Source organism: Periplaneta americana, chromosome 1 (assembly GCF_040183065.1).
Source record: "Periplaneta americana isolate PAMFEO1 chromosome 1, P.americana_PAMFEO1_priV1, whole genome shotgun sequence".
NCBI classification, from domain to species: domain Eukaryota; kingdom Metazoa; phylum Arthropoda; class Insecta; order Blattodea; family Blattidae; genus Periplaneta; species Periplaneta americana.
The window spans coordinates 148,317,150-148,461,328 of NC_091117.1; the positions used below are offsets into that span (position 1 = coordinate 148,317,150).

At 35.3% G+C, this 144,179-nt stretch overlaps 4 long non-coding RNA genes across 7 annotated transcripts in view; all 4 read right to left on the reverse strand.

The window, feature by feature from the left end:
• The window catches only part of LOC138701864 (uncharacterized), an 8,986-nt gene extending 2,066 nt beyond the window's left edge, over window positions 1–6,920 (reverse strand). Inside the window, exons 1-3 of one of the 3 annotated variants that reach the window (XR_011332713.1) lie at window positions 6,902–6,916; window positions 6,765–6,796; window positions 6,451–6,550 (exon numbers count right to left, since the gene is read on the reverse strand). This is a non-coding gene — a long non-coding RNA (uncharacterized lncRNA). Of the gene's footprint in view, window positions 1–6,450; window positions 6,551–6,764 lie in introns of all 3 variants that reach the window. The other 2 variants (XR_011332714.1, XR_011332712.1) reach the window with 2 other exon arrangements.
• A 19,711-nt stretch (window positions 6,921–26,631) lies between these two features.
• LOC138701842 (uncharacterized) lies at window positions 26,632–39,113 on the reverse strand. 2 transcript variants are annotated; one of them, XR_011332704.1, is made up of 4 exons: window positions 36,828–39,112; window positions 31,355–32,848; window positions 27,660–27,817; window positions 26,632–26,859 (listed from the first exon to the last, which is right to left on the reverse strand). It is a non-coding gene; the product is annotated as an uncharacterized lncRNA (long non-coding RNA). The 2 variants fall into 2 exon arrangements; XR_011332703.1 differs by having other exon boundaries at window positions 26,632–27,817; window positions 36,828–39,113.
• A 28,390-nt stretch (window positions 39,114–67,503) lies between these two features.
• LOC138701849 (uncharacterized) lies at window positions 67,504–90,101 on the reverse strand. The gene is made up of 2 exons (XR_011332706.1): window positions 89,934–90,101; window positions 67,504–67,908 (listed from the first exon to the last, which is right to left on the reverse strand). It is a non-coding gene; the product is annotated as an uncharacterized lncRNA (long non-coding RNA).
• Window positions 90,102–100,588: 10,487 nt separating this feature from the next.
• On the reverse strand, window positions 100,589–104,715 carry LOC138701875 (uncharacterized). The gene is made up of 2 exons (XR_011332715.1): window positions 104,239–104,715; window positions 100,589–101,222 (listed from the first exon to the last, which is right to left on the reverse strand). It is a non-coding gene; the product is annotated as an uncharacterized lncRNA (long non-coding RNA).
• Window positions 104,716–144,179: the final 39,464 nt, after the last annotated feature.

The following is a 144,179-nucleotide window of genomic DNA, read 5'->3' on the forward strand; positions in this document are numbered from 1 at the left end:
GGAACATTAAATTCAGACGTTTGAGATGGGCAGGACATGTAGCACGTATGGGCGAATCCAGAAATGCATATAGAGTGTTAGTTGGGAAGCCAGAGGGGAAAATACCATTGGGGAGGCCGAGACGTAGATGGGAAGATAATATTAAAATGGATTTGAGGGAGGTGGGATATGATGGTAGAGACTGGATTAATCTTGCTCAGGATAGGGACCAATGGGGGGCTTATGTGAGGGCGGGAATGAACCTCTGGGTTCCTTAAAAGCCAGTAAGTAAGTAAGTACTAATTATTATCATTGGAATATCAGAACTTACTACATTTGTAAATGTAAATGAATTGCAATACAGTTTAAGGGAAATAAAGGACATAAATACAGTAATTAATACATTTAAGTCACTGAAATAAACTTGTCTTAAAATAATAATATTACAATTAAAGAAACAGCATTTAGATTAACATACAGAAAGCAAGGAGTTCTGTTCGATATAATGTTAATCCTTTTGTGAATTAACTCTTGTTCGGGGAACAAATTGGCCATACAGTAGCTTAATAGATTATTACGAAGAAAGAAAACTAATGTTACATTTAAAACGAAAATAATTTAAGGTCTCTATGTAATAATAATTTAATATTAGTCTGAAGTGAGGAATAAATATTTATAAGTTAACTTGATAATAAAATAGAGTAAACTGAGAATAAAATGATTTAAAATACAGTAACACCAAATCACAAGATATTGATTTAAAATAATATCAGTAAACTGTATAAGAAAATTAACATAAATTAAATGTCGTATTCTAAACATCTGTTATTTCTCATTTGAATGTATATGTATTATTATTTTTAACTTGGACATTTCAAAGCCATGTCATTATAAATTTTTAATTCATAATAAAATTAGGGCAGGGATGTATTTCAGGCCTGGAGGGCCCTGACAGCTCCAAGGTTGGTACTATTTTTGAGGCGAGACGGCGTCATAGACTTCATAATTTTCATATTATCGTCAAAATTTGCATTTTATCAAAAGTAACATTTTATTAATATTTAAACTTTTTCATAGTGAGATGTATTCTGCACACCTATGAACTTCTATATCCTGATTCGATTGTATTTTCGTGACATTCCATAAGTATTCGTGCAGAAATGGTGGTAGTGATGATGATGATGATGATGATGATGATGATGATGATGACGACGACGACGATGGCGATGACGACGACGACGAATACAACTACTACCAGTACCACCGAAATTCCAGAGCCAAGGCACTTTTTTGTTTAGAAATACACCACTGAATTAAAGATAAAGGGCCGTATTCATAGACATTCTTAGCACGGGCTTCCGGTGGATGATCAGCGAACTAACGTTTTTCGTATTCATAAACCAGTGTTAGCGACATATTATGATTTGAATCCTGTTCAAGTAATAAGTCGATAGCCGGGGCTAGTTTAGCACGCTCGTAGCGCGGGCTAGCGATATGTCTGTGCATAGCACCCCTATTGTTTGCCAGCAGTGGTGATGCATTTTGGCTCTTCTTGTAAGGATTTTTATATAGCATCTAGTATCTTACTTACAATAAAATTAACCATAATACTAGTTATCCCACTTTGTGGTAGAATCTATTGGAAGAACATCATTTTGAAGTTTACATATGCTAATAATTAATGTATAATGCTATGGGTATTCCATTTGTGACGTTTATTTATATGTTATAGATTTGAAAAGATGACTGCTTTCCTTAAAGTGGCTTATAGTCAATAACTTATAAGCTGAATCAATCAAAGACACTGTAGAGACCACATTCAACAGTGCTTGATTCAAGCACCAGATAATGAATACCTTTTTTTTTTTTTTTCTGTTTTCCTAATCGAATGGAAATCACAAAGAAATCTTAATCGAATGGAAATCACACAGAAATCTTCATAGCTTCCTCAGTTGATAGAACGCATACTTAGAAATTGTTTGTAACTTAATTTAATGGAAACCACGTAACGGATATTCCGACCAGTAGTTCTTCCTCTCTGTACGTCAGAGGATGAAACAAAATATCACGTTGATAGCAGAAGTAACCGCCATGATCTCAGGCCTTGGAAAAATCGAGGCATACCTACACCGTTTCGGGATCAAAGACGACTCAACGTGTTCATGCCTTCAAGATGCACAAACAGTAGATCAAATAATAAGGCAAATTAGGCTAATTTCGCAGTACGTCTAATTTCGCAGTATCTCATATATTAATTAATTTTGGAGTTGTCTATGTTCGTTTGAGCTTACAAAAATACGGATAAATGCCAGAACCTGTCGGGGATGTTTCATGCAGGAAGATCCTATTACAACGCATTCTGGCGAAAGTTATAAACTACTGTCTTCCTCCGACGAGTTTAGCGCTGGGACCTGAGGTATTCTTGCCATCGGTGCGGGGGGGGGGGTTGCAGGTAGGTTCTTTTGTTGCTACAGTCAAGCCGAGCCGAGCGGAGTGGGAAGTATTAATCGTCCAAAAATATGCAGTCTTCAGTTTGTAGTAGTGTGTGACTGTGTGCACGTGTTAGGTACTCTATATACGAGTGAAATGTTTTCAGTATGATTGCACTTCCTTCCAGACTGTCGCTGTCACTGTTCCCTCCCACTCCAGTACCGCGCTAGGCTAGTCGGAACCGCATTCCTCTCAGCACTAAACTCCTCAGAGGATGACAGTGCTTTAGTAGGTGTGTGTTTGCTGAACTACAGTGAATAAATTTGCATTGTTGGGGTTCTGGACAGTATATCGTCGAGATATTCAGAACTGTAATTATCACACAATGATTAATTAATTCTCCACATTCTTAAGATTAATTTGAACCCTTGCTTGTTGTTTTATCTTACATAGTTTGTTCGTAATATGCTTTTATCGGTACTTAATTTCTTAACTAGTTTCTACTAGTTCCCGGCAGAGCAGTTCGAGTGGCACGCAGATTCCAACGTCCTTTAAGAAGCGCTATGGGCTAAGTATGCGCTAGCCAGAAAATCTCTCCTACCATAGAGCAGCAGCCTCAACTCGTTCGAATTTGAACGATTTTTATGATGTGCTAGGAAGTGAGTATGAGAAGGCAGAACTGAGTAACAAGCTTAATCTCATTTGTAATTAAGATGAAACAGGCTTTTCATTGGTTACCAAACCTAACAAAATTGTATCCCCAAAAGGAGCAAAGTCTGTCCACCTTCAACGGCAGAGAAAGAAGAAACAACAATTGTCTTGCTGGCGAAAGCGGATTCGGATTGGGCCTAAATAGCTCATAAAGTTTTTTTTTATCTTTGGCATAAAGTTTAATGCAGATATGTGTTACATAAATGTATTAATTTACAATTAATATGGAAGCCTTTTCCTGTTATTAGTGTTAATAATTGAAGCCCACTAGTTCTATATATATTGCCTAGTTTGTTTATGTGTGTTCAGTTCATGTGTGTAAATATGTACTGATGTTTAGATTACATTAAAACATGTTTTGAGCTAAAAAGAGTATTCCTGAAAATTGCGTAATTGTTACTGCGAAATTGGCCGAGCAGTACTGGGAAGTTACACGAATTCCTGAAAGATACACATATCATCTCATGTTTTAGATGGAGTTATTTCGCTGTTGAGATACACTTAAAAAATAAAATTTTTACACCAACCAATACAATAAATGTCTAGTGAGTAACTGCTGCTTGAAGGAATTTTTTTCAAGCATTTTCGGTTATAACTAGATAGAAAACCTTAATACTGCGAAATTAACCGAGTTTACCTTATACTCTTCTGTCAAATTGAATAAACAAAGAGATATACTGAAGAAGGGAATATATAGAAATCAAGATAGATGGCCAGTGTCACATGAGAAACTGTTGTTAAAACACTGTAAGGAATTCAGAGACTTTGTTCAGTCAATAGACTTCAGAGCAGTGTAATTATTGTAAATAGTGAAAATACTGCTCTAGTTAAAAATAGTATTAGTATTACTAGTAGTATTAGTATTCAAATCAGATATGTAAAAATAATTATAAGAAATTCATGAACTTTATTCAGTCATTAGACTTCACATCAGGGTAATTATTGTAAATAGTGAAAATACTACTCTGATTAAAATTAGTATTAGTATTCAAGTCATATATGTTAAGTAATTATAAGTAATTCATAAACTCTATTGAGTCAGCTGACTTTACATTCTTGTAACTATTGTAAATAGTCAAAGCACTACTATTGTTACATATAGTTTACTAATAGTTTTTAAAAGTTCAGACAGAATGTAAAAATAGTGTAGCAACAAATGTGTCTATTATTGCATTACTGCAATGGAGCATATTGAATAAAAAAAATTCATTTATTTGCGGTTGGGATTGAAGGTCTGCTTTATAATGAATACCTCTGCACAAAATTTACAAGAACGGGGATGCTTCTCGGTATGTGGTCGTTTGTCATATTCCAAAGCTGGTTTTTGATAAAGTTGTTTTCCAAATTCTGTATAATCGCCGCGCCAGCCGGAGTAACGACTGGGAGATCAAAGAAAAGATTAACAACAATTACAGACCTGTCGATTGCATACTGTTCTAAAGCGATGTTGTCGCGTCTTTTTCAAACTGCAGGGCGTACAAACGAGAAACAAGACTACTTTATAACTAATATTATATAATAATAGTAATAATAATAATAATAATAATAATAATAATAATAATATATTTTTATGATATCTAACTACATTAATTAAATCAATATGTAAATTACAGTTATTAATTACCTGACATCCTAGCTCTCACCGGAAGGCATTGAAGGGCGTACAAACTAGAAACAAGACTACTTTATAACTAATATTATATAATAATAGTAATAATAATAATAATATATTTTTATGATATCTAACTACATTAATTAAATCAATATGTAAATTACAGTTATTAATTACCTGACATCCTAGCTCTCACCGGAAGGCATTGAAGGGCATACAAACGAGAAACAAGACTACTTTATAACTAATATTATATAATAATAGTAATAATAATAATAATAATAATAATATATTTTTATGCTATCTAACTACATTAATTAAATAAATATGTAAATTACAGTTATTAATTACCTGACATCCTAGCTCTCACCGGAAGGCATTGAAGGGCGTACAAACGAGAAACAAGACTACTTTATAACTAATAATAATAATAATAATAATAATAATAATAATAATAATAATATATTTTTATGCTATCTAACTACATTAATTAAATAAATATGTAAATTACAGTTATTAATTACCTGACATCCTAGCTCTCATCGGAAGGCATTGAAGGCACATGAGCAACTCCCATCTTCCCAACCTTTTTTTGGGGACATCATGGGTGTCATACCATGTCTCGTCCAAAAATATAATTTTATGGCCTGCAGATCTTTTAGAACGAAGTGTATTCAAATATTTGTACCTCCACGTTACTATTCTCCATGACTCCATATCACGCGTCTTTTGTTAAGAATTCGGAACCTGAATCCTAACTTTTTCAATAATTCCCTCAGTGTTCTTTCTTTCTAGGGGAACTCACACTTGTTTTGAAGTTCTATTAATATTTCACTAACTGTTGGCGACTGTCTATTTTTTTAAAAATCATACACTGTTCGACGAATCAGATCGCAGGTGAAATTATCAGCTTTTTCAAATTTCTGTTTTTTATTTTTATATTTTTTTGGTGTTTTAGGACCTCGTTCTACAACTCTGCTTACGACTTGCCTACTTAATCCAACAGCTTTTGCGGTCTCTGTAATCGGTCCCTTGCCCAATTTATTGTATTTTTGACGTAGACATACGCATTACAAATTCTTTTCTGAGACTGTTTATTCAATGTCCCATATATTTCCTACCTGTAATTGTCTCACTTCTACTAGTTGAAGGAACACACGCATTTACATTACTTTCAACTTCATCATATCCTTCCCACGGCCTCCACATCTTAAATATTAACACCAACTTATAACTTCCACTTGAAATGCTTTACTAAACTGAACGAACATTTGTTATTAAAAATAACAACCTAGGTTCTTACTCCACGTGGACTTGATATGTATGGATTGCCATTGGCGGCAACAGTTTTTTGTAGAATATGAATGGAGCGGTGGGACTAAAAGAACCGCAATCACAAGCGACAAACAATGACATAAATATCAAAGCCTCGCCGGTCGTTACTCCGGTTGGCGCGGCGATTATACATAGAAATGATCTAACACTAAAATATGTGCGGTTTTACGATTTAAGTGAAGTTTTCGTTAAAAGAAATTTTCCACATTCTGTAAACTGAAAGTCAGATTGCGTTAAGAGAGTGTAGAGGACACTAGAACACCAAAAGCTACCAGAATAGTTATCAACTAGAAAATATGTATTTTACGACACCATTTAACGTTTCTCAATAGAACATTAAACTGTACATTTTAGTTAATGTATGGCAGTGTAGGCCTACTCACCAGTTAAACTTGTGCAGTTCCTCGCAAACAATGTGTAAGTTAGTGTCGTTCGTTTGAGACTACTTTGAGTTCCGCCTCTTGGTTGTCAAAACAGCATGAACTGAAATATAATTTGCATATGGGATAGATTAGAAACGGTAACGACTATCTTACGAATGTTTTAAAGAAAATATATTTTCCATATCGTTTGTTCGACTACTCACGGAAACTTGCATGTATGAAATATCCTATACTCGTCTTATGTAATATATTTTAGGGAAATTCCATGAATCACTTTTAAACCTACATTCAGCCTACTACAATATCATACTTACTTAGACAATAATTTAGTGACTTTCTTCCCAACCTATTTGAGGGAATACAGTGTAAGACATGAAATGAAATACAAATATTATTGTAATATACTCTTTCCATGCTTGCCACAGTTTTAATAATTTCATTAGATTTATACCTGGCCTTGCATTTGAAGTGAATACACGTCAAGAAATAAGTGTAAATAATTTCCTCATGTCGAGACCGTACGCGGTCTTCGCTATCTTATCGGCCCAGCATACTGCTATCGTGACGTCCTTCGTCAAGGCCACGTTCTATATGCCATTCCTGTTATATTTAACACAGATATTTGACATTGTTTATTGTAGTTACTATTAAATTTCATTAAGGAGAAAGTAACTATAGTCCCGTCGCTCTAATTTCCGGCATCCAATCACCTTGCAGGTCGGCTACATTTAAACGTGTACGTCTTGTGATTCGCTGATGAAGACGTTATGCACTTCCTAATGCTGGATAAATACTTAATATAATCGCCCGCCATTTTGGCTCTTTCGTTGGAGCTCGCAGAAAGCACACGAGGACGTTATTTGCCTCTCAATTATTTGATCAATTACAGTGCGTTTCATTTATTATCATAGAAGCTACGACATGATAATGTTTAACGGTGTGGCAAATAGATCCCTCGTCCGGAAGCTCGGCAACAAAAGAACAAAAATGGCGAACGATACTACCTAACTAGACTTTATAGAGCCTTGACTTCCTAAGACGTAAGCAAAGAGGAGGAGTCACGCCGGGAATAACAGAGTCGCGAATATAGAATATTTTATATACTACTGTTGTTATTGAAGAAAAACGACAGTTAAGAAAACAGAAAAACAGTAGGAATGCACAGCTTCCTAAAGAAGTAGAAACAGTAAAGGTGTTCGTGGTACAGTACATAGTTAAATATACAGTGTTACCAGTTTTTATGTGAAATTCTGAAATTTTATTTTTTCTCCTGAACCATTGGCTTTTTTATTTTATAATATTTGTTCAAAAATCATTAGCCAATATAGTTGTGGTTCTAGAAACTAGCATACTTATGAAATGTCTGCAATGACACGATGCTAAATCACCACCACTACCAACAATTTCGCATTGCTCTTCACGCATTACTGTTCTTATGAGTGGTCTTTGATTTGTTGCATTGATGAAGTCGGCGATATGTATATTTCGAAATTAAACACTGGAATCCTTCGTATGCATGTGCAGTAATGTAGCCTAGTATGTGGAATGCTACATCTGTCATCGTCTGTCTATTATTCTCAAATATTTACTTAATTTTAAGTATAATAGCCTGGAATTTATATCAGCTCTATAATATTGCTTTTCTTTACTTCAGTATCATCACAATCAACAATGGCGTCGTCAAAGCCACATTACATAGCAGAATTTATATAACGCTGTAGTTACAGTCAAGCCCACTCTCTTGTGGATTAAAGTATGTACAGAGTCTTTCATAAGTAACTAGTCTATCGAAAAACGAACTATTTTGGATAATTTTTTAAATTATATTCATCCTCACGAGAAAGAATCCTTCCCGGTTCCATACAGTCGATTTGGAAACAAACACCCCACCCCCGCCGCCAGAGGAAGCTACTTATCCATGTGTAGGCTAATGTGCATCTGATGCCAACTTAAAATACGCCAAGGACTTAAAATGACCTGAAGTATGGCCTTCTATACGCTAAGGATAATGGCACATGGCCATGCCTATACACATAGTTGTGATAACTGGAATGATAAAATGCCACGCAGCCGCTTAACTTTATTGCAGAAGAGAAACATTTATGTCTGGTTTGAACTTGAAAGAGTGTCCCTCAAATTAAGCGTTTATTCTGTAGACGAAGTGTTTCCAGGCAGGTGGATCAGTCGCACAGGCCCAATCTTTGGCCTTCATGATCACCTGATTTGACTCCCCTGGATTTCTTTTTCTGAGGATTTATCAAGGATCTTGTCTATGCGACTAAGCCACACACCATTCCTAAATTAGTGGAACGAATTGAACACACGATTGAAATGGTTAAGCTTAACATGCGCACCAGAGTCCATGAAGAGTTGATATGTCGTTTCCATTGGTGCATTCAGTAGAACAGGGGACATTTTGAAAATTTTACACCTTAATTTGCCAATAATTGAAACTGTTTTTACATCTTTGTGTGTTAATAAAGCCTTAAAAAACTAACCATTCTTCCGTCTAATAGAGCTGGCGGCGAGGGGAGGGGGTGTTTGTTTCCAAATAGACTGTAAAGCACCGAGAAGGGCTCTTTATCGTGAGGATGAACATCATTTTAAAAAATATCCAAAATATTTAACTATTCGATAGACTCTTTACTTATGAAAGACCCTGTATTTTAAAATAAATACGTATGGAGGATTTAAATTTTAAGACCATTCAGTTTCAGTATCTTCTCATATTCTATCATTTGTTATAACAGAGACATCGTAATTGCCTTCCAACATCTACGTGTACCATGCATAACATGCCTATAGATGCTCCGTTTAAAATGTTTCCAGAAGAACATATTTAAACCAAATTTCACTCGTAAAAATTTTTCAAAAAGAGTAATTCTGGATTTTGTGGTGTGGTGAAGAGCTGTCTGTGTTTTTGCAGTCAATTTTCCATCCAACAACCTGTTGTCCACTTTGATTGGTGTGGAAATTATTACTTTGAATCATGTGTTATGGTACAATGTCAAAATTTTCAATATATGTAGTTTAGTTAAAGAGAATCGTAATGAAAAAGAGAAACGTTTCTCTCAAGTATTAAAAGACGTACCCTTATTTCTTTAAAGACTGATATTGTTATTAAAATATTTTAAATTTAATGATTATTTTTTTTGTTGTACGTTACCTGTCAAAAGTTTATGATCGCCTATCACAACTATGGATTTGTGGTTAAAGCAGGGATTTCGTTTCGAATATTCTATCATATCAAAAAATATATATTGAGAGGGAAAATATTTATTTTGTTGGTCTATTTAGTTTTTCCGATGTGTTTGTACATTGAAATAAAGTATATAATTGTCTTCACCGCTGATCGAAAACTTTTGACCGGTAGTGTATATTTTGTGAAATTCGGAGTTTTCCCTTCTCAAATCAAGAAATGGAATTCCACAAAAATTGCATTCTTTCGCAAGTCTACATTTCTAAGAGGATCTTCAGCACTATTTCGCAAATGCTTCTGTTGTATTTACATACAACCACCAAGAACTTATAATTTCATAAACTGCAACTACTCTATTTAATGTATGTGTCTTGAGCGCCGTAATTTTTGTCATTCTTGCTACGGAAGCAGTGTTATTCTTCTATTGAATTAGGATACAGTACTTTACTTCACTGATTGATTGATTGATTGATTGATTGATTGTAGTTCACGTTAACACTTTGTTAAAAACATAAAATTGTTCAGTCACACGTTAAAAAGTGTTAAAATTTTTAAAAAAGGTTATATATTTTACTTGACATGATGGGTCAAGTTTTATTGTGTTAACTCCTTCTACTTTAGTATAGATATTTTTAAAATAATATTTCACCAAACTGAGGTCCAAATTAGTACATCTTCATCAAAACTGATTGCATAGCAAAGTGCGAAAGCGAAGCTATTGGAGAGCCACAAACAGTCTTTCTTGCAACTCAACTCGCCAGTCAGACTTTATAGCACGTATTTCAAATCCATTCTTAGACCGCGGGCCATACAAAAAGGTATAGCTGGTTGGATTTCGCCCAGGACCGTAGTTTTACGATCCCCTGCTATAGAACAACTATATTGCTACAATAAAGTTATCATTACTGTGAACTGTCTCTTCAGTTGAAACAAAATAAAAATATGGTTCAACAACTCATCATTCAAATAGTTTTGAGTTGTTTCTCGTTGTCAGTTACGTTATGAATGTTATCATAGAAGACACAGGTCCAGAAACAATCAATTCAAAGAAAGGCGACACTTCATCATTAAATGACCGCAAGACATATCTTCACGCATACAAGCACATATATTTTAGATATAAAATATTTTTCCCAGAATAATTTCAATTTTTTATAACGATTTTTGTACTCTACTTGTAAGATTACACAACTATTTTTATTACTAATACTTAGCGATGCTCCAAATTAACCTGAGTGCAATTTTATTTGTAGGAGCGTTGGTCTGGGGGAATTTCTTTCCGCGGTCCCTCTGTGACGGCAAAAAAATTGTTTCAAGAGTAGGGCGATTCCGATCGCCTTCCCAAGGCCGGTGAATCAGATCGAGTTTGATTTTGCAAGATACGACACGCAATTTCTGCTTTGACAAATGGCAACTTTCCTAGTGACTGTTGAGAGAAGCTTTATGTCAGCATTGTGTCAGCTTGAGTGTGGGTCACTGTCTTTAGACTTGAAACCACGAAGAAAGAATTTGAAACGAAAATCTACCGAGAATTACCTCTTTATATGCTAATTTGACGATTTTTAGTTCAAGAATGCTTAGATATATTTTTACATGGATATGAGATTAAAGAAAGAATGCTCTCTTTGTGAACACAACCTATAATGAAATCTTTTATAATAATTTATCACTTTTGCCAACCTCCTGTAGAAAATTACACATTGGCACAGAGTTGCATTCTGGCGCCTTTTATGTTCCTTGTAGCGACGAAAATTTCCCCTTGGCAACCTGGCTACTTTTCTGGCGTCTTTAATGTTAAAATTATAAAAACGATTTACTTAAAACATTTTTTTTACAAGACTGTGATCCATGGTACGTAATATTCTTCAGAACGTAAATATTCGTCAGTTGTAGTTCCGTTCATTTTCAAAAAATGGCAGAGCAACTTTCAAGGTTGCGTAGGAAACTTCCCCAGACTCTGACACGGGGATCTACAACGTGTATGATCTGTGATTTACAATTGTGTTTTAATAACTTAATTAAGTGGAATTAATATATATATATATATATATAAATATAAACCTAGGCTTAAATATATTACATTAATGGATTAAATAAGTGGATCTTATCATCAATTAAAGTTTTAGTATAAAATACATGAAATCCATTTTTATGTTTTGTTTCTAAACTTCGATATTTAATTGAAACGATGTTGAGCAGTAAGCCGTTAATTAATAATAGCGGGAATTCAGCGATTTACGGGCTTATTAGCATTTAGCAGATTCTTTTAATTGTTACAAAGAGTGGGAGAATCAGCCCAGGCTGAAGATAATTGTAGTTTAATTAAAATTACGTATATATTCAAGCCTCAAAATTCGGTATCGGTATTTAGTCATAATTCAAAATCACTACCATTTTAAAAAATGCATCATTAGACTACAGATTCACCTAATGCAGGAAATTAATATTTTCTGGCTGGCTCCAAAAGACTACATATTTTAAGAAAAATTCGAATGAAGCAATTTGTAACGTATGTAATGCCTGTAAACAACAGATGTAGGTTGAACGAACAGCAAAAAGCAAGTATCAAAGATGTACAGCATAGCTGAATAATGCCACTTAATGATCCTCTATCTTTGTATTAGATAATATTAATAATACAATTATTACAAATTTATGAATGAATGTAAATGGTTATGTTCATAATTGCACTGTAATTTTTTTTAAGTTTATTACTCCTTTCACTATGAACTTCAGAAATAATTGGCTACTTTCTGGCGCCTTGTTGAGTATAGTTGGCGACATTGGTCTGAAATCATCTGGTAACCCTGCTGATCGGCGGGTGATTATTTCAATCCCTTTTTGCGGGTGATTCCGATCGCTTTTTCACGTTTATTTAACGACGTAACTTCTATGCTTTCGCTTTTCCTGTTGTAGATTAAATTGCCTTAGCTATAACAGGATAATCGTTCTGGATGGACACGTCAGCCACAAGTGTGTGAAAGCCTAGTTGTGTGAGGAGAATTAAATTCATTGTCTCCCACGTCATACAACCTACAGGCATGGGCGCCGGCAAAATTAATTGCAGGGGGGTGCAGACAGCACACAAAATCTACACTATACTTTTTTTTTAAGATGTGACATGACAGGAGCGTTGCGATCGGAAAAACAACTAAATGTCATATAGTGTGGTAGGCCTGTTGCTATGGTAACAACCAACGAGCACAGAATACAATAGAGTAGACACTAGCATCTTAATACCATTGGACGGAGTGAAGCCGGTTTGATGGACCTGACGCCATCTTGTTGCTACCAAAACATTGCAAAATAGCTATTACGTTATAGAAGATCTTATGATAATAAGAATTCCATATGTCCCTAATTTCTTGTAGGACTCACACTTTCTTGTTTGTTTCGTAATACAGAATCGGTATGCACGTATTTTTAGCAAAAATTACGAAACTGTCATCGATAAATCACATATATACAGGTTATTTAAATTGGCAGCTCTTCAAATTGCAGTATGGTATTCAATAGATAATCTGGAAGGTTAAACAAACAATAATGATAAAAAAGGAAAATAACAGTTTGACTTTATTTTGCTACTAGTCCAATAAAATTGCTACCCTATAATAATTACTTTTATACGTTGATCCATTTGCTTCGATTTAATAATGAAACTTGCTTCTTAACGCAAATTATCAATCTCTTCCTTTTGCCAGTATTTCGTATAGATGTCCCGATTTTGTTTAGAGAAAAAATGGAATGCTCTTAACCATATAATATTTGATAGGCTCTTCGTTTATAGTATATAATTAGATTATAACGGCGAACAAAAGTGAAGTTTTATTACCAAGTGGGTCAAGTCAGTTCACGACCGAGTTAATGAAGCTACTAAGTCTGTAAAGCATAAGTCTGATTTCGTGATTATAAAAATTAATTACAATAATATTAATACACTATTTCTTTTTCTTCATCAAACGAATACGTGCATTCGGTTGAAGAGAAACCTCGGTACACCCATTTTCTATAGCACTCGACACAAACTTCCAACATGGGTTGTTAGGTTAGCTTCGCTCGTAAATGCTAAGTGTGCAAAGCATGTCTGATTTCGTGATTATAAAAATTAATTACAATAATATCAATACACTAATCCTTTCTCTTAATCAAACAAATACGTGAACAATACGAATCTAACCGCCTAACTTAGGCTAAATCATTCATTACCGTATCTAGCCTACCGGTAATAAGTACATTTCACACATGCATATTTACCCGTGAAAAGTTATTCCAGGAATATTTTTTGAAAACCTGTTTGTGCAGCCATACGCAGCACATGTAGGCATATTGAAATTAGTTAATTTATTAATTAAAACAACGATGCAACATCACAATCAACTGCCCATGTGCTAACCGGGAGCGCAATGTTTTGGTAGCATCATAATGGCGACTGTCCACAAAAGCGACTTCACCTCCAAGCTGTTTATATCTACTCTATGCATTCTGTGCTCGTTGGTAACAACGGTTCAGTTGCCAAACGTACCGTTATCACGTGGCTAGTGCTTAATAGCTCTCTTGGCGACATTTATTGTGCACACAATGTCAGCATTGGTACGTTTCGTGTTTTATTCTCTGTCGATTTTTGTTTTGTTTTCTTACCTTCGCGTCAATTGTCAATCAATGTTTTAACGTCAGCCATCTTAACGTCAATTGCTAGCTTCCATCAGCTGGCACTTGCGTTTGGAGAGAGGAATGACTCCTTTCTGTGATTGGGCGTTCTACAGGAGGCGTGTCTAATAAATCTACTGGATTGTTGGATACCTACATAAGAAATCATAGTCTCGTCTACAACGATTTTGGTCAGTTCACGGCTTACTGCGTGACTATCTATAATGTTGAATATTGAATAACTTAAGTGATTTGAAATGGAAGATGTTAAGGAAGTTATTCCAGTATCATGTGATGTATGCGATAAAACTTTCACAAAAAAGTGTAATTTATACAGACATTGTAAGAAAGTCCATGGTTTTAAAACTGGAGGCGGAGAAAAATGTAAAGAGTGCAACGAACATTTCAGCACGTTGGCCTTGCTCCGAACTCATCATGTATTTAATCACGGATTTGAAGAAAAAAACTCAGTTTGAAATTTACATCACGACAGGGTGCGTTATGTTTATTTGATTACAAGCAACAAGTCGTGCTAAAGAAAAAAAAATGTTATGTTTTATTTAACGACGCTCGCAACTGCAGAGTTTAGATCTGCATCGCAGGATGTGCCGGAATTTCGTCTCGCAGGAGTTCTACATGCCAGTAAATCTATTGACATGAACCTGTCGTATTTAAGCACTTAAATGCCATCGACCTGGCCCGGGATCATGCTAAAGATGTTTAGGATTACCTAGTGTAAAACTGGCCGGGAAAATTTCAGTATACGGATTCCTTACTGACAGTTAAGTGTATCTTAAAACACTAAAAAGAGCAGATTTACCTGCGTTTGCCGAATTCACATCATCATGCTTACGAAAAGACACTTTTCAGTGTCAATAATTTATTTTGTGTGCACAAGGTTGGAATTTTGAAAGAGAGAAAGGAAGGAATCCGTGTTCTGAAATTTGTCACATACAAGGAAGATTATTAATGAAAAAAATACAATGAAAAACGATGGCATTATTTGCAGTTTTTTTAAATAGACCTGTACAATTTTCTAGATTTGGGATCTACTGTTATTCTAATTACTTTTTTTTTTTTGTGGTACAAAACTATTTTTTAAGGAAAAGGAAAAAAAAAATCTGAAGTATAATTGTAATAAACTACTTCCTTTGTGAAAAACCCATAGATGTTTTGTTCATCTTAATGGACCAAGATCATTTACGAAAATTACAAATGTACACATTTGTGTAACTCCACTATGAACATTTCCTCACATTGAAATAGATTTAAGGAAGTGCAAGGATTTCAACCGCTTGTATTCTGTTTAGGAGATATGATTGAAACCATTGGTATCCTATGTATTTAGTTCCATTGTATTGTAATTCCTTTAGTAGAATTTGAAGATATATACAATTGAAGGCTTTGGAGAGATCACAAAATATCCCTCCTATTTGTAATCTTGTATTAATTACTTCCAGAATTTTATCAGTTAAATTAAATGTTGCTTGCTCAATTGATTTATTCTTCCTATATCCTCAATATTGTCCATGTATGGTGGGTCCCTATCACCACGGCATGGCGCGTCCTCAGGTTGCGGATAGAGGAGACGGCCTCCAGATATGGAGGGTAGCTGCGAATATATTGAATAAGCAGTCGTGGACAGCCGATAAGGGGTGGTCCTCCAGCTTGGGGGTTGGGCGAAGGGCTAACAACCCATCACCGTAAAAAAATCAGCTTGTTACGAATCCCTACAATAAGCCTCGGAATAGGACTGATTCTCTGGCACGACCACAGCAAAGGAATAAGGTTTTGAGATTTGGCACTTGGAACGTAACTAGTCTTTATAGAACAGGAGGGGTAACATTAGTAGCAAAAGAACTAGCTAGATATAGAATAGACTTTGTGGGAGTACAAGAGGTTAGGTTAGATGGGAATGGCATATCACAAATAGGAGATTACTTGTTGTATTATGGGGAAGGAAACAATAATCACCAATTAGGAACAGGATTCTTTGTACATAAAAGAATAAAATCAGCAGTAAAAAAGGTCGAATTTATCAGTGACAGGTTATCATATTTAGTACTTAAGGGTAGATGGTGCGACATCATAGTTATAAATGCTCACGCCCCTACAGAAGAGAAAGACGACCATGTAAAGGATAGCTTCTATGAGGAATTGGAACATACTTTTGATCAGTTCCCTAGATATCATATGAAAATTTTATTGGGGGATTTCAACGCTAAAGTAGGACGGGAGGATATTTTTAGACCAACTATTGGAAAAGAGAGCCTACACGCAATTAGTAGTGACAATGGAGTTAGATTAGTCAACTTTGCTACATCGAAAAATTTAATTGTCAAAAGTACAACATTCCCCCATAAGGATATACATAAATATACTTGGACTTCTCCAGATGGATTGACACACAACCAAATAGATCACGTCTTGATAGATAAACGGAGAAATACTAGTATAGTAGATATTCGAACTTTCAGAGGTGCAGACTGTAATTCTGACCATTATTTGGTGATTGGAGAATTAAGAGAAAGATTATCAGTAGCCAAGCGAGTAGAGCAACAAGTTAATATTACTAAATTCAATATTTTGAAATTAAAGGACGAGGAAGCTAAGCAAAATTATCAGGTCGAAATTTCGAATAGGTTTGCCAATTTAGAAAGTTCCGACGAAGTTGAGAAAGAATTAGATGTTAATAGCGTGTGGGAAAATATCAGAGATAGTATCAAAATTGCAGCTGAGCAGAGCATAGGTTATTATGAAACTAAGAAAAAGAAACCGTGGTTTGATGAAGATTGTTGCATGGTAGTAGAAAGAAGGAAACAGGCAAAATTGAAATTCTTACAGGATCCAGTTGAGGAGAATAGAGATAATTATTTCAATGAAAGACGGGAAGCAAGTCGTACACTTAGGAATAAAAAGAGAGGTTACTTGAAGGAAAAACTGAATGAGGTAGAAACAAATAGTAAGAATAAAAACATTCGAGATTTATATAAGGGTATAAAGGAATTTAAGAACGGATATCAGTCAAGGGTAAACGTGATCAAGGATGAGAATGGTGACTTGCTTGCAGACTCTTCATCAATCCTAAACAGATGGAAAAACTATTTTGCGCAACTACTAAATGTACATAGGCCAAATAGAAATGATCGGGACGATATTGAAATACAAACTGCTGAGCCATTTATACCCGAACCCACGATTTCAGAAGTCGAAATTGCGATAGAAAATCTGAAAAAGTACAAGTCTCCAGGTATCGATCAAATTCCAGCAGAATTAATACAAGAGGGTGGAAGTGCATTATATAGCGAAATTTATAAACTTGTACTTGCTATTTGGGAAAAGGAAATTGTACCAGAACAATGGAAGGAGTCCATAATTGTACCTATTTTTAAAAAGGGGGACAAAACGAACTGTGGTAACTTTCGAGGAATATCACTTTTGTTGACGTCGTACAAAATTTTGTCCAATATTCTTTTGAGGAGATTAACTCCGTACGTAGATGAAATTATTGGGGATCATCAGTGCGGTTTTCGGCGTAATAGATCGACTATTGATAAGATTTTTTGTATTCGGCAGATAATGGAGAAAAAATGGGAGTATAAGGGTACAGTACATCAGTTATTCATAGATTTCAAAAAGGCATATGACTCGGTTAAGAGGGAAGTATTATATGATATTCTTATTGAATTTGGTATTCCCAAGAAACTAGTTCGATTAATTAAAATGTGTCTCAGTGAAACATACAGCAGAGTCCGTATAGGTCAGTTTCTATCTGATCCTTTTCCAATTCACTGCGGGCTAAAGCAGGGAGATGCACTATCACCTTTACTTTTTAACTTCGCTTTAGAATATGCCATTAGGAAAGTTCAGGATAACAGGCAGGGTTTGGAATTGAACGGGCTACATCAGCTTCTTGTCTATGCGTATGACGTGAATATGTTAGGAGAAAATACACAAACGGTTAGGGAAAACACGGAAATTTTACTTGAAGCAAGTAAAGCGATCGGTTTGGAAGTAAATCCCGAAAAGACAAAGTATATGATTATGTCTCGTGACGGGAATATTGTACGAAATGGAAATATAAATATTGGAGATTTATCCTTCGAAGAGGTGGAAAAATTCAAATATCTTGGAGCAACAGTAACAAATGTAAATGACACTCGGGAGGAAATTAAACGCAGAATAAATATGGGAAATGCGTGTTATTATTCGGTTGAGAAGCTCTTATCATCCAGTCTGCTGTCCAAAAATCTGAAAGTTAGAATTTATAAAACAGTTATATTACCGGTTGTTCTATATGGCTGTGAAACTTGGACTCTCACTCTGAGAGAGGAACATAGGTTAAGGGTGTTTGAGAATAAGGTGCTTAGGAAAATATTTGGGGCTAAGCGGGATGAAGTTACAGGAGAATGGAGAAAGTTACACAACACAGAACTGCACGCATTGTATTCTTCACCTGACATAATTAGGAACTTGAAATCCAGACGTTTGAGATGGGCAGGGCATGTAGCACGTATGGGCGAATCCAGAAATGCATATAGAGTGTTAGTTGGGAGACCGGAGGGAAAAAGACCTTTAGGGAGGCCGAGACGTAGATGGGAGGATAATATTAAAATGGATTTGAGGGAGGTGAGGTATGATGATAGAGACTGGATTAATCTTGCACAGGATAGGGACCGCTGGCGGGCTTATGTGAGGGCGGCAATGAACCTTCGGGTTCCTTAAAAGCCATTTGTAAGTATATCTCAATATTGTTCTGGGATGAAAATGTAGTACTTATCCTCTTATACATAAGTTTTTCGAAGACATCTGAGAAAATTTGTAGAAAGGATATAGGCTTGTAATTTGTGGGAGTGGTTTTGTCTCATTTTTTGATAAAGGGATAACAATTGAATATTTCAATGTCCCTGGAAATTAATCATTGTAATTATTTCTCGTGAATTTGTTAAAATTTGTATATTTGACAAAGATGTAGGAAGAGCCACTTCTAAGAAATCGATGGTATAATAGTAATATTATTATTATTATGACTATAAGTTTTGTTGTTAAGCTGTTGGATGTACAGGTTATTAGTTGTTGGAAGGAAGTGTTGGTTGAATATATTTGCGATTTCTGTTTTATCCGAGGTTTCTGTATTAGCCTATTTGTTACAAGAGTTATAGCTTGTTTCCTTACTTCTAAACCTTCCGCACTCTTTTCTAATTATATTCCAAGTTGTTTTAATTTTGTTATCTTAGTTTAGAAATATTTTGTTAAAAGTAAATAATTTTTTTAAAGTGAACTTTTAATTTGGGATTGTTACTATTAATTATACTTTGAATATATATAGTCCTCTTAGGTACCAGTACATAGCCAGATTCTTAAATTTGGGAGAGGGGCATCATAAATTTTGGGAGGAGGAGACAAGTAATGATAACACAACATCCAACTTATCTATATAAAATTTCAGGAAATACAAGTCCATAAACTCATTATTAGTAATGCAACAGAATGTACGAAGCAGTAGTTTTTTAAAGTAACAAATTTTACTCCGATCTTGCCTGTTTAGATGCAAGAAATTTTAACGACATAGAATTTTAGGGACTAAAACCACCAATAGGCCAACAAGAAGTTTGACAAAGGTTATTTAATTTTGTCACGAGAGTCATTGCATACAATTAAAGATGTGAACTTAGCAACTTGGAATTCCATTGGGAAATGGACCGATATTAGAATAGCGTATAATATAACAAAAACAGGTATATCTATCCGCTAAAGTAAATGTGAACAGCGTCAGTTCATTCCATGAAATAGGTATCAGACAATTAATGCTCTTCTAGTATACGCGATCTATTCTATATTGCTTCAAAATTTTATATAAACTCAACTTGATTATGTCCATTCTGTTGCTAGTCTTGCTCATCCTTTCTTGTATAGCGAAAAAACTTCTTTAATTTTGACACATAATGATTCTTAAATTAATATTGTTAATAATGTCGATTTAAATCCCTAAATAGCACCAATTGTTGAAAAAGTATACTGATGCAAGATATACTCGTTGCAAAACGTGATATGCCATTTTCAGAAAATTATGGTGTGCCTCAAGGTTCCAATCTTGGTCCATTATTGTTTTTATTGTTTGTTAATGATATTGTGAATTGTGTACAACATTCTAAAATTTTATTATTTGCGGATGATGTTAAATTGTATAAAGAAATCAAAACTATATCAGATTGTAAGCTACTTCAAACAGATATTACAAACTTACATATTTGGAGTATTAATAATAAATCGTTATTTAGTATTAATAAGTGTATACATATGACCTTTTCTAGATTGAAAAATACAATTAAATTTTCATATAAAATAGAGGCAAAAGTTTTACCAGCAGAAAATGAACATAAAGATTTAGGTATATTATTTAGCAGTAATTTTGCATTTCAGAGTCATATTAAGAATATTATAAATTTGTCCTATAAAAGTTTAGGTTTTGTTACGAGAAATTCTTGTAAATTTAAAGTCAAAACTATAATAATTTTGTATAATTCCATTGTTCGATCTAAATTAGAGTATTCTGCTGTTATCTGGAACCCAGTTACTGACAAATATATTCTGTTACTAGAAAAAATTCAAAATAAATTTCTAAAATGGGTATATTACAGAGTTTATAATGATTATCCTACCTATGGGAGTTATGCTACAATGCTTCAACATTTCCATTTTACTAGTTTGCAAATTCGACGAAATTGTCAATCTTTAAACTTTCTTTATAAAATTATTAACAATAAGTTGGACGTGTTGGTTTATTTTATTATATAATATTATATGCACCTCAGCTTAAAACGAAATTTCGAAATTTGTTTTACATACCAAGGACAAATACTGAATCCCACAAAAATTCCCCAGTTTTCCAAATGTTACAGTTATACAATAAATTACATCCTCATCCGAATGTTGATATTTTCAATATGAATTTCTCTAGACACAGAATTATTTGTTACCATATTTTACAGAATATTGTTGTTAGTTAATTTGAAGCTACTTTCACACCTTATTTCAATTTCTCTTTTTTTCTTTCTCTTATTTCTATTTTTTTTTAGTTTTTAATAAGTGTATGTTTCCTTTTTCTTGTTTATGTTTTATAAATTAATTTGTTAGTCGTGAACATTGTAATTGAGCTTTGCCTGTTAAGTTCAACAACAAATGAATAAATAAATAAATAAATAAATAAATAAATAAATAAATAAATAAATAAATACCTTTCTTCTTGAAACATGAACTCTGGGGTTTAAATTCAGTATCTACAAAATCCAAGTTTTTATAAAAATTTGAAAGAAGTTTTCTAACAATTAAACATGGTCATCATGTATAAGTGCAAGTTTTAATCTAAATTATGTTAATCTGCTATGTCTTATTAACATTATTACACAGCCCACATGTTTCCATTTCAGAGGCGTAACGTTAGGGTTTGCAGAGCCAGCAATGGAGGCGGGCCTGAGGTTTTAAGGGGCCCGCAAACACCAAAAGAAGAAAGTAAAAAAAAAAAAACAAAAAACAATTAATTGCAGCCTGCATGGAAGTGGTCAGATCGCTATTCATGACGGTTTCATAGAATCGGAATATGTTGTTGAATCCAGCACAGATGTAAGCAATGTTTGCCCTGTGCCCTTGCCGAATGCCGTGTCGTATGACACGTTCACGTGTGTGCGGCATCACTCTCAGTCCTCAGAAAAGAGCAGTGCAAAGTTAGTTATTATCGCCGCGCCAGCCACAGTAACGACCGGCAGATCAAAGAAAAGGTTAACAACAATAACAGACCTGTCGATTGCATACTGTTCTAAAGCGATGTTGTCGCGTCTTTTTCAAACTGCAGGGCGTACAAACGAGAAACAAGACTACTTTATAACTAATATATAATAATAATAATAATAATAATAATAATAATAATAATAATAATAATAATACTTTCATGCTATCTAACTACATTAATTAAATAAATATCTAAATTACAGTTATTAATTACCTGACATCCTAGCTCTCATCTGAACTGCTTCCTTCACTGTCACTATCACCTACGCTTATAATGAACGAGTCTCTGTCGTTTTCAGAATCGCGAACAATATATTGGCGTTCTATTTCTCTTGTCCTGTTAACACACTTTGTCCACAATTCCGAATTTATTAGTTCAACACATTCTCGTATAGTTCTGCATACACTGTCACTACGTGATGGAGTCACATTTCGTTATCGAACTTCATGTTTTAAGCTCGCCCAAATAAGTTCAATAGCATTTAAATTACAGTGATATGGGGCAACCGCAAAACCTCATTCAAATCTCTTGCAATTTTGTCAATGACAAACTCTCTACTGATATTAGCTTCTTTTATGAGTTCAAGCAATACAGATATAGTGGGGAGTGGATTGGGTACTTCTAGATTGTGTTGTACCATGAAGCTAATAATATCCTTTCTTGTGGATCTATTTGGTAACCTAAACTGTAGCCTGGAATGATAAGCAGCGTTATCCGTTACAATTATACATGGAGGGCTTGTTGGAAGATTTTTCATTAATTTGTTTGTAAACCAGTCCTCGAAAATTTCAGAATTCATTTCATCATGTGAATCTGCTTCGGAGTCACCTATATTTCTAGCTAAAAGGAACAAACAATTTGGAACCCAGCTGTCACTACTACCTGCGTGCAAAACCATAATTCGTTTCCCACGAGATACAGGGGCATTGAAGGCACATGAGCAACTCCCATCATCCCAACCTTTTTTGGGGCCATCATGTGTGTCATACCATGTCTCGTCCAAAAATATAATTTTATGGCCTGCCGATTTTTTAGAACGAAGTGTGTTCAAATATTTGTACCTCCACGTTACTATTCTCGACGACTCCATTATCACGCGTCTTTTGTTAAGAACTAGGAACCTGAATCCTAACTTTTTCAATAATTCTCTCAGTGTTGTTTCTTTGTAGGGGAATTCACACTTTTTTTGAAGTTCTATTAATATTTCACTAACTGTTGGCGACTGTCCATTAAAAAAAAATCATACACCGTTCGACGAATCAGATCGCAGGTGAAGTTATCAACTTTTTCAAATTTCTGTTTTTTATTTTTACATTTTTTGGGTGTTTTAGGACCTCTTTCTACAACTCTCCTTACGGCTTGCCTAGTTAATCCAACAGCTTTTGCGGTCTCTGTAATCGGTCCCTTGCCCAATTTATTACTTTTATTATTACAAATTATTTTCTGAGACTGTTTATTCAATGTCCCCATACATTTTCTACCTGTAATTGTCTTACTTCTACTAGTTGAAGGAACACACGCATTTACATTACTTTCAACTTCATCATCGCCTTCCCACGGCCTCCACATCTTAAATATTAACATCAACTTTATAGCTTCCACTTGAAATGTTTTACTAAACTGAACGAACATTTGTTATTAAAACTGGCAACCTTGGTTCTTACTCCACGTGGACTTGATATTTACACGTCAAAATTCAATCCTGGATTGCCATCGGCGGCAACCGTTTTTTGTAGAATATGATTGGAGCGGTGGGACTAAAAGAACCACAATCACAAGCGACAAACAATGACATATAAATATTGTAAATTTTTTTACTAACAACAATGTAACTTTATTATCTCAACAATAACTATTCACTCTTTACAATTTAACTTCACTCCCGTCAACAATGGGATTTGCTCTCCGCACAGCAACACAGCGTTCGTTATTGCACTCCACAAACGACAATGACAATTTACTTGGACTATTACGAACAACAATGAACTGTTAATCTTAACTAATATTTACAAAGCACTATTTACAAATCAGAACTGTCAGTTCTCAGTTCACAGTTCTTCTAGCTCAGTCACTCGAGTTCACAGTATCTCGAACCACAGACCTTCAGAAACAGTCCACTGTACTCGAACTCAGGTCCCTCCAACTGCGGTCCACTGCACTCGAACTCAGGTCCTTCCAACTGCGGTCCACTGCACTCGAACTCAGGCCTTCGGATGCTGACACAGTTGCGGACGCACACTCGAGTCGAACTGGCTTGCTTGCTCTGGCTTACTCACTGAATGGCTGAATAAACTGAAAACTGCTCAAGTTCGCTCGCGTTTCTTCTTTTATAGCAAAATCATAGTTACGATAAATTTCTACGGGTGTCCTCTCGAATTATCTGGATATCTCCACTTCGGACGGACTTCTCTGGAAGATTCGGGAGGGTCCGTCCCCCCTTCACTCCGCAAGTAGCAGCTGCGCGCGCACCCTCCCCTCGCCGCGTTGACGTAGTACACCGCCCCTCTACCCTCTCAGCATCCAGACGCTCACCGTACCAGCGTTTCGTCTGCCGCGCGCCCTGTCGGACGCGTGTTCGAACCCCGGTGCAGCTGTCACAATATCAAAGACTCGCCGGTAATAATGACAACAATGAAAATTGATACCAAAATACCATATTTTAGTTATAAAATTGTATTTTCTTGATGAGTAGTGTAACTGAGCTGGTTTTGTGCACATTTTTTTCTGAACATTTAACTTTTGTTATACATTCATTCGACAATAATGGAATGGGTTTTCGTTCAAATTTATAATGCCATTAATTATCCAATAAGATGTTTGTGTAGTAACGATCAGAGGGCCGCTTCCTGTCACTATGGCGTGTTCTTGCGCTACTGACAGGAGCGTTACAAGTGCATTTAGTCAGAAGATAAATAAGGCTGCCAACACTGAAAGACTGCAAAATTATACTGTAAATATCACTAAGGCATCACTTCAATCGTCTGCAGATATGGAAATATGGAAACTTAGCTTGACAATGAAAAATTCTTTCCATTTTACTGGAAGTACGTAATAGAAATCTGGTTCGTGGGGGGAGGGGAGGGCTTGAACTCCCTCAGCCTACTATCCCGTGAGTACTCAACTGCATCCACATAAGCAATAACTTTCTTTATGTTTTTCATTATCTGATTTTAAGTAACCTTGAAAATTAAATTTTGAAGAATAATTTCATTGTAGTGAGATATCAAAACTATACTACAAACACTTTTTGTGCGAGATCGTGCGTATTTGCTTGCTTTCCGCACAGAACCAATACGCGGTAAGTGTGAAATACCACATTCAGTATTCCCAGCGTAACACACATAACAATTTCCCTCTTCTTACCGCTTAAGCGCGACATTCATTTTACTGCTTTAGGCTTTTAACATACTATTTTTAGAGACGTTTAACATAGTAATAATTGTAAATTGGAAACTTACCACTGCAATTTCACCTAAATTGCAATGTTAATTATTGTTTTTAAATATTTGCAAAAATTAAGTAAAGTCTACTACTCCACGAAACTTATTGCATTCCTGATACAAGTAACATTAAGGAAGCCGTGAAGAAATCAACGAGATTCCAGATGCCGATGTTATTACTGCAATATGTTATATAAATAATATTGTTAAAATATTAAAATGAAAAATAAATCATTACATAACCTTACCGTTCGTTTTAAGTTCGCATTTATAGACTGGGGGGAAAAAAAAGACAGACGTAAATCACGGCCTGCTGGAGTATAGTAAACACAGAAAACATTTTACAGCAACAATGTTAAAGAAAGATATTTTGGTGTTCCGAAGTTGGCGTCATTAAACAGAAACCAACATGGAGATTTCATTGCAACTAATTAGAAATTCGTCTTTCAGGTATGTAATAAACGATCTTCGCACAAAATAATGTACGATACACGAGCGGTATGTTTGTTTTCATGTTCTCGGAAATTAAAAAAGCTCAACTACGTTTCGCTTTTTCAATCTTTTCCTCGATCATGAAAACGTCAACATACCGCTCTTGTAACGTATATTACTATTTTCAATCTTTACTTATGTTTAATTATTTTACAACGGTAACAATGATGGTGTTAATGATGATGATGATGATGATTATGATGCTGATAATAATAACAATAATAATAATAATAATAATAATAATAATAATAATTGTTGTTGTTAATCAGCTGTCCAAACTCAGGTCTGAATCTCAAACTGATACCAACAACGCATCACTCATGGGACAAGTAAGCCAGGAGATCATGGGGTAGGATAGCCAGTTCCTTTATCTCTCTATTCCATAGATCACTGACTAGTAACGTATTACACTAATCAGACTTCAGATGTAAGCGAACTTATTGTTCTACCTGACACATACCGTCAAGTGTGATGCATTGTCCGATAATAGATGTACTTATCAGCCAAAATCTCAATCAGAGGTAGAAATAATAATAATAATAATAATAATAATAATATGATAATAATAATAATAATGTTTTTATATTAATAAAAGGAATGTCGTCAAAGAATTACAAAAACTAATTTATTGAAAATATGCCATTAAAATATTATGTATGAAAGAAAATACATCAGATCAACAATACAGATTTAACAATACATCAACATTTGAAAATGACGAATACCGATGATCTTGATCAGCAGTTGGGAGCTCCAAGTCAGACAGCCAGATATTTCGATGAACACCGCACGCTGCTAAGAATGCAGGTAGGCCTATTTGTTGTCTGCACATCTGAGTAAACCTTCAAAATTTGAAACATAATTAATTACGACTACTACTCTATATTTCATGTTATATTCCCGTTGTAAATTCTGAAATTAAGACTGGACATAAAAGGCTCAATTCACTGGGAAAGAAATATATGTCTCATTGTAATTATATTTAGAGCCTAGATTTGTCATAGATGTACAGAATATATGATATTACATCACTAGCCGCACAAAAAGCTCCGTTTTATACGGTTTGTGTCTTTGGTACCTAGCCTACAACCTTTTTTAAGTTCAGTCTTCAAATATTAAGTTTCCTTTCGTAAAGAGTGAAGATAAAGAGGTCTGTCAGTGGAGTTATACTTCTGTCAATTATTCTGGCAGCACAAGGAAGTTCTATTTGTTCTTGGAAGTGTGAAACACAGAATGAATAAGCCCAAAGTCACTAATGTCACTTCTCAATGAGAGGGTCCTGTCCAAAATGTGCTTAATGCAGTTTTTGATGAAGCTGAGTTATATACCAAATCAGGTATTCTGAGACATTACTAAATGTAGTAACTATGGGTATAAATTTTACCATTTTCTCATATAAAAATTCTTATAAAAATAAGGCTCTGCTGCAAAACTACTTAATGTATGATACTCAGTATCAGAATATATCTAACGCAAAGAGAAGATAATAAGAATGCAGGTTTTAAGGTCGTTAGAGACGCATGTGTTTTCATTTAGTAATTTAACAGCGTTTGTAGACTTCAGCAATTCTTTCTGCAGTGTCATTAATTTATTAAGGAGAAAATCTGTTTCCCTAACAGAAGCGAACATTGTTTACACATACTTCTTTCAACATTGAATTTATTTTTGACTCCCTCCGTGGTCTGTTGGTCAGCATGCTGGCTTCCAGGCTTCCAGATCAGGAGGTTCCGGGTTCCATTCCTGGGCTCGGCTCTCGGTGAACGTTTCTTGAAGAAGAGGAATTCTATGGGTGTTTAGAGTCTGGAAATTTGTATGAATGTGAGTGTGCCGGGTTAATATTAATTAACCAATCATCACAAATATAAAAATAGATCAGGACTGTCGCTGGGCAGTAACCTGAACACATGTTTCAGCGTCACATTGTTGACAAGTAACTCCATCTGTTAGCACAACCATAAAGCATCTAATAGATGCTATAGAGTTACCAACAACGAAGAAAAAAACATATTTTTATTTTCTTTAATTATTTACTTAGGTATTTATCTATTTATGTACAAAAAAAAAAAAGAAGGAACATTTTAAGAAACTCATTGTTGCATTTTTCGACATTACAACAACAATAGCTGCTACCGGTAACAATGAACTGTGGCGGCGGTCATTTAGGTTAAATGCAATAAGTTACATCACATTCCTGTTAGAGATTCATTTTTTCACAAAAGTTTAATAATACAAATTGTGCGTGTATAAAGGTAATTTCACTGAACTAATTGCAGCTAAACAAGCATACTGCTGTTATTCATTCATAGCGTTATAAACTTAAAGCGTGAATATTAGTATCAACAAATCATAAACTTGTTGTTTGTAATCAACTGTCCAAAGACAGGTTTGAACCTTATAAGTAACACCAATAAGGCATCACTCATGAGGCAACTAGGCCAAGAGATAATGGGCAGGATGGATAGTACCTTTCCCCCTACATCACCGATTAGCTACAACGCGTAAATATTAGTATCAACAAATCTTCGGAGCACGTGTTAACTGTTGGGGAACAAGTGTTAGGTGAGCTTTTGTTCGTAATCTTTGATGGAAGATTTTATGTATTGTAATATACCCAAAATCCTATCGTTTATCAAGATCTTTGATAAAATACTTTATCATATTCTTTGTCAAAGATCTTTGATGGTGTAATAGCAGTCTCCAATGCCACCACAAGGACCTTTACCATGCGATGTTGCAAATAAGTGCCATTCAGCGCTAATTCCATAATCGTCTTCATGTAAACAGATATTTTTAAAATTTATTTTGTTTTTGTATTGTGAACTTGGTCCATCGAAAAAATAGATAATTTTTTTTTCATATAATTGAATTCTTGCTTTAAGAAATTGATTGTTTTAGGTGAAATAAATGAAAGGAATCGGTGTCATGTTTCATGCTTTCTGAGATGACAAGAATACTTCTGTCACGAATTTCTGTGCCTTCTTTGATTATATGAACTACAACAAAGGATGTATTGTGGCTTGGCAGTTGTTCCAATGCACATATTGTACTGAATCTTGTATTACAAAAGAATAATTTTCAGAAAAGTCTGCAATAACTATGTAATTTTCACGTTGTACATTTTCTCTGCATTCCGTAAAACTTTCGGCGCGAAGCCTGCTAGCACACGTGTAGGCCTACTCGTACGTGTAGGTCTACGGCCGCAAATGGTCCATTAGCTGGGGATCATGAGCGCTTGCATGCCTCCTGAAAATAAAATGTTGCAATTGTACATATGTATGCCGAGCGGCTGGCAGTTCAGTACAGGTATTCGATAGACACAGTGTTTTTTTTTAAGTGTATCAACTTACAATATCATTCACAGTTCAGGAATATCATATGTTATTAATTTATGGAGAAAGTCGTCGTAATTCAAGTGCAGCAAGAAAGAAGTACCGCCAACGTTTTTCGCAAAGAAGGTTACTTAACGTATACGAACTTTTATAGTAGTTTCTCAATGATTGTTAGAAACTGGGAGTCTCTTACCCCGTTTCGAAAACCTCACAACCAGAAATCTATTTAAAAATGATACTGCTTTACGGAAGCGGGAGATATTAAGATTTTGCATTAGAAAAAAAAAGTTCGTGTTATTTTGTGCAGTGAAATACTATTGCTTATTTTTAGAGATACAATAAAAATGGAGCAATATTGTTAAATAAAATGTAAATTTAGCTTAATGTTCTATTAATTAGATTGAAAGTTTGTATTTGCTTCTCCTTTTATGTAGACAACAGTTGTCTTAGTCCGCCTCTGTATTAGAACAGAGAATCATTCTGTTTTGTACCGGTATATCTGTACCCGCTTGAGGTATACTGAGTACTTGTAAACCCTTCCTTCAAATCCAGTAACATTGCCAAACGTCTAATATTGTGAACTTTAATAATTAGTTAAATATTGCAATTAGAAAAATATTGTGGGGACATTTTTTCTTCCTTATGACATGAATAATTATCAGTTAGCCTAAAATAATGGCTCTTACCCCTTAAAACCTGTAGTGTTTATAATATTCAGAATTTTCAAAGATGATAGAAACTACAAGGCTACAGTGAAAATTGGCACAACATATTATTCTGAACTTCTTGCACCATTCGAACTACAGTATATCACTCTCAAGTGAATCGGGCTTCAACAAATGTTACTTACTTATTTCTCTCAAAATGTTAAATTTTATTTACTTTCACTCTCCCAGTCTAGCCTATATCTTGTGGGCTAACACCTGCTTTGAATTGTACAAAAAAAACGAAAATGTATAATAATAATAATAATAATAATAATAATAATAATAATAATAATAATAATAGTAATATACTGGTATAAATATAACGACTTAATTACTATATTATCAGTGGCCGAATTGGGTCGGTATCAGCCGGTATGGCATACCGGAAGTAAAATAAGATACCGAAAAGCATACCGGTAGTAAATATTTAAAATTGACTGCTATTTAGTGAAGCTGATCACACAATCAATTATGCTAACAAATAGTGCCGTCATACTCTGTACCCTCTCATAGACATGGGTACAGTAGTACAGTGCGTGATGTATTATATTTAGTTCGCGCCTGGGAGCAATGCCTTATTTAAGAAATCCCCAAACTAGTTGTATCACAAGACAAGTCTGTGCATACCGGCAGTAATTTATTTCCAATTCGGCCACTAGAAATAATTTAATCGCAGAGTAAACCAGAATCTTCTGTAAAACTACTCAACTGTATACCAATGTACAGGGTTGAAGTGAAATAACGTTGAAGATTGAAAGGGACGGTACGGTACATGTAAATGAATAGAAAACTTATATTACATTTTGTGATGAAATGCACGGTTAATTATAAAATTAAGTTTGAAGTTCAGCAGTCCGGTAACATCGCCGCTAACACACACTACTCGTGAGCAGATGTAAGAGGTCAATGAACTTGGTGTGTGTCGGTAGGTGAGCTGCTCTCTGCCAAGTCGTTGTCAGTTGCTCGCATCGTGCAATGGCTTGAATTTAGAGGTTTTCAAAATTAAATTTACAGGAAAACCGTGCATGTTATTGAAACACGCCAGGTGAATAAATTGTTCTTTATTAGATTCCCTATCGATATGGACAAAATCATGATCCTACTTTCAATAGTTACCGAATAACAGATTGCTAAACATTTGAGGGGAGAAAACTTTTTTTTTTTAAACTTTTAACTTTCAACCAATATGATATTATAGTTTTTTTGTTACATACAACATGAGTTATTCGCTCTGGAAAACTGCAAGGTTATTTCACTTCCACCCTGTATAAAATATATGTTGAATATTAATTCTCCCCTACCTTGAAACTTTCTTCGTTTGGAAGGCAACTTGATTGGACATCTCAGATAATCTCTTCATATTTGAGGGCAAAGAAAATGAGAATATTTGTTCTCACTATAAAGGGTTGATATGTATAATCTTTCACAATATCTTAATGTATTTCAGTCGAATTCATCAACCTATTTAAACTGATCTCTTCTTCCAGCATATTTTCAATACTGCACCAATGTCTTTAAGTTCTTATATATTCCCACATACAGTGTATATATATATATTTTTTCTAGGGTATCATGTAATGGATCTTGATATCATTCTTCTGATAACTTTTGCAACGCTGCACAATTCTCAAGAAGCTCTTCTGTATTCAATTCATATTAGTATCGCTCCACACTTGTGACGCTGTTCCCTTTCTTCTGAGAATAATAACATAGCTGTGCAAATCCCAATGTGTTCATCTGCAATCCGTTCACATGTATCGTATCACACATCTCATGCTAATGGTCCTCCTCCCAAAATACTTCCCAATGCCATTGTGCCATTCTACATCCCGTACATTACACAAGTGATACCAGTCCCATTCTTCAGACACTTTCCCGTTACTGCATCACTCTTACTGTACTCCTTCAATTCTAGTTCATAGCAGCCCTCTATAACGCAAGTGATTCCAGTACAATTCATCCCAGGACATTTTTATTACAGTACTAATTTACTGTCCTCCACCATATTCCGTTCATAGTAGCGTCGTATAAAACACGTGATGCTGATTGTCTTCTTTCCAGCACAATTTTTACAACACAATATTTACTGTTCTGCACTATATCACGTCCGTAGTAGTGACGTTCAACACGAATGGTTCTGGTTGCTTTCTTGCCAGCACAAATTATTACAATACTTATTACCGCCCTCCTCCATGTTCCATTCATAGTAGCGCGATGCAACACGAGGTATTCTGGTTGCTTCCCAGCACTATTTATACAGCCCTCCTCCATGTTCCGTTGATAGTAGTGTGGTGCAACACGAGGTGTTCTGGCTGCTTCCCAGCACTATTTATACAGCCCTCCTCCATGTTCCGTTGATAGTAGTGCGGTGCAACACGAGGTGTTCTGGTTGCTTTCTTCCTAAGTTTAGTGTAATGTGTGTTTAATGAATGTTTGGTTTCCTATAATTTTGTATGGTAGTATTAACTGAAATTTTGTTTTGCAGAGTAGGTTATCATACTCTGCCTTATCGGAACTAGAATTTTGAATACACTAACAATTTAGATAGGTATATATATATATATATATATATATATATATATATATATATATATATATATAGATAAATTAATGTAGTCCTCTTGTGCCGGTTGGTCGGGCAGGACTTGGCGCTGGAGTCTCGTGCCTGGTGGTCGGGCAGTTCTTAGCGCTGGAATCTTGTGCCTGATGGTCCGGTGGTTCTTGGCCCATGCCCCTCTAGAGGACATGGCGCTGGAATCCGTGCCTGTTGGTCTGGCAGGACTTGGCGCATGTAACTGCAAACATTAACCACTTAAAGAACTAACAGCACAAAATATGCTTCTCAATGTTAAAGTATAATATCAAATAATACAAGTCTCATTACCGGTATAATAAAATGTTTGACATGCAACATTCTGGAAGAAAGACAATGTATCATTTAGGTACGAAATAGCCCCTTTCTCTGGTGTTAATCATAGCAGCACAAGACTGTGCAATTATTAATTTCTGTGTTCTGTAAGTTCAAGTTTATGCTTCGGTGAAATGAAGATTTAAGAAATAATTTTGATGTCATGACTCCGCACAATTCTGGAAGTGCCTTATATATGGTCACAATGTCACGTGAATGGCCACAGCACGCTTTGTGAGAACTCGCTTCTTCATGGGCTATAAGCTGTCGCTGGCTTGAGACGAGAATCTATTGAAGATGAGAAGAGACGTGGAGGACAAACAATAGTGACTGAGAAAGGCAATGAAGAGTGGAAGCCATGACTGAAAAGAACCCAACTTTGATATTTAAAGACATAGTTGACTCTAGTCATTAGTTAGCCGAGTATTTCAGCAATCCATGTACGCCTCAAATTACAAAAATATCTTCATTAGGAGTGTAGAACATAACAAGCGAGAGAAATATTATTATTGTATTGCATACTGTACTGTTTCAACGGATGTACTCTAGAACAATGAGAGGGGTCGAAGGTGACTTACAAAATAAGATAAATAAACGTCTTAAAATAAATTTACGTTGCATTTAGAAACATAACATTGAACATAGAAAAAGAACAGCAGTTTAAGATAAAAAATAATAAAATTCGATAAATTCACCTGCTTTTAAGAAAGTAGTTTCTCAAATATGAACTCTACATTCACAAGCTGTTATCATTTTCAATTTGTCTATTTTATTGTGATGGCAATCATAGCGCTACAATAAAATTATTTTGTATAAGCAATAATTTGTAAATACTACAAAAAAAATTAAGAACTCCTTTGGAAGCTCGAGGTATTTTTCTATTATTTTGACCCAAAACTGGCCTACGCTCTGCGAAAAAAAATTACAGTTTTAGCATTCCATCATTACGTACATATTTCTTTAATATATATTTCATTTTGTGGAATTACAACCAGTTGAATTCAACTGTCTAAAAACGGATTCAGTATCCAAGACTGACGTAATTGCTTTGCGTTTTTTCCATAAAATACTGAGTAAGTTATTGTTTAAAATTGTTCGAGCTTAACTGCATATCTACAAAAACAAACGCTCAATCATTATTTTTGTCGTATTATAGCGCATGTAGCTGTATTTTCCATGAGTTTTAAATATATTGCAAAAAATTATATATATATTTTTTTTGTTAAATAATGACTAGAAATTGAGTTTGCTTATAAACTTATAAATCCGGCGATTTTATCTCTGACTATTATAATGATAATACCTTGGCTTGCAAGCTACTATTCAATGTATTTAATTGATCGAAAAATATATCAGCAACGTCAGTCTAAGAAGCCAAGGAGAAGTGCAAAATTGGTTTGCATATTTCTATTACTCGTCTTGCAGATATCGGTATATTAGAAGTTGGGTGGTGTGACCTAATTTTGAGTAAAATTATTGTTATTTTCGATTTTACAGGATTTCTATATTTTGAATTGAGTGGAGTACCGGTACGATAGTAGGGAAGTTGCAAACAAATGTCTAACCGAAAGGTGTCGCACCTTCATAATGTTTGGGAACCACTGCTTTTGAATATAGGTAAGCAAATTGTTCTGGCATTTATGATCATTCGAAGTCGAGCTGGAGGAAAATATATACATAGGCCTAACTTACAACTCTGATCTTCAGCGAGAACTCATTACGAGCTTATGGTCAATAAATAGACTACGTCATTGTTATAGTATTATGCTAGCGCTTTAACGTGGCCAAAATGATGTCCAGCATTTAGGCCTACTGGTACCTAATACACTCCAAAATGTCACATTTCTGCCAACAATCCGCGATGACTTGAAATAGCTACTACTTTACTCCCACCGTTGATCTTCTTGACATTATACTTGCGTTTCCGCATTGAAACTCAAAGAAATGAAGATGGAAATGTCCAAGAAAAGCATTTGGCATAAAATCCATCCCGAGGGAAGTTTTTTAAAAGGAGATATTTTTGACAAGGTTAAACTTCATTATGTTAATACGTTACTTCGAATGGTACATATTTCGAAGAGTATGTTTCATTATTATGGAAGCAAATAAGTTTCAAAATATCTGTTATTCTGTCTAGAAAATAAATCTGAAAAACCTTTGTTTAAACTTAATGAACTTAGTCCGCAGCATTTGCTGCACGAGCCACTAGTTAAAATATATTCTTACTACAAAGAGGGCAAATAGAATAATAGTTGAATCAAAGTCTATAGAATCGTGTAAACAATTTTAATAGTAAATTCTGACCTTAATAAATCAATACACATTCTACTCTTTAGTAAACTTTCTCTTATGTAGTAAAGAAATTTTCCAGCTACTTTGGCCATACACAGTATAAATATCCGCATGCTATAAAAAATAAGCAATTTGCATGACAATAAAAATTTTCAATAGTCTTCCTGAGAACATTAAAAATCATAACCCAAACCCTGCATTATTTAAGGTAAAGTTAAAAAATTGCTTAATATCTCACAATTTCTATTCTTTACACGAATTCTTGACATTTGACAGTACTGTGTAATATTAATGTAATAATCTTCTATGTATATTTAATACATTATTAAATGGTAGCAGTACTGCATTGTATAAAATGTTATTGTATTCATTAAGTATATATTTCATATTTGCATTTTCATACGTTAGACACAAGAATTGAACCTGTTCTTTATTTTAACTGTAAAGCAACTTTAAGAATATTAGCCCCAAATATGTCTCAAACACCCTTAACCTTTGTTCCTCTCTCAAAGTGAGACTTCAATTTTCACAACCATACAGAACAACCGGTAATGCAAGCCTACTGTTTTATAAATTATATTTTTCAGATTTTTCGAAAGCAGACTAGATGATAGAAGCTTCTCAACGAAATAATATCAGGCATTTCCCATATTTATTCAGCGTTTAATTTCCTCTCGAGTGTCATTTAAATTTGTTACTGTTCCTCCAAGGTTCTTGAATTTTTCTACCTTTACATAGGATAAATTTTAAATTTTTATATTTCCATTTCGTACTATGTTGTGGTCCCGAGACATAATCATATACTTTGTTTTTTTCGGGATTTACTTCCAAACCTATCTCCTTACTTACTTCAATTAAAATTTACGCGTTTTCCCCAACCGCTTGTGGATTTTCTCCTAACATATTCACGTCATCCGCATAGACAAGCAACTGATGTAATCTGTTCAATTCCAAACCCTCTCTATTTTCCTGGACTTTGCTAATGACATATTCTAGAGCAAATTTAAAAAGTAAAGGTGCATCTCCTTGCTTTAGACCAGAACTGCATAACACTAACAAAGATATTTGATAAAAGAAGAGTGTTTAGAAACAAACAGCGGCACACCCACTGGGGAACTACTCGGGGTCAAGCTTCTTAATGATGATGATGATGATAATAGTAATAATAATAATAATAATAAAAGAAAAAAATAAAGAAAAAAAAAGAAGGTGAAAGGTTTTAATGCTTGACGAATCTGTATCTATTAGTATCTACAAGTATTTTTGTGGGAAATGTGTGATGTTTGAAACAGTTTATTTTTAATAGGTTTCTATGTGGATAATTTTTGTTTAGATTTTGGAAAGCTCAAACTTTCGATAATGTTCGAAGTTATGTAAATTTTATTTGGACAATATTTAGTAGCCGTAAACTTTCCCAGCCAGCCAATCACATACAGTGACGCTGTCTGTACTTCTGAGTCCATCTACGCTTTGCGTACAGCTTTAATGTCCGTCTCAATATGATTAGCTTTCCCATGGTTATATTTTTGGGTGTGCCACTGGAAACAAGTAAAAAATGGTAAATATGAACTCACCAAAATTGTTACAGGCGAGGATGTTTCTTGCCCTCCTTTCTGTAAAGTAAAGAAATGATAATCTGTATTACAATTCAAGTCATTATATCATTTGTTTAAAGCCAGTCAGATAACACTAATTAGGTGGGAAGTCTTTGTTGAAGTATTAGCTGTCATATCCAGGTATAATCATCTCCTCTTGCGCTTCTGTAAAGAAATAAAGTGACATTCTGTAACATAATTCATTTGTTTAAAGTCAGGTAAGTAACATTAATTACGTGAAATGTCTTTGTTTAGATATCTTGTCCAGGTATATTTTCGTACTGCTGTTCTGCAAAGAAATAAAATAACGATCTGTAATACAATTCAAGTCATTAAATCCTTTGTTTAAAGCAAGGTAGACACTTTTATCGTTAATAAATTAAATCGTCATTTGTAATATAGCGTGGCTTCTTCCTATTTCGCCCACAATTTTTCAGTGACACGAATTGTTGCCAAGTATAATCTCTCAACGCTTTCATTCCGTAACATTTACGATTCGCGGAACCGCAAGATATCCCGTCCTTCATCCCAGGAACTGTTTTTTCTCAAACATCAGTATTCGAGTCATTTGTTATCTGGCGTAATTGCATGGTGAAAGATTAGTGTTGCTATTGCCCAGAACTATGGTTCGTTTGACATTAGAGACACTAAACAGTGATACCTCTAAGTTTATTATCAGATATATTTGGCAGGGAAGTATTGAGAAATATGTCATTAGTCAGGATTTCTTCCACACAGATGCTTGTTTTCATGGATGACAATTGTTCCCTCTTTATTGCATACATCGCCGACTAGCTACATATTACACTAGTCAGACTTCATATGTATGTACACAATTGTTCTTCCTTTGAAAAACAAATTAATTCATTCGTAGTGTTCTGCCCAGAAGCACGTCTTTCACTGCAACCCTAGCTTTCTCCAACCTTTTCTATTTTCTGGCTTCCTCTTTTTCTCCTCATATGATCCATTACCTTAATGTCGTCAATCAATCAACTGATATCTTCTTCTGCCCCGAACTCTTCTCCCATTCACCTTTCTTTCCAGTGCATCCTTCGGTAAGCAATTTTTTCTCAGCCAGTGGCCCAACTAATTTCTTTTCCTCTTCCTGTTCGGTTTCACCATCATTCTTTCTTCATCCACTCTTTCCAACACAGCTTCATTTCTTATTCTGTCTGTCCAATTCATAAACTCTATTTTTCTCCATATCCACATTCCAAATGCTTCTATTCGCTTCTCTTCACTTCGTCTTAATGTAGGGGAGACTCGTCCAATTTGGCAATATTTGTATTTTGACACAGTTTGTAGTTACATATTCTGAAATTAAATATTCCTCTATTATGGAATGTGTTTAAACATTAAATCCCAATAAACCTCTGAAAGAAAATTCTACAAATCTAAATTACTTTACACATAACACACTAATAAATAACAAATGATATGTTTCCAGATTTGGTACTTCATCAGGATAAATTGGCAATAGTACAGGGGTAATTTGGCAATAGGATTAAAAAGTAAATTTTTCAAAATAAAACAGTGGTACAAGGTTTATAAGACTTAATTTACTGGGACAAGAAGTCACTAAAAAAAAAAAAAAATTGAATGGATTTTTCCGACCACTCTTATTAACTATATTGAAGGGTTGTCTTCTAATTTCTTTTTCCGATAGCCCAAACCCAAGTTCTTGCATTTTGATTACATATGTCACCAGTTTTTGATCTTCCTCAACGGTCTTCCTTTCTTGGGAATGACAACGTCATCGGGTCCTGAGGATGCATACAGAAACCTCTTTAAGTTGTTAAAGGGCACATTATACTTCTTAGAAGCCTTATAAGTCGACGATCTATTTTTCAAAACACTCCCAACCGCAGCCCGCAAATCATCTTTGGAATATTTTTCAGAATAATGTCTTCGTTCCCTTGGCATATCTGCAACACGCCACACACAGTGCTGCATTGAAGACTGTAAAAATCCCTCACACGTCCCTACTCTTAAATTTTACCATCGAGTAGACATTATTGTTCAAAGAGAGCAGCAATATATCACTATAAAGGAAAATGAGTAATTCACACTACCCTGGAGAAAACCTTTTTTGCTAAGAAGAACATAAAACGAGCTAAGGCCTGATGACAGAAAATATTAATTATATAAACGGCTTATCTTATAATATGGAATCTCAGCTTTTGATATATAATGCACAAACTTACGTAGGTAATGAACAACACTTTCTTTCCGTCTTTGTATACACACGTCCACACAATCACCACGTTCACAAGGAGTATTCAACACTTCTTTCTATTAGCAACAATATGTGCCACTATAATGCGCGGATTCGAATGAAACGAAAACTAATAGTACACTCAGACAGATGTTGCACTCTATGAAGGTGTCATTGAACTTCTTAAAACTGTGGAGGAAATTTGGCAATAAAAGAAATACAAGAATATTGCCAAATTTCCCATATTGCTAAATTTGCCGAGTTTCCCCTACATGTTTCTGCCCCTTACAATGCTTCACATCAAAGCACTTCACTAGTCTCTGTCTTAGTTCTTTTCTCCAGAGGTACGTAGAATATGCTCCTTTTTCTATTAAAAGTTTCCTTTGCCATTGCTATCTTCCTTTTGATTTCCTGACAAAAGCTCATGTTACTGCTTATAGTACATCCCAAATATTTGAAACTGTCCACTTGTTCTACTGCTTTATTTAGAAATCTCAAATTTGCTTCCTTTATTTTTCTTCCTATGACCATGGTCTTCGTCTTGTTTACATTTATCTTCGTCCCATACTTCACACAGCTGTCATTTAACTCCAGTAGCATATCGTTTAATATTATCTCCTCTCCTGCTAACAACGCTATATCATTAGCAAATCTTTTGCACTATTTATTCTTCTTCTTCCTACTATCACTCCTCCCGTGTTCTGAAAACAGTTCTTCACTAAATCCTGCAGGTAAAAGTTGAACAGGGTAGGCGATAAAGGGCGTCCTCTCCCTATTTCACTTCCTTCTGATATTTTTTTTCCTATCCTGAATTAGACTCGTTGTTTCATATAAAGATTACTGAACAGCCTTCTCTCGTTCCAACCCACAACTATTTTCTTTAGGATCCCCATCAGTTTGTTCCAATCCACTATGTCAAAAGCCTTTTCTAGGTCCACAAATTTTACATACGCGTCTTTATTCTTCTCTAGGTATCTTGCGCCGATTGTTCGTAGCAGTTAAATTGCATATCTGGTACCTTTCCTTTTCCTGAAGCCAAACTGCTCTTCGTTCATTTCAGAATAAATAAACGTCTATGCAGTATTCGCAAGAGAATAAATTTAATGATGATCTAAACTTGCCCACACTTCTCAAAAGTGGCAGCTGTAAGGTAATATTATATATATATATATATATATATATATATATATATATATATAACATCACACAACGCAAAATATATTTATATATTGATTTCAGATCATATTCAAAGGTGAAACTAAAATTTAATTTCGCTACATATTTATTAAGGACTAGCTGATAGCACCCGACTTTGCCCGGGTTGTCCTTTTGCTTCTTTTCTTAATTAAACTGGTTGTTAGACTTTTCGGAAATCTTAGAAACTCAATTATAGACGACCAAAATGAATTGTTTTTACCAAGATTTCCTCGTCCATAAAGATGAAATCTTTACATAGTGTCATTTACATGAATTAATTAACTTCTTAGCCAAATGACTGAAAAGGATTAACTCAATTTAAAACAACTGTAGGTGAGGCAGCGAAAGAAAATATTTCATCACGTGCCATACGTTCAAATGTTTTTTAATTTATATATATATATATATATATATATATATATATATATATATATATATATATATATATATATATATGTGTGTTTATTTATTTATTTATTTATTTATTTATTTATTTATTTATTTATTTATTTATTTATTTATTTTGGCGTAGTTAAGGCCGTCAGACCTTCTCTTCCACATCACCACAAATACAAATAAAATAATAGAAAAATCAAACTGCAAATAAAATAAAACCAAACGAAAATATATAAAACCTACAACTACACAAACTTTAAATGAGTTAGCTTTGCTTTGATTTTCATTCTCCATTCTCCTGCGCTACAGTCCATGAAGGACCCTGACCTCTCCTACAGCTCTCGTCCAATCTTTCTTGCCTTGAAGTTCAGCAAAACAAAAACGCACCTCTCGGCCCACTTAACGTTAACTCAATGTTCTTCAGATCTTATATTTTATCTCTGCCGGTCAGAGACTGTTAAATTCCAAATTGCTTATCTTAATTGTGGGAGTCAGCGTGTTAAAAATCATTATAACCTTTCTGCCGTCTCCTTTCCTCCCCACCGCGAATGTGACGTTGCACAGAAGCAGAGATAAAGTAATTATAAGATCTGTACATTGATCTTTGCTGTGCTGACAGACATTTTACGTAACTTCATGTCTATGTATGCTTTCACTTAAATTTCAGGAACAGTTGACGATGAACAGGGAATTCCCTTGTTCCCAGTCTGAAACCGTTGGGGTGTCATTGTGAGCCAAAATTTATCTCTGTATCGGTCGTACCAAAGAATCAATATAGCCTATACGTATATTTTAATTTATATTGGAAGATTTTTTTTTACCTCTTGATCGCGTACGCCCGCTTATTGTATTGTATTGTATTGCATTGTATTTGATTGCCAACATTTATATCCATGTAATGTGGACCTCACAATTTTTGTATCCGGTGCCATAATTACGTTCATTACAGATATACCTTATATAGACACTCTTATAATTTGACTTTAGACCCCATTTAAATTGATCATTATTTCCATCTTTAAGGTCCACCTGTGGAGTAACGGTCAGCGCGTCTGGCCGCGAAACCAGGTGGCCCGGGTTCGAATCCCGGTTGGGGCAAGTTATCTGGTTGAGGTTTTTTCCGGGGTTTTCCCTCAACCCAATACGAGCAAATGCTGGATAACTTTCGGTGTTGGACTCTTGACTCATTTCACCGGCATTATCACCTTCATATCATTCAGACGCTAAATAACCTAGATGTTGATACAGCGTCGTAAAATAACCCAATAAAATTAAAAAAAAAATCCATCTTTAAAAAAAAACCTAAAACTTGATTTAGAACATTAAAAAATTCTCACCTTTAAAAACTTAACAACTTGATTTAGATCATTCTAAATTGCCACTTTTACGACTTTGTTCTTTATTTTCAGTACACTTATATCGAACACATACTGTTTCTGATAATACTTGTTACTAAAACATACTACCCCATTGTCCAATAAGTTCATTATTATGTCTGTTTGTTGTGTGCATTTCCTTTTTCAGATCTCACTAATTTTCTACATATTATACTTGCTATCCTAACTAGCCTCCTCCGCCAGACTCCTCACCTATTTTCAATTATCTCTCTCGTTATACTTAACTTCCTATTACACTTCTCTAATTCATTCAGAATTGACACTTTTATCACTCTGTTCTTGATTTTCAGATCACTTAGACTATATCGAACACACACTGTTTCTAATAATAGGGTAAACTAGGGTCTGTTGGACAGTCGGGCATGTTGGACACTCCGTACTTTAACGTGTTACCACGCCACTTGTGGGCACCACAATCAGCTAGAAGTCAATGACGGAAGTAGCCACGAGTGGGGCTACTTCCGTCATTGACTTCTAGCAGAATGTGGTGCCCACAAGTGGCGTGGTAACACGTTAAAGTACGGAGTGTCCAACATGCCCGACTGTCCAACAGACCCTATTTTACCCTACTTATACTAAAACTTATTACACCAATATGCTCGTTAGTATGTCTGTTTCATCTGTACCTTTCACTTTCCGATCTCACTAATTTTCTACATATTATACTGCGCCGTCCTAGCTAGCCTCCTCCCCCATAGTCCTTACCTATTTTATTAGACTATATCGAACACACACTGTTTCTAAAAATACTTGATACTAAAACTTATTACACCATTGTCCAATATGCTCGTTATTATGCCTGTTTCATGTGTACCTTTCATTTTCCGATCTCACCAATTTTCTACATATTATACTTCGCCATCCTAGCTAGCCTCCACCCCCATACTCCTTACCTATTTTATTATCTCTAAACAACTGTTCATAATTCGCAGAATGTCGTGTTTTGTAGCCAGGTTACTTGCTGACGCTACTCCTGTTCTGGGTCCTGAATTAAACTCGTCATTCTTATTCTTCACTTCACTTCTCACCATTTCAGATCTTGCACTGACAGAAAAACTTTCACTTCCCCTCGCAGCACTGACCTTCCTTCCCACTAATCTGGTTGAATCACTTCCCAAATCACTTGTATTTTTACTCGTGTCATTAACTTTCATTGCCTTCGCATATGTTTTCTTCTTCAGAATTCTTGATCTCAGCATTCCTTTGTTCTGTCTCGCTTCCTCCGGCGCAATCTGTAATTCAGCTAATTCTCCGTCGTCTATAGGTACCTGGTCAATGATCTTATTTTGATAATCACTTTCCACCACAATTGCTGATTAAGCAGACTGTCCATCACCTGTCACGATCTTCTCTTAACATCTGTTTAGTTGGGCTGGTCGGTATTAATCCATGCCAATGATTGTCTTCACTTTTCCTACTTTCCAGTTTATGCGATAATTGCGGTTGCTTCATTTTCTTTTTCTCTTGATCATTCCCCTTCCTCACGATTATACTTCCATCAGTTTGCCCGTTCGTACCTTGTGACCTCCTGTCTTCAGATCTCCTCTGCTCTTTTGCATATTGATGTTCTCGCTTCTTCGTACTTCATCCAAATATTGGATGATCTTCATTTGCCTTATAGAATTCTACGTCATAGAATTTCCCATTGATTTTTAATGTCTTAATATAATTTTGCAAAGTGACCATTCGCTCTTACTGCCTTCATGAAAGGGAGTAGTAACTTCCTTTTACATCTGATCTCGTAGCTCAGATCTTTCTCAACTCTCATTCCCGTTCCTCGCACTCTGTGTAAGGCCCGTAACACACTTGCAGAGTTTTCTCCAGCGAGAAATGTGTTGCGAGAAAGAGGCGAAGAGCCTTCCTCCACACACTTGGCGAGTTCTCGCTATCACAGATCACATCTCGCTATGATCATCTATGCAATGCCTTCATGCAGAAAGCATTTTTCTGATTATAGTAATGACTCGTTGGGAGAAATATTATAGGTTATGTATTTACGTATATTGTCGGACTTAAATATATAACCTGTAAGTATATTGTTGTACTTTACAAATTACGTACGAACGCTATGTTGAATCTGAGTATTCAGGTGATGAGGAAATGGAGTTACATGAACATATTTTGTTAATGAGAAGAAAAAGTAGGCCTAAAATTAAAGCCACAAATATCTGAAAATCACATTGTATCTTACGAAAATAAGGGCGAGTTTTGGACACTGGTTTCGATTTGAATGATGATACGTTTAGGCGTTATTTCAGGTTCAATGGACCACAGTTTTTTGCCATTCATGATATGATAAAGAATCCTTTGCTATGTTGTGATTAAAATTATGTAAACTGTTATGACATATAGATACATTATTTCAAATGTTTAATTAATACTATTAAATCTCATCAAAATAAAATATAGCCCTATTTATTTTCAGATAATCTCCAGATTTCTTCTTTAAGTTTCGTGTTTTTATAGTTTTCATCCCATGTATCATATAAATAGGCTTACGAGTGGCATCGTACAAGTTCGATAAGTTTCTGACTGCAATTATCAGCCATCTTTCCTCATTTTCAAATAAAAACTATACAATTTATCGCCACCTCTGATCTTTTTCTACATTCAATCGTCATAAAGAGTATAAATGTTAAACATCTTTGATAAATGTGTCAAGAAAATTCGCTGAGCTACCGATTCCAGCGAGAAACTTGCGCGAGGGTTTTGCCTCGAGCGAGAATCTCTTCCAGTGTGTGGACGTCCATTTGAATCCATGTTATCAATTTTTTAATTTTCTCGCAACACATTTCTCGCTGGAGAAAATTCTGCAAGTGTGTTACGGGCCTAAGTTCCTTAATATTTTTTCTTTGGTTACTATATTTGAGAATCTTATCACAATAGGTATTTTACATCCTAATCCGATTCTATAAGTCTCCTCGATGTCTTCTGCTCTTACCTCCAGTTTGAAGATCTCGTAGCATACTCTGCGTACTCCCTCAATCTTCTCACTGTGTCCCTCTATGTTTAACTTAACCCTTTCAATCTCCTGTCTGTAGTCACCTGATTCATTATTATTAGTTCTTCCTTCATTATTTAGATCTCGTATATTCCGATTTACTACTTCTTTCTCCCCTGCTAAAATTACCCGTTGAACACTCCTATGCATTTTCACTTTCTTGGATTGAATGTTCTTCCGTAACATTTCCTGAGGTCAATGCATCTCTACTTGCAATGTCAGAGCCGCGCTCAACTTGCGTCAGTGCACTACCAGTGCTTATTGACAACTGTACGCTCGCTTATACAGGGACATCATTTTATTTTTACTTCAATTTTTATTGTACCTGAGTTTTTGAATGTACTTCACTCCCACCCCTTCTACTAATGAAGTTCCAACTGTCCTCTACACACAGATCCAAGACCGCATATAGTAAACAGGACTGAGTTAGTAAGTATAGTACGTTCCAGAAATATGTTCGCGTTTTCCAGTGACGCAAGAGCTTTCAATATTGAATCATATTTTCGCACAGGTACTGTCCGTTTGCCTACGTCGCATTCATATTTCCTCCACCTGCTTCTGTTCGCCCCTCTAAAGCAGGGCTGTCTTAGCTCTTTTCTGAAAACATTAATTTCTATTAGGAATTGGACTTTACGTAATATTATACAACTGTTTAAAATAACTTAAATAAAAGGGCCTCGTTAAGTAATTAATTGTCACGTGATTTCCCCCCTTTCTACGATCCTGCGGCATAACCACTTGGACGGACAGTAGATAGCATGTCTGAGTAATTTTATATCTGTGCGGGTCGGGCAGAAGTGAAGATTGAATTTACAGTACGTAAGGTACTCTTTTATATAATAGGTATAGAATTATTTCAACATGAGTTACTAGTACGAAGGACGAAACTTGTAATTGGAATTAGGTATAATAGTCTATAGTGCGATAATATGCACAAAAGAACTGAAACCCGTATCGAAATGAACGGCCACCATTTTCAAAAATTTGTTTAAATACCTATCCATATTATGATTATTCTTCAATTTAACTTCATTCTCTATATTGTACGCTAACGTGCTGTAGACAGTATAATATACACTGCATAATGAATACGTCCACATGGACAGCTCGATTCGTGAGTAAAAACACTCATTGTTAATACTGTGCTGTATTTTGATTAAACAAAAACCTAATGAAAATGATCAAACTCAAAAGCGCGATATTTCCTAGTTTACGTAAATGGATGAACTACATTTCTTTCCTCCTATACCTAGTGAAGTGATTTGTTTGTATATTACGCCAGTATCATCGAACTCCAGTCGTGGAAGGGGTAGCAAACGGCGTTGATCCAGAGGTATAGCCAGGTCAATATTAAAAATGTTAGTAAAAATAAAATGATGTCCCTGTTTAATATCCAGTTTATTTTTTAAATCATGACTTGAGAAATTATATCTCACAAATTCAGAACATACTAGTTATATTATTATTTTATATACAGAATACAGATACAACATAAACTCGCAAGAAGTCATTTTTTAACATAAAGACTAATATTCTGAGAGACGTATGCCAGTATTTTAGAAATTTAGGGTGCTATTCATAGACATTTCGCAGCACGTGCTACTGGTTACTTGTACAGAATTAAAATCATATCCTATCGCTAACACTGGTTTATGAATACGAAAAACGCTGATCATCCACCGAAAGCCCGCGCTAAAAATGTCTATGAATATGGCCCTAAGAGATTGTTCTTTCCACAACGCATAACATACTACATTGGCAACGTGATTATACTGATAGAATTTCGCAGTAATAAATTTTCGACATGAATAATTAATACAATGTTATTTTCAGTGAGCTTACTTACATTCACATACTACATTAGCAAAATTACAAAAGTATCATTGAAGTGCTTTTTGATATGTGTAAAATATTTTTTTTTCACTCCTTTGTACAAAATATAGTTGAGAATGTGGAAAAACACTCAGTTTTTAAGTTAATGTCTGCAACTTTAAGCGACTGTCCTTGAGATTCATTTTAATAAATGGCCATAAATGCTAGTCGCATTGAAATTGCAGTTGCTTAAAATCGAAAGGCATTTTAGTGGGTATCGTAGAAATACTGTACAATAGATGAAAACATCTTCTCCTTTCGTTTTGACAGTTAATATTGTCACTTCTAAAACGTTTTTCATGAGTTTTTTCTCACCAATTCTCTTTCCATTGCATAATTTTGGTGGGTCAGTATTTCGCAATAGTACTATTGGTGATTCAATATTAAGTATTAAATTATGTGTTAGCAATCCTTGTCATTTCAAAGAATTCATTTGGATACACGCAGCCTGCTCACTATGTACAACTGCATCGAGAAATTCATAATACGGTCCTGGACTGCGTAAATATACTTACTTATTAATTGTCTTCTAGAGTTTAGCCTTCATGATGTGTATTAACAATGTAATTTAGTTTCGTGTTATAATTTCCATGGATTCGTGAAAGTCGATGTTGCATACAACAGACAATAATAAAGAAACTGACTGCAGAAAATTGCATTTTAATATTATATATGAATTTTTCACCGTATTTATTTTTAATTTTTATTTGTTTAATTAATTTCACGTTCATTTTCACAATTTTAATGTAGCCTATGTTTTTCTCCTGGTTATGAAGGTTAAATTTGCAAACTTTGGCACAAATCAGTCAAAGCGCGTAGATTTGTATCGAGAACATACATACCCACATTCACTTTTATACATTAAGATACTTACTTCACTACACCATGCAAAACTTTAACGAGTAGAACACGTTTGTGGGCCTAAACTCGGGGGTTTAGAGTCGTAACGACGTATCTACAAAATTCATGTTTTGAGATAAATGCAAAAGAAGTTTTGCAACAACTGAAACACTATCACTGTTACCGCCTATGTTATTGTGTGCGACATATGTGATAACTCATTGTTATTAGAGTACGCCTATGTTTACACCCGCTCAACAATTTTTTTGTATTTAAGCTAAGTGTTACATAAGAAAAAAAAAAGACTGTGTTGTAGATACGTTGTTTTGACTTTAAATAAATTATTCTTTTAGCAAGTTACACTTGATTTTAATATTAATGACAATAGAAACAATGCACTGAAGTATTTGTATATTATTGTGTAATTAGATCTAATTATTGTGAAACAAACGGTTTTCTAAGTCTTTCTTCTCATATTGATTAGCAAGGTGCTGGATAATATGCCAAAATGCTTAAAATACTAAACTGATGGCAATATACCATAATTTACCATAACAAAATGCAATGACTTTTACACAAACCTGTATTACTGAAATAATAGTAAAAAATTGTTATACTGAAGGAATAGTCCTCGGTGATAATAATAATAATAATAATAATAATAATAATAATCCATGTATGGTGGGTCCCTATCACCACGGCATGGCGCGTCCTCAGGTCGCGGATAGAGGAGACGGCCTCCAGATATGGACGGTAGCTGCGAATATATTGAATAAGCAGTCGTGGACAGCCGATAAGGGGTGGTCCTCCAGCTTGGGGGTTGGGCGAAGGGCTAACAACCCATCACCGTAAAAAAACAGCTTGTTACGAATCCCTACAATAAGCCTCGGAATAGGACTGATTCTCTGGCACGACCACAGCAAAGGAATAAGGTTTTGAGATTTGGCACTTGGAACGTAACTAGTCTTTATAGAACAGGAGGGGTAACATTAGTAGCAAAATAACTAGCTAGATATAGAATAGACTTCGTGGGAGTACAAGAGGTTAGGTTCGATGGGAATGGCATATCACAAATAGGAGATTACTTGTTGTATTATGGGGAAGGAAACAATAATCACCAATTAGGAACAGGATTCTTTGTTCATAAAAGAATAAAATCAGCAGTAAAAAAGGTCGAATTTATCAGTGACAGGTTTTCATATTTAGTACTTAAGGGTAGATGGTGCGACATCATAGTTATAAATGCTCACGCCCCTACAGAAGAGAAAGACGACCATATAAAGGATAGCTTCTATGAGGAATTGGAACATACTTTTGATCAGTTCCCTAGATATCACATGAAAATTTTATTGGGGGATTTCAACGCTAAAGTAGGACGGGAGGATATTTTTAGACCAACTATTGGAAAAAAGAGCCTACACGCAATTAGCAGTGACAATGGAGTTAGATTAGTCAACTTTGCCACATCGAAAAATTTAATTGTCAAAAGTACAACATTCCCCCATAAGGATATACATAAATATACTTGGACTTCTCCAGATGGATTGACACACAACCAAATAGATCACATCTTGATAGATAAACGGCGACATACTAGTATAGTAGATATTCGAACTTTCAGGGTTGCAGACTGTAATTCTGACCATTATTTGGTGACTGGAGAATTAAGAGAAAGATTATCAGTAGCCAAGCGAGTAGAGCAACAAGTTAATATTACTAAATTCAATATTTTGAAATTAAAGGACGAGGAAGCTAAGCAAAATTATCAGGTCGGAATTTCGAATAGGTTTGCCACTTTAGGAAGTTCCGACGAAGTTGAGAAAGAATTAGATGTTAATAGCGTTTGGGAAAATATCAAAGATAGTATCAAAATTGCAGCTGAGCAGAGCATAGGTTATTATGAAACTAAGGAAAAGAAACCGTGGTTTGATGAAGATTGTTGCATGGTAGTAGAAAGGAGGAAACAGGCAAAATTGAAATTCTTACAGGATCCAGTTGAGGAGAAGAGACACAATTATTTCTATGAAAGACGGGAAGCAAGTCGTACACTTAGGAATAAAAAGAGAGGTTACCTGAAGGAAAAACTGAATGAGGTAGAAACAAATAGTAAGAATAAAAACATTCGAGATTTATATAAGGGTTTAAAGGAATTTAAGAACGGATATCAGCCAAGGGTAAACGTGATCAAGGATGAGAATGGTGACTTGCTTGCAGACTCTCCATCAATCCTAAACAGATGGAAAAACTATTTTGCGCAACTACTAAATGTACATAGGCCAAATAGAAATGATCGGGACGAAATTCAAATACAAACTGCTGAGCCATTTATACCCGAACCCACGCTTTCAGAAATCGAAATTGCGATAGAAAATCTGAAAAAGTACAAGTCTCCAGGTATCGATCAAATTCCAGCAGAATTAATACAAGAGGGTGGAAGTGCATTATATAGCGAAATTTGTAAACTTGTAGTTGCTATTTGGGAAAAGGAAATTGTACCAGAACAATGGAAGGAGTCCATAATTGTATCTATTTTTAAAAAGGGGGACAAAACCAACTGTGGTAACTTTCGAGGAATATCACTTTTGTTGACGTCGTACAAAATTTTGTTCAATATTCTTTTGAGAAGATTAACTCCGTACGTAGATGAAATTATTGGGGATCATCAGTGCGGTTTTCGGCGTAATAGATCGACAATTGATAAGATTTTTTGTATTCGACAGATAATGGAGAAAAAATGGGAGTATAAGGGTACAATACATCAGTTATTCATAGATTTCAAAAAGGCATATGACTCGGTTAAGAGGGAAGTATTATATGATATTCTTATTGAATTTGGTATTCCTAAGAAACTAGTTCGATTAATTAAAATGTGTCTCAGTGAAACATACAGCAGAGTCCGTATAGGTCAGTTTGTATCTGATGCTTTTCCAATTCACTGCGGGCTGAAGCAGGGAGATGCACTATCACCTTTACTTTTTAACTTCGCTCTAGAATATGCCATTAGGAAAGTTCAGGATAACAGGCAGGGTTTGGAATTGAACGGGTTACATCAGCTTCTTGTCTATGCAGATGACGTGAATATGTTAGGAGAAAATACACAAACGATTAGGGAAAACACGGAAATTTTACTTGCAGCAAGTAAAGCGATCGGTTTGGAAGTAAATCCCGAAAAGACGAAGTATATGATTATGTCTCGTGACCAGAATATTGTACGAAATGGAAATATAAAAATTGTAGATTTATCCTTCGAAGAGGTGGAAAAATTCAAACACCTTGGAGCAATAGTAACAAATATAAATGACACTCGGGAGGAAATTAAACGCAGAATAAATATGGGAAATGCGTGTTATTATTCGGTTGAGAAGATCTTATCATCCAGTCTGCTGTCCAAAATCTGAAAGTTAGAATTTATAAAACATTATATTATCGGTTTTTCTGTATGGTTGTGAAACTTGGACTCTCACTCTGAGAGAGGAACATAGGTTAAGGGTGTTTGAGAATAAGGTGCTTAGGGAAATATTTGGGGCTAAGCGGGATGAAGCTACAGGAGAATGGAGAAAGTTACACAACACAGAACTGCACGCATTGTATTCTTCACCTAACATAATTAGGAACTTAAAATCCAGACGTTTGAGAAGGGCAGGGCATGTAGCACGTATGGGCGAATCCAGAAATGCATATAGAGTGTTAGTTGGGAGACCGGAGGGAAAAAGACCTTTAGGGAGGCCGAGACGTAGATGGGAGGATAATATTAAAATGGATTTGAGGGAGATGGGGTGTGATGATAGAGACTGGATTAATCTTGCACAGGATAGGGAACGATGGCAGGCTTATGTGAGGGCGGCAATGAACCTTCGGTTTCCTTGAAAGCCATTTGTAAGTAAGTAAGTAAGTAAGTAAGTAAGTAAGTAATAATAATAATAATAATATTCCAAAATGCTTAAAATACTAAACTGATGGCAATATACCATAATTTACCATAACAAAATACAACGACTTTTACACAAACCTTTATTACTGAAACAATAGTAAAAAATTGTTATACCGAAGAAGGAATAGCCCTCAATGATAATAATAATAATAATAATAATAATAATAATAATAATAATAATAATAATAATATAATTCGTAGCGCTACAGAACTTTAAGGGTCCAGACCGACCAGCCAGTTGCAGGCCTCAAGCACAGATGCTTAAGCAGAGGTGGAATCTAACTTGAATAGAGGTATCGTGTGATTAACACGATGGTCCCCATACTAGCCGTTATAGCTGGCTTTCTTAACTGGATTTCTCTACTTATCATAGCTTTCCAAAAGTGCATCACAATGCTGATTATCATCATCATTATCAACCTTCATTAACTTTCGCTCCTTTCCCGTCTGTAACATCATTTATTAATTACTTATAGCATTGTGATGATACTGGTCAGGAATAATCCTCACATTGCGTAGATCCAGAAGATCTTTAAGTTTTTGTTTCTGAATAGGAGCTGGAGAGAAAACAAAGGCTGATTTGTGAAAGAAACTCGCATTCTTGTTTTAGTTCTGTGGATTAATACTCTTCTAAACCCAAATTCTTGAGAAGTCCTGTTGCTGTATTCAAAATAAGTGTGTTCTAAGTCTTCTTTCCTGTACTGAAACCAGGCCATCTTGAGCCAATTGATATTATTTACATCAGTGACAACTTTTCTGTCCTTTCTCATGTGGCGCCTCAGATCTGAAAAATTCGGTACATGCTGAATTTCAATTATATGATATTTTTTATTTGTCATTCTGACAATAGTGAATCATCCCGATGTGAAATAATTTTGTTCTTTTCTCTACTGAGACATGATCAGAATCGTACTCTATTTGTGGCCTGACTCAAAGAACATATCATTGATTAAAGGGATGTCAAGATGCCCAACAGCATTCAGAAACATAACAGACATATTTACATTTCTGGTTTGTCCACCGCATGTGTTGAAAAGGAATTTCATTCCTTACCATCTGCATTTTTTGTAGGAAATTAAAAAGACATGAAGCAACTTCTGCAGATCCACGTTTGGCAGTTCTTTCACTCCACATAGCATGCGACTTCTCTATAGAAGTTGTATAGTATACAGTTAAGTTGTATACAGCCAATCTTCGCCCATAAAATAATGCTTCAGCATCTGTTTTGGGACAGTAGCAGACAGTCTCCAGATCAAATTCAGCTAAATGAATTTTCCAGTTGCAGTTTCCGCCTCAATGTTGTCTTTTCTAGCCCTCGCTAAACATTTCTGTTCATTGTGAGCATCCTGATCTTGATGGTGAATTTCGTTGTCTGTGGCATTCATATGTGAAAATCTGTAGCATGTATCGCACAAATCACTTTAGGCAATTGGAAGGGCAAGTTAAATTCTATGTTGTGAATATATTTCGATAAAAAAAATTATTCCTTTCAGTAGTTATGCCATCATTTTCACATTTTTCAACGTACAGTTTGAACATTTTCCTACAAATTAACTAATTAGGCAAGTACTCTTTCTCTGAATATTTTCAGGCATAATGTGATATTATTTTTGGAAAATCATTAATATGAAAATAATGTAATTCCTTCCATTACAACATCTGACTTAGCCAAACTGGTTTCTGCTGTCCTCTTTGATCTCTTGAAATTATATAATGTTCATTCCCTGTGATTGCCAATAAGGCCTTCATCATAGGGTATGTGCCTTTTATGATAAAATATTAATTAAAGCCAAAATGAGAAGAAAAAAGTACAGGTAGACGTAATTTGCACAGTTCAAATAGAAATAATATTTTGTAATTGAAAAACATAAAGTACCGATAGTAAGTTCAGTTTATTTCATCGAATATTTTAAAAACTAGTCACTGGAACAATTAACACTTGTTTCAAATCTTAATAAAAAAATTAAATCCATATAGTGCATGACTTATCATTGGAAACAGCAAGAATTATTGGCACACTCTTTGCAAACTAGGAGCTGACTAATGTGGCAGAATTTTGAGAAGGGAGATGTACTGTATGTATATTTGTTAGAAATTAAATGAATTTCAATAATGATAATAGCTTTTCAAAATTTAGCAGAGAGCAGATTTAGAACTCTGTGTTGTACAATTAGAATGAAGCAAGAGGTTTATGCAGATTGCTCTCTGGATACTTCCAACATTTCCTTATTGGTAATAGAAAATGTATAACACATAGTCTATATGAGGCGTCTAGAATCAAAACCCTCCAAGTCCATAAAACAAAATTTGTGGGAAAATGGAAAAAACTGTTTCCATATAAATAAACATTCCTGGGATATAAACAATGCTTTTATCAAATATTTTATTATCATTAGATACGTTCAAATAAATAACAGGATTGCCCCTTCATTGAAACTAACAAATTCGTGAGGTTAAATTAGCACCTAACTGATTTTGAAACTGAAAAGTGTATAAATTTGAATATATGTTTCACTTTTTAAGTTCATACAAATTTTACACAATATTGTCACATTCCTCTTCCTCCAGATTAACAGTTTCTTCTTCGTCTTCTTATTCTTCACGTTCAATTCTATTGTTTTTTTCTTGTTACTTCCTTTGCAACAACGGTGTCAGTTCTATAGTTAAACTCATCTTGTGCTGTTACCTGTTCTTTCAATGCAGACCGTCTTAAAATAAATCTTTTACAGACACTGAACTTAAAATAGCAGGAGATCTTAAAATTATGTCTGCCTCTTTCTTCCAGTCTTGAAGAGGTACGCCTACATCTTCATTTTCAAGATTAAACACTGTTCCATGTTTGCCAATAATATATTTATATTCTTCCTTATTTCTTTTTCGATTACTCCAAATATGCGATCGGGAGGGAGAAATGAATGCCCAACCACAGGAAATGTAATTTACACTTTTTTAATAGTTGGAGGTGCTTCAGCAAGTGGCCATTTAGACCACATTCCAATCATTGTTGTATTTTTATTTTGTGCAGTAATAAAATTGTCTTATTGCTGGTTATCTGATGAAGAGTAGAAAACGGAATGGAACTTCTTTATGTCCAACAAAGTTAAACTATTGGATTTCCATTTACTGCCAACAGCATGATTACAAGCTGGTATAGCAGAAGGGCACAAGAGGAGTACCGACAAAATTATGTAATTAATTATTAATTGGTAAGAACATTTTTGTAACTCACTGCTCATTCTATCCACCATTTCTCTGAATATTATTAGAGTAGAAATTAAACTTAATAAGGTTTAACAAGAGCTTAACCACACAAATAATAAATCAACATCGCACAGCTGAGGAATGCTGGGTAAAGCAGTCCCACAACCTGATTGGCAGAAAGGGACTTGGAGGTTTTTGAAACTAACAATGGCCGAAATTCAGTTGGATCTAGCGGATATTGAAACTAACCCTAACTATTGTCCAGCTTTTTCAGAGGAATCCAGCAGATATTGCAGAAAAATAATGCCAGCATCGGATTGGCCATGCGAAGATACACAGAAAAATAACTTTATCTCATTTTTTTTCTTCGATGGACTTGGCGGGTTTTGATTCTAGACGCCTCACATGTTAAAAACACAAATGGGTCTACATGTTTTACGGAAACTGAAATATTATCTTACTGAGAACACTAGAAAGTAACTTTCCAACTGGAAAAAAAAAAAGATCGACTTTTGCAATTCATTATATAATTTTAAGAAAGGGTAGATTAGAAAGTTACGGTACTGTATAGTTTCCATTATAAATGCTCTTTCAGGTCATGATGCCCAACCAATAACTATTCACAATAATCTTGTTGCAACAAAACACCAGTCTAAAGTTTGGTTGTCATAAATGAAGAATATTTAAAGCACTTTGAATCTAAGTTAAAATATGAAACCTGAGAATCAGGATATAACGATGACATGAATAGTAAATTCGATGCGTTTCAAAATACATTCTTAAATATCTTTGAATCTATAATAAAATTATAAAAATTCCAACACACCTATAGCCAATGGATTACACAAGTCATAAAAATCCCTTGTGAAATTAAGAGCAGCCCAGTAGCCAGGGGAGTGTAGAGAGCCTCCCTAAATGTGAAAGGAATAGAAGGGTACACGGGAAAAACGATCAAGGTCCATCAAAAATCGAAATTGAATTAATAATGCCATATTATAGTGGAAAGGAAGTACTATCATGTGGTCTAGCTAGTAAAAAGAAATAATCGTTCTTGACATTCCACTACGCCAATTTCTATTAAATACACAAAAAACAAAGCATTAAGTGCTTAAACTTTAAAATTCGTTTTTCTCGAAACTTTCTAAAATGGACCTTGATCGTTATTCCCGTGTACCCTTCATTCAATGTTTCGATTATTTGTAAATTCGGAATGGGCTGTGATGATCCATTTCAGGTGAAATAATGTTCGTAAGTAGTTGAATGATTATTCAGTTAATTGAATTTATAAAATTACCTTCATTATCCTTTTGTTTATTGGTAATATTGCATAATTTAGCCTATTTATTTATTTATTTCATCAATCTTTATTCACGTCATGGCGGATTAGATGTCATAAGCTTATTGCATTATAGTTATTATTCTTAATTATTTCATACTATGGAATATTCTTCAGTTCAGATATTTTTAAAAAAGTATTATTTTCTGTTGTTTTAATTCCAACTGTAAGGTATCAAAATAGGCTATATGAAAACATCAAATTCAGAAGCACAATAAGCTTTAGGCTGCAGTGCAAGTCTTTGGCCTCTCCCCCGTAAAAACAGAGAAATGTACACTAATGTTCCAATACATATTTACATAAGTGTTATGCCCATGGGCAGGTCTTTCACTGCAAACCAGCATTCTTCAGTCTTTCCTATTTTGTGCTTACCTCATATGATCCACATATGTTCTAATAATAATTATTTATCTTCCTCAAATAAATAAAACATCATGTATCATAAGGAAATAATATTTTACTATTTTACCTTGTGCTATCTGGACATACTAATCTTACATTTTTTTCTCCTACAGTAATAATAATGTGTTTAATATAGCTTATAACCTACAAATAGGAAATTGGCTGCTCTTTTCTTCTTCTTTTTTTGATCAAGTTAGCCAAAACATATCACAATGAGTTCAAAACAGAAATCAATCTTGAGTTTTCGTTTTCTGAGAAAATAACAGCAGCAGCCGCAGAGTCAAACACAAGTAGAAATAGTGGATCTTTGGATACTTCCAAGGACTTGAGTGCAGAAGTCATACCTAACGTCAGTGTCAGTTTGCCCAGCATTATTCAGAATACAGAAATGAAAAAAAAAAAAAATTCCACTCTTTCTCACGCACTCGAAGATCTTAATAATAGTGAACATACTCAACCTTTCCTTTCTGCCTGTCCAGTCACTGTCTCAGAGGCTATAGCTGGGCTTTTCTCTAATTCTGGTGTAAGACATGGCACGTCCACTGCTGTAGAATAATGGTTAGCACATCTGACCGTGTAATGAGCGGGCTCGGGTTCAAATCCTGGTTGGGGGTTTTTCCGGGATTTCCAATCAATCAATCAATTAAAGCAGAATTGCTGGATAACTTTCGGCGTTGGACCTCGGACTCATTCTGGCCTTATTAATTCACATTATTATCATCATCCAAACCACAGCCCAGGTTAAGTTCACACTGCGGCGTGCTGTACTCGTACAGGAGCGCGGCTGTTCAGCTACACAATCATTCACAGAATAGGAGTTATAAGCACACTAAGCCTCAGGCTGCAGTGAAGCCTTTGCGTACCTCCTCCTTGACAAGGAGAAAAGACGCGGGACTGGCTTGAGTACTCCGTTATAAATAATGCTGCATATTGCTTAATATGTAGAAAATTTCCCTCTGAACACTCACTCAGCACTGATCAAAACAGAGTTTAGGAATTGGAAGCATCAGAAATGAAAGGCAGGTCTGGAGATGTGCAAGTTTTAATTGAGAGATATCTCAATGCCACATCCTATTTCTTCATTCCTTCAGTCACCAGCTGCTTTCAATTATTGGAGCAATCCCTGAAGTATAGCTCTTATTTGATATTTGTAAGCAGCTGTGTTTTCAAGAAAAGCCTTGCTGAAATTTATCAACGCATATCTTTAAAAAGGTTAATGAGACAATAATGGATAGGTCACCTCAGTCACTTCAAGTTATAATGTCTGAGAAATACCATTTATTTTCTACCCTTGTTAGAGACTGAAAGCATGGTGTGATAATTTGGGAACTCAGAAATTAGAAGCCCTTGGATTGCTTAATGAGATATATTATGCAGTCTCAATGTTTCTTTTTTTCACTGCAGCCATGTCATTTGTAAGATGCTGGGATATTTTGAACCTGTACGTTTGAGTCTATAAGGAAAAAAACATTAATATTACAGCAGCTTTGGGTCTAGTTAGGCCTAATTGTATCATAGGCAGTTACAGGAAATAAGAAATGACTCCATATTCACAAACTTGTTGGAGGCAGCCCAAAAAAAAATCTTAAAATGTAATTAACCATATCATGATCAAGGAAATACAGCGCTCCGAAAGTATATAATATTGAGTTACACCCCTCTGGTTGAGGTTCTGGCTGATATGTACTGTACATTTATTACCGGGCAGTGTATCTCTCTTGACAACGTGTCAGAGGAAGAACAATAATTGTTTTTATACATTTTAAGTGTGATTAGTGAAATATGTTACTGGGCAGTGAGGGGGGGGGGAAGAAACTGGCCACCCTAACCTATTATGTCTTGGCTTAATTGCCTCATGAATGATGCCTTATTTGTGTCAATTATGAAGTTCCAATCTGTCTTCGGATGGTTGATTAAACAATTAAGTTATAAGGACCTGAATAAGGATATGGATGTTTGTTTTAAATTTTACAAAAAAAATTGAGAAAATTTTTTCTAGTGTAATTATATTTCGAAGTGTTATTAAATAGGACTTTTCTCTCCTTTCCTATAAGCATCTTTACTTTTTTTTTCTAATTTAATATTGCAAAATACAGTTGTATTTAACAGCTTCTAAACAAATCCTGTGCATCAATTTCTTTTACAATTTATGTTTATATTACTTCGTTTTTCTTCAATTTGATTTGAATTTACTTATTATTCTTCAGAGATTCATTACAGGTATCTCTTCATTCATTACATTTAAAGTATATTTTACAATTTTCCTCGTTTAATTATTTTTGTACCTGTATGTTCCCCATTGCGATTGCATGTTTTTAACAGTTTTGGTTGGATTAAAGAGTAAAAGGCAAAGAATAAGCAACATAATGTTGTTATAGAAAATGTGACACATTACTTGTCTCCTCCTCCCAAAATTTATGATGCCCCTCTCCCAAATTTAAGAATCTGGCTATGTACTGGTACCTAAGAGGACTGTATATATTCAAAGTATAATTAATAGTAACAATCCCAAATTAAAAGTTCACCTTAAAAAAATTATTTACTTTTAACAAAATATTTCTAAACTAAGATAACAAAATTAAAACAACTTGGAATATAATTAGAAAAGAGTGCGGAAGGTTTAGAAGTAAGGAAACAAGCTATAACTCTTGTAACAAATAGGCTAATACAGAAACCTCGGATAAAACAGAAATCGCAAATATATTCAACCAACACTTCCTTCCAACAACTAATAACCTGTACATCCAACAGCTTAACAACAAAACTAATAGTGATAATAATAATAATATTACTATTATACCATCGATTTCTTAGAAGTGGCTCTTCCTACATCTTTGTCAAATATACAAATTTTAACAAATTCACGAGAAATAATTACAATGATTAATTTCCAGGGACATTGAAATATTCAATTGTTATCCCTTTATCAAAAAATGAGACAAAACCACTCCCACAAATTACAAGCCTATATCCTTCCTACAAAATTTCTCAGATGTCTTCGAAAAACTTATGTATAAAAGGATAGGTACTACATTTTCATCCCAGAACAATATCGAGATATAGGAAGAATAAATCAATTGAGCAAGCAACATTTAATTTAACTGATAAAATTCTGGAAGCAATTAATACAAGATTACAAATAGGAGGGATATTTTGTGATCTCTCCAAAGCCTTCAATTGTATATATCTTCAAATTCTACTAAAGGAATTACAATACAATGGAACTAAATACATAGGATACCAATGGTTTCAATCATATCTCCTAAACAGAATACAAACGGTTGAAATCCTTGCACTTCCTTAAATCTATTTCAATGTGAGGAAATGTTCATAGTGGAGTTACACAAATGTGTACATTTGTAATTTTCGTAAATGATCTTGGTCCATTAAGATGAACAAAACATCTGTCGGTTTTTCACAAAGGAAGTAGATTATTACAATTATACTTCAGATTTTTTTTTTCCTTTTCCTTAAAAAATAGTTTTGTACTACAAAAAAAGTAATTAGAATAACAGTAGATCCCAAATCTAGAAAATTGTACAGGTCTATTTAAAAAAACTGCAAATAATGCCATCGCTTTTCATTGTATTTTTTTCATTAATAATCTTCCTTGTATGTGACAAATTTCAGAACACGGATTCCTTCCTTTCTCTCTTCTTTCAAAATTTCAACCTTGTGCACACAAAATAAATTATTGGCACTGAAAAGTGTCTTTTCGTAAGCATGATGATGTGAATTCGGCAAACGCAGGTAAATCTGCTCTTTTTAGTGTTTTAAGATACACTTAACTGTCAGTAAGGAATCCGTATACTGAAATTTTCCCGGCCAGTTTTACACTAGGTAATCCTAAACATCTTTAGCATGATCCCGGGCCAGGTCGATGGCATTTAAGTGCTTAAATGCGACAGGTTCATGTCAATAGATTTACTGGCATGTAGAACTCCTGCGGGACAAAATTCCGGCACATCCTGCGATGCAGATCTAACCTCTGCAGTTGCGAGCGTCGTTAAATAAAACATAACATGTTTTTTTCTTTAGCACGACTTGTTGCTTGTAATCAAATAAACATAACGCACCCTGTCGTGATGTAAATTTCAAACTGAGTTTTTTTCTTCAAATCCGTGATTAAATACATGATGAGTTCGGAGCAAGGCCAACGTGCTGAAATGTTCGTTGCACTCGTTAAATTTTTCTCCGCCTCCAGTTTTAAAACCATGGACTTTCTTACAATGTCTGTATAAATTATAGTCTACTTTTTTGTGAAAGTTTTATCGCATACATCACATGATACTGGAATAACTTCCTTAACATCTTCCATTTCAAATCACTTAAGTTATTCAATATTCAACATTATAGATAGTCACGCAGTAAGCCGTGAAGTGACCAAAATCGTTGTAGACGAGACTATGATTTCTTATGTAGGTATCCAACAATCCAGTAGGTTTATTAGACACGCCTCCTGTAGAACGCCCAGTCACAGAAAGGAGTCATTCCTCTCTCCAAACGCATGGTAGTCCATATTGGCAACATAGCACTGTAGTTCCAAGCTCGACCGCTTAACTGTCATGTCCCATCTTTCAAAACAAGTATATATCAAAGATCAGAAATTTAAGGTTAGAGCATTTGAATTTTCCACACTTAGCCCATTACAGCACGGCCATCTTGATCCTCACCACACTCCTGTATATTGTTTTTTCAATGTATTCGTAGCATAAATCTGAATTTTTTGGTGTTGTGTGTCGTCACCGTCACTTAGTACTCAGACACGTTGTTACGTGCAGTGTGCGTGGTTACCTGCTAATAGAAGATTGTTCTCTCTGTTTAATGTAAACAATAGTTCAGTTCGCTTTTGTACTGGAGATACATGAGTAGTGTGTGAATATTTATGCGCGTACAGTATGCCGTTTTATTGTTAAGGAGGAATAATGAAATTGAATTGAGTAAGATGAGCGACATAAGGCATACGTCTACAACACCCATTCCAATTCCAACTCCAAGTACCAACCAGTAGGGATAGGGATAATCAACAAGAAACCTCAACTGTTTCAATTCCACAACTACAAATACTACAATTAAATACCGTAACTTGTTCTCCATTCGGATTAGAGTGTTAATCGATCCTATCGACAATCGGACGGATTGGACATTGAGTCATATTTGAATTCGATTTCTCCTACTAATGATGAAATTCGTCTAAAATTATTAAAGAAGCCTTGAGCTCCAGGTCAAACATACAATTTTCAAAATGACGTGGACGGGACGAAACGGACACTTCGATCTGAATGACTGACAGCATATCCATGGTTAGCATACTCAGCTTTTGCTAAAGGGCCTCTTTGTCGAGTGTGTGTGTATTGTTTCGATCTCCAGCTCAACGAGGACTTCAAGGACAATTATTTATTGTCTCCCCTTGCCTTAAATATCATAAATTTCACGAAGTTACACAAGCTCGTGCGGCAAGTGAGTGACATCGTGGTGCGATTCCGTCTTCCAGAAGTTCTCAGAATGTTATGGATAGAAAACAAGTCAGTATTCACGACGCTTTGTATTCTGCGTATCAAAAGGAAGTTGAAGAGAACAGAGTGAAAATTCGTTCAATCGTACAAACAATTTTGTTTTGAGGGAAGCATGATCTTCCACTGCAATGGGAAAAGGGATGAGGGCTCTTCTTTTATTGATATGTTGCATTTTAGAATGGTATTCGGAGACAAAGTTTTAAAGGAACATTTGGAATCGGGAGCAAAAAACTGTTCGTACATGTCACATCAGATCCAAATTGAATTAATTGAAACTTATGCTGATGTACTAAAGATAATTGAAAAGATAAAACATTCATCTTTTTTCTCGGATTGGCTGATGAGACTGCTGATATCAATGGTACAAAGCAATAAGTCGATCAGTGTTCTCTATTTGCGCTGTGAATGTGATCACGAAAAGATGAAACTGATAGTTTGTGAGGTATTCTTACCTTATGTGCCGCTCCAAAAGGAAGATCCAAACTCGATTTCAGGAATCATTATCCGGTTTTTGGAAAATTGCAATTTCGATTTAAACAAGGTAGTTGGACAAGGATATGACGGCTGTGCTGCAATGGCTGGGCATATTAGTGGAGCTCAGAAACTAATTAATGACAATATCCTATGACGCTGTTTTTTTCAATGTGCTAGCCACATACTTAATCTGTCATCAATAATCTTAGTGATGTCAGTGAAGTGAGAAATATCTCTGGGATGACACAAAAATCATACATTTTTTAGAGACAGTACTTTACGGCTGAATATGATTCCCAATATTCCTCTTTTTTATGAAACGCGGTGGTCGACAAAATACAAAACTATCAGATTATTTTCTGAGAACTTTCTGACCACTGTAAAAGCTCTGAAAGAACTTTCAAAGAACGCAATGAATTCGAAGACACAGACCAAAGCTTATCAATTGTACAGGACTGCAACAAATCTGACCTATATTGTGACCCTCCTAGTGATTGCTGCTTATTCCTCCAAACGTGAACCTGTATGCAACCAGCTTGAACAAGTGAATATGAACATAATGGATGTGAACGATCAAGTAGCAAAACTAGCTCATGCGTTTCAATCTCATCGCGATAATGCCCCAACAGAGTTCAAAACCATCTATGAGAAAGCACAACAACTTTGCGAAGAACTAGGCGTTGAATTAAAATTCTCTTGAGTGGTTGGAAAACGTAAGGGTCGAACCATCTTTCTAAAAAAAAGGTAGAAGATTTCTTCAGAAGAACAATCTTTATCCCCTACTTGGACTTTATTATTTGTTCTCTGAGAGATAGTTTCTCTCATATGCACGAGAAATCATTTCGCTTATGCAGCTCTATCCAGATGAAATGAAAAAAAAAACAGATACAGTAGTGTCATTTCTAGCTGTTGCGAAAAACAAATTGTCTTTACGTACCAAATTTTATCGCTGAAGCTACCATATGGATGAGCTGTAGAAAAAATGAACCAACAATCCTGATTGAAAATACAGATTTCATTTGGGAAACAACACCATTTTACCTGACTGTAGCAGAGCCTATAAAAATTGGTCTAACTCTTCTGGCGACAACATGTGCCATCGAACGCTCATTTAGTACGTTACGTCGCGTCAAAACTTGGAATCGAACTGCGATGGGCGACGAGAGTCTAAGTGGATTGGGGATGCACAGCATTCATAGAAAAAGGGTGCAAGAGGACGCCGAATTTATCGATAATGTAACAAATGAATTGGATTGCAGCCAAGACGACTGAAATTATTATTACCGGTACTAAATTAATTTTCTTTTATTATAGTAGATTTCACAAAATGATATTGTGTATTTATGTGTCTTAAAATGTATGGTAGTAAGTAATTTTTGCAAATTAAATATTTGAAAATAAAATAATATTGAAATTTTATATTTTAAAATATATATGATTTCCTATTTCTGCAGTTTCATGCATAGCGTATTAATTTCTAATTTGCACTAATTGCACTCTCTGCCGGCGCCCATGCCTATAGGCTACAACCTGTCTGTAGGTACTTCTTTGAGTCATTCAGAATTATTACTGTCAGGCTAGCAACTAGCAGGCTAGTAAAATTATTGATTAAAATGATGAAGATAACAAATTGCAAGCGAAGGACGTAAATGTTTTCCAATTTTGTTTTCTGTCTTATGACGAGCCACGGTCTGTTAACAAAGAGGAGTAGATTGAATGTCAGGGAAAACAAAACGATTAATACAATGAGATTTGTGTAGGAGCTAAAGGTAAAAAACAGTTTATTTGTGATAAGTTTATGTAGATTATTAGTTAAGTGACTGAATATTTGAGGTAGAGCTAAGCACTGAGTGGTCTGGTCTTATGATTGAGTTTGTAGAATCTCTTCAAAGTGAATGGTCAATTATTCAGAAACAGTTTATACACGTTATTTCTGTTATTAATTATAGATGAATATTTGTCTTTGCATTGGGGTAATATAATTTTCTATTTGTGTGTGTTTCACGTATTTAATTTCAACGATCAGAATCACCATACATGCTATCGGAATCAACTCGTAAAAAGTATAGAAAAGATAAATTATAATTTTCTAAAGAAATATTCTCATAGTGAATATTAAATCCAAAGGAGCAATTTTTCAATTCACATCGTTGTTTCTTTTAAATATGTTTTATTATATAATCTAGAGACAATTTCCCCATGTTTTCTGGGTTCCTGTTATCTCGGCAAGGCTCGTTCTGAGGTTGCTTCCAGATATGGAGGATAGCTGCGAAAATAATGAATAGGCAGTCTCGGACAGCCGATGAGGGGTGGTCCTCCAGCTTGAGGGTTGGACGAAGGGCTCACAACCCATTAGCGTAAACAAACAGCTTGTTACGGAACCCCATCATAAGCCTTGGGATGAAACTGATTCTTTGGCGCGACCGCAGCAAAGGAATAAAGTTATGAGATTTGGTAATTGCAATGTCACGAGTCATTATAGAACAGGAGAGGTAACATTATTAGCAATACTACTAGCTAGAAATAGAATAAACTTTATGGGAGTATGGTAGATTAGGTTAGATGGGAATGGCACATTAACAATAGGAGTTTACTTGTACTATGGGTAAGGAAACAATAATTACCAATTGGGAACATGATTCTTCATTCATAAAAGAATACAATTAGCAGTAAAAAGTCGAATTTATCAGTGACAGGTTATCATATTTAATAGTTAACGTTAGATGGTGCGAAATCATAGTTATAAATGCTCATATCCCTACAAAAGTGAAAGACTACCATGTAAAGGATAACATGTATGAGGATTTGGAACACACATTTGATTAATTACCTAGATAACACATTAAAATTTTATTGAGGAATTTTAATGCTAAAGTAGGACGGAATGATATTTTAATCCGATTTTTGGAAAAGATAACATGCGTGTAACTAGTGATGATATTGGAGTTAGGTTAGTCAACTTCGCTACGTCTAAAATTTTAATTTAGAAAAGTACAACATTCCCGCATAACGATGTACACAAATATACTTGCACTTCTCCAGAAGAATTGACACACAACCAAATCGATCAAACTTGATAGATAACTAAGACAATAACTAAGACAAACCCATACTAGTATGGTAGACATTCGATTAGAGGGGCAGAGTGTAATTAAAGTAAGGACTATCAGTAGCCCGGGGGGTAGAGCAACAAGTTAATATTAGGAGATTCAATATTCCAGTATTAGAAAACGAGGAAACTAAACAACATTATCGGGTCGAAATTTAAAATAAATTAGTCGCTTTAGGAAGATCCAATGAAGTTGAGACAGTGTTAAATATTAATAGCGTGTGGGAAAATGTCAGAGTTAATATCAAAATAGGAACTGAGTAGAGTTTAGATTTAGTTGAAAGAAGGAAAGGCAAAATTGAAATTCTTACAGTATCTAATCCAGGCGAATAGTAATAATCAAGCTGCGGATTTTTAGGCACTAAAATCAGTTGAAATAGGCAGGCAAAATAGGCATTCAAAATTCTAAAATAGGCATTTAAAAGGGCACTAACAATTTCTGATTCTCAATGGCTAACACGACCATAGCGTAGCATTATACACTAGTTTCTATAGCAATGTCATTATGGCAGTAAATAACTAAATATTCGTCCAAATGTTGTAATGAGAACAGATGTCTACTGTCTATAAGAATGTTTTTAAATTGGGAGAAGCTCCCTTCCACTTCACATGAAGTGATGGGACAATATTTCAGGGATCAAATCGCAGCTGGGGACCAAACCAGTGGGAACGCAGTAATGTCAATGTATTTTCCAATCAGTGCTTCTGATGACTTTTGCTTTGGCATATCTCCACGGTATACTTCACGTATTACAGCAGAATACTCAACTCCATACTTAATTCACAAACTCACAAAACGGATACACAGTTTAAAACAACTACCCTAGTCAACTACCACAATAATTCATGCGGCTTTCGAAATACATTTTTTTTTTTTATTATTGGTTGATTTTAAATTATTCGATTTCTCCGCGCTCTGGTGGCAGTAAAACGTAATACACAGAATTATCGATAGTTACCTATCATTTCCCTCTGCTGGATAAAAAAGAAACAAATTACAGATTCAAAAAATATCGATAGAATGGTCAGTAAATTCAAGTATAATGTATAATACGCATATTTAGACAACTTTGAGGCATTTATAAGCAAATAGGCATTTACTAGTGAAATAGGCAATTATAGCCACCATAGAATTCGCATATAATACTCACACTGTCTTAAAATGGATATGTAACCTAAAATCTCCCGCCTTCAGGTTAAGGATTAAAGTAGGCATATAGGCATAAATCCGCAGCTTAGTGATAATTATATCAATGAAATACGGGAGCAAGTCGTAAACTTAGGAATAACAAGAGAGAGATTAGTTGAAGGAAAAACTAAATGAGGTAGAAACAAATAGTATGAATAAAACCATTAGAAATTTATATAAGGGCATAAAGGAATGTAAGAAAAGTTATTAGGCAAGTATAAACGTGATCAAGGATAAGAGTCCTCTGAGCAGATAATCTGCCCACGACTACAAGAGACGTCAACTCTACCCGTATTTTAAATCAACATTTAATCTTTACTTTAAAAAATTTAGTGTGTCTAGCTGTGATAAATCCACACAAAATCCAGAAAGTCAATCATTCCATACAATATTCCACAGAGCAACCAAAATTCAACCTACTTCGTAGAATTCCACACAGTTTGTCAACACTGGTTGCCATTGTTGAGGAATGTTTGGGAAACAGCATGGAGATTAGGGGTCGGCCCTCGTGTAGAAAAGGAAAAGAATGCTTCTTATTAATATTCTGTATAAATACAGTAATAATTGAAGGCTAAAAACTAGTTTAATAAGAACTTTAGTTTATCTATTTATTTCTGTATGTTTTCCAACAGGAAATTCTTACATATCACGACGTAAAATACTAAGTTCATCCCTTAACAATCTCATCGTGGAAAGCTTTACATATTTTAAGACAGTTGTCGCAATCACTACCCGTTTGGCAAGTGACAATTTCGGTGCTGTTTTCCTTGAGACACGTTTGTTGCAGTTTTTCTATCCTCGGCAGTACATTCAGGCAATTCACTTGGCAAGTGTTGTTGACACAAGAAGAGGTGCCTCCCCATTCCACTGGACCCGGGCCTAACCATGGAAGCAGTAAGGCGCTGCACGACGTTGCAGCCAGAATCAAACATGTAACTATGACAATTCTGCATTCCATTTCGATTGTCTTTGTATATCCACGATCTGAGAACAAAACGAAAAAAGTAAATTTATAAAATTATTATTGTTGCCAGTAGGGTTGGCAGCGTAAAATATATGATATATATTACACGTAAACTACACGTAATGTAGGCCTACGTCGCATAAAAGTCTAATTTTACACTGTTTTCTACACGGCGTAATAAATTATTTTCTGATCACAGAAATGAAAATAATTTTATCGGTTAAATGTAACGTAGATATGAATTTTAAGTAGAATTCAAAGTTACGATACATTAACTCTAAAGTTATGTGCACACAGAATAGGCACAGTATTTACAGAGTACCTGACAAAGTAGTCCTTCTCCCTCATACACACACTTTGTCAATTGCAATGCAGACTGAGCAGGAAGAAGAAGAATTGCTTGAAGGACAATCGTAAATATTATGTTGGCCAGGTGTAAAAATATATTAGTTTTCTTAGGTTTCTAAGCAATTTCACAGAGCAATAGTGTTTACAAAAGTACTTCATAGCAATTTAAGTAATATTGAAGTAATACTAATTTTATTTTATCATCGGAATACCATAACATACACCATTTTTAAATGTACATGATTTGTACTATAGTATGAAGAATATAAACGACATAAATAGAATAATTTACAAATTTAAATCACAGAAAAAAACATGTCTTAAAATAATAAGTTTGCTGTAAAAGACACAGCATTTAGTTTAACATTTAATTAACAAGAATTTCTGTTTGATATAAATCAAATCCTCGTATGAGTTAACTCTATACCGGGAGCAAATTGAACATAAGGTAGCTTAATATATTATTACGAAGAAAGAAAACATAATGTTACATTTAAAACGAAAATAACTTCAATAATCTATGTAATTAGAATGCAATATTATTAAGAAGTCAAATATATATATATATATATATGTAAGTTAACTGAATAAATAAAATAGAATAAACTGAATATGAAATTATTTAAAATACAGTAACACCAAATCAGAAGATATTCATTTAAAATATACCAGTCAACTGTATAATAAAATTAACATTAATTGAATTACGTTTCCTAAATATCTTTCATTCCTCATTTGAGGCGTGCAGTTGCAAAATCGGATACATCACTTTTTTTCGAAAATGAGTTAATGTTATGATTCATATCTTCATATGATTCTACAACTGCTATAGCACTGTTATGCTCCAAAACCAGATACATCACATGGATTTGTATGATGAAAGAATAGTATTGGTTGCAAAACCAGATAAGTCATGTGAGTTTGTTTTCAAAACCAGATACATCAAGAATTTGCGCACACGTTCATTGCGCATCAGTATAGTTCCCGCGCAGAAACAGCTGAAAGAAGAACGGCAAGATGTCATCATTAGCCTTAACGAGTAAACAGATATTTTCTCCAATTTGGAACAGTCATAACTTTGTCAGATCAAACACATGACTGAAAAAACTGTTTCCAATATAGTGCGGCCACCAGCTCAGTGGAACTTTCCATGTAAAAGGTTTTTCTTCCAGTCGAATAAGAAGAAGGATGACTTCCTAGTGAAGGATGAAATTCACTACAGGAGTGAGTCTGGTCAATACAACAGCATTTGTTACAGGAACAAAAAAATAATAAATATTGCATCACCAAGCATAATACTGCCAAGAGTACAAGTGTCACAATTAAAAATAAATGACGTAACTGGTTTCTGACAAAACATTTTGGCAATGACTGGAAATCACTTCAAACATTAGCTACTATGCACGTAATCTTAACAGACTGGAAAGCTAGGATGAAAATCAGATTTCTTCAAGGAATGAAGAAGAAAATGTGTGTGACCATGCTTGTGAAATAGGTGATCTGGTTGTTTAATAGTAATTCAGTTTCTTTTGTGATGAAACAGTGGGTTTAAAATAATACATTGTATATAACAGAATGGTTTTATGCTTTCAAACCAGGATAAGTCCTTTTATTCATTTGCAAACCCAGATAGATCACAGAACAATTTTCAAAACCAGAGACATCAAATACATATTCTCTATTATCTACTAATTATGCAATAATGTCACTGCCATACGTCATGGAACGTTACAATATTCCATAACAAACGTAGGTATTCTCCAAGTATTACAATTTTACCTCTTGGTGTATAGGAAATAACATTTTTCCTTCATTCTGAAAATTATGTTTCAGTGATATATCTGATTTTGCAAATAAACGCCTAATTTGAAAGTACATGTATTATTATTTTTATCGTACACACTTTAAAACCATGTAATTATGAATGTTTTACTCCGTAATGAAATTAAGACAGGGGCGTACTTCAGGCCTGGCGGCGCCAGGGTACTGCTTTTTGAAGCCAGGCGACGCCAGTGACTTTTATAATTTTCATTCTATCGTTAACATTTACATTTTTTAAAAGTATTATTTCATTCATATTTAAGGTTTCAAATGGCGTTTTTATGACTAAAATTTTCTTTGTAATAATGTTAGCTGCAAAATCCTAGTACAGAGCATTGTACGCATAAACAGCAATAACTCAGTGAAAGAAATTTCAAAATTGAGTAATTTTTAGAAAATATATGGCATTTTGAAGAAATAGAACAATTTTTAATTAATCACTTTTTTAAGGAATCAAAAAGTGAAATTGAAGTTTCTGATATATGGTTATGTTAGTCTACTTTCATATGTTTTCTGATAAATATCTTAATAACGTTGGTTAAAAAATGTAGATTTTCCTCCAAAACGTTAATACATACCTTAAACAATTTCATACTAAGGTCTACTCTACAGACCTAACAACTTCTATATCCACATTCGAACCCATGTGTTTCCGTCTGACGTTCCATAAGTATTCGTTCGGAAATGGTGTTGCAGAATGATGATGACGACTACGACGAAGTACCACCGAAATTCCTGGGCCAGTGCACTTTTTTTGTTTAGAAATACCCCTCTGAATTAAAGATACGAGTATATTATTTTCCAGCAGTGGTGATGAATTTTGCCTCTTATTTTTGTACTAAAAATCCAGAAATGCATGTAGAGTGTTAGTTGAAAGACCTGAAGACAAAAATATCTTTGGGGAGGACGAGACGTAGATGGGGGATGATATTAATATGGATTTGAGGGAGGTGGGATAAGATGCTAGGGACTGGATTAATCTTGCTCAGGATAGAGACCGAAGACGGGCTTATGTGAGGGCGACATTGAACTCCAGAGTTTCATTAAAGCCATATTTGTAAATAAGTAAATGGAATAAGATATCAGATCATAATTAACATTAAGATATTTGGATCATATAAAGGAACTAATAGGAGTGGAAAAGAAGGAGATTGAAGAACGCTGATTTCCAGTGAAAGATCTACCTTTGGGCAGAAAACTGAGAATGAATTCACTAAACGTCGCGTGGAACAGTACCCACTATTTGCATTCATTTTCGGGCTGATGTTTTGGCATTTTATAATAATCTTCATTTTCTTCAGTAAGTTGTAGGCGCCAGGCGCCTATTCATTCTCAAGTAATCAGGGGAATTCAATCGTAGTTAGTGACTCTCAAATATCAGCCAATCTCTTTGGTGGACAGCGTGAAGGTCTTTTGGTGGCAGGTCTTGCGTATCTTGACTGCCTGATTAATAGGTGTTCGTATGCTTGTTCTGCGTGACAGTTCAGGCTTCTCGTCTGTTTTTTTTTAATAAATATTATGACTATTTCTACCACGTTACAAAGATTTCGAATTTCATACACGACCAAACCTCGTTTTCCACATGATACATCGGAGAGTAATCAAGTTATGATATTACATTATCTATTATTTTTTTAAATTGTGACAAGTCTCTTCCTTATCATTTGTCAAATATATATTAGATAATATAATGTACTGTTACTAAATACAGCAGAACTAAAAGAAGGTAAGAGTTTTTATTACTACTGAATAATGCGAATTTTTAATGAATGAAAAGGAGATTTTAATGTTATTTGACATATGTTTGTCTAGTTTGAAAAATTTATTTCTTCACATTTTTTTTAATTTGTACATATTTTCCAAAAATCCTGGGAACGTCTTCTGTAGTACTAGTTCGAAGAATAGCTATGAAATAAGAAAATGCCAAAATTTATTGCAAGGTACAATAGGTGATGCAGAATAATTTTAAATGTTTCGAATATAAGTTTTATGTTTTCATGTTGCTCTCAGTTAATTCAGAAATACAGTTAATACCTGTACATAATCACAGCTAAATATATTAGTCAAGAAATTATTTCGAAATTAGTGTGATATTTGTAGCATGTTTTAAATATCAAATAAAACGATTTTCATTAGTTAAGTGGAATACATATGCTATCACCAAAGTGTCATGACTCTAAATATAAAATAGTTTGTGGCAAGTATTACTTCAATATTCTCTTTAAATGTAGATCCTGGTAAGGCCTACTTAACATAAATCGTCGGATTAGAGTGTAAACCTGCTAAATCCAGTTTTTGTCTAAAATGACATTTTAGTACCATTGGAAAGGGGACGAGACGACGAATCGCGTAGAAAATATAGCTATGCAAAATTCAGCTCGTAAGTGTACATAAACGCGTGATGAGTAAAACAGTCAAATCCACTTCCATCAAAGCTCGCTGCTAACTCCATAGCGACTGTCCATGTGGCTAGTGTGTTCGATCTTTGCATGTATTCTCGTGTAGTCAAACACGTTTTGGGTATTTATTGCTGTTATTAAAGCTTTTAATGACTGAAATATTGCATAGTGTGTATAATTACGATTGTTCAATTACTCTTTAGTGTCAAAATAATTAGAAATTCGGTTCGTTTTAGATTTCAATTTTTTATTCTTCTAGGTACTGAGATTAGTAGATTTTGAGATGAATGTCGGCACTTAGCAAGTATTTTGCATGATGTTTAGCGCTACATATTTCATTATTAATGTTATTAGTTTATTTGATTTACGTGTTCTGCGACACGAAAATGAGGTTTCTGTTGTTCTAGATGTCTTCAAACAGTTGTAACCATCTTTGGCAAGGCAACGTCGTTATAGAACAAAAGTTCTTTTAGGTTGAACACACCCAAATGGAAGTAGACTACATCCATTCCACAGTTGAACGGGCTCTTAAAAATAAAAATATCAGTGTACCAGCAAATTACATAGAAATCTGCTAATCAACCAAAAAAAAAAAAAAAAGAAGCCCTGTCCTTATGACGTGTGATACTTAAGTCATTAATTCTTAAAAGAGTTCGATGAGATTAAATTTTATAAGAGCATTCTCCCTGGTCTTGATAGAGGCGATTCTAAGGTTATTGACATAAGAGCACTTAGCTACACTCCAAATGGTGATATACTATTGAAATTGAGTTTACCCATACGATTGGAAAATATATAATACCGCAAAGAAAATCGACATCACACAGACTTACAAAATCTTCACCAAAACATAAAGAAGATCGGTGTAAGAAAGCTTGAAGACTTGCAATATTTCAAGAATATTTTACCCCAAGATTGCCTCCAGTATTATGAGGTATGACCAATGACCTCATGATTGAACTAATTGGAGACTCAAAAGAATTTAGAGTTAACGAATTAGATAACTTGCCTATTATTCAGTAGAAGATGTTTTTTAGTTTGACTTTCTTTTATATAATTAATATTTTTCATTTTGAATATTTTGAGAATTAGAATAGGAAAGAAGAACATTTTCTGTTAATTTTTAAGAAAGAGCGTTTCATAACAATAAAAGGGAATGTTTATTTGCCGTTGTATTTTTCTTTCATTTTTGTTAAGTTGTCTGGAATAGAAGCTTTCTTCAAAGAGAGACTGAAAGAATGTCAAAGATAAATTAGGTGTGTAAAATATTTATTTTTACGGCTGATTATATGTTAAATCATTCGTTTGAAATAATAGAAACACTGTGGTAAATAAAACAACACTTTTAATTAATTTGCTTAATTTTCTTGAAAAGCCTGCTAACTCCACACTTAAAAAATTTTCTAGCTGCAAAAACCTGCTAAATTACAAAAATGAATATAAATAAAAAATACACTATATTGTAAGATTTCTTTTTTATCTATTAATGATCAGAATCAAAATGTGTACTACTTGTACTTTGGATTTGGCCCTAAAGTTTCAGGGTTAATTTTTAATCAGTTTTTTGTTTCCCCTAAAAATTACGTTTTTGTTAGTTAGCAGGTTTACACTCTAAGCCGACGATATACTTACTTACTGGCTTTTAAGGAACCCAAAGGTTCATTGCCGCCTTCACATAAGCCCGCCATCGGTCCCTATCCTGTGCAAAATTAATCCAGTCTCTATCATCATATCCCACCTCCCTCAAATCCATTTTAATATTATCCTTCCACCTACGTCTCGGCCTCCCCAGAGGTCTTTTTCCCTCCGGTCTCCCAACTAAAACTCTATATGCATTTCTGGATTCGCCCATACGTACTACATGCCCTGCCCATCTCAAACGTCTGGATTTAATTTTCCTAATTATGTCAGGTGAAGAATACAATGCGCACAGTTCTGCATTGTGTAACTTTCTCCATTCTCCTGTAATTTCATCCCGCTTAGCCCCAAATATTTTCCTAAGCATCTTATTCTCAAACACCCTTAACCTATGTTCCTCTCTCAGAGTGAGAGTCCAAGTTTCACAACCATACAGAACAACCGGTAATATAACTGTTTTATAAGTTCTAACTTTCAGATTTTTTGACAGCAGACTAGGTGACAAAGCTTCTCAACCGAATAATAACAGGCATTTCCCATATTTATTCTGCGTTTAATTTCCTCCCGAGTGCCATTTATATTTGTCACTGTTGCTCCAAGATATTTGAATTTTTCCACCCCTTCGAAGGATAAATCTCCAATTTTTATATTTCCATTTCGTACAATATTCTGGTCACGAGACATAATTATATACTTTGTCTTTTCGGTATTTACTTCCAAACCGATCGCTTTACTTGCTTCAAGTAAAATTTCCGTGTTTTCCCTGATCGTGTGTGGATTTTCTCCTAACATATTCACGTCATCTGCATAGACAAGAAGCTGATGTAACCCGTTCAATTCCAAACCATCTGTGTTTTCCTGAACTTTCCTAATGGCATATTCTAAAGCGAAGTTAAAAAGTAAAGGTGATAGTGCATCTCCCTGCTTTAGCCCGCAGTGAATTGGAAAAGCATCAGATAGAAACTGACCTATACGGACTCTGCTGTAAGTTTCACTGAGACACATTTTAATTAATCGAACTAGTTTCTTAGGAATACCAAAATCAATAAGAATATCATATAATACTTCCCTCTTAACCGAGTCATATGCCTTTTTGAAATCTATGAATAACGATAAGCCGACGATATATGCTATGTATCACAACAGTATACATTATTGGGTTCTAAAGAAAGTCAACTAGTTTGTCTGGAATTGATAATGCGTATCGTACTTGCTTTACATTTGTATGGGAGTGAATAAATGTTATTTAAAGGACTGGCCAAAATCTCGACAATTTAAAACAATGCAAATATACAGTAAACAATTTATGAGAAGTTTAGTGGAAAACTAGTGGCTTGATGCAGCAATAGCTGCTTGTATATTGGATAATTAAGATATTCTAATAGTAGTTATGTTTAACTTTTCTACCGGGTCATCTCTGATGATTGAGTCGACTCTGCAGTACTCCTTGAAATCCCATACAATTAAATGCATCTCTTCCTTGTTGTTTTCATTACAATTGTCACTGAGGGGACACACAATACCTCGGGTCGAATATTCATCAACGATACCATTATTTAATGTAGTACCGACAACCGAGATTTACTTGCATATGAAGTTATTTGGAATGTTAATAATATTTTCACCGATATTATTATTTTGATGTGTTCCATTTCCTAATTGAAGTAGCCACTCAGAAAATGCTCGTTCATTGACATTGGCTCGCATACCTTCGGTTGACATGAAGAATAATAAAGGAATTCCAAATTTTACTCTTCTGAATGCAGGATTCCAGGATTTGAACTCGGCTTGACATTGGCAACACTGGCAATATCTGCCTGTAATTAGCACAGAAAATAATAACTTTCCCACCCATTGGAATATTACCTAATGATTGATCGTTACATTTCATAATGTCTCTTAGCAAACGGTACACACAGTCAACTGTTACAGCAGGGATCATCGATGCTTCATCACTGAGAATCATAGATGCTTCACGTAAAACCTTAGCTTTTTCAGAGTTAGACTTGATGCAAGAAACTGACAAAGATGTTATAGGAAAAGGAAGATTGTATAACATTTACGTTACGGTTAGGGAAAATCTCGAAAAAAAAATTAACCAGTTAATCAGCCCGAGTTTCCGAATCGGCAGGCAAGCGCCTCAGCAGACTGAGCCACGCCGAAGGCCAACATTGTTAACTTTTATACAATATACTGTATATTGTTCAATGTTTATTTTTTAGAGGAAATTTCAGTACTCCATAATTTCGTTATTACAATAAAATTGAAATTGTTATTACTATCAATACAATAGTTTCTGACGCAATATTAATTCCTATTACCTTCTGCTTCAGTTAGAGTCAGAGAACTTTATTTCCGAAAAGTACAAATTTTCGCAAAGAAAATCAATGTTATTGTTATGGATCACACTGAAATGTCTATAAGAATAAATTTTCTACATATTGGAAAAATATAAAAAGTTTATTTTCATAAAATAATGACAAATCATTAAATAAACAACGGTATTCACCTTTCTTCCTTCCTCCTGTAAAGTTGCGTTTTTGGAGTTAACGTTGTCTGACTTTAAGCTCTCAATCTGTTCTCAAAATATTGTCGGTATCTCACATTTTGAAATGGATTATGCACTACACTTTTAAAACTGATGTGAAACGACCACATGATTTTTCTTGTCCCTATGCTTTATATAAACTTAACTGAAGTTTAAAAGTAATCTCCGATAAAAACGCTTCAAATAAATGTTGTAGTTATCTAGATTGAAAGTAACAATCTCTTTTTATTTCACATTGCAGTCTTTGTTGTGAACAATTGAACATCGTAATAAATAGGTGCAAAGCATACTTTCTTTATTTGAAGCACAGTCTTTTCTATGAGACTACACAACACCCTCCATTACTGACACTATTCAGGACCTCTAATCCTCTAATGACGCTATCTATATAGACATCCAACAAGGAAAACTCAGTGCGCAAAAACCAGCGGGCGTGATTGTCTCGCGCAGATGACGTATGCTCCCGTTCCCAGCATGCTCTCACGCCTACTGCAGTGGGGTAGGAGGGGTATAGCAAGCGCGCCGCGAGGAGTTCGAGCTGACTATTACTTGTAGGATTGTATTGTATTGTATAGTATTTATTAACATTCCATGGTATTCATACATTGCTTACAGCTACAATATGGAACAAGTCAAAAAACATAATACTATTATAAAATCTTAATTTATAGTCACAGTTTAGGTGAAATATATAAAGACGAGATTTACAATATAGTCTACTAGTAAAACACATAGTTTTAGTATCAATTTCATTAAATGTTATTGAATGTCATGAATTCACCTACAGAACAGAAGGCGAGAGAAATTAGGTACTTCTTTAATTTGGCCGTAAATAATTTTATGTTTTGAATTTCATTTTTTATATCGATAGGGAGGCTATTAAAATTTTTACTGCCATATAATGCACTCCTTTTTGATAGCACTATAGACTTGCCGATGGAGGATACCTATACCAGCTAACATGCTATGACTTGAAAAACCTAATACCGGTATCATTAAACACAGCAGTAATCAAATTAATATAGGTCTACTACAAAATTTCTTATTATATAAGGTTAGATAATGTAAATTTAACAATAAAAAAATTTCACGTACCAGAACTCAAATTCTACCCCTCTGCACAAAGGACCAGTTTTCAGACCACTACACTACCAAACAATAAAGTTTACTGGCAATAACGATGATAATATTTAAAACCCCACGTCATATAAAATGGTGTTGAATGAACGAAACCAAAGCCTTCTTGGTACGCATTACATCATGAGTAGACAGTGGATGCGGGATGATTTATCGTTGAATGTAGGTGCACATTTACTGTATGTTACATTTTTCTCATTCAGACCATTGGCTCAACAGTTTTTAAACGTAAACAGACGACGTCAACATGCTACTGTATCTCCGTACAGTCAGAAGAAAAAGAAAAATAACATAATGTAGTATATACCTTGCAAAGTTCAGTTCTCGTCTTCATTGATGCAATTACCAGCGTTGCAGTAAACGACGATATATTCTCGTAAGTTGTCGATACTGAATCGTCTTCGTCTATCGCTTAAACAGTTTTTGTATTGAGAGAATTTCTGAAGAAAACCTATAAAATGTGTATCACTCAATTTCTTTAGAGGAATATCATGTTTCACGTGTCGTTAAACCCGCACAACTAAATGATGATGATGATGATGATGATGATGACGATGATGATGTAGATGGTTCCTCAGATTTCATTTCAACGCATTTCCTGTGCGATGTACTGTTGCAATGTTTCTCTATAGCCCGAGTTGTTCTGGTTTTTATTTCAATTTTACATACATTACACATGATATTTTCTTCGTTATACATAAAATGTCACTCTCATACTTCTTAATTGCATTTCGTATCTCTGAATGAATTTAAGTAGGATAACACAGCTGCACACATTGCGTTGCAATGTTACTATTAACGGATCGGGCTTCCTTCGTTTTGTACGCTGCTGTACTCGCCAGGTACACAAAAGACGAACGACGCGGCACGTGCCATATACTCTGAAACGAAACAACTTCACTTTTCCTAAAGTCATCCCGCATCCACCGTCTAATCATGAGTAACGAAGAAAACTGAAGACATACGAACGGAACATAAGTCTCCTACGCATTTCTTATTTATATTTGTTAAATTATAAAATGTATAAAGAAATGTTTCAAGTTTTCAGTATTTTTGCAAATTTCTTGATTTAACAACGAATCGAATGAGACATTTCCCATCGTGATAGGTGTTGTAGTTTTCTCAAAATTTTTGCGTAAGCAACGAAATTATATATATATATATATATATATATATATATATATATATATTATCATTCATATTATTATATGATATTGACGATATTTCATATTGTTATTTATGTATATTTTCATGATTTTATACATTTCAAAATAGCTGCATATATAAAATAAAATGTATGAACTATTTAGCACTCGCGAACCCATAGGATTTCCTCGCGAAATCTGGAGAGACACTTTCAGAGACGCTCCTCTGACAGATCATACGTTTTTACATGTCAAACAGGAAATATTTTTATCATTGCACCGCAAGTACGACATTCGAAAGAAATATGAAGTAATTATGTCCTTCAATCGGCCAGAGATACCTAGAGAAGAATAAACAAATGTAGCTACATAGTTTTTTATATTTTCATGATTTTATACATTTCAAAATAGCTGCATATATAAAATAAAATGTATGAACTATTTAGCACTCGCGAACCCATAGGATTTCCTCGCGAAATCTGGAGAGACACTTTCAGAGACGCTCCTCTGACAGATCATACGTTTTTACATGTCAAACAGGAAATATTTTTATCATTGCACCGCAAGTACGACATTCGAAAGAAATATGAAGTAATTATGTCTTTCAATCGGCCAGAGATACCTAGAGAAGAATAAACAAATGTAGCTACATAGTTTTTTGGACGTAGAAAAGACATTTGATAGAGTGGATTGGAATATATATATATATATATATATTGAACCTGAAAAAAATTGTTTTCCGTTGGAAAGAGAGGAGGCTGCTCAGAAATGTTTATATGATACGAGTCAAAGTTAGAATAGGAGAATAAGTGTGAAATAGGTAGAGGATCCCTTTATCACCTATCCTGTTACATATCCTTGGAGTATTTAGTGAAGAATAAAGTGCATAAGATTTTGTGATGACATGGCGATGTTAGCAGAAGAGAATACGATACTAAAGGATTATGCTACTGGAGCTAAATGACAGCTGTGAGCAGAATGGGATTAAGATAAATGCATATAAGACTAAGGTCATGATTATCGGTAGAAAAATAAAGAAAGTAAAAGTGCGAATTCTAAATAAACAATATGGAATATTATCAAATGTTAAATTAAGCAGAATAGTTTAAAATATTGATTAATTTTAAAAATTATAAGTGGCGGTGAAGAATCCCTAAAGAATCTTTTATTACATCAATAAATTTCTCGCAAGGAATTTGTCGTGAGACCTAATTCTATCGAGATTTTATGTACATGTTTTGTTACACCTCCTCTGGGTCCAGACAATGAAACGTATATTTTCAATTTATGTTATATTTTGTGCTTACGTAGGGGAGGCAGTATTCGTAGATTTCTGTCCTCTCTTGATCTACTTCTTCGGCTTGCATTATTATTTTCTAAAATCTTATAGTTGGATCAAGAACGTTGTAAAATGTGACATACGTATGCAGTGTATTTGCACATATACTTTTAGCAGGACGAATAGAAGAAATAGTGTACGCACTTCCATGATTTCCCATTGTCGGTGGCGGACCTGACAACTAGTGGCGCTTCGATCGCTAGGATCTATCGGTTGCCTGAAGTCAGTCACCTTGAAAATATATTTCTCGCGCGTTCAATGATGAAAGTTGCAAGGGATTGTTAATATGCTTTGTTGTTGAGGGTTATGTAGATGTCTTCAATTTTTTGTGCTTTTAATTAACCAGTGAAAAAAGAATATTTCGTGGTGGTTTACAAAATAATTACAAAAATTCCGTACTATTTTGTTCCGGGTTGTAGATCAGAATACAGTAGAAATAGTATAACAATACATTTCTTTTCATTTTCCAAAGAAATAGATGAGTTTGGGAAATGGGCCAGAGCGATTCCGCGGAAAAATAGCCTAGGCAGCTTTTGGTAAATAACAGCATTTGTGATGAGCATTTTTCCGAATACATGATTATAAAATCAATCTGTTTTATTATAAAAAAAAGTCATGACAGAAATACTGCGAGTGCGTTGAAAATTACAACTAGGAGCTGTACCACACATTTCCCATAATTTACATAAATGATTAAATATATATGAAAGTAAACGTTCCGGTGTGGTAATATTCGATGAGGTCAAACTCAGAGAAGATATTCAATTTAATAATTATTCCCTTAAAGTGGACGAATTTGTTGATTTCGGAGATCTCATGACTGATGTCCAAAAGAAACAATTAGGAAATCATGCATTAGTATTTACGTTTATGCCATATATGCAAGATTGGATTCAACCAATTGCTATTTACGCTAGCAGAAACGGTACTTCAGGTGATATTCTCACTAAAATTCTTATAGGCACCGTGCATAGGTCTCAAAATCGTACTGGTGGCGCCGCGCAGTGTCTCAATTCCTAATTAACTATAGGCTCGCAGTCATTCACTAGTAATTGTGTGATATAGAAATTACATGCGGCTCTCTGCCGATAAAAAGTTGTAATATTAGTAAGAATGGGTTCATTGATTCATAGTGTTCTGCCCAAGGGCAGGTCTTTCACTGCAAACCCAGCAATCTACAGTCTTTAATTATTTTATAGACCCAGTGGAAAGTTCAGTACTGCTAGAGGAGTGTAAAAATGTAACTACAAAGTTCCTGAAATATCAGTGAAGTTATTTGGCATTTAAATCAGATTTCAGACCATTGCATGAGGGTGAACAGTGATATTACGAAAGCATTGATATACTTATATTTGATGTCATGACGTGTGTAATATTCGTGTGTATAATGTCTCTATAAATTACGTATTTTAATGTGATTTAATTCTAAAAGTAGTCTTAATTACACTTCCTGAATAATGGGCGACTACAAATTCTCTAAAACACAACACACAATGAACAATATCATCAACATACTACCTCTGATTGAGGTTCTGGCTGATATGTACATCTGTTATCAGGCTGTACATCTCACTTGACGATATGTGTCAGAGGAAGAACAATATTGTTTGTATGTATATGAAGTCTGACTAGTGTAATTTGTAGCTAGTCGGCGATATATCCAATGGAAGGGAAAAGGAACTGACCATTCTACCCCATGATATTCTGGCCTAGTTGCCTCATAAGTGGTGCCTTGTTGGTATCACTTATGAGGTTCAGACTTCTCTTTGGGCAGTTGAATAAACAAGATCAATATGCGGAAGCAGTTCAATTGATAGTTTGTGTAAAATGTTATACTGTATATTTTAATTCGCTGAATGCACCTTTCAACATGAATTCGAACACTGGCAACGCTGTAAGTAGTTTCGACTTCTTCAGCTGTTAATTTACCATCATGCAGATACGGTGGAGTAACAACAATGATCCCTTTATCGGAGAGGTTTGTTATTATTCCGGGAAAACCTGACTTCATCTCCACCTTTTAATAACGTCAATAATCCGCAATCAGTTGTTATGAATGTGTCACTCGATCTGCCTCGGTAGCATTTGGATTTGGAGGCCACCATCTGATCCACATTGGGTGGCTGTTCCACTTCTGAACAATTAATTGTCACTCTACATTTTTCAATATTGCAGGTATTGTTTCCTGAATACTTTCTCTAGGCCAAAACCCAAAATTACAGTAACCATTGTGGATGTCAACAACATTAAAGTGGCGGTAAAATACATTATAATTATAATTGTACGATTAACTCCGAACATCACCCTCATAGCAGAATACGACAATCCAGTTTTCATTTTAATTGGAAAATATGAGTAGACGATTTTCTTTACTAATCTTACTCTTGGACAGAATTTTTCGAAAGCTTTCGATGTGAAATTCACTAATAAAAATGGCAAAAATAATATGTATGGTCTACATCTTGGGTCGTTTCGACTATCTATGGTAGCTATTTTTGGGTTAAATGATAGAATTGGAAATATTTCTTATGATTCTATGGGTATGATTGTGTTTCAATTGGCAGCAATTTTAACAATATATTCGAAACCACAAATGTCACTCCCATTACGTCTGGTAGTTCTCTCTCATTTTTTATTGTAGAATAATTTCGGAAACCTTGCATTTCATTAAACATATCATCTGCTCCTGAACGCTTGTCATAACATTTCTTATGTGACTTCAGTTCGGCATGTAATGGAATAGACACTTGAGTAGACAATTCACACAATTCAATTGTGAAAGAAAAAACAAAATCACTAAGAATGGTTTCATTTACTTCTGCCTGTATAGCTACTTCATTTTTCGAAATAACACTAGTTGAGCATTCGCCTTCCATATAACTTATATTTTCATCTTTTCTTCTTCTTTGTACGTCTCTTTCGTACCTTTCCGGAGCTAGTTGAGATGAGGCAGTCTTTTTCTTGTAATCTTTTATAAAAATACTGGGAACGGTATGCTAGTTTTGGGGGTGTTCTGATCTCGTTCCCAATAAAATTAATACCACAAATTCTTGCTGCGGGTGTTGGTTTCCAAGGTAAACCATCAGCACTTGAAATCAAGAATTAAATATCGATATGAATAAATTTAAAAATAAGTATATTATTATTTATTGTTGCTAATATTATACATAATATATATGTAAAGAACTCAGTAATTATGTACTTTTTAAAATTTAAATGATAAATTCCTGTTGTTGTTGACTTAATGGTTATTTATAAACATAATACTATATACATTCTATTTTTATATCAGGCCTAGTATATAATAATACTATGATTACAAGCAGTGTAGCCTTATTTACTTTCGTCTGCGTACTGCATGGATCCACTATTAGCGTCTTTGCGCTTCAGTTTTCTGTTTTGGGAATGAATAAAAACAATATAGGTTGGTGTGTTCCTATAAGCATTACTACACTCAAGAACACAGCAATTTGCATTACCTTTCCGCGTTTTAGGATCATCCATATTTCTAATCATTTAACCTGAGATGTTAAGTATATTCATACGCTTCAAGCACAACTCTATCGCTGCTGTCCTGCAGTTAGTAACAACAGTCGCCACCAGAGGAGCTTGCACGGTGCCTATACAAGTTAAACTACAATTAGAAGCAGGCAACTAATCATGATGAGTAACTTAATTAATTTATAGGAACGTAAAACATCATTCAATTCCTTATTTAATAACGCTTTGTAGGTTCTTTCTGTCCCTGAATTCGCAACTTGTTACGAAAAGATTATTTAAATACTTAACTTACAATATTGCTTTCACAACGCTTCAGATCCCAATGTATTTTCTGTTACGAAAGTTCATAATGGTATTACCTGATGTAAGACTATTCATTATGAATAAGAAACTATAAGGGTAATTCTTAAATTACGAATAGCCGCGTAAAATAGAAGAAATTTGCTTTTAAAAAGGACTACATTCAGCGTAAAACGTACTGGGAACTCTTTCCGAGTCACGCTCATAGTAGCAGCGCCGCGTTGCGGCAGATTCGTGTAAACTCACAGAGTGCGTACACTATTTCTATTCGTCCTGCTTTTAATAACAATGTGAATTTTGTCTTTAAACACTTCATTATTTTCTAATTATCGTACAGCTGAAGCTACAAAGCGTGAGATGGGGAGAACGATTTATAATTTGGCCTAACTTCTCTATAGCCTACATATTAAATTTGGACACAAATAATGAATTTCCATTTTACGATTAATAATGTTCAAATCAACAAAAAAATGTCAACTTGTTTACAAAATCTAGGCATTAACCCCCGCAATGAACTTCACTGTAATGAACAATGTTACTGAGTATTTATAATATTGAATACTAAATTATGACCAAATGTATTTATTGTAACGATTTATTAACAGGTATTACTGGATATTCTTTTGTATTGTAGAGTAGAATTAGAAGTTTTATTTTCGCTGGCAGTGTACTCGCACGTAAATTTATTTAATCCAATCGTGGAAGTCTGTACACCCGTGAATAAAATCTTCTGTTGCTCGATTTGAAATCTCTTCGAAACTGACGCCGCCGTGCGACTTTTATCTGGACGATAATTAATGGACATTTTCTCACTCGTTTATCACTACTTAGGAACACTGTCATTGCACATATTTTCTTGTCGTGTGCGAGGCTCGTGAAATCACTTCTTGCACAAAATGAATTCAATCCAGTACATTTTCTTTGTCATCATTCGTTTTAGGAGGCATTTAAGGGTACGGTAAGAAATCTCGTATGCTTGCGATGCTCTAAAACAGTTCATACCCTCTGTTATAACATGTTCCATCGCATGTTGAAGACTATCCTCAATCCACTGACCTTCTATCAGAGGATCTTACGTAATATTTACACATTCCCTGCCATAAAACAAAAAAAAAAACTCTTCCAACAACGTGCCATATTGCCCCGAAAATTGTGATCATCTTCCCCAAGTATCGGGGTAAGGTACCTAGTGCTGTGACGCAATCTAAAATGGCGGAACAAACTTTAGAACCTTTACTGCAATATCCATTACAAAGGTTTTACAGTTATTATGAATTCAAGGATGTATTAAAATTTCAACATACTTTTACAATTATTTTATAGCAAAAAATGAGCTGTTTTCTTGCTCTTCTTCTTCTCATAACAAGAACACGTGGCAAAATGAGTTAGCTTCCACTCTACAAACATTCAACTGTCTCAGTGATCATGAGGACATGCGGGTGGCGTTCTCTCTTGAAAGAATGTGAAACTACAAAGAAATAAGCATCTTCCCCCGATAGTCATCTCCCCCCGATTCACTCTAAGGCAAACTCGGCTAATTTCCCTGTACGTCTAATTTCGCAGTATCTCATATATTAATTAATTCTGGAGTTGTCCGTGTTCGTTTGAGCTTAAAAAAATACGGATAAATGCCAGAACCTGTCGGGGATGTTTCATGCAGGAAGATCCTATTGCAACGCATTCTGGCGAAAGTTACAGAACTATTTGCTTTAGTAGGTGTGTGTTTTCTGAGATAGAGTGAGTAAATTTGTAGTTGTGTGTTTCTGGACAATATATCGTCTAGATATTCAGAACTGTAATTATCACACTATGATTAATGAATTCTCCACATTATTACGATTAATTTGAACCCTTGCTTGTTCTTTTATCTAATATAGTTTGTTCGTAATATGCTTTTGCCGGTACTCAGTTTCTTAACTGTAGTTTCCGCTAGTTGCCTGTAGAGCAGTTCGAGTGGCACGCAGATTCTAACTTCCTTTAAGAAGCGTTACGGGCTAAGTATGCGATAGCCAGAAAATCTGTCCTATCATAGAGCAGCTCCCTAATTTCGCTCGAATTTGAACGATTTTTATGATGTGCTAGGAAGTGTATGAGAAAGCATAACTGTGTACCAAGCCTAATCTCATTTGGAATTTAGATGAAACAGGGTTTTCATTGTTTACCAACCTAGCAAAATTGTGTCCCTGAAAGGAGCAAAGTCTGTTCTCCTTCAAACAATGGCAGAGAAAGGAGAAACAGCAATTGTCTTGCCAGCGGAAACGGATTCGTATTAGGCCTAAATAGTTGTAATATTTTTTTTTCTATCTTTAGCATAACGTTTAATGCAGATATGTGTTAGATAAATGTATTAATTTACAATTAATATGCAAGCCTTTTCCTTTTATTAATGTTAATAATTGAAGCACAATTCTTCTATATATGTTGCCTAGTTTGTTAATGTGTGTTCAGTTCATGTGTGTAAACATATACTGATGTTTAGATTACATGAAAACATGTTTTGAGCTAAAAAGAGTATTATTGAAAATTGCACAAGTATTACTGCCAAATTTCCCGAGTAGTACTGCGAAGTTACACGAGTTTCTGAAACGCACACACATGATCTCATGTTTTAGATGAAGCTATTTTCCCTGTTGAGATACATTTAAAAAATAAAAATTTTTCCCAACCAATACAATTATGTCTAGTGATTAACTGCTGCATGAAGGAAATTTTTTCAAGTATTTTGGGTATAATTATAGACAGAAAAACTTAATACTGAGAAATTAGCCGAGTTTGCCTTATATATAAATTGTAAAACATGAAAACTAGTGCCTATAAATATTTCACTTTCTAATTCCAAAGTCACTGGAATCTAAGTCAAATACATCGAAATGAAAACATGTTAAGTGCTTTGTACCTGATTTATTAACAAATAAAAATAAGAAATGATTTTTCACCAAGTCTGCAAGAATTCGACAACCCTAGTTCTCTTATGTCTTTAGTGGTAAATGAAATTATAGGGATCCAACATAATATTAAGACATTATTTTCACTCTCGTGATTTTCTCATCCACTTATTGCCTCAATCAAACTTTATCCTCTTCAATTTTAAAGCGATTGGCGAGATTTGTATTGCTTTCGAAAGCTCATATTACTCAACATTATCTTAGGAGTGAAGAAGGAAAGAATTATTCGCAATAGTTGAAGGTAGAGAATAATAATTATGACATGTTTGAAATCCATTTAAAAACATAATCACTTCTACATCTTTACGTGAATTTATTGTTACAATAACAAATAATTTAGTTTTTAACACTTACAGTAAGAGATACAAATGTACTTCATGATTTTCTAGCACTACTTCATGATAGAAGACAGGTCTATGCATCTGATCTTTCCTCTTAACCTTATATAAGACGAACATAGTATATTTCCCTTGACATGAGGTTAGCACGACTCCGTTATCCAGATCCTAACATCAACAGTGGAGAAACACATACGTTATGTGAGGGATTCGAACCAAAAGAAATGGTTTTAACACAGCTTTGAAAGTTCATATTAACGGTTACAAAATCCGCGATTTGCAAATCTTGTTTAATTCATTCATAATTCTCTGCGCAAGGGCAGAACCTTCACTGCCTATCCAGCTCCTTACAGTCTTCAAATTTGGATATCAACTGCACTAAAGGTTTCTGCAGACGTCATCCCTAAAAGGATCTACTCCGAAATTTTTATTTGTAGGACTTTGAATTATCTACATATACCCCAACCTGCTGGACTATTTCCAACTACCGCGCAGTGGCATTTCAGAATTATAAGAGCGCCTCCAGTGTTAATAAAGGGAGTGACGGAAGAACGTCGAAGGCAGTGGCTGTTATAGGTTTTTATTGAGAGAGCATCAAGTTGAAACAGAGAATCTTGGCTTTAAATAATGCTTTGTTATAATTCAGAAACAGCTTAATAATCACCAGTTTTAATAGAGTGCAGACCAACTTACCTCTTGTATTTATGAAGGATGAGTGGAACGCAGAAAAATTTTCTCCGGCACCGGGATTTGAACAAGGCTTTTTAGCTCTACGTGCTGACGCTCTATCCACTAAGCCACACCAGATTCCCATCCCGATGTCGGATTGAATCCTATCAGTTTAAGTTCCCTCTAGTGGCCTACCCTCATGCACTACGTCATAGATGTATGACAGTGGCACAATGTCCACACATGTGCATAGGTGCTCCTCTCCACAGAATGTCACTCTATCCATTACCTTCCCGCTTTTCCGTCTCCTTTTTCGTTTTCGCATACGATCCATATATCTCAATGTGGTCTGTCGTCTGATATCTTACTTACAACAAAATTAACCATAACTCTAGTTATCCCACTTTGTGATAGAATCTATTGGAAGAACATCATTATGAAGTGTACATATGATAATAATTAATGTATGATGCCATGCATATTCCATTTGTGACGTTTATTTATACAGGGTGTTGCCGGGCTAGTGTTACTAACTTTCAAGGATGATGGGGAAGGGAATATGTATCAATTTGAGATAAGGAACCCTGGTCCAGAAATGACTGAGTCGAAAGTTATAAGCAAAAATAGTTGTGTGGAAATGAAATGATTTTATTCTTCTGTACAACTTATTTATATGTATTTATCTGTACAGCTTACACATACTATATTCATCTGACGTTGTTTACATTGTCCACTTACAGTATTCCGTTCAGTGCGCTGTCTGAGGGGGTGGGGTACAGAAAATTACACTAAAGCAATGCAGAAGGCGTAATGTGTAACGGACATGGTCGGTTCTGATATGCACGTCTGTAGACAGCAGTGTATATGTACAAGTTGCAGTGTCCAATCGATCAGTCCTATTGAAATGGAGGAGTACACGAGAGCGGAATATGCAGACATGATTTTCGAATATGGATGAGCCAATGAGAACAGTAGACAAGCTCACAGCTTGTATAGGGCCAAGTACCCACCTAGGAGAAATCTGGCCCATACCATTTTTCCACGATTGTTCCAAAGATTAAGGGAAGGAGGGTACGTGGTGCGAAATTACAATTTCATTTCCACACAACTATTTTTGCTTATAACTTTCGACTCAGTCATTTCCGGACCAGGGATCCTGATCTCAAATTGATACATCTGCCCTTCCCCATCATCCCTGAAAGTTAGTAACACCAGCCCGGAAACAACCTGTATGTTATAGATTTAAAAAGATGACTGCTTTCCTTAAAGTGGGCTATAGTCAAGAACTTATAAGCTGAATCAAGGAAAGACACTGGAGGGACAGCACATTGAATAGTGCTTGATTCAAGCATCAGATAATGAATACCTATTTTTTTCTAATTCTCTAATCTAATGGAAACTACACAGAAATGTTCATAGCTTCCTCAGTTGACGGAACGCATACTTAGAAATGTTTCTAACTTAATTTAATGGAAACCACATAACGGATATTCCGACCAGTAATCCATTTATTTGCAGTTGGGATTGAAGGTCTGCTTTATAATTTAAACCTCCGCCACAAAATTTACAAGAACGGGGACGCTCCTCTTTATGTGGTCATTTGTGATATTCCAAAGCAGGTTTTTGAGAAAATTGCCTTCTAAATTCTGCACATAGAAATGATCTAACACTAAAATGTATGCGTTTTTACGTTTTAAGTGAAGTTTTGGTTAACATAATTTTTTTCACATTCTGAACACTGAAAGTGAGCTTGCATTAAGAAATTGTAGAGGACATTAGAACACCGAAAGCTAACTGAATAGATATGTGGATATTTATCAACTAGAAAATATTTACTTCACGAAACCATTTAATGTTTCTCAATAGAACATTAAACTATACATTGCAGTCAATGCATGGCAGTGTAGGCCTACTCACCAGTCAAACTTGTGCAGTTCCTCGCAAACAATGTGTAAGTTAGTGTCGTTCGTTGAGACTACTTTCAGTTCCGCCTCTTGGTTATCAAAACGACATGAACTGGAATATAATTTGCATAAAGAATAGATTAGAAACGGTAACTACTATCTTACGAATGTTTTCATGTCGTTTGTTCGTCTACTTACGGAAGCTGACACGTATGAAATATCCTGTACTCCTATGTAATTTATTTTAGGGAAATTCCATGAATCTAATTTAAACCTGCATTCGGCCTACTACAATTGAAGCCATGAATTCCAAAACAGCACATGGCCACATTTTGGCGCTATATGAGTTATGGGTATCACTGGAATCGCCTTGTCATAAGCTTTCATATGACATTCAGAACAGCACAAAAATTCTCATTTTCTAACATGTTTCTCGAATGATAATCAAAACATCACAAAAGCATGGGTAAATGTTGTTCTGACTCTCAACGCAGATACTTGTAGTGAGCGCGACTGACTTCCAGAACAACACTAGTATACATACTTCCACCCGCTCTCGCTGAGAAGAGCTGCTTCCGCATCAGCTGTTACATTGTATTCCCGCGAAAATGTTTCCTTTTTGGATCATTTTATTAAACATTACGTTGCCCCGAGTGTGAAAAAAACTGTATATTTTCACTGACGCATGTACAACTGAAAACTGAAACAATACTGTTGTCAAATATCTATAACACTTAGTGGAAAGTGGGTGTTTTCAATATAGTGGGTTATTTTACGATGCTGTTCAACATCTCAGATTATTTAGCGTCTGAATGAAATGAAGGTGATAATGCCGGTGAAATGAGTCCGGAATCCAGCGCCGATAGTTACCCAGCATTTCCTCACATAGGGTTGAGTGGAAACCCCGGAAAAACCTCAACCAGGTAACTTTCCCCGACCGGGATTCGAACGCCGACCACCTGGATTCACGGTCAGACGCGCTAATCGTTACTCCACAGGTGTAGACTGAGACATGTTTATTCCACAAAAGGCCACTCTTTTGTACCCTGCGATATGGATTTTGCTCAAATAGAGTTAAAGAAGATGAAGCAGGATACTGTACTTTATACACTCCTCAGCAATGGATGGATATAATGAAGAAGAGTGCAAGTAATAATTATAAACATTGTTCACGTCGATCAATCCATGATTTTGGATTACGAAACCTTCTTTCAAAAAGTGAAAGAACCTGTGCCACTGTGGGAACATGAAGAAAAGTGGAAAGTGATATCATACAAGAATCGCAGTAATGATCTGACTGTTTGCACGTCATCTAGTTGACCAGTGACACAAACTTTTCAATTAAAAAAAATCGTGTTTCTAATTTGACAGTTTTGAATAAAACTTACAACAGTGAAATTACTACTTTTAAACCTGCGAAAGCAAGATACATTTTGAAGCATATATCTTCCATTGACACACTGTATCGGCCATACTTTGAGGGTCTACTTCATTATGGAAACTCAGGCAATGATAATGCTGCCTCAGAAAGTGAAGCCTGGGACTCAGAGTGAACATTTTTAGTATCATAATTCTATCTTCTGAAACCTTTGTCAATATGATTTAACAAAAATTGAAGTGCTGCCACTTATTTTTATGCAATTAAACAGAAATTAACATTTCATAGATAAAAGAGTTCCAGTGATTTCCAAAACAGCACAAAAGCACGATTTTTAACATTTTTTTATACTGAACGTATTCACAGATTTTATGTAAAACTTTGCAAGCCACAAAGTCATTATAATCTACACAAAGAAAAAAATCAAAGTAATATCTTTATTAGGTTTAAAGATATGTAAAAAAACTGATTATCTCAAGTGTTTGGTAAGTGGACTTGTGCTTTTTTGAAATTCATAGCTTCAATTATATTTTCTTAGGCACAATCTAGTGACGTTTTCCTCAATCTGTTGGAGTGAATGCAGTTTTAGATATAAAATAAAATACAAATAATACTTTAGTTTACTGTTTTCGGGCTTGTCACATTGCTAACTCACGTTCATTAGATTTATACCTAACCATGCATATCAAGTGGATACACGTCAAGAAATGTGAGTAAATAATTTCCTCCTATTGTTTTTAAAGCGGTCTTTTCTGTCTTATTGGCCCAGGATATTGGAATCGTGACGTCCTACAAGAAGGCCATGCTCTACATGTCACTTCCGTTATATTTAACATAGATATATGACATTGATTATTGTAATTACTCTTAAATTTCATTAACGAGAAAGTAATCAGAATATTTGATGTACTAGTGTTGTTAGTAAAGAAAAAGACAGTAAATAAAACAGAAAAACAATAGTAATGCACAGCTGTCTAAACAACAATAAAGTTGTTCGTGGAACAATACATAGTTAAATACACAGTGTTGCCAGTTTTTATGTGACTGTTTGACATTTTCTTTTTGTTCCTGAAGCACTGGGTTCTTTTTTTAGAATAATTGTTCAAGTAATTATTAGCCAATATAGTTGTGGTTCTAGAAACTAGCATACTGAGAAATGTCCGCAATGACACAATCTGAAATCTCCGTGATTACTAACAATTTCACATTGTTCTTCGCACATTAATTTTCTTAATATATCTCTTTGATGTGTTGCATTGATGAAGTCGCTCATATATGTCGAAATTAAACTCATATATGTCGAAATTAAACACTGAAACAATATGTACGCAAGTACAGTGATATAGTATATGGATTGCCACATCTGTCATCACCTGTCTATTATTCTTGAATATTTATTTAATTTGAATGTACTACTTGAATATTCTAATGACTGATCGTTATATAAAATATCCGTACATCTTACGTACTTTACCGCAACAATTACACACTTGACAACATAGCCTGAAATTTATATCAGATTTATAATATTGCTTTTCTTTACTTCAATATGATCACAATCAAGAATGACATCTTCGAAGCCATATTTCATAGGAGAATTTATATAACGCTGTAGATACAATCATGTCAACTCTTTTGTGGATTAAATTCTCTATCTTAAAATAAACACACGGAGGATTTCAATTTTAAAAGACTAATGAATTTCAGTTTCTTTTCATATTTTAGTACCTTTTTATAACAGAGACGTTGTAATTCCATCCTCTCATCTGCCTGTATCATGCATAACGTGTCTATAGAGGATCCGTTAAAATTTTTTCCAGAATAACATATTTAAACCAAATTTCATTTATAAAACATTTGCAAAAAGAATAATTCTGGATTTTGTTGTGTGGTGAAGAGCTGTCTGTGTTTTTGGAGCCAGTTTTTCATGCAACAATCTGTTGTCCACTTTGATTTGTGTGGAAATTATTACTTTGAATCATATGTTACAGTACAATGTCAAAATCTGCAATATATTGTAATTTAATTAAAAAGAATCATAATGAAAAAGAGAAATTTTTCTCTCAAGTGTTAAAAGACTTACTTTATTTTTCTTTTTACAAGCCTGTATTAAAGTATTTTATATTTAACGACAATTATTTTGTCTGTTGTATATTTTGTGGAATTCAGGGTTTTCACTTCTCAAATCAAGAAAAATAAAATTGCAAAAAAAAAAAATTCACTCTTTCGCAGTCTACATTTCTATGGGAATCTTCAGCACTATTTCTCAAATGTTTCTGTTTAGGATTTTCTCGGTATTTACATACAACCACCATGAACTTATAATTTCGGAAAGTGCAACTACTCCATTTAATGTATGTGTCTTGAGCGCCACTATTTTTCTTTCATTCTTGCTATGGAAGCAGTGTTATTCTTCTATTGAATTAGCTTACAATATTTTACTTGACAACGGTGGGTCAAGTTTTATTGTGTTCGTTTCTTCTACATTGGTATAGATATTTTCTTTATAATATTTCACCAAACTGAGGTCCAAATTAGTACATCTTCATCAAAACTGATTGCAGAGCAAAGTGCGAAAGCGAAGCTGTTGGAGAACCACATAAGTTCTTTCTTACAACTCAACTCGACAGTCGGACTGTATAGCGCGTATTTCGAAGTTTCAAATCCATTCTTAGACTGCGGGCCATACAAAAAGAAATAGCTGGCCGGATTTAGCCCATGGACCGTAGTTTGCCGAATCCCTGCTATAGAACAATTATATTGCTACAATAAAGTTATCAATACTACGAACTCTCTCTTCAGCTGAAACAAAATAAAAATATCGTTCAACAACTCATCGTTCAAATACTTTTGTATTATTTCTCGTTGACAGTTACGTTATGAATGTCATCGTAGAAGACACAGGTCCAAAAACAATCAATTCAAAGAAAGGCGACATTTCATCATTAAACAACCGTGAGACGTTAATATCTTCACGCATACAAGCATATATATTTTAGATATGAAATATTTTTCTCTGAATAATTTCAATTTTTATAACGATTTTTGTACTCTACTTGTAACAATTCACATTTATTTTTATTCCTAATACTAAGCAATGCTCGAAATTAATAAGAGTTTTATTTGTAGGAGCGCTGGTCAGGAAGAATTTCTCTCCCCGATCCCTCTGTGACAGAAAAAAAAATTGTTGAAAACACATAGAGTATGGCCATTCCGATCGAATTCTCAAGGCGGGTGAATCAGATCGCGTTTGATTTTTCAAGATAAGGCGCGCAATTTTTGCGTTGACAAATGGCAACTCTCCTAGTGACTGTTGAGAGAAGCTTTCTGTTGAGAAACATTGTGTCAGCTTGATTGTGGGTCGCTGTAATTAGTGTTGAAACCGCCAAGAAAGAATTTAAAAGGAAAATCTACCAAGAATTACCTCTTTTTCATATTTTCTTTATGTGCTAAGTTAAGGACTTTTAGTTCAAGAATGTCTATATAAATATTTTACATGGATATATCATTAAAGAATGCTCCCTTTGTGAACATAACCTACAATGAAATCTTTTATAATAATTTACTAGAGATGGGTAAAAAATAACACAACAGTTATTTTGGAACTGTTCCGGTCTCGGAACTGTTGCAAAAATGAACAGTAGGTCGGAACCTCCTGTTCCGAAATAACAGTGTTCCGACTCCGAGCTGCTCACTTGCCAACTGTTGCGGCCTCGCAGTACCGCGTGGCACAAGGTATGTTCCGACTCCCTCGGAACTGTTGCAAAAATGAACAGTAGGTCGGAACCTCCTGTTCCGAAACAACAGTGTTCCGACTCCGAGCTGCTCACTTGCCAACTGTTGCGGCCTCGCAGTACCGCGTTGCACAAGGTATGTTCCGACTCCCTCGGAACTGTTGCAAAAATGAACAGTAGGTCGGAACCTCCTGTTCCGAAACAACAGTGTTCCGACTCCGAGCTGCTCACTTGCCCAGCTGTTGCGGGCTCGCAGTACCGCGTTGCACAAGGTATGTTCCGACTCCGAGATAACAGTCGGAACGTCGGAGCTTGTTCCGATGAACCAACGACAGCTGCAGTTACACTGTACTTGAAACTCTCACGTGGTTGGAGGGGGGCGCATGGACATTGAAATCCTTGCGGTGGCGCGAACTTTAATATCAACATTTGTAAGACTGGCCAATCATCTGTAATGTTATAGTAAGTATTCAATAATCTGTAATATTGATTCCCGCTTTATGGTTTATTTCACCATTAGTTGACTAATTCTGTTTTATAAACATTCTACAAAGTCATAAAGTACGCATACTATTATTAATTAATTGATCAGCTGATTCTATACAAAGGTTAAAGTCGTAAATGGTAATGAGTGGTTTAGTTACAATGTCTGTATGTCGTTTGTTGAGGTTAAGTCTGACAAGCACAAGTTTTTGTGCTATCTTCTCTGTTATCAAAGAACGACAAAAATGTTGTAGCATTATTTGTTGGAAACTACCCATATAAGTACTGATTTGGAGAGCGAGGTTTAATGCGAAGTTTAAATTACACTTTGGTAAAGATGCGATTCCAACATTTTACTAACCCACTGCGGGGTTTCCAGGTTTCAGTACTGCCAATATATATCTTTTTTATTTATGAAATTGTAATATTTATTATTATTATTATTATTATTATTATTATTATTATTATTATTATTATTATTATTATTATTATTATTATTATTATTATTATTATAACTGTGCATTAAGAAAAGTAAAATTAAAAATTAATGATTTGTTTTTTTTTTATTATGTAATAGAGAGAACAGAAATTACATACCATATGTTTTAAATGTTATGTTATTTTTTTTTTACTTGGCTACCATGTCTTTATAACTTTATGTACGAAAACAAAGTGTTGTATTCTGTCCTTGTAGTCAACAGCTGTGTAATTACTAACATTAAGCTTTTGAGTTCTGTCCGCATGCACAGCAATTTTCCAAAATCGATTCGAATGTGCATTGCAGTGCCATCTATAGATAAGAATGTGTACTATGTCATGCCTGTGAGTGCTCCAGTGTGAGCTGCATGGTGTTATTTGTCTATGGTGAAGAGGGAGGGTACTGTACCGTTCGTTTGAACGACTCAACGACTCCGACTCATCACCACTGGTGACTGTTATTTCGGAACTGTTATTTGGAACATAGTATTTTTTCGGAACCGGAACAGTCGGAACTGTTCCGGGAAAAGAACAACTTCGCCCATCACTATAATTTACCAGTGTTGCCACCCCCCTGTTGAAAAAACACTACATCGGCGGGTGATTTCAATTCCTTTTTGCGTGTGATTCCGATCGCTTGTTCACGTTTATTTAACGAAGTAACAATTACATTTTCGCCTTTCCTGTTGCAGGTTAAATTGCCTTAGAGATAACAGGATAATCTTCCTGGATGGACACGTCAGCCACAAGTGTCTGGAAATTTAGTTGTGTGAGGAGAACCAAATTAATGAAATATGTTTTCGAAGTCATGCAACCCACAAGCTATAACTTGTCTATATATCCATATTTAATCCTTTCAAGAATTATTACTGTCTGGCTAGCAACTAGCAGGCTAGAAAAATTATTGATTTAAATGATGAAGATAATGAATTGCAAGTGAATGACGCAAATGTGTTCCAGTTTTGTTTTCTGTCTTACGACGATCCACGGTCTGTTAACAAAGAGGAGTAGATGCAATGTCAAGGAAAGGAAAACGTGTGGTAACATGAGATTTGCGTAGGAGCTAAAGGTAAAAAACCGTTTATTTGTGACAAGTGTATGTAGATTAATAATTAAGTGACTGAATGTTTGAGGTAGAGCTAAGCAATGAATGGTCTGGCTCTTATGCTTGGGTTTGTAGAATCTTTTCAAGCTGAATGGTCAATTGTTCAGAAACAGTTTATACACGTTGTTTCTGTTATTAATTATAGATAAATATTTGTCTTTGCTTTGGGGTAATATAACTTTGTTTCTGTGTGTGTTTCACGTGTTTAATTTCATTGATCAGAATCACCCGACATGCTATCGGAATCAACTCATAAAAATATAGAAAAGGTAAGTTAGAATTTCCTAAAGAAATATTTTCATAGTGAATATTAAATCCAAAGGAGCAATTTTTCAATTCACATCGCAGTTTTTTTTAATAAGTTTTATTATCTAATCTAGAGACAATTTCCCCCATGTATTCTGGTTCCTGTTACCTCGGCAAGGCGCGTTGTCAGGTTTCGGATAGAGGAGACGGCTTCCAGATATGTAGAGTAGCTGCGAAAATAATGAATAGGCAGTCTCGGACAGCCGATAAGGATTGTTCCTCCAGCTTGAGGGTTGGACGAACGGCTAACAACCCATCAGCGTAAACAAACAGTTTGTTACGGAACCTCAACATAAGCGTTGGAATGGAACTGATTCTTTGGCGTGACCGCAGCAAAGGAATAAAATTATGAGATTTGGTAATTGCAATGTCACGAGCGATTATAGAACAGGAGGGGTAACATTAGTAGCAAAACTACTAGCTAGAGATGGAATAGACTTTATGGGAGTACAGAAGGTTAGGTTAGATGGCAATGGCACATTAACAATGGGAGTTTACTTGCACTATATGTAAGGAAACAATAATTACCAATTGGGAACAGGATTCTTCATTGATTAAAGATTATAATCAGCAGTAAAAAGCTCGAATTTATCGGTGACAGGTTACCGTATTTAATAGTTAAGGTTAGATGGTGCGAAATCATAGTTAGAGTATAAATGCTCACATCCCTACAGAAGTCAAAGACGACCATGTAAAGGATAACTTGTAGGAGGATTTGAAACACACTTTTGATCAAATATCTAGATATCACATGAAAATTTTATTGGGGGAATTTTAATGTTAAAGTAGGACGGAAGGATATTTTAAGCCGATTTTTGGAAAAGAGAACTTACTCGTAACTAGTGATGATAATGGAGTTAGGTTAATCAACTTTGCAACGTCTAAAAATTTAATTGTGAAAAGTACAACATTCCCGCATAACGGTATGCCCAAATATTCAGGGGCATCACTTTATTTTTACTAACATTTTTAACATTAAACTGGCTATACTCGGAAACACTGTTATCCCCCTTCCATTACAGGAGTTTGGAGTTGCTAGTACAATGTGTAAACAAATCATTTTACTAGCTATAAGAGGAGAGAAAAGTAGTGTCTCCATTTATGTTACAGGGAAAAATAGTATTACGATTTTCAGTTTGGTCATTACTTTACAGTATTTTATCCAAAAACAGTAGAATAGTAACAATTTTTTCACAAACTCTAGTCTTCAGGTGGTTACATACATTATGTAATGTATATTTTATTCAGCATATTACTAACCTAATTTATTCCTTAGAATTTTGTGAGCACTTCCGTAAGAAACCCCAATTTCTACAGCTAACTTCTTGACCGACTTATTAGGACCTCGTTGCATCCTTTCTCTGGCATCATCTACAGCATCTTCTGTCACCTGTGTTGCCCATCTTACACTCTGTTGCTCTAAATTTATCTACCACATTAATGACATTTCTACGAAAATATTCCGTAATGATATAATCAGGAAATTGTGAAAAAAAAAACTGTTGTTCACATTCGGTTATATTGTAATTCCAGTTTCCATCATCGTTCTTCATACCTACAAACAGTAAAACAAAACTCTTGTTTAAATAATGCTGTTAAGTACCTTACCATATTATAGGGTACCGTACTTTCGGTAACTCTAATCTTCACTTGTGCTCAGTCCACACAGATAAATTCAGTTATGCTACACATCATACCTGTGTGAAAATAAACTTCAATAATGTAAGCTTTTTCTCCTATAGAAAATGCAACATATTTCTGAAACACACTGTACTCTGTACTGTTTATTTCACTGCTAGCAGCAGCGGCCGTAAGTATAAGTGACTGACGTTAGCAAGGACATTAGTGAAAGGGGTGAGAGTCAAGTACATTTAGAAACACAGGTACAATAAAAATTGAAGTAAAAATAAAATGATGATCCTGTACTTGCACTTCTCAAGATAGATTGACACACAACCAAATCGATCACATCTTGATAGATAACGAAGATAGACCCATACTAGTATGGTAGACATTCGATCCTTCAGACGGGCAGACTGTAATTCTAGCCGTCATTTCGTAATTGGAAAATTAAGAAAAGGACTGATTTTTTTTATTTTATTGGGTTATTTTACGACGCTGTATCAACATTTCAGGTCATTTAGCGTCTGAATGAAATGAAGGTGATAATGCTGTGAAATGAGTCCAGGGTCCAGCACCGAAAGTTACCCAGCATTTGCTCATATTGGTTTGAGGGAAAACTCCGGAAAAAACCTCAACCAGGTAACTTGCCCCGACCAGGATTCGAACCCGGCCCACCTGATTTCGCGGCAGACGCGCTGACCGTTACTGCACAGGTGTGGACGAAAAGTACTATCAGTAGCCAGTCGGATAGAGCAGCAAGTTGATATTAGGAGATCCAATATTCCAACATTAGGAGACGAGGAAACTAAGCAACATTATCGGGTCGAAATTTAAAATACATTTGTCGCTTTAGGAAGTTCGATGAAGTTGAGATAAAGTTAGATATTAATAGTGTGAGAAAATGTCAGAGTTAATATCAAAATAGGAACTGAGCAGAGTATAGGTTACTATGAAACTAAGAAACTAAACCATGGTGTGATGAAGATTGTTCCTTGGTAGTTGAAAGAAGGACATAGGAAAATAGATTTCTTACAGGATCTAGCCTAAGCGAACAGTGATAAATATATCAATGAAATACGGGAGTAAGTCGTACACTTAGGAATAACAAGAGAGAGATTACTTGAAGGAAAAACTGAATGAGGTAGAAACAAATAGTCAGAATAAAAAAAAAATATATAAATTTGTATAAGGGCGTAAAGGAATGTAAGAAAATATATTAGGCAAGGATAAACGTGATCAAGTATGTGAGGGTCCTGAGCAGATAATCTGCCCGCGACTACAAGAGACGTCAACGGTACCTGTATTTTACAACGACATTTAATTTTTACTTTACAAAATTTAGTGTGTCTAGGTGTGATAAATCCACACAGTCAATCATTCCACACAATATTCCTCAGAACAATAAAAATTCAACCCATTTCGTAGAATTCCACACAGTTTGTCAACACTGGTTGCTATTGTCGAGGAAACAGTATGAAGATTAGGGGTCGGCCTTCGTCTACAGAAGGAAAAGAATGCTTCTTATTAATATACTGTATAAATAATAATTAAATGCTAGAAACTAGTATAATAAGAACTTTATTTATCTATTTATTTCTGTATGTTTTCCAACAGTAAATTCTTATATTTCACGACGTAATATACTTATTTCAGAAGTCAACATGATTAACTCCTTTTCCAAAGATTTTTAGATATTCAAGGTTATAGTAAACACACACTATTAATTCTGTGATGTAGTTGAGAAGAATACTGCAGTCTGTGGGCTTATTTTGAATTATGGAGCAAATCACATTGACCACTGAAAATATGGTCAAATTAGTATATTGCCAATTTATAAACTCTGAAATAACCAAAAGTGGAGTTAATCATGTTGACTTCTGAACGCCTCAACTATCTCATCGTGGAAAGCTTTACACAATTTAAAACAGTCGTCGCAATCACTACTAGATTGGCAAGTGATAGTTTCGGTGCTGTTTTCTTTAAGACACACTGCCACCAGATTTTCAACCCTCGGCAGTGTATTATGGCAATCCACTTGGCAAGTGCTGTTGTCACAAGAAGAGGTGGCTTCCCATATCTCTGGACCCGGGCCGAACCATGGAGGCAGAATGGCGCTGTACGAGGTTGCAGCCAGAATCAAACATGTAAATATGACAATTCTGCATTCCATTTCAATTGTGTTTCTATATCCACGATCTGAGAACAAAACGAAAAAAATTAATAATTAACATTTGTTATAAAATTATTATTGTTGTCAGTAGGGTTGACATCACCACGGCATGGCGCTCCTCAGGTTGCGGATCGAGGAGACGGCCTCCATATTTGGAGGGTAGCTGTGAATATGTTGAATAAGCAGTCGCGGACAGTCGATGAGGGGTGGTCCTCCAGCTTGGGGGTTGGGCGAAGAGCTAACAACCCATCACCGTATAAAACAGCTTGTTACGAATCCTTCAAATAAGCCTCGGAATTGGAAATGGAAATATAAAAAATTGGAAATTTATCTTATGAAGAGGTGGAGAAGTTTGAATATCTTGGAGCAACAGTAACAAATAAATTATACTCGGGAGGAAATTAAACACAGAATAAATATGGGAAATGCGAGTTTTTATTCGGTTGAGAAGCTTTTATCATCCAGTCTGTTGTCAAAAAATGTGAAAGTTAGAGTTTATAAAACAATTATATTACCGGTTGTTCTTTATGGTTGTGAAACTTGGACTCTCACTTTGAGAGAGGAACATAGGTTAAGGGTGTTTGAGAATAAGGTTCTTAGGAAAATATTTGGCGCTAAAAGGAATGAAGTTACAAGAAAATGGAGAAGGTTACACAACGCAGAACTGCACGCATTGTATTCTTCACCGGACATAATTAGGAACATTAAATCCAGACGTTTGAGATGGGCAAGGCGTGTAGCACATATGGGCGAATCCTGAAATGTATACAGAGTGTTAGTTGGGAGGCCGGAGGGAAAAAGACCTTTGTGTAGGTCGAGACGTAGATGGGAAGATAATATTAAAATGGATTTGAGGGAGTTGGGATATGATGATAGAGAATGGCTTAATCTTGCTCAGGATAGGGACCAATGGCGGGCTTATGTGAGGGCAGCAATGAACTTCCGGGTTCCTTAAAAGCCAGTAAGTAAAGTAAGTAGGGTTGACAGCGTAAATATATATTATACATATTATACGTAAACTACACGTAATGTAGCCTACGTAGCATAAAAAACTAATTTTACACTATTTTCTACACGACGTAATATATTATTTTCATGGAAGTAAATAAAAAATCATGTTAATACAACTGGCAAGCATTCATTTTAAATAGCTTCATTTATAATCACAGAAATGAAAATAATTTTATCGATTTATGTAACGTACATATGAATTATAAGTAGAATTGGAAATTACGATAAATTAACTCCGAAGTTACGTGCGCACAGGATAACACAGTGTTTACAGAGTAGCTGGCGAGGTAGTCCTTCTCCCTTATACACACACATTGTCAATTGGAAAACAGACTGAGCAGGAAAAAAAATTCCTTGAAGGACGAACGTATATATTATGTTGGCCATAATATAATTTATTCCTGTCTCTTAGGTGTAGAAATATATTAGTTTTCTTAAGTCTCTAAACAATTTTACAGAGCAATCGTGTTTACAAAAGTATTTTGCAGCAATTTTTAAATAATATTAATAATACTAATTATTACCATACTAATATCAGAACGTACAACATTTGTAAATGTACATGAATTGCAATAAATAATAAGGAAAATAAAGGACATAACTACAGTAATTAATAAATTTTAAGAGACAAAAATGAACTTATCTTAAAATAATAATAATAATAATAATAATAATAATAATAATAATAATAATAATAATAATAATAATAATAAAATACAAGAATGCAGACCAGCTTACCTCTTGTATTTATGTGAATATCACTCGCAGAATACCTTCCCTTCGTGATAGTTATATATTTAACCCAAGATTTCTTTAGCAGAGCATCGATGACCTTATTTCGTCTCCTCACAGCAAATGACTTCTTTTGCATCTCCTCTCCACAGAATGTCACTCTATCCATTACCTTCCTAATTTTCTGTCTCCTTTTTCGTTATCGCATTCGATCCACATATCTCAATGTGGTCTATCGTCTGATATCTTACTTATAATAAAATTAACCATAACGCTAGTTATCCCACTTTATGATAGAATCTATTGGAAGAACATCATTATGAAGTGTACATTTGCTAATAATAATTTTATGATGCTATGCGTATTCCATTCATGACGTTTAGTTATATATTATACGGTAAACTAGGGTCTGTTGGACAGTCGGGCATGTTGAACACTCTGTACTTTAACGTTTTACCTCGCCACTTGTGGACACCACATTCTGCTAGAAGACAATGACGGAAGTACCCCCACTCGTGGCTACTTCCGTCATTGACTTCTAGCAGAATGTGGTGCCCAGAAGTGGTGAGGTAACACGTTAAAGTACAGAGTGTCCAACATGCCCGGCTGTCCAACAGACCCTAATTTACCCTAGATTTAGTAAGTTGACGGCCTCCCTTAAAGTGACCTATAGTCAAGAAACTATAAGCAAAATCAGGCAAAGAAATTAAAGGATCAACACATTGAACAGTGCTCGATTCGAGCATCAAATAATGAATACATATATGTAGTCTAATTTGCTCAACTGATGGCAACAAAAAAAATTTTCATACCTTTCTCAGTTGATAGAACGCATATTTAGAAATTGTTTCTAACTTCATTAATGAAAACCATACAATGGATATTCCAAACAGTAATCCATTTATTCGAGGATGGGATTGAAGTCCTGTTTTATAATTTAAACCTCTGCCACACAATATACAAGAATGGATACGCTCCTCTGTATGTAGTCCTTTGTGATATTTCAAAGCTAGTTTCTGAGAAATTGCTTTCCATATACTCTACATTGAAATGGTCTAACACCTACATATATGCGTTTATACGTTTTAAGTGAAATTTTAGTAGAAAAAAAAATTTCTACATTCTGGACACTGACATATTGAGATAGGAGATTATAGAGAACACTAGAGCACCGAAGGATAACTGAATAGATATGTGAATATTTATAAATTAGAAAATATGTATTTTACGAAAACTTTCAATGTGTCTCAATACAACATTAAACTGTAACGTTCAACCAATGCATGGCAATGTACTTACCGGTTAAACTCATGCAGTTTCTCGCAAGCAATGTGGAGTATAGCTCTGTGTGGTTCGTTGAGAGTGCCCTCAATTCCGACTCTTGGTTATTATTTCGACATGAATTGAAAAATAATTTGCATAAATGATAGATTAGAAACGGTAACGATTATCTTACGGATATTTAAAAGAAAATGAATATTTCATATTGGTTGTTCGCCTACACGCGGAACCTGACGTGTATGAAATAAACTCGTTTGTAATATATTTTAGGGGAATTCCGTGTAATTCTTTTAAACCTGCATTCAAGCTACTACAATAAATTATATTTACTTAAACAATAATATAGTGGCTTTCTTCCAACCTCTTGAAGTGAAAGCAGTTTAAGAGGTACAATACAATAACATAAAAATAATACTGTAATTTATTGTTTCCGGTCTTGCCGCACTACTGACACACGGTAATTAGATTTATACAAGACCATGCATTTGAAGTGAGTACACGTCAAGAAATATGAGTAAATAATTTCCTCCTGTTCTGTCACCACGCGGCCTTCGCTATTTTATCAGGCCAGCATACTGGAATCGTCACGTTCTACACGAAGGCCATGCTCTACATGCCATTTCTGTTATACAATAAAATAAGTATATATAAATTTCAATTATAAGACACATGTATTTGTTTTTAATTTTGATTCTTGCATAATTATATAATTATGTAAATTACATTTCTGTTATATTTAACACAGGTATTTCATATTGTTTACTGTAGTTTACTATTAAATTAAATGAACGAGAAAGTATCCAGCATATTTGATGTACTAGTGTTGTTAATAAAGGAACATGAAGTTAAGAAAACAGAAAAACAATAGGAATGCACAGCTCTCTAAAGAACTAGAAACAGTAAAGGTGTTCGTAGTACAGTACATAGTTAAATACACAGTGTTACCAGTTTTTATGTGACAGTCTGAAATTGTCTTGTTGCTCCTGAAGCACTGGCTCTTTATTTTAGAATAATTTTTCCACAAATTATTACACAATAATGTGGTTCTAGAAACTAGCATACTTGTGAAATGTCTACAAAGACACGATGCGAAATCACCACGATTACCAACAATTTCACATTGTTCTTCATGCATTAACCTTCTTATGAGACGTCTTTCATTTGTTGCATTGATGAAGTCGCACATATATATGTCGAAATTAAACACTGGAACACTTTGTATGGAAGTGCAGTAATACAGTATATGGATAGCCACTTCTGTCATCGTCTGTATATTATACGTAAATATTTACTTAATTTGAATGTACCACTAGAATACTCTAATGACTAATCGTTGTATATAATATCGGTACATTTTACGTACTTTACTGCAACTATTACAGACTTGACAACATAGCTTGAAATTTATATCAGCTCTATAATATTGCTTTTCTTTACTTCAATGTAATTACAATTAAGAATGACGTCTTTAAGGCTACATTTCATAGGATAATTTATATAACGCTGTAGTTACAATCATGCCCCCAGTTTTGTGGATTAAAGTCTCTATTTTAACATAAACACACGGAGGATTTCAATTTTAAAAACTAATTAATTTCAGTTTCTTCTCATATTCTACTAGTTTTTAATAACACAGACGTTGTAATTCCATTCTTTCATCTGCTTGTATCATGCATAATGTGCCTGTGGCTGATCCGTTTAAAATTCTTCTAGAAGAACATATTTAAAATAAATCTCACTTATAAAACTTTTGCAAAAAGAATAATTCTGGATTTTGTTGTGTGGTGAAGAGCTGTCTGTGTTTTTGCAGTCAATTTTCCATCCAACAACCTGTTGTCCACTTTCATTGGTGTGGAAATTACTACTTTGATCTTATGTTACAGTACGATGTCAAAATCTCCAATATATTACAGTTTAATTAAAAAGAATCATAAGGAAAAAGAGAAACGTTTCTCTCAAGTATTAAAAAAACGTACCTTATTTTTCTCTTTAAAAGACTTTATTAAAGTATTTTATATTTAACGACAATTACTTTTTTGTTGTATATTTTGTGCAATTTGGGGTTTTCACTTCTCAAATCTTGAAAAAACAATTGCCAAAAAAGGCACTCTTTTGCTGTCTACATATCTAAGAGGATCTTTAGCACTATTTTTCAAATGCTTCTGTTTAAGATTTTCTGGGTATTTACATACAATCACTATGAACTTATAATTTCGAAAAGTGCAACTACTCCATTTAATGTATGTGTACTGGGCGCCGCTATTTTTTTGTCATTCTTGCTATGGAAGCAGTGTTATTCTTATATTGAATTAGCATACAGTACTTTACTTGACAATGATGGGTCAAGTTTTATTATGTTCGTTTCTTATACCTTGGTATGGATATTTTCTTCATAATATTTCACCAAACTGAGGTCCAAATTATTATACCTTCATCAAAACTGATTGCATAGCAAAGTTCGAAAACGAAGCTATTGGAGAGTCACAAACGGTCTTTCTTGGAACTCAACTCGACAGTCGGACTGTATAGCGCGTATGTCGAAGTTTCAAATCCATTCTTAGACCGTGGGCCATACAAAAAGAAATAGCGTGCCGGATTTGGCCCACGGGCCGTAGTTTGTCGACCTCCTGCTGTGGATCTACTATATTGCTACAATAAAGTTATCATTACTGTGAACTGTCTCTTCAGTTGAAACAAAATAAAAATATCGTTCAACAACTCATCGTTCAAATAGTTTTGAGTTGTTTCTCGTTGTCAGTTATGATATGAATGTCATCGCAGAGGACACAGGTCCGAAAACAATTAATTCAAAGAAAGGCGACACTTCATCATTAAATAACCGTACGACATTAATGTCTTCACGCATACAAGCACACATATTTTAGATATGAAATATTTTTCCCAGAATAATTTCAATAACTATTTTTGTTCTCTACTCGTAAGAATACATGTTATATTTATTGCTAATACTTAGCGATGCTCCAAATTAATCTGAGTGCAATTTTATTTATAGGAGCGTTGGTCTAGGAGAATTTCTCTCCGCGGTCCTCTGTGACAGAAGGAAAATTGTTTGAAAGCACATAGAGCAGTGATGTCAATTGATGCCCATAGGAGCAAGCGCGCGCTTTAGAGCTCTGGAGAGCCTGAGCGCTTACAGCTGAAAGGAAAGAGACAGACGAGTGAGGTAGTATATGCCGCTTGGTCGAGCTACTGTATATACAGGGATGGCAAGCACTGATTCGATGGATAAAGGGAAGATAACTTATTAAAACTGTATCCGTGTTAATTTTTAGATTTGTCTGAGAAGTATAAGTACATTATAAGAATGTAAGTTTGTAAGTTTTAATTTTAATGCTCATTTTTTACAAGTTTGATTTTTTATTCAAAAGGAATATTTTTTTCAAATTTTTTTGTAGAAAAGTGAAATTTTCAGATGTAGGCCTATTTATTTAGTAGCTAGCCTTACATGTACTGAATCAATGTTTTCGTAAATCTAATATACCGTCAATACGTATTACTGAAGATAGTGTATTACAAATTTAAAAATATCCGTATGGAAAGTTAATGCTTGTAAGAAAATTAATTAAGAAAGCAACTACTGTTATATCATAAGCAAAAGATATGTGGCATGAGTTATAAAAATGTCAACTCTATAGCTTCAGCAGGTTTCGAGAAAATAATTTAATATTCTGATGATAGGAAGTTGCTCACCAATATCACCTTAAAAGCATAATGCGATAAGAGTTTTGTTATGTAATATTAGTTACACTTAAAACATATACAATGCCTAGATAACTTTGGTTTGTACTATAATATTGTTTTGATTAGTTCATTGATTACTTTTATAAGGCTAAAGATACCACCAAGATCAATTCAAACTTATCATGGCATGCTCAGTACCTTTTTTTTGGGATATCACTTTCTTTATGAATGATATGTTTCATTCACTTAGTACAGTATTTGTTGGTACTATGGAATTTATGTGAATATTCCTTCTAAACTCTTTATTATGTTATTAACGTTTAAAACAGAACTGCAATATTAAGAAGTTGGTGTAAATATTTTTATTTTGCAGGCAATATAGATAATTTTCAACACAAAGAAGCCATATAAAAATAACGACATAAAATTTCACGTTCCGTTTGAAATTTGTGCACCACTGTTTTCTTAATCCAAACAGGCTGCTTACTTCTCCTTCCGTAAGTAGCGCTTAATGCCCGCGCACTACGTCAAGGTCAGAAAAATGCGCTTGATTTGACATCACTGACATAGAGTATGGTGATTCCGATCGCTTTCTCAAGGCGGGTGAATCAGATCGCGATTGATTTTTCAAGATAATTTTTGCGTTGACAAGTGGCAATTCTCCTAGTGACTGTTGAGAAAAGCTTTCTGTTAAGAAACATTGTGTCAAGAAAAAATTTAAAACGAAAATCTACCAGGAATTACCTCTTTTTCTTGTTTTCTTTTTGTGCTAATTTAAGGACATTTAGTTCAAGAATGTTTATATAAATATTTTTACATGGGTATGTCATTAAAGAATGCTCCCTTTGTGAACATAACCTGTAATTAAATCTTTTATAATAATTTACCAGTGTTGCCAACCCCTTAATGAAAATTACACTGCAACGGCGGGTGATTTCAATTCCTTTTTGCGTGTTATTCCGATCGCTTGTTCACGTTTATTTAACGAAGTAACATTTATGTTTTCGCTTTTCGTATTGCAGGTTAAATTGCCTTAGGGATAACAGGGTAATCTTTCTGGATGGACACATCAGCCACAAGTGTCTGGAAATTTAGTTGTGTGAGGAGAACCAAATTCATGTAATCTGTCATCCAAGTCATACAACCCACAGGCTACAACTTCTCTATAGATCCTTCTTTAAGCCTTTCAAGGGTTATTACTGTCAGGCTACAACTAGCAGACTAGAAAAATTATTGATTATAGTGATGAAGATAACAAAATTGCAAGTAAAGGACGGAAATTTTTTCCAGTTTTGTTTTCTGTCTTATGACGATCCATGGTCTGTTAAGAAAGAGGAGTGGTTTTAATGTAAGGGAAAGCAAAACGACTGGCATCATGAGGTTTGTGTAGGAGCTAAAGGTAAAAATACAGTTTAATTGAGATAAGTATTGTAGATTATTAGTTAAGTGACAATATTTGAGGTAGAGCTAAGCACTGAGTGGTCTGGCTTGTATGCTTGAGCTTGTAGGATCTTTTCAAGATGAATGGTCATTTGTTCAGAAAGAGTTTATACACGTTATTTCTGTTATTAATTATAGATGAATATTTGTCTTTGTATTGGGATAATATAACCTTCTTTTTGTGTGTTTTGTGTGTTTCTCGCGTGTTTATTTTCAACGATCAGAATCACCCGACATGCTATCGCATTCAACTCTTTAAAACATAGAGAAGATAAATTAGAATTTTCTAAAGAAATATTTTCATACTGAATATTAGATGTAAAGACGCAATTTTTCAATTCACATCTTATTTTTTTTAAATATGTTCTCAATTCTGTAAGACCCTAGGACTGCACAAATCTTTTCTGAATGAACTGGCCCTCCTCATAATTAGAGAGTCAGTCAAACTTTTCGGAACCACGTATATGGACTCTAATTCAGACTATGGAAAAAATTAATGCACCATTATCATTTTTCTTTTTCCTTCTTAGCTTTCATTCATTCTTTACTTGATTTTTTTTTCTTCTGTAAACTGCCATTCTTTGTTTGTGTATTTGATTGCCTTTTTTCTTACTCTCTTAGCTCTCATCATCTATTTGTTCTTGAATTGTTTTGTATGCTTTGTCTTATAGCAGCCTCTAATTTGGGGAAGCTCTGATAAATAAATAAATAATTATAGTAAATATTGAGGGTAATTAGTTCCACTGCCACCGGTTATTTACCCATTTCCAGTATAAATAAATACAGACATACATTATCTAATCTAGGGACAAATTCCCCATGTATTTTGGATTCCTGTTACTTCGGCTTGGGTCGGTCTGGTTGCGGATAGAGGAGACGGCCTCCAGATAAGGAGGGTAGCTGCAAATACGAGTATATTGAATAATCAATCGCGGACAGCCGATAAGAGATGGTCTTCCAGCTTGAGTGTTGGACGAAAGGCTAACAACTGATCACCGTAAGAAAACAGATTTTTTACGAAACCCTAAATAAGATTTGAAATGGGACTAATTCTTTGGCTCGATCACAGCAAACGAATAAAAGAATGAGATTTGGTACTGGAATGTTACGTGTCATTGTAGAACAGGAGGGGTAACATTAGTAGCAAAAGAACGAGATAGATATGGAATAGATTTCGTGGCAGTACAAGAGGTGACGTTAGATGAGAATGACACATTAACAATGGCAGTTTACTTGTACTATGGGTGAGGAAACAATAATTACCAATTCTGAACAGAATTCCTTATTTATAAAATGATAAAATCAGCAGTAAAAAGGTCGAATTTATTATTGTATTTAATACTTACGGGTAGACGGTGCGAAAACAGTTATAAATGCTCACGCCCTTACAGAGAGAAAGATGACTATGTAAAGGATAGCCTATATGCAGATTTGGAATACACTTTTGATCAGTTATCTAGATAATATCACACGAAAAACTGATTGGGGAATTTCAATGCTAAAGTGGGACGGAAGGATATTTTTAGCCAATTTTTGGAAAAGACAGTTTACGCGTAACTGGTAATGATAATGGAGTTAGGTTAGTTAATTTTGCCCCATCTAAATATTTAATTGTCAAAACTACAACATACCCGCATAAGGATATACGTAAATGTACTTGCACTTCTCCAGATGGATTGATACACAATCAAATATATCACATCTTGATAGATAACGAAGACATACTAGTATAGTAGACATTCGATGCTTCAGAGGGGCAGACTGTGATTCTAACCGTTATTTAGTAATTGGAACACAAAGAGTTTGTAATGTATAACTAGAGACACCAACGGCGCTAGTTTCGCGTACAAAATTGAACCGCTGCTCGGCCGCCATTAAAGGGAGTTGATGCTACGCCGTTCATGCTTATTGAGGTGTACGAATAAATATAAGTACACTTGAAGGGAAATAATAAGAAAATGGTGAAATACTGCGCCGCAAATAATTGTTCGAACATAGCTACTATTGTAGGATGCCCAGGAAAGCATGCATATCCTAATATTTGGAAGAATGTTCAGAATGCAGTTCCTCCTTTGAATATACTTACAGAATGTCGGAATATTTCTTGGATAAAAGTTTTTCCAGAAACACATTAATCAGGTTTATAAGACTGATTTCAACAATGTATGTAAGGGTTCGCATAGTATTCTTCACCTGACATAATTAGGAACATTAAATCCAGACGTTTGAGATGGGCAGGGCATGTAGCACGTATGGGCGAATCCAGAAATGCATATAGAGTGTTAGTGGGGAGACCGGAGGGAAAAAGACCTTTAGGGAGGCCGATACGTAGATGGGAGGATAATATTAAAATGGATTTGAGGGAGGTGGGGTATGATGATAGAGACTGGATTAATCTTGCACAGGATAGGGACCGCTGGCGGGCTTATGTGAGGGCGGCAATGAACCTTCGGGTTCCTTAAAAGCCATTTGTAAGTAAGTAAGTAAGTATGTAAGGGTTAGGTGCCATCACATTACAGTGGATTATAAGCGCAGAGTGCATAAGAAAATCCGCAGACTATATCTGTCTAAAACTGTTTTGTTTCACAATAAATGAATTAATAATGTAATTTCCATTTTGTACAGTATGTACTTCTAATTTTTGGTTATATTAAATGCAAAGAAATTAGTGAAAATATAGCTGATGGTCTAGCTAGGTCTATTATTAACACTACTATTAGGTCTACTATGACCACTACTAGGCCTACTATTACCACTACTACTAGGTCTATTATTACCACTAGCACTGACTAGGTCTCACTACTACTAGGCCTACTAATACCACCAAAACTAGGCCTAATATTACCACTACTACCAGGCCTATTATTACCACTAATACTAGGCCTACTATTACCACAAAAACTAAGCCTACTACTACCACTAATACTAGGCCTACTATTACCACTACTACTAGGCCTATTATTACCAGTACTACTAAGTTTAATATTACAACTACTACTGGGCCTACTATTACCGCTACTAATTGTATTAAAAAGTCTGTACTTACCTCTAACTTGGTGGTCATCAATTACACAATGAATAGATTGTTTTATGATAAAATTTATTCTCATAATTTAAATCAGTTTCCAGAATTTTTTTGATCTCATGTTTCACCACTAAATATTTTCTAGATCATATAGGTATTTATTACAGTAAATATCCATTATTATGTCTTTAAAACAATGCTAGTAATACTGAAAATTAATGTTGACATTGCTATTATTCAATATTTCACATACTTATCCCGAGTGTATATGGTGATTTAATTTATTTTTTAGAATATCGCCATTATGATACTTTGATAAATATAGCGCTCCTCTGCCATTCACGTTTATTTCAGCACGACTCATCCTTTGTAAAAGATGTTTAAAACAGTGTCTATCACCAGGCTACATCAATGTATTGTGGTACTGTTTTAGAATTTCGCGCCGCAAACACTCCCTTTAATGGCAGATGCTAGCCGGTTCAATTTGTGACATTTTTCTTGCCTGCCACTCAAGGGTATGTGTCTCTAGTAAGTATTACAAACTCTTTGTTGGAACATTAAAAGAAGGACCATCAGTAGCCAGGAAGGTAGAGAAACAAGTTAAGATTAAGGCATTCAACATTCCGAAATTAGAAGACGAAGAAACAAAACAATATTATAAGGTCGAAATTTAAAATAGATTTGCCAGTTTAGGTAGTTTCGAGGAAGTTGAGACTGAGTTTCATATTAATAGCATGTGGAAGAATATAAAAAATAACATTAAAATTGCAGCTGAGCAGAGCATTGGTTATTATGAAACTAAGAAAAAGGAACGACGGTTTGATGAAAATTGCCGCATGGTAGTTTGAGGATGGGTGTGGTCGTTATTGTGGCCCCACGTTGGACGCCATTTGAGGGTGGGTGTTGCGTGAGATTCGCTCAGGGTAGCCGAGGTACTGTTGTGGTATAGGATGATGTCGGGAATAATACCAAGCCGGCTACTTATATAAAGGGCAGTGTAAACTCCAAAACTATAAGTTTATTGTCGTATTCACTTGGTAAACCCTAGAGTATGTATTTCCGGCTGACTTATAATTCAATCGTCGGTCGCACTGTATCGACTCTATGGCAGCTCTGAATAAGCTCTATCCGATACTATAAATTCAATACTCTGCCCAGTACACTATGATCGAAGCTCCTAAACGTTGACGAGTGGCCTCGCCGATGACAAAGTTCTATCTATCGAGTCTTCGCCGGAAGAAAGACTATTAAGTTGGGCCGCCGATACAAAAAAAAGATGTCGCGCCGTCTACACGAAGAAAAGTAGTTATCCTGTCGACACGAAACGAAGTAGTTATTCTGCCCTGTATGTAGGGCCGTCGACACGAAAAGGAGTAGTGATTGTGCCCTGTATGTAGGGCCGCCGACACGATGAGATATTGTCCTTGTCTCCGCTCCCCGTCACCCTTATTTATAAAAACCTATCCTACGCTAAAACTAACTATCCTATTGGTTAAAAACTACGTCACTTAACCGGCCTAAAATCTATTCTCTATTGGTCCAAAGTGACCTCATAAGCTGGACCAAGATCTCTTCTTATTGGGCGCGAAATATGTCATCTCTAAATTTAAACTTTGGATTTCCCATAACATCTAATTAGTTTGTACATCTCACAAGAATACCCGTTCTTTGGAAAACCAAAGCTTGGCAGTATCTTTCCCACGGGTCCAGTCCAACTTTAGAATTTTATGCTTCAACGAGTCTCTATGTACGAAACCCCGCTCAAAGTGGCTGTAAATCTGTCCGATGCTGACAAGTGACGAAACACCTGTGTGGGAAGCTAATTCTAACGAAGTCGCCAGAACATCCCCGCGAATACCTGTAATAAAAATATGGAGATATCACTTCGCTAATAAATCGGTCTCTCCCTCTCCTAATTCCTGCTTCAAATGCCCATCTACATAACCATTGGAAATTCCCGAAAGAGTTTGCAATGTTATGAGATGTCCCCGCTTTCTGCCTATAACTAGCCCCATAGTTCCCCTACGGTCAGCCGGTGATACATTATTTACAATACAATCTGATTATGTCACTACAAACAATTACAATAAATATTACATATATCTTCACAAGCCTTTCTATGTACACAACTCTCACACAATAAGCACAACAATGTACAATTTATATCCACATTTACATATGTACAGTCCCATTCATTCACATATTTACATTTGTTTATTCATTGGTCAGTTACACACTCTGCGTGCTTGGTTGTACCAGCCGCCCTGTACAGGTTCACCTAGCTGTACGCATGAGACTAACTATCCTTACTCTTTCTCATTCCTGCCTCCTTGTCTCTCCTGTTTGAAAGGCCGCAAGAGTTGCTTGTGGTACCTTCCAACAGGTTTACTTTTTCCCCTTTCTACCAATTCGAAAGTATGGTCTCCGTATTTACTTTTAATTTCGTAGGGCCCGTTGTACAGTAACTCCATGCGTGAGTAACGTCCTCTAAGGGCGGAAGATAACTTCACGTCCCTTAGCAATACCAAATCGCCGGTTGTGGGCTCCCATTTGTGGCGATGTCTTTTGACTTTACCGAGTCTATACTCAGCATTTTTCCTGATTCGGTCGAAAGCTAGTTTACACAGTAGTTCCGCCCTAGGAGGCTCACCCTCCTGTATTGCCTGCGGCAAACTCTTTATCATGGGATCGGGATCGATCCCTAACATAAGTTTGATCGGAGCTATTCCGGTCGATGGATTGATAGAGTGGTTCATGACTCTCTCAATCACCTCACATTGCCTAAACCAGTCCTTATGGTTTCGGTGACACAGAATACGGAGATACAATGATATATCCCTAAGCGCTCTTTCGTAGGGATTACCGCTGGGAAAGTATGCGGAGCAATTGTATAGCTTCACGCCCGCATCTTCCAGCCTTTTGCAAAACACTTTCGATTTATGTACCGACACATTGTCACTGAGCACCGCTGTTACCGGACCGTAAGTCGGTATGTAATCTCTAACCAGCTTGTCAGCACACAACTTACTAGAGATATTTCTTAAAGGGTAAATCTTTACAAATTTTGTGAAGACATCGTACGTAACAAATATGTACCTGTGTCCGAAGGACGATGTGAGCATTGGACCGTGTTCGTCCACTGCTACAAGTTCATTCTTTTCATCCCTAATAACGACCTGTGGTACATTGTCATACCTTACATTTAGAGGTTTCGCCCTCTGGCAGACCTCGCAACGAGATATTACCCTTCTAACCTTCTTTGACAGTTGCTTAATATAAAATGATTCTGACATAGTTAAAATGATCCTATCACTCCCAGAGTGACACATAGATAGGTGAAAGTTACTTATAAGTTCATTCTCCATACTCGCAGGTATGTATATCTTCCACTTCTGGATATCCCTACCATGCAATTTATACAGGATACCAGAGCGCAATCCATACACTTCATCTTTCACCTGTGAGATTTCTCTAGCTTTGTCCATTAAGGCCCTTATCGTGGAATCCTCCTGCTGCAAATCTGCAATTCTCCGAAATTTTCCCGTCAGAGCTCCATTCCTCGTGGAATCAATTTTCATCACGGCAATTTCGTACGCGGGGGCGGTGATAGTTTCCGGTAGCCCCGATTTGGAATTCAAACGAGAGAGACAATCACCAAAGATATTGTCTGCCCCCGGAATATGTCTAATCGTCACATCATGAGCCAAAATTTCGTGCACATATCTAGATATTCTAGAGTTCGTCAATTTGCATCTACTCAGAAACGCTAGGCTCACATGGTCAGTAAATATGATGATCTGCCTATTAAAGATATACTGACGGAATTTCTGTAGTGCGAAGTACAAAGCAGAAATCTCTAGTTCCGTGATTGACGCGTTGCTTTCGGTACGCGACAGTCCCCTAGAAGCTGTGGCAATCACATGTCGCTTATTATCTTCATCTGTCTGACATAGAATTGCTCCATATCCATATGAAGACGCATCAGTATAAATCTGAAAAGGTAGGCTGTCGTTAGGCCTTTCCAACAGAATTGAGTCGGCGAAAAGCAGTTTCGTTCGATCGAATGCTTCCTGCTCTGCCGACCCCCAACTGAAGAGTGTATCCTTCTTCAACAATGCTCTGAGTGGGGCTACATGCTTAGCATAATTGACGAGAAACCGATTCTGGTATTGTAGGATACCTAGATATCTACGAACCTGTTTCCGGTTCCGCGGCGGCGGGATCCTCGAAATGCTCTGAATTCTCTCTTGGTCCGGTCTAATTCCGTCAGACGAAATTACGTAACCCAGGAAAACTGTCTCAACTTTAAAAAATGCTGTTTTCCCCAGCTTGACTGTCATACCAGCCTCTCTCAATTTAGTGAGTACGAAATCAATATCTCTAATATGCCTATCAGCATTATTGCCATATATAAGAAAATCGTCAATGTACTGTACCAGAAAACCTTTCGTCGAATCACCAAAAATTATGTCAAGTGCCCTTAGTAGCGCAGATCCAGAACTCGCGATGCCGAATGGGCATCGGGTATACTGATAAACTTTCCCGTTATGTAGGAACGCTGTGAATTTTCTCGAGTCCTCGTCCAGCGGAATCTGCCAATACGAACTGGTCAGGTCCAAACTAGTGAATATAGAACAGTCACTGATACGGCCTAACAAAGTGTCCACTGACTCCGTCCTGAAATTATCTTTAACTGAAAACGAGTTAACGTGTCGGGCATCGATCGTTACTCTTAAACTTCCATTGGGCTTCCTAACCCAGCACAATGCATTTACATAAGGCGAGTCCGATGCTTCTATAACTCCGTCTTTTAACATATCATTTATGACTTCGTCTGCCTGATCCCGTAAAGATAGGGGGATGGGTCTACATTTATGCCGAAATTCCTCCATTCCTACCACCTTAATTTTGTGTGTATACACTCTACACAGACCCGGCGCGTCTGAAAAGACATTTAAATGGCTACCTACAACATCCATTAAGCGTTTTCTTTCACTCTCACTCAGGCCGTGTGCCTGGTTAACTTTATCTCTCACTATTTCGAAAGTATCTGTCTTCCTATTGTTATACGCGTCTACCTGCCTAAGATCGCCAGGCGAAATCTCATTACAATATCTGGCCCTACCGCTAATGTGATTACGTCCTATTTGTCTCGCCTGGACTAATTCGCCGATACACAACTCGCATTCTCCGCAGTCTACTTGACACACTCCCCTAGTTACCTCGTTACCTTCCCACGGATTAACCTCTATAATTACATTCTTACAAATTTTTAGATGCTCTACAAAAAATAACTCTTCCTGTAATTCTATCTCTCCCGCGGTTCTTTCGTCTAGCTCCGATCGAGCGTTATTTCTACTGAATGGGACATGGCCTATACTGCCGTTACCTGCCGTAACCCCTAGTCTGTTTTCCCTGAAATCTAATAGCGCGTGCCATTCATAGAAGCTTTCTACTCCAATAATGATGTCGGTAGTCAACCTTTGTATCACAAGAAAAATAGCATTTAATTTCACGTCTCCGCACTCTAACTCGAACCATACTTGATATTTTACCTTTTCCTTCTTCTTGCTTAGGGCGCCCGCACAGTACAGTGAACATATGGGTAACGTTTGCAGTTTTATTCCTGAATCCCTAACCTTTTGAAAAAATTCCAAGCTGCATACATTATTTGTGGAGCCCGAGTCCAACAACACACAACACTTTATCCCAAATATTCTAGCATCTATATACGGCAATACATAAGTCCCATTATTTTCTAACTCTGGGTTAGTAATCTCGCTCTGTCTCTTTACGCTTACCGCGTTGGCGGATTCTTTTGATAGTGGCTTACTGCACTTAGCTACAGAAATCTTCGAACCCTTAAGACTTCTGTCTAGCAGTTTCCCGAGTGTGATGCAGTCGGTTCCACTGCTATCTCGTCTCTATTTCTACTATTTATAGGCTCCCGGCCCATATTCATTCTGACCGGACTTTGCTGACGTCCGTTCATGTCTCTATTCCTACTTTGTCCCACGTTACACTGTGTAGGTGGCCTATTGCACCCTTGTGAGGCCATTTCTTGTAGGACGTCCCGTCTATCTCTCTCCTGCTCCTGTCTCCTCCAATCACCTCGATTTTGCGGTCCCCTGCTAAAATTAGGCTGCCAGAATCCCTGTCTGTAATTCCTGTTCCGAAGCCAGTGTGGTTGGGTTCTAAGCCTATTATTTCCATTTTCTTGTCTTCCCGTGTACCATCGTATGTGGTTAACCCTAAGCACGGGACCAACACCTCCTCTATCGTTTCTCATCCTGTTATGACTACTCTGGTTATTTCTAATATTATTGTACGGGCCCCCAAAGGGCGGGTCACTCCTTCTCTCCCTGTTGGGACCATTCCCTCCGTTCTGACCATTATGGTATCGACTATATGCATTGTTGGGGCTCCTGTCACCACCCCTCTGATTTTGGGCTCCTGTCCTTGGGGATGAAAAGGCCGTACTTGCCCCCTTCCCCGCTTTCTGGTCGTTGGGGCTTGAACACTTTCCTTTGCCATGTTCATAATCTGCCTGGCCACCACATTCATAGTGCGTGGCGTCCGAACCATCTAGCGCAGTCAATAAATCTATTGTTTCCCCGAAGTCTCGGGGCCCTGCTACGATCAGATTATATCTGATGTTCTCGGGATACTGCGAAATCACAGTTTGGATCAGCTCTGAATCCGGTATTGGCGGATTGAGGCTTTTCCCTTTCTTAACAAGTTCAAGGAAATAATCTATCATAGAGACGCCTCTTCCCGCGTCAAACCTACTCTGATTAATTTCCTTCCTAATTCTTTGTTGTTGTCTTTGTCCCCAGTATCTCTCCGAAAATTTTTCTCTGAATTCCTCATAAGTGACATTATCCCCTAGGGCCACTAGCGCCCAGTTGAGTGGTCGGCTCTTTAGGCTCTTTCGTACGACAGTCATTTTTAAGTCATCCGGCACCTCTCTCACTCTAAAGTACGTTTCCAGCTCACTTATGTAGTTATGTGGGTTTGAAAATTCAACCTCATCAAAAATAGGGTAACCAATCTCATTCAAAATGTGGGTGGGGTACTGAGGACGGCCTAAATATGCCTTGTCGTTTACATTCATCAACTCACTACGCACATCATCCCGTGAGGTCTGACATTCCTCACCAACACTATTGTTAACATGTCTTACATTTTTGTTACTACCTGATGCCGGGCTCTCACTTGTGCCCTCTTGTCTAGAAACTGCACGGTCCGAGCTGCTATGTCCGCTTAAATTTGCGGGACTACCCCCATTTAGTACGTCGTTTATTGAGTTTAGTTTACTTCTTAATTCTTCCAAACATTCGTTATCCGCCCTTTCTTTATTCTTTATGGCTCGCTTGAGACCGTCCACTTCCTGATCCATCTCACCTATTTTCTCTTCTACCGAATTCTGAATTTCTCGAACCTTCTCCACTATCGCTTCCTCAACAGCTGATTTTAGATCGCTATTCTCTCTCGTAGCGCTATCTCTAACCCTTACTTCTAAATCCTTCATACTTTCTGACACCCTATCCATAGCTATCTTCAATAGGTTCTCCATTCCGATCCCATTCTCGGTTAATTTCCCCTCTAGCTTCTCTATTTTGTCCTCCATCTTGTTTCCTCTTTCCGCTAATTTTGCAATATGATCTCTAATCTCTCTCGAACTTTCCCCCAATCTATTTTCCATTTGTTTTATTTGTTCTCTACTTTCCCTCAGAATCTGCTCTCTACTTTCCCTTGAGTTATTTTCTAATTTAGTTTCCATTTGTTTTATTTGTTCTCTACTTTCTCTTGAGTTGTTGTCTAATTTAGTTTCCATTTGTTTTATTTGTTCTCTACTTTCCCTTGAATTATTTTCCATGAAGTGTCTCATCTGCTCCCACAACTGTTCTAGCGTCATTTCCCCTTGGCCACTTTCTCTCTGTTGCTTTTCCACCGTTCGCTCTCCCTCTATTTCCTGTCCTCCGTTATTCTCGACCTCCTCCCTGATTTCCATAATTTCCTCGTCCTTCCTTTGCTCCATGGTTCCCTTGTTTCTATTTCCTCGTCTTTCTCGTATTTTCCTCACTACTTTACTCCTATGGCTACGTAGTATCATCTATATGCTATTCTGTCATCTATCCGACTCTAGCTTTCCCAATAATAATCTAACTAGGCCTGTATTTGCACTCTACTCACTTCCAACAAATTACGCAATACACTTATTTCACTTTTTTCCCCAAAATATCACACACAAAAAAAAATACATATATATACCCAAAATATCACACCAGAATTTGAAACATATACACTTTATAATTATTCCCCCAAAATATCATATACTGTACATATATACACACATTTATACATCCTCCATTCATACTTGCCACCGCCTCTCCGTGTTGCCTTCTCTGGTGTTGTCGTGATGGCTTGGTTCTATTCCCGCCTTCCAGCGTCGTTCCTCGGCTATGCAGGGCTGAACTGCTCCGTCCGGTCCTCCCCGTTGTTTGGTGCTGTGTTCGCACCCGGGGCCGGCCACTGGAACAGCTGTCTTCCTTCGAGCCCCACGTTGGGCACCATTTGAGGGTGGGTGTGGTCGTTATTGTGGCCCCACGTTGGACGCCATTTGAGGGTGGGTGTTGCGTGAGATTCGCTCAGGGTAGCCGAGGTACTGTTGTGGTATAGGATGATGTCGGGAATAATACCAAGCCGGCTACTTATATAAAGGGCAGTGTAAACTCCAAAACTATAAGTTTATTGTCGTATTCACTTGGTAAACCCTAGAGTATGTATTTCCGGCTGACTTATAATTCAATCGTCGGTCGCACTGTATCGACTCTATGGCAGCTCTGAATAAGCTCTATCCGATACTATAAATTCAATACTCTGCCCAGTACACTATGATCGAAGCTCCTAAACGTTGACGAGTGGCCTCGCCGATGACAAAGTTCTATCTATCGAGTCTTCGCCGGAAGAAAGACTATTAAGTTGGGCCGCCGATACAAAAAAAAGATGTCGCGCCGTCTACACGAAGAAAAGTAGTTATCCTGTCGACACGAAACGAAGTAGTTATTCTGCCCTGTATGGAGGGCCGTCGACACGAAAAGGAATAGTGATTGTGCCCTGTATGTAGGGCCGCCGACACGATGAGATGTTGTCCTTGTCTCCGCTCCCCGTCACCCTTATTTATAAAAACCTATCCTACGCTAAAACTAACTATCCTATTGGTTAAAAACTACGTCACTTAACCGGCCTAAAATCTATTCTCTATTGGTCCAAAGTGACCTCATAAGCTGGACCAAGATCTCTTCTTATTGGGCGCGAAATATGTCATCTCTAAATTTAAACTTTGGATTTCCCATAACATCTAATTAGTTTGTACATCTCACAAGAATACCCGTTCTTTGGAAAACCCAAGCTTGGCAGTATCTTTCCCACGGGTCCAGTCCAACTTTAGAATTTTATGCTTCAACGAGTCTCTATGTACGAAACCCCGCTCAAAGTGGCTGTAAATCTGTCCGATGCTGACAAGTGACGAAACACCTGTGTGGGAAGCTAATTCTAACGAAGTCGCCAGAACATCCCCGCGAATACCTGTAATAAAAATATGGAGATATCACTTCGCTAATAAATCGGTCTCTCCCTCTCCTAATTCCTGCTTCAAGTTGAAAGAAGGAAACAGGTAATATTGAAAATTTTTACAAGATCCAGTGCAGGCGAATAGAGATAATTATTTCAAAGAAAGACGGGAAGCAATTCGTACACTTAAGAATATAAAGAGAGATAACTTGAAGGAAAAACTCAATGAGGTAGAAACAAATAGTAAGAATAAAACCATTAGAAACTTATATAAGGGCATAAAAGAATTTAAGAAAGGATATCAGGTAAGGTTAAACGTGATGAAGGATGAGAATGGGGACTTGATTGGATATTCTCATTCTACCCTGAACAGATAATCTACCCAGAACTGTACGAGACGTCAATTGTACCCATATTTTACATCCACATTTAATTAAAAAAAAAATATAATGTCTAGCTTTGATAATTCCACACAAAATCCGCAAAGTCAAGAAGCATTCCACACAACATACCGCAGAGCAATAAAAATTCCACCCATTTCGTAGAATTCCACAAAGGTTGTCAACATTTGTTGGCACTAGCTTAGAATGTTTGGGAAGCAATGGGAAGGTGTGGTATCGGCCCTCATATAGAGAAGGAAAAGAATGTTTCTAAATATGATGTATAATAATTTAAAGCTAAAAAAGAACTAATATCACCATCAATTTTCTATTCATTTCTATAAGTTTTCCAACAGCAAATTCTTACATGTCACGATGTAATATACTCAGTTCATCCATTAACAATCTCATCGTGGAGAGCTCTACACATTTTCAGACAATTGATGCAATCACTACCGGAATGGCAAGTGACAGTTTCGGTGCTGTGTGTTTGAGACACTTTTCTTGCAGATTTTCTGTCTTCTGCAGTATATTCAGGCAATTTACTTGGCAAGTGTTGTTAACAAAGAGAATTTCCTTGGGGTATCACTGGACCAGGACCGTAGAACGACGGAGGCACTATGGCACCGTACGAGGTTGCAGCCAGAATCAAACATATCACTATAATAATTCTGCATTCCATTCCGATTATCTTTGTATATATACGATCTGAGAACAAAACGTAAAAATCAAACATTCAAATTTGTTATAAAATTGTTATTATTGCCAATAGGATTGGAAGCTTAAAATATGACACATATTATATATAAACTACACGTAATGTTATTATTGCCAATAGGATTGGAAGCTTAAAATATGACACATATTATATGTAAACTACACGTAATGTTATTATTGCCAATAGGATTGGAAGCTTAAAATATGACACATATTATATGTAAACTACACGTAATGTAGGCCTACGTCTCATAAAAAACTAATTTTACAGGATTTTCTACACGGCGTATTGAATTATATTCAGAGAAGTAAATTAATAATAGAAACTTTCATTTTAAGTAGCTTCATTTATAATCACAGAAATGAAAATAATTAATCTGAGTTGGTAAAAAGTAACGTACATACTCGTATGAATTATAAGTAGAATTGGAAGCTACAACACATTAACTCTGAAGTTACGCGCGCACAGTGTAACATAGTGGTTACAGACTAGTTGTCAATGCAGTCCTCTCCCATCGTACACACACCATGGCAATTGCAATACAAGCTGAGCAGGATAAAATTACTTTAGCCTGAGGGACAAACGTAAATATTATGTTGGCCAGAATGTAAGTTTTTATTCCTTCTTTGGTGCAGAAATGTTTCAGTTTTCTTAGGTTCTATAAAGAATTTTATAGAGCAGTAGTATTTACAAAAGTATTTTGCAGCAATTTTTGAATAATAATAATAATAATAATAATAATAATAATAATAATAATAATAATAATAATAATAATAATAATAATAATAATAATAATAATTTTAAATAATATTAATAATACTAATATATGGGGCTAAGAGGGATGAAGTTACAGGAGAATGAAAAAAGCTACTCAACGCAAAACTGCACGCATTGTATTCTTCATCTGACATGATTAGGAACATTAAATCCAGACGTTTGAGATGGGCATGGTATGTAGCACGTACGGGCGAATCCAGAAATGTGTATAGGGCATTAGTTGAGAGACCGGAGGGAAAAAGGCCTTTAGGGAGGCCGAGACGTAGATGGGAGGATAATATTAAAATGGATTTGAGGGAGGTGGAATATGATGATAGAGATTGGATTGATGTTGCACAGGATAGACACCGATGACGGGTTTATGTGATGACGGTAATGATCCTGCGGGTTGCTTAAAAGCCATTTGTAAATTAGTAAGTATTAATAATACTAATTATTATCATATTAATATCAGAACGTACAACATTTGTAAATGTACATAAATTACAATCAATTATAAGAAAAATAAAGGACATATGTACATTAATTAATAAATTTAAGTCACAGAAATAAAATTGTCTTAAAATAATAATATTAAAATATAAGAAACAGCATTTAGATTAACATATAGAAAACAAGGAGTCCTGTTTGATATAAATCTAATTCCAGTATGAATGAACTCTTTTTCGGGGGCAAATTGAGCACACAGTAGCTTAATAAATTATTACGTAGAAATAAAGGTAATGTTTAAATTTAAAACGGAAAAAAACTTAAATACTCGTACTCTATGCCATAAGAATGTAATATTATTAAGAAGTCAGAAAGAAGTATTTATAAGTTAACATGATAATAAAATAGAGTAAACTGAGAATGAATTGATTTTAAAAAGAGCAACACCAAATCACAAGACAGTTAGTTAAATTATATCGGTAAACTAAGCCAATATAATTAACAGAAATTAAATTACGTATTCTTAATATCTCCCATTTATAATATGAATTCATACGTATTGTAATTTTTAATATAAACTCTTCAATACTAAGTACCTTGAAATTTGTTAGTCCTTAATAAAATTAAGGGAGGAGAGTATATCAGACCTAGAGGTCCTTCTTTGTGTCAGGGTGCTATTTGTGAGGCCAGGCGGCCTCATATTTAAACAATTTCATAATGAGATGTACTCTGCAGATCTAGTAACTTCTATATTAAGATTCTAACCCATGCATTTTCGTCTAATATTCCATAAGTATTCGTGCGGAAATGGTAGTAGTGATGATGATGATGATGATGATGATGATGATAGGACGACGGCGACGACGAAGACAACTACTACAAGTACCACCGAAATTCCAGGGTCAAGGCACTTTTTGTTTAGAAATAGAGCACTGAATTAAGGCTTTGTGTTTGCCAGCAGTGGTGATGCATTTTGCCTTTTCTTGTAAGGATTTTTATTTTTGATGAACAATCTAGAAATATGTGTAGAGTGTTAGCTGAAAGACGTGAGAAAATAGACCTTTAGGGAGACCGAGACGTGGATGGGGGAATATATTAAAATTGATTTGAGAAAGGTAGAATATGTTGCTAGGAACTGGATTAATCTTAAACAGGATAGTAACCGATGGCAGGCTTATATGAGGACGACAATTAACTTCCGGGTTCCTTCAAAGACATTTGTAAGTAAGTATGTAAGTCAATAGAATAGGATATCAATGACAGATAACATTACGATATATGGATCATATGCGGAGACTAAGAGGTGTGGAAATGAGGGAAGTTAGTGATGATGATGACTCAAATATCAGCCCATCTCTTTAGATAACACCGTGAAAGTCTTTTATGCTCGACCATGCCGAAATGTAGTAATTATACACCTGGTAGCAGTCCTTTAATGCATGTCATTAAAGTACACCTATTTATTAAAGTTCATGTTTTCGATTATTCTCGGATATGCAATCGAAAGACAACTAGCAAAACGTCACGCAGGCTGGAAATCCAATACTGCCGCAGAAGGTTATGCTCTGTTACTATAATAATTAGCGTTAATTGTAAATAATATTCAAATAAATTCAATTTGTCATCTTGTTTTTCAAGGTCGAATTCAATTTCAAGGTTATATCAAATTTAACGAGATTACATCAAGGTCGTCGACATTCGTTTCGGGGAAAAAATCAATACTTTCGCGTCTGCGCACATCTCACAATTCACGAGATTACACAACGTCAGTTCCCTTCCCATTCACATAAGATAACGTGAAAGTTACGAATAATTTCAAGTTATAAATATGGTCGAGCATAAAAAGTCGTATGAAACTTGCCTATAATGGTAATTAAGACGCTCATATGAAAATTATGAAACTCGCTTACGCTCGTTTCATAAACATCCTCGCGCCTTAATTACTATCATTATAGGCTCGTTGCTTAATGTACTATTAATGGCAGAATTTAATATTATGTGCCATATACCAGATACACTATTAGATTCACAAAGTAGTTGTTCACCTGATGATAGTAAGACTTACTGTATCATATTTCAGATTTGCTGCAGTAATGTCTTGTGACGTAGAAGGAATATTTTTTGAGTGTACAAATATTGTTTCTTTTTCTGAACATAAAAGATTTATTTCTTTTCATAAAACGAAAATTTTGATTGTTATTTACACAAAGTATATAATTATGATAGTAGCCTCATTATAACAAATAATAATCAATATTTCATTTTATAAAAAGAAGTATAAAAATACGAGGTGGGGTCAAAAAGTAACCTTAACCATTGTTTTATTAATTGAATCTGTACAATAAGACTACAAACACTTCATCACTTTTAAGATAGTGTAACAGGAACACTTGCATTCAACGTCGTTGGGACTATGTGGAAAAGTGATATAGTGTTTGTAGCCTTATTGTACATATTCAATTAATAAAACAATTATTAAGGTTAGTTTTTCACTCTCCCTCGTGTGTATATATATATGGGCAAATTATTTTAGTTTGTGAGTTACGAGGTTTATATTTGCAAGTTATTGTTTTTTATATTATTCGTTTTTTATTTACTTGTTCTAAGGCTGTGGACATTTGGACCACATATTTGGTTACCAACCGCTCCTACATGTTTGTCGTTCTGGTTCACTGACATTGAGAGATGCGCTATTACTTTTCATTCGGTAGAGACATAGTCTAAACTTTACAGTTTTGATACCATCTTCCTAGCTCTGGTTATAAGATCGCCTCCAGTGTTAAGAAAGAGAGTAACGAACGAACGTCGAAGGTAGTGACAGTTATAGGATTACGGTTAAATAAGTAGCAGTGAAACGAAGAATCTTGATTGTATATTATCTTTTGTTATAAATAAGAAACAACTTAATTATCACCAGTTTTAATAGAGTGCAGACCAGCTTACCTCTTGTATTTATGTCAATATCACTCCCAGAATACCTTCTCTTCTTGATAGTAGTATATTTTACTCAAGATTTCTTTAGCAGAGTATCGATTACCTTATTTCGTATCCTCACAGCACATGTCTTTTTTTGCAGCTCCTCTCACAGAATGTCACTCTATCCATTACCTTCCCGCTTTTCCGCCTTTTCGTTATCGAATTCGATCCATATATCTCAATGTGGTCTATCGTCAAATATTTTACAATAAAATTAATCATAACGCTAGCTATCCCACTTTGTGATAGAATCTATTGGAAGAACATCATTATGAAGTGTACATATGCTAATTAATTTATGATGCTATGCGTACTCCATTTGTGACGTTTATTTATATATTATAGATTTAGTAAAGTGACCTATAGTCAACAAATTATAAACTGAACCAGGCAAAGAAATTGAAGGAACAACACATTGAATAGTGCAGGATTCGAGCATCAAATAATGAATACAGATATATATATATATATATATATATATATATATATATATATATATATATATAATTTCAGGTATGTATTTCCAACATGTAGACAATCAAAATAGTTCATTACAACATGTGTTCGGAAATGCTTTTTTTCCGAGTTATGGCCTTCACAACATTGAAATTCACCGGAACGTTTTTCTTTCCGCAGGTCGTTGCCGTCATAGGAGACATTAAGAGGGCACTCTGACAGTTCATTCCGAGGCGAAGGTTACATTCAGTGTTGTGTAGGCGTTAGACTGTGCGACATGTATTCAAATCAAGAGCTTGCAGAGATACACTTCATGTACGGTAAGGCGTACGGCAATGCTGCGCTGGCTCATCGTTTGTACCAGGAGAGGTACCCACAGCGACAATGTCCAGATCGGAAGACATTTGTACGTCTCCATTAACGTCTGTGCGAGTATGGAAAATTTAACTCTCCTGCTTTGAGAAGGGGACGACCAAGATCTACAACTCCAGAAGTACAGGAGAAGATTCTGGAGGCTGTGAACATGACTCCTTCTATCAGCACACGAAAGGTAGCGGTGTAAGTCAATGTTCCTCATACGACTGTCTGGAGACTGTTGAAAGAGTATCAATTGTATCATTATCATTTGCAACGTGTACAGGCCCTGTCACCAGCAGATTACCCTGCACGAGTTAGGTTCTGTCAGTGGTTCTTGCATCAGTGTGGTGTAAATCCGAACTTTCCTGCCTTAGTATTATTTACAGATGAAGCACAGTTCACACGAGATGGCATAACAAATTTCCACAAACAGCATGTATGAAAACCCACGTGCAACTGTTCCATCTCATCACCAGGTGCGGTTCTCCCTCAACATGTAGGCCGGTAGCCTATCATTGGTGATCGATTAGTTGGACCAACCCCATGTACTTGTAAACAGACTTACGGGACAGGCGTACACAAACTTCCTGGAAAACACCATACCTCATGTTTTAGAAGATACTCCACTGATCAATCGTCAACACATTCACTTCTTGCATGATGGCGCTCCTGCACACTTCAGTCGTACGGCTAGCCGGTACTTGGATCGAAGGTTTCCTGATCGATGGATAGGTAGAAGTGGCCCAATTGCTTGGCCTCCACGCTCACCTGATCTGAACCCTCTCGATTTCTACTTGTGGGGCCATTTTAAATCATTGGTTTATTCGTCTCCGGTGCCTGATTTGGAATCCCTTCGGAATCGAATTGTGGCATGTTCTGAGGACATACGCAATACTCCTGGAGTTTGAGATCGTGTTCGCAGGTCAATGAGACATCGATATGATGTCTGTATTCAAGCAGGAGGTGGACATTTTGAACATCTTCGTAATGACAACGACCTGCGGAAAGAAAAACGTTCCGGTGAATTTCAACGTTGTGAAGGCCATAACTCGGAAATGAAGTATTTCCGGACACATGCTGTAATGAACTATTGTGATTGTCCACATGTGGGAAATACATACCTGAAATTATGCACCGTATTTTTTTAAACATCCTGTATATATATATATATATATATATATATATATATATATATATAGTCTAATTTGCTCAGCCGATGGCAAACACACAAAAATTGTCATACCTTTCTCAGTTGATAGGACGCATACTTAGAAATAATTGTTTTTAACTTCATTAATGGAAGCCACACAATGGTTATTCCGACCAGTAATGCATTTATTCGCGGGTGGGATTGAAATGCTGGTTCATAATGTAAACATTTGCCACAAAATTTACAAGAGTGGAAACGCTCCTTTCTTTGTGATCCTTTGTGATATTCCAAAGCTAGTTTCTGAGAAATTGCTTTCCATATACTTTACATTGAAATTGCCTAATACTAAAGGCTGGTTCACAACAAACCGGGAACGAGAACCAGAATGAAAACAAGAAGCAGAGGACGTGAATATGAACATTTTTTATTCACAATAAACCTAGAATGTAGATGACTATGCATACCGATATGCATGTCAATAACGATATGTAAAGTCGATATTACGCATTCTGATGTCATTTGTGTATAATTGACCAATGGCGTTCTCTCATGAGTACAAAACAGCGAACATAAACACAGGTTAACCAACTTCGAAATTTCAACTGAAACATTTCATTAGGTACGGTCACAGTCTAGTATATACAGTCGCAAAGCTCAATACGTAGTAAATATGCAAACATTATATAGTTGCTCACCACTAGGATCGCTAATATCACCTCATTACAGGCAATGCAAAATAGAACCGTCACAGTCTATTGTTTCTAGCACCCTCAAATCTCAAGCTTCGTGACTGTATATAGTAGACTGTGGTACGGTACTATAAATATGCCCATGCATCTTTATTATCACAACCTATTTTAAGTCTACCATAACGTAAAATAATTAGAGAAGAAACATTTGTAACAGAACAAAAATGAACACAACAGTAGTTATATTGAATTGAAGTATGAATTTGTAGTGTGTAATACAACCAATACAGTAATAAAATATGATTCACTTATGTTCAAAGATGCAGCTATTGAAAACCACGTATTCTCCTTCATTTTCTCAACTTTATACGAGCCGCGCCGCTTATCGTAAACGTGAGGATTTACCTCACCACGCAATATTAGAATCTAATCAAATAAAACTCGCTCCATGATGCACAGCAGAGAACAAAATAATGCATAGGTTATGTCACGGTCTTCTTACTACAAAATATGCGACGGCAAAATAGCTCTTAGAGGCAATAGAATGAATCTAGTGGGCTGTGATCGGAAACGTGAACGCCAAAGTTGAAACTTGGCCAACGCTCCGTTCCCGATTCCGGGCTCCGGCAAGCTTTTCGTTAATTGTAAATGCTCACATTTAATTGTACACATTTTAACAATTTTACCGTTTTCGTTTTCGTTCCGATTCTCGTTTCCGGTTTATTGTGAACCTGCCTTTAGATGTGTCCGTTTATACGTTTCAAGTGAAATTATATTAAAAAAAAATCCACATTCTGAACACTGACATATTGCACTAAGAGAATGCAGAGAACACTAGAACACCGAAGGATAACTGAATAGATATGTGAATATTTATAAATTAGAAAATATGTATTTTTCGAAAATTTTTTATGGGTCTCAATATAACATTAAACTGTAACGTTCACCCAATACATGGCAATGTACTTACCAGTTAAACTTGTGTAGTTCCTCGCAAGCAATGTGCAGTATAGCTCTGTATGGTTCGTTGAGAGTAACCTCAGCTCCGGTTCTTGGTTATTATATCGACATGAATCGAAAAATAATTTGCATAAATAATAGATAAGAAACGGTAACGATTATCTTACGGATGTTTAAAAGAAAATGTGTAATTCATATTGTTTGTTCGCCTATCCACGGAAACTAACGTGTATGAAATAAACTCGTATGTAATATATTGCAGGGAAATTCCATGTAACTCTTTACACCTGAATTCAACCTAGTACAAGTATATGAGGCGTTACATAAGAGAAGGGCGCACCAGCCAAATGTACCTGTAGAAATAATCGACGTTCAGTGTATTTTACCTGTATACGAGATAAGGGCGAATCCGCCAAGAACACGTCTGTATATAATGATAATTGTTTTGTACACTGAAAAAAGAATATTTTTGTTGAAATTTGCAATTAAATGTCCAATTTAATATTCAAACTTAATAGTGACCATAGATGACATTATGAATTCGTCAATATTATGGGAATATTTAATTAAAAACAGTATATTAGAAAAAACAAATTTCGTAGAATGGACTACATACTGGTAGACATTAATAATAATAATAATAATAATAATAATAATAATAATAATAATAATAATAATAATAGTAATAATAATAATCGCACTGTGATATGACATTTGCAAAGTGTCTGAAATTATTAATAAACAAAAAATAAGTAGATGAATTTCATGTTATTACCTTTGGTATAAAAAATGGTCTCACTTGTTCTAGGAACAGAGGTGCTAATAATCCATTATATCACCTTCATAAAGATATTTCTCTGAGTCGGTCACTGCTAGTTTTCGTACTAATGTACGATTCCTCTGGCTGTAACTCACCCTCTTTTAACAATAGAGCCAAGCCTGTCTAGGAATGTCACCGATCCTCCACTTTCTCTTTCTACACCGACTACAGCTGACCTCCTTAAACAATCTTTCACTTCCCACCCCACTAACCTTAAGGTAGCACACGTCAACACTCAAAGCGTTATTTGTCATTTCAATGAATTCTATTCCATATTCGCTCCAAATGATATGCATGCAATTCTAATTTCCGAAAGCTGGTTGAAACCTACACTGTCCTCTTCTCTTGTAGATATTAATGGTTATGTACTGTGTCGAAATGACAGAACAGGCAAAGGGGGCGGCGGTGTAGCAGCTTACATTAGATCTGATCATCGACCTAAAGTTATTCTTCATTCTCCCTCAGGGTACAGTGCACGGCCTGAATATTTATTTATTGAAATTTATGCAAGTCTACAAAAGTGTCATCTGTGCGTTGTCTATATACCACCGAAGATAAATCATTTAACTGACGTAGAATATTCACTTTTAGACATTTTGCCGCTTTATGAACACGTTGTAGTAATGGGTGACTTTAACAACAATCTTCTAGTAACGTCCCCTTCCAGTGGTCGGCTCTCAAACATGTTTGCTGCCTGCAATATGACAATTCTACCGCTCCAAGCCACTCATCACACAGAGACTGCAGAAACACTACTAGACATCATAGCAACTACAAATCCCCACAAAATAATAACGCACGGACAACTACCGGCGCCTGGGATTTCTGCACATGATATTATATTTGTACAGTATTCATTGCAGTGTCCTAAGGCAACACCAAAACGCATTCAGTGTAGGGATCTGCGACATATCAACGACGCCTCTTTAATTTCTGACGCGTTATTACTGCCATGGCGTGATGTTTGGACTCTCCGTACAGTAGACGAAAAAGTACAAGCTTTTAACAACCTTATTATTACATTATATGACAAACAATAATAATGGTTAACAATAATAATAATAATGGTTTATTTTAACTGGCAGAGTTAAGGCCATTCGGCCTTCTCTTCCACTCAACCAGTATGATAAAAAATTACTACAGTGCTAGGAATATAACATAATTAATACAATACAATACAATACAATTCAAAGCAATACAATACTACATATACAAGACAATATAATACGTAATTAATATAATACAATGACAATTCTTTTCGTCTTCACAACACCAATAAAACAATTATGTAATAATAATAATAATAATAATAATAATAATAATAATAGTAATGACAGTCATATCTAAATTAAATGAAATTATTAAGCTCGATCACAAGTATAATTTCAATTTGACTGCGCCCGTAAGAAATCGTTTAGACTTTTCTTGAAAGTGGTTATTGTCTGGCAGCCCCTAATCTTCTGAGATAGAGAATTCCATTCACGGGCGACTGAGACAGTAAAAGAGGATGAATAGTGGGATGTTCTATGGGCAGGAATTGCTAGGGTTTGGCTCTCCTGTGACCTGGAGTTTAGATTGTGACTGGAGGATAAGTAGTTAAACCGGGAACGAAGATAATTTGGAGTAGAAGTGTGGAGAACTCGAAACAGAAGAGAGAGCGAATGAAGTGTTCTACGGTTACTAAGTTGCAGCCAGGATAAAGATTTGAATGAGGGTGTAATGTGGTCAAATTTGTAAGCATTACTGATGAATCTGACAAACATGCCCCAATAAAAACTAGACGCATTACGAGACCTCCAGCTCCCTGGATGACTACAGAAATCCGATCACTGATGAGAGACAGAGACGAAGCTTTTCGGAAATTCAAGAGATTAAAAAGTGACATAGATTTCTTGCGGTACAAGCGACTAAGAAATATGACCACACAGACGATTAGAAATGCTAAGCTTAGATATGCTTACAGCCTCATTGAACCTGATATTAGAGCATCCGATATGTGGAGAAATGTTAGGTCAATGGGACTGGGACAATCGAAGTCACAAATTGACAATACTATTTGTCTAGATGATCTAAACAATTACTTCACATCCACCGCTACCCACGCACCTGACGCCGCAACGAAACAACAGACTATTAATGAATTAATCTCTACACCCGCCCCAGCACGAGACAAGTTCTTCTTTTCCTACATAACACCTTCTGACGTAAAACCAGCACTAAAGCGCATCAAGTCAAAATCACAAGGGGTAGACAATATAAATATAGAACTTCTGAACAAAATTATGGACGTAATTCTTCCGACACTAACCCATATATTCAATGCATCCATAATGACTTCACATTACCCAGACATATGGAAAAAGGCTATTGTTCGTCCCCTTCCTAAAATTAAGTTACCTGTAACACCTAATGACTATAGACCAATTAGTATTCTTCCTGTTCTCTCAAAAGCTTTGGAACGAATTGTGCACAAACAACTGACAGATTACCTCAATACTCACAATATTCTTGACCCTTACCAATAAGGCTTCAGAACGGGACACAGCACATCTACTGCACTGCTTAAAGTGACTGAGGATACACGTGAAGCTTTAGACAAAGGACAGATCACAATACTAACACTTCTAGACGACTCCAAAGCCTTCGACACTGTAGACGTTGACTTACTAATTGCAAAATTAAGAGCACTGCATTTTTCTGATAATGCCTTAGCGTGGATGGACTCCTATCTTCGTGAACGCCAACAGTGCGTGTCTATTAATAATCGTTATTCCGCTTGGCGTACCACGAAGACTGACGTACCACAAGGCTCTGTCCTAGGACCTTTACTATTTTCTATTTATATTAATGATATTTCTTCTAATCTAACATTCTGCCGACACCATATTTATGCTGACGACATACAAATCTATCTGCATACTCGACCTAATTACATAAATGACGCTATTCCTAAAGTTAATGATGACTTTAATTCTATATCCATATGGCCGAAAACGCACGCACTTAATTTAAATGCAAGTAAATCGCAGGCAATCTTAATAGCACATCAGAGATCGAAGTGTGACAAACAAAATTTGCCACCGATAATTGTAAATAATACACTACTATTCCATACAGTTCGACTGTGAAGAACCTTGGTATTTATATGGATTGTCACCTGGAATGGAATGAACAAGTGAATCACACTTCCAAAAAATATTTTCCATTATTCATTCATTAAAGCGACTGAAGCACTTTCTTCCCGATAAATTAAAATTAATCCTTGTACAAACACTTGTGATGCCACACTTTGACTACTGCGATATTATATTAAGTAACCTAAATGCAAATTTGAGCAGCAGGCTACAACGTATGCATAATGCGTGCGTCCGTCATATTTGTAATATTCGTAAGTATGATCATGTTTCCCCGTCTTTCCAAAATCTGTCTTGGCTAAGGCTAAGCGATCGACGAGCCCTGCATTCTCTTGTTCTCTTATTTCAAATTCTGCGCACCACTACCCCAATCTATTCGGCTTCTCGTTTTCAAAATTTATCCGCATATCATCAGCTAAGTACAAGATCTCATCAAAAAATTTACTCATTATACCCTACCACAAGACATCTTTATATTCTTCTATACAGTTTCAGTTGCTAGAAATTGGAACTCGCTTCCGAGTGATATAAGGGGTTGTTGGACAATAACTTCATTTAGGTCAAAATTACATAAATTCTTACTTAACAGATTAATTGCTGATTAATATTTGTTACTTATAATGAAACTAACATCTGTCCATTCTTATTATTATTATCTTTAATTTCTCTAAATAGATTTACAAAACCTCTAATGGCAATTACATTAATATTCTCATTATAGAAATAGAAATATATATATTTTCCCTGTGACATAGTCCTAGTAAGCTTATATTAAATTAATTTTCATCATTTTACTAGCTATCTCAAATATTAAATTGATTATAATACATTGAATTAAATTAGCTCATAAATTAAGTTACTGCTTTACCTTATAGATTTATCTAAATTTAAATAAACATGTAGTGAAGAATATTGCTGGAGAACCTTTTAAGTGTAGTGTAAATATTTGTAATTTAAATTTATGTATTGTATTGATTAAGGCTGGTTGAGTGGAAGAGAAGGCCTTATGGCCTTAACTCTGCCAGCGAAAATAAAACAGTATTATTATTATTATTATTATTATTATTATTATTATTATTACTATTATTATTATTATTATTATTATTATTATTATTATTATTATTCACCTTTGTTCCATTTTTCGACATGCCTCTGAAGTTCCCTACAATAACCAGATATGCCTGGTTGATTATCACTGTCACTATTACTCATAATAAGCTATTACAATATCCATAAATACACGTAATACGATTGTACTCGGTTGCATGGTTACAACAACACTGAGACAATGAATGGCGCGCGTCTTCAGGCGATGTGGCGTATTCGCTCATCTCATACGGAGTAATATTAATATTATGAACCTGTCACAGGCTACGCAGTTTGTCCAACCTTGCAAACAGTGATAATTTCGATGTAGTAAGAGCAAGCCCGCCCACGTTTGCCAGGCTTATGTTGAAGATATGTGTTTTAAATATTCGGAGGAGTAAGAAACACAGAATTCGACCCTTGGCGGGCTCGCCCTACTCTTACGGAACGCCTCATATATACTTAAGCAATGATCTATTGACTTTCTTCCCAACCTCATGGGGTGAATGCAATTTAAGAGATAAAATAATTGAAAAACAAATTATACTTTAATTTATTTTTCCGGTCTTGCCACAGTACTAACACACGATAATTAGATTTATACATAAACATGCATTCGAAGTGAAAACATGTGAAGAAATATGAGTAAATAATTTCCTCCGGTTGTATCACCACGCGGCCTTCGCTATATTATCAGGCCAGCATACTGGAATCGTGACGTCCTACACGAAGGCCATGCTCTACATGCCATTTCTGTTATATTTAACACAGGTATTTGACATTGTTTACTGTAGGTACTATTAAATTACATTAAAGAGGAAGTAATCAGCATATTTGATATATTAGTGTTGTTATTGAAGAAAAACAACAGTTTAGAAAACAGAAAAATAATAGGAATGTACAGCTCTCTAAAGAAGTAGAAACAGTAAAGTTGTTCGTGCTACAGTACTTAGTTAAATACACAGTGTTGCCAGTTTTTATGTGACAGTCTGAAATTTTCTTTTTGCTCCTGAAGCACTGGCTTTTATCATTTTATAATACTTGTTCGACAATTATTGACCCAATAATGTGGTTCTAGAAACTAGCACACTTGTGAAATGTCCGCAATCACACATGTACCATCACTATTGACAACTCTTTCACATTGCTCTTCACGCATTAATGTTCTTACGAGGCGTCTTTGATTTGTTGCATTAATGAAGTCGTTCATATGTATGTCGAAATTAACATTGGATCACTTTGTATGCAAGTGCAGTTATAGGCTGTTGCTCGTGTATCGTACGGGACACATCAGTCATCTTCTGTACCTTATTATTAAACATTTACTTAATTTTCAATGTGCCACTAGAATATTCTAATGGCTGATCGTCGTATAAAATATCCTTACATCTTACGTACTTTAACGCAACACTTACACACTTGATAACATAGCCTGGAATTTATATCGGCTCTATAATACTGCTATTCCTAACTTCAATATCATCACAATCAAGAATAGAGTCTTAAAAGTCACATTGCATAGCAGAATTTATATAACGCTGTAGTTACAGTCATGTTCACTCTCTTGTGGATATAAGCCTCTATTTTAAAATAAACATTTATGAAGGATTTCAATTTTAAAAGACTACTCAGTTTCAGTATCTTCTCATATTCTAGTATATTTTATAAAAGAGACATTATAATTGCCTCCTCTCATCTGCCTGTATCATCCAAAACGTGCTTGTAGACGATCTGTTTAAACTTTTTCCAGAAGAACATATTAAACAAAATTTCACATATAAAACTTTTGCAAAAAGAATAATTATGTATTTTGTTGTGTGGTGAAAATCTATCAGTGTTTTTTCAGTTAGTTTTCCATGCAACAAGCTGTTGAACACTTTGATGGGTGTAGAAATTATTACTTTCAATCATATGTAATAGTACAATGTTAGAATTTGCATATATATGTTTATTGTTTATAGTTAATAAAATAACATTGAGAAAAATACAATCTTAGTTCTTCCCTGAAGGAGTAAAAAAACTCGTGCTCAGGGAGATATCTAAACACAAAGATAAACAGAAAGATAATTTTTTGACACAAACTGGGTCAAGAAAAAAAAATTTACAGGAATAAATTAAATTTAAAAATACAATTTCAATTTTAACAATTTAAGTCATACAAATACATATACATATTAAATCAATATATTTTCTTTAAAAATTAAATTCCTAACGCTATTTTTGAAATTCCTGATACTAAAATTTCCAAATTTGGATATTTATCAGTTATTTTATTGTATAACCTTGGACCAAAGTAGGTACCATGACTCAGAGCTGTGCTTGTGAAACACTTTGGTTCCTCTAGTCGTATAAAATCGGATCTTTTAGTTCCATATTTATGATGATACAATTTGAATTTATTACGGTTTTTATGTATGAAGATTAATAAGGCAATATAATAAATCTGTTTAATTTTCAAAACATTAAAATCAGTAAACAAAAGCTCAGATGAGTAATCAATTGGTTTATTAAGGCATATTTTAATAATTCTTTTCTGAATAAGACAATATTTCTCTCAAGTGTGAAAAGACGTACCTTATTTTTCTTTATAATACTGATATTGTTATTAAAATATTTTAAATGTAATGATAATTATTTTTTTCTGTTGTATATTTTGTGGAATTCGGGGTTTTCACTTCTCAAATCAAGAAATAAAATTTCTCCAAAATTGCATTCTTTAGCAGTCTACATTTCTAAGAGGACCTTCAGCACTGTTTCTCAAATGCTTCCATTTAGGAATATCTCGGTATTTACATACGATTACCATGAACTTATGATTTCGAAAAGTGTAACTACTCCATTTAATGTATGTATCTTGGGCGCCGCTATTTTTCTGTCATTCTTGCTAGGAAGCAGTGTTATTCTTCTATTGAATTAGGATACAGTACTTTACTTGACAATAGTGGGTCGAGTTTTATTGGGTTCGTTTCTTCTACTTTGGTATAGATATTTTCTTAATAATATTTCACCAAACTGAGGTCCAAATTAGTATACCTTCATCAAAACTGATTGCATAGCAAACTGCGAAAGCAAAGCTGTTGGAGAGCGTCATACGGTCTTTCTTGCAGTCGGACTGTATAGCGCGTATTTCGAAGTTTCGAATCCATTCTTAGACCACGGGCGATACAAAAAAGAAATAGTGGGCCGGATTTGGCCCATGGACCTTTGTTTTCCGACCCCCTGCTATTGAAAAACTATATTGTTACAATAAAGTTGTCATTACTGTGAAGTGTCTCTTCAGTTGAAACAAAATAGAAATATCGTGCAATAACTCATCATTTAAATAGTTTTGAACTTTTTTCTCGTCGTCAGTTTATGTTATGAATGATATCGTAGAAGACACAGGTCCAAAAACAAGAAGAAAGGGGACACTTCATCATTAAATAACCGTAAGACATAAATATCTTCACTCATACAAAGACACATATTATAGATATGAAATTTTCCCAGAATAATTTCAATTTTTTATTACGATTTTTGTACCCTACTCCTGAGAATACACATTTATTTTTTATTGCTAATACTTAGCGATGCTCCAAATTAATCTGAGTGTAATTTTATTTGTAGGAGCGTTGGTCTGAGAGAACTTCTCTCCACAGTCCCTTTGTGACAGAAAAAAAATATTTGAAAACACATAGTGTAGGGCCATTCTGATCGCCTTCTCAAGGCGGGTGAATCAGATCGCATTTGATTTTTCAAGATAAGGCGCTCAGTTTCTGCCTTGACAAATGGCAACTTTCTAGTGACTGTTGAGAGAAGCCTTCCGTTGAGAAACATTGTGTCAGTTTGAGTGTGGGTCGTTGTAATTAGTGTTGAAACCGCCAAGAAAAAGCTTAAAACGAATATATACCAAGAATTACCTCTTTTTCATGTTCTATTTACATGCTAATTGAAGGATTTTTAGTTCAAGAGTGTTTATTTATTTTTAGATGGATATGACATTAAAGAATGCTCTCTTTGTGAACATATCCAATAATGAAATTTTTTATAATAACCCCCGTTAAAAATTATACTACATTGGCGGTTGATTTTAGTCCCCCCCTCCTTTTTTTTTGGATGATTCCGATCGCTTGTTCACGTTTATTTAACGACGTAACTTCTATGTTTTCGCGTTTCCTGTCGCAGGTTAAATTGCGTTAGGGATAACAGTGTAATCTTTTTGGATGGACACGCATCCACAAGTGTCTGAAAGCTCGGTTGTGTGAGGAGAACCAAATTCATGTAATTTGTCTCCCAAGCCATACAGTCCACAAGCTCCAGTCTCTCTGTAGATCCTTCTTTAAGCCTTTCAGAATTATTACTGTCAGGCTACAACTATCAGGCTAGTAAAATTATTGATTAAAATGATGAAGATTACAAATTGCAAGTGAAGGACGCAAATGTTTTCCACTTTTCTTTTCTGTCTTATGACAATTCAGTGGAGAGGTGTGGATTCATTTTCAGGGATAGCAAAACAGTATTGGTAATGTGAGATATGTGTAGGAGTTAAAGTTAAAAAAAAAATAACTTATTTGTGGCAAGTGTATGTAGATTATTAGTTAAGAGACTTAATATTTGAGGTAGAACTAAGCATAGAATTGTCTTGCTTTTATGCTTGAGTTTCTAAACGTCTTTTCAATGTAAATGGTGATTGTTCAGCAACATTTTATACACGTTATTTCTGTTATTAATTATATGATGTATTTGTAAATGCATTAGGATAATATAACTTTCCTTTCTGTGTGTCCTGTACGTATTTAATTTCACGATTACATTGTAGGTTATGTTCACAAAGAGAGCATTCTTTAATATCATATCTGTGTAAATTTATGTAAAATACACAATATTTGAAATAAGAACCCTTAAATTAGCACATAAAGAAAGTATGAAAAGAGACAATTCTTGGTAGGCGTCAGTAGACTTGAGTTGTAAAAATCTTTTCAAAGTCAATGATGAATTGTTGAGACACAGTTTATATACCTAATTTCTGTTATTATTTGTAGATGAATATTTGTCTATATATTGGGATAATATAACAACCGACATGCTATGGAATTCAAATGATTTTGGACGGTGAATCCGAACTCACAAAAAATATAAATAGAATTTTCTAAAGAAATATTTTTATACTGAATGTTAGAAGCAATGCAGAAATTTTTCAACTTACATCAAATTAAAAAAACATATATATCTATGTTTTATTATCAAATCTAGAAACAATTTTCCCCACGTGTTGTGGGTCCCTGTCACCTCGGCAAGTCGCGTCCTCAGGTTGCGGATAGAGACGGCCTCCAAATATGGAGGGTAGCTGCGAGTATATTGAATAATCAGTTGCGAACAGTCAATAAGGGATGGTCTTCCAGCTTCAGGGTTGGACGAAGGGCTAACAACCCATCACGATAAGAAAACAGCTTTTTACGAAACCCAAAATAAGACTTGGAATGGGACTCATACTTTGGCGCGTCCTCACCAAACGAATAAAATAATGAGATTTGGTACTTGGAATGTCACGTGTCATAATAGAACAGGAGGGGTTACATTAGTAGCAAAAAACTAGAAAGTTATAGAATAGACTTCGTGAGAGTACAGGAGGTTAGGTTAGATGGAAATGACACATTAACAATTTGGAGTTTACTTGTACTATGGTTGAGGAAATAATAATTACCAAATGAGAGCAGAATTCTTATTTATAAAATGATAAATTCAGTAGTAAAATGTCGAATTTATCAGTGACAGGTTATCGTATTTAATACTTACGGGTGGACGGTGCGAAATTATAGCTATAAATGCTCACGCCCCTTCAGGAGAGAAAGATGACTATGCAAAGAAAAGCTTATATGAGGATCTAGAACACACCTTTGATCACTTATCTAGATATCACATTAAAATTGATTGGGGAATTTCAATGCTACTGTAGGACGGAAGAATATTTTAAGCCAATTTTTGGAAAAGGGAGCTTACGCGTAACTGGTAATGACAATGGAGTTAGGTTAGTCAATTTTGCCTCATCTAAATATTAATTGTCAAAAGTACAATATTTCCGCATAACGATATACATAAATGTACTTTAACTTCTCCAGATAGATTGACACACAATCGAATAGCTTACATCTTGATACATAACGATGACATACTAGTGTAGTAGAAATTGCATGTTTCAGAGGGGCAGACTGTGATTCTAACCGTTATTTGATAATTGGAACATTAAGAAAGGACTGTCAGTAGCCAGGCGGGTAGAGCAACAAGTTAATATTAGGGGATTCGATATTCCGAAATTAGAAGACAAGGAAACTAAGCAACATTATCAGTTCGAAATTTGAATTAGATTTGCCGCTTTAGGAAGTTCCGACGAAGTTGAGACGGAGTTTGATAACAGTAGTGTGTGTGAAAGTAATAGAGATAACATCAAAATTGCAGCTGAGCAGATTATAGATTATTACGAAACTAAGAAAAGAAACCATGTTTGATGAAGATTGTTGCACTCTATTAGAAAGAAGGAAAGAGGCGAAATTGAAATTTCTTACAGAATCCAGTCCAGGCGAATAGAGATAATTATTTCAATGAAAGACGGGAAGTAAGTAGTACAGTTAGGAATAAGAAGAGATATCATTTGAAGGAAAAACTCAATGAGGTCCAAACAAAATTAAGAATAAAAACATTAGGAATTTATATATGTGCATGAAGTACCGGTAACTTGAGAAAGGATATCAGGCAGAGGTAAATGTGATGAAGGATGAGAATGGGGACTTGATTGCAGATTCTCATCCTGTCCTGAATAGGTAATTTGCCCATGGCTACACAAGACGTCAACTGTACCTGGATTTTACATGCACAGTTAATTTGTAATTAAATACAAAAATCAGTGCCTAGCTGCGATAATTTCACTCAAAATACAGAAAGCCCGTCGTTCTACACAACATTCCACAGACCAATAAAAATTCCACACATTTCGTTGAATTGCACACAGTTTGGCAACACTGGTTGCCGATGTCTTAGACTGTTTGGGAAGTAGTAGGGAGATTACTGGTCAGTCGTCATGTAGAAAAGGAAAATAATGCTTCTAAATACACTATATAATAAATAATCAAAGGATAGAAAAACTAATAAGAACTTCACTTTATGTATTTATTTCTGTATATTTTACAATAGCCTATTCTTACATCTCGCGACGTAATGTACATAGTTCATTCATTAACTACTCCTGGTGGATAAGGGGGCCTACATATTTGCAGACAGTTGAGGCACTCATTAATGGGTTGGCAAATTACATATTCGATACTGTTTTCATTGAGACACGGTTCTGCCAGATTTTCTATCTTCTGCTCTATATTAAGGCAACGTTTTGACAAGTTTTGTTGGGACAATCCGATACGTATTGTGGAAACGAGATACTCTCAGCCATTGAAGTCTGTATGACGCTATACGTGGTTGCAGCCAGAATCAAACATGTCACTATGATAATTCTGCTTTCCATTTCGACTGTAGGGTAAACATTGGTAATTTCGTGGCAGTGGTTATTTCGTGATACTTTTTCTTTGCCCTTTTGTGCACTAATCAATGGTGTTACGAGATCCAAATTTCCGCCAAGGGATTGCATATGTTGTCCAGTTTCCAGAAATATATAGCTAAGCTTTGTGTGACTATTGTAGTTGCTTCAGTGAGCTTTTATGTTTGGAGAGAGCAAGTTTGCGTCGACTTCTCAGGCATACAAATTTTGTGGATGTTTGTAATTACATTACAGGCTTATTACTAAAGGTAAGCATATTATATTTGGTACAAAGATTTATTGTATCTTCATGAAATTTTAGGAAATGTTTTTGGAATTTTAGATACATCTGTAGTCGCCATATAGGCTTAGCTTTACAAATAGAAATCTTAGCTGTTTGAGGCGAAATTTTGTTGAGCATTAAGTGTTACAATTTTTAAAATATTATAAAATGTATTACAATAGGACTTTTAGAAATCTGAAGGCAAGATGTGATAACAAAAAGGAAAACGGAGACGCAATGGGTTCAGTTAGCTTCTGTTTGATTTGTTATCATGCTAAGTGTCAATGATAAGTGCTAGAAGAATTGCAAGAATTGCGACAGAAGATGGAACATGGCTCCACCATTTTGGACCGGAGACAGAGGCAGACAATGGAGTGGCATCATGAAAATTCACCAAAGAAATAGAAATTCAAAAGTACACCTTCGGCAGGAAACGTTATGGCTACTGTGTTTTTCGATTCAGAAGGACTCTTGCTTATGGACATCATGCCACGCGG